The sequence below is a fragment of the Ambystoma mexicanum genome, chromosome 3q (assembly GCF_040938575.1).
Source record: "Ambystoma mexicanum isolate Mex_15411 chromosome 3q, UKY_AmexF1_1, whole genome shotgun sequence".
In the NCBI taxonomy this organism is placed as follows: domain Eukaryota; kingdom Metazoa; phylum Chordata; class Amphibia; order Caudata; family Ambystomatidae; genus Ambystoma; species Ambystoma mexicanum.
In genome coordinates this window covers 835,119,434-835,263,612 of record NC_090926.1, presented here as the reverse complement: position 1 = coordinate 835,263,612, position 144,179 = coordinate 835,119,434, and positions in this window count along the sequence as shown.

The window sequence follows — 144,179 nt, the reverse complement described above, 5'->3', positions numbered from 1 at the left end:
TTGAGACAATTCCACTGTATTCTGTGCTGTGTGGATGTTTCTCCCATTCATTACAATGGGCATGTAGGCCACAGGTGATTCTCCTTGTACCGGGCTTTCATCTGTTGGGGAAACTTTAATTTACTTTTCCTCAAGTCTCCCTGTGATGTATAAGTGGAATCCTCTCACTGTAAATGGTTGTTGCACAGGAAGAGTTGTGCTTCACCCTGTCACACTGGCTGAACAATGTCAGAGATGTGCCAGTCTCTGAAAGTTGTTCTCCTCAGGGAGGTGTGGGGGAGGGGGTTGTACTTCTGTTGAGTGATTAAGGTGTCACCATGTCCATAGTCTCCTTTTTCTCGGATCCGTCTTTGTTTTTCGTAAACCTGCACCATATAATATCCCTCTGGGAGAGGGGAAACCTGGGAGATGTAGTCCTTCTTTGTTGGACCCTTCAAAATGACTGTAGAAACTTGGGATATGTTCTTAAGAGACCGTATGTGTACTCCTATCTTCTATGACCTGGTGATATCACTCCCAGGTCCGTGTGACGATGACACGGAGGCCATTTCGTCACAACTCATGTTCATCATTCCACAGTTTTCTAAACACAAACAGTCTTGAACACGTGCATGGGTTGGACTGGGATTATACTGAGCTCCTAATTAAGAGCACTTTTAGATAGGAAACAAACCATTTTCAGAAATCTGGCAGACCTCCGTACAGATGCCTGATATTGAAAGGTGCACGTTGACAACATTTGAGAGGCTGGAAAATAAAAGCGATGGTTCTGTGGATGCTTTCGATATTATATGGTCTGAATTTCTTAAGCCCTCACATTTAAATAATTGTAATATGTGTAGTAGAAAGGCAATTAGGCTTTTTGTTATGTGTGTACATGTCCCAATGCGCCTTGTGTCTTTACATCTTCCGTTATAAGTGTTTTTGCACGTTTGCACCTTTCACTTTCTCTGCATGCATTCCTCGCTTTGCTGTGTTACTCTTGGTGTGTAGTACATGAGACAATGGACATGTTCCTATGCAATAATGGGTGTTTAAGCCTGATTTGCATATGATTACTTAGTCATACAATGCAGGGGGCAGCGGGCTGTAATGGGTGGGAATGGCCCACGGCCCTATGGTGTCTTTGCTATTAGCAACCCGGAACAGCAGTTGCATGACCCTCTGATGTTTCAGTGAACATTTTCCAAGTAAAAAAACAGGAAACCAAAGCAACATAGTTGCCATGTGAACTAGGAAGAGCGCTCAAATTGCGAGACCCCTATCTATTTATGAGGGGAGTAGAGCGAGGCCGCTAAGGCAACAGGACAATGCACAAAGTGCAGGGCTGGCATGATTTGGCCAGGTTTTTGGATCAAAGTGTGTCCGTTTTTTTTTTTTTTTTTAACAAAGTGAGCCAGTCTGAACAGTTTCTTCACTGCTCGGCTGGTAGTTGTGAAAATTCTTATTGAACAAATATACTTTAATAAGCACAATATGCATTGACGCCATGCCATTGAGTATACTCAAACAATGTCTCATGAAACGAACGAATCCTGATTTGAATAGTGCGACACGTTTTCATTGGTGCCTGAGAAAAATGTTTCCCGTTCTCCGAACTCTCTGAGGGCGTCTCTGAGGGCAAAGGTTGGCGAGGGATTTTAAGGGAAAAATATGGAAGCAACTATAGCGCCAGGTTGGCGAGGAGGAGGGTGTTGTGCACACAATTACCCAGCTGCTTGATCGGAACGTGGGATCATGCACTTGGCGTCACCCCGTGAACAACAGAGCATCCTGATTGGCTACTAGTCTAGCCGACGGTGAAAGTGAAACGCTTGTTATATGTTTACTTTTTTTGGGCAAATTCTAAGAAAAAAGTACAAATAAATAATACCAAGAACGATACCTTTTAGCGAATATACAAGAATGAATTATTAGTTCAATATTGATTTTTTAACAACAGTACGATTATGTTTCCTTCCCAAGACAAAATCCCTAGTCTGCGACTGCTCGATATTGCTTTTAAAACATGTTTTACGCATCGGGCCTGTCATTGCCTCACCTCATAAAAACCCGCCCCGGCCACATTGCTGTGCTTTTTACACCGTAACGTTTCAATCATCTGCAAGTCGAATACGATTATCCCTTATCTGATGTTTTAGAGGCGCACTGCTAAAAATGCTTTTAAAAAGGGAAGCCATTACGAGACATATGTTTCTAGCCGATCTGCCCTCGGATACGCAGCTCTTTCCACTTGTGGCGCAGCTATAATTAGAGGAAGACTCATTCTTGGGGGCCTCTAGGCAGCCTGTTGCTATGCAGATATGCGTCCGTCCTTATCATCTCCACTGGCAGCAAATTGAAAGTGCTTGCAGTGTTTCTGCATTTTTTTTTTGCCTGGATAACTGCATTTTACATACAAGTTTGATTTTCAGCAATACGGCATTTCTATTTTTCGTGACATATTACTTGCACAGGGTATGAGCTATCAATGGAAATGGGCAGAGCATTATTGCAGATGAGCTGCATGGACTTCTCTTGGTTTGTAGAATTCGGAGGAAAGATCTGTTGAGAACCTTAGCGTCAGATAAGTCCAAATATATTGGGATTTATGCCGTGTTGGCGGTGAGTTTAGTCCGTGTTTTCAACGCAACCTTATATGCTGCCATGCGCAATTTCATCCAATATAGAGCTGGGATGTCGCCTCACTACAGCTGTGGTCCTGTACCGACTGTGTTTCACTGTATTGGCATTTCTCTCTATATGCTGATCTGTGATTTCGAAAATAAAAAACAGATTAAACCAAAAAAAACATATATATATATATATATATATATATATATATATATATATATATATATATATATATTAGGATTTTATGTTTAGAAGTGGGGAGTGTTGTGAGTAAGAGGCACACTTGTAGAGGGACACAAGTGAGTTTATTCTCACAAAGGAGACCCATGGGGCACACATACGTGCCCAGCTCACCTCATCAAGTTCTCAACCACTTTTGTCAAGGGCTCTCGAACCGGGGTTCCGTAACACTTGACATGGTGACAATGAGATATAACATCTCCCCCCATAACAGTGAAAGAAAAGAAAGTAACAACAGCGGGGAAGGAATTTGGGAGGCGGGGGGAGGTTTAACAGATATGGCGAGGGGCTGTGGGGAAAAGGAAATCCTAAAGCATATTCTAAGAAACAACAACACTGTTCAAAAACGTATGAACTCTTTTCTGATGAAACGGATACAGCTCAATGATATATGAAGTAATTTCTAGTGTTCGGTAAAATTCTTCTCCTCTGTGCAGGTCGTCCGGTATCCTCTGGAGAGCATGCAAACTGCTCCATATCTCCATCTCCCACATCCTCCACATTGGGGCGAACAACATCATCAGTAACGCCCTCATCCGAGCGAACAATGTCAGCACTGGACCAAACTTTGCCATCCTCCAGTACTACTGTTTTCCTTCCAATCCTTAAAACCTTTTGAGCTCTATTTGGAATACTCTTTCGCCACTCTTCGATGCTCCCAAATTCTCACTAGTTCTCATTCCTTCAATACTACTTCAAGAGTAGCTCTCTTACCTGATAATAATGCTCTTTGTACTTCTTCTGGTTTTCTCTACTCTTCTGAGTATTTCATCCATATCGACCTTCTTGATGCTCTTCCCTATTAACCATGAAGGACTCAGCCTCCCACAAGGCACACTCCCTCTCATCATGACAAATGGTTCAATTTTGGTTGCTGTATGTGGAGTCATCCTGGAAGCATTTAATGATTCTCTCAGTGTCTCCTTCCATGGTAATGAGTCTGATACAGCTAACTGTATCATTCCTTTCATGAAACCATTCATGCGCTCGACAAGACCATTCGCCATAGCATGGCATAATGCAGTGCGTCTATGTTCAATTCCCTGATCTTTCAATAATTTTTGCATGTTCTCTGAAATGAACTGCGCTCCATTTTGTCAGTTACTAGTTCTTCGGGATCACCACCGATAGACCACCACCTCCGCCCATTACTAAGGCCCCACCCACTCTCACCAGAAACAAGAAAAACATCACAGCAGAAAGACTTATCCCTAATCTACTTCCCACTCTCAACACATTGCCAGATGACCTGAACCCTGAGTCCATGGTCGAAGAATATAACAAGGTTATGGCCTCCGCGATGGACCACATCGCCCCACTCAAACTCCGATCAAGTAAACCTAAAACACACCTTAACAAATGGTATACACCATTCCTCAAAAACTTAAGGAAGCAAAAAAGAAGTTGTGAGGCCACTTGGAAAAAAAAACCTTCAGACTCAAACAAACTCAAACTCTCCAAATTAGCAGCATTGTACAAAAAAGAAATCTACCTGGCCAAACGAACCTCATTTGACTCCCGTATATCCCAAGCCAAATCAAACATGAAAGAACTCTTTACAATCCTTAAAGAAATAGAAACCCCCATAGCACCCCCTGACACCTGTACCAAAGATAAAAACTGGTGCTCAGACATTCAAAATGCCCTAGCTAATAAGATTGTGACTCTTCAAAGCAAAATTTCTAGCAAAAGAGCCTCCCTGAATAACACTCTCAACTCTAAAACTCACGACAAACCCATGCATACCGACTTAGACCGTTTTCAGTTCGCCAAAGTCAATATTCTGGAAGTGGAAAAAATCATCCTATCTTTGAAACCGTCCAATTGCCAGGGAGACCTGTGCCCTGCTCAGCTCATCAAAGATGCTGCCCGGGACCTCTCCCCTTTCATCACAAAATTGATCAATGCCTCCTTCGCCACAGGATCTATCCCCACTAACTTAAAACAATCCTGGGTACTCCCATTACTGAAAAAACCTACTCTCGACCCTGCCATACCCACCAACCTCTGACCCATAACGACTGTTCCCTTTCTCCTAAAATTTCTGGACAAGGTGGCCTATGTTCAAATACAGAAGCACCTGGAAGAACACATCCTCTTAGGATCCAGACAGTCTGGGTTCCGGCCCCAACATGGGACGGAAACCGCTCTCATTGACTTAAAAGCCCAGATTGATTCGCTCAGAGACAACTGGCAAGCTGCCTTACTCCTTCTCCTTGACCTATCTGCAGCTTTCGACCTAGTCGATCATTCTGTGTTATGCTCACATCTCCATACTGCAGCTCACTTCTCAACAGAGGCCATCACATGGATCACATCCTTCCTTAACGGCAGGACCATGAAGGTCTTCTCTCCCACGGCCGCAGCAGACCCCATACCTATCACCTGCGGCGTTCCCCAGGGCTCCTGTGTCTCCCCCACACTCTACAACATACAACATATTTACCAAGCCCCTTTTCAATGATTTGGATCATCTCGGTATCACCTACACTAATTATGCAGATGATACTCAGATCCTCCTTCTGCTTTCTGGAGATTATGGAAAGGATTTGGCCTTGTTAAATAGGGTGTATATCATCATCCAGATGGCCACTCATGGACTATGCCTGAATGTTGATAAAACAGAACTCATTATCCTGGGTACCACACTCAATATAAAGAAACTTGGCCCGGCCTACAATTCCTTCACGATTGACGGAAACAACATCAAAGTTGGACAGGAGGTCAAAACACTGGGATTCTACCTAGACTCCAATTTCTCCTTCAAAAGACAAGTGAGTTCCCTTGCGTCCTCCACGGCCCACACATGCAAATTAATCCGCGCAGCCAAACCTTTCGTGTCGGACTCTAGTTGCCTGACACTCGCCAGAGCTCTTATTTCGTCTCGCCTTGCCTACTGCAATGCCCTTTATCTGGGATCTACCAAGGCTACCACTAGCAAATTGCAAACCCTTCAGAACAATGCCTTAAGAGCAGCTTTGGGCATTTCCAGAAGGGAACACATTACAAATCTCAGCCAACAGAACAATTGGCTAGCTACCAAAGATAAAATCCTTTTAAAAACGGCATCACTCATTCATAAGTCCTTGAACAATGCCACCCCAACTTACCTGATCAACAGATTCCACCGACAGTCATCACTAAGACCCACCAGAACCGCATACAGAAACCGTCTATCTGTTCCCCATTACAAACGGGCCACCATAGGGGGCAACAGCTTCCCAGTAAAAGCTGCTTTGTTGTGGAACTCCCTGCCTCCAAACCTCAGAATTGACATGCCCTACCAGAATTTCCGCTCACTGGTAATCTCATGGCTGAAACGTGAGACCCAATAGACGTTGAAGCGCCTAGCGCCCCTGGACATACTGAAACCACTTGTGCCCTCTTGCTTACCTGCCTGTGTGCCTCCCATTTACCTGTGTATAATTACCTGTATATAATGGCCTGTTGGCCTATTACTGATTTGTATATAACATTGGTGTACTTTACTCTTGTATTATGTATATTCTGTGTACTGTAACTAAGTTTTGAATATTCGTGTAAAGGCTGCTCCCTGATACCCCCGGGTACGCTCACGCATTATAAATAATAAAAACAAACAAACAAACACCTTCTCTGTCAAATACTGTTTCTAGAAATCTTAACATTTTTCCTGTTGTCACATTTTCCTCCATGACGCACCCCTCCACCAACTTCGATGTGTAATCAATAAGAACTACTATAAACACCTTCCACTGCTCCAGTCCCTCAAAAGGACCTGCTATGTCTATTGCAAATGTTTTCCATACCGACTACGGAACTTGAACAGGTTGCAGGGGTGATATGTTTTGTTTTCTTTGATTGGTCACTGACAGCACAAGCCTGACATGACTTCACCAGGTCCTCGGCCCCACTCCACATTCCAGGCCACCAATAATTCTCTCTCACTCTTCTCTTTGTGAGATTCCTCCCTAGGTGCCCTTCATGTGCCAAATTAAGGATTGTGTTCCTCATGGACTTTGGTGGAATTATGCGGTCACCTCTTAGCACACATTCTGTGCCCTCTGTGATGTCATCATGGATCTGGTCAAATTCTGGAAGAGTATCCCCTATAATCTCCCATCCTTCACGTACAGCACCCCTCAACATTTTTTGTTCAGGATCTTCACCTCCTTCTTTCACTCGTTCCTCTTTTCCAAATCCTTCCTGAATCTGTGCAATGATACTTTCTTCTGTCTTTTCTATTGCACACTGCCCTACTCCTTCAGCCCACGGTAATCGAAAAAAACAATCAACCATGACATCCCCTTTTCCTGGTGTATATATCACTCTGTCATTGTATTGCATCATCTCTAACATCCATCTGCGAATCCTTGGTGACACTAAGGGGCCGATTCATGGAACAAACGTGCGCCGAAAATCTTCGCGCAAGCAGGCGCAAGCGGAAAAAAACAGGCGCACGCGTGCTATTCATGGAAGTCCCTGCGCGTGTTTACCACGGGATGTGCGCCAAACCCGTGCATGGCGCACACGTCACTGCAACATCCCAAAAGACGTGCGCGATGCGCACAGTGAAAGCGCACAACCTCGGCGCATACACCAGAAAGTGGGCGGAACACGGGGTGTAACGCGCGGAATGGGGAACAACTCGCGAAAACAAGGGCGTAACTGGGGATGTACTGCAGGGAAGCAGACGGAACGCCCACACGCACCCGAACCACACGTATTCATGGAATCGAATAGGGCAAAGCCACGCACAGCGAAAGACACGCACAAGCCGATACACGTCCGCCACACGAAGGCAGGCGGTAGCGTCCCTGCGCATTAAAAAAGTGGCAACATACAGCAATTGTGCGAGCGGGGCACGTGTATTTCGGGGTTGCGCGGGAAGTTACACACGCGATTGAGCGGGATACGTGTATTCCGGGGGTTCGCGTGAAGTTCCTCACGCGATCGGGCCTGGGGGAGCGGGCTACGTGTATTTCAGGGGTTCGCGTGTACTTTCTCACGCGATCGGGCCTGGGGGAGCGGGGTACGTGTATTTCAGGGGTTCGCGTGAAGTTTCTCATGCGATCGGGCCTGGGGGAGCGGGCTACGTGTATTTCAGGGGTTCGCGTGAACTTTCTCAAGCGATCGGGCCTGGGGGAGCGGGCTACGTGTATTTCAGGGGTTCGCGTGAAGTTCCTCACGCGATCGGGCCTGGGGGAGCGGGCTACGTGTATTTCAGGGGTTTGTGTGAATTTTCTCACGCGATCGGGCCTGGGGGAGCGGGCTACGTGTATTTCAGGGGTTCGCGTGAACTTTCTCACGCGATCGGGCCTGGGGGAGCGGGCTACGTGTATTTCAGGGGTTCGCCTGAAGTTTCTCACGCGATCGGGCCTGGGGGAGCGGGCTACGTGTATTTCAGGGGTTCGCGTGAAGTTTCTCACGCGATCGTGCCTGGGGGAGCGGGGTACGTGTATTTCAGGGGTTCGCGTGAAGTTTCTCACGCGATCGGGCCTGGGGGAGCGGGGTACGTGTATTTCAGGGGTTCGCGTGAAGTTTCTCACGTGATCGGGCCTGGGGGAGCGGGGTACGTGTATTTCAGGGGTTCGCGTGAAGTTTCTCACGCGATCGGGCCTGGGGGAGCGGGCTACATGTATTTCAGGGGTTCGCGTGTAGTTTCTCACGCGATCGGGCCTGGGGGAGCGGGCTACATGTATTTCAGGGGTTCGCGTGAAGTTTCTCACGCGATCGGGCCTGGGGGAGCGGGGCACCACTCACCGTCTGCCTTGCGTGTAGAAGAACGCGTAGCCAACACCCGCTGTGAAGTAATAGCGTGTGAACCCCAACGGATGGAAAACACACGCACCGCACGAAAAGCACGTACAGAACATAAATGCACGCGGGATCACCAAGCCCTGCCAGGGCAACGCCCGTGCGCAAAACGTCACAGACGCGCTTACGCTGCAAGGGCCTTTGGTCCAATGAAATCGCGTACGCGTGCTGACGCGCTTACGCGCTAAGGGCCTTTCCTCGATTTTCACGCTGACGTGCAGGATTTTCACGTGCCAAATCACTCCGTATCAAGCTGGCCACGCGAAAACACACGGAAGACCACGCTCCTGCCCAGAAGGCCGAATCACTGCCCCCCAGTGCCCCGAGCAGCCTCCCACGTGCCATCTGCTGCTGCCTGCCTGCCTGCCTGCTGCCACCGTGCCCTGCCATTTGGTGCCTGCACATCAGCCATCTGCAGGGGTCCAGTTGCTGTGTCCACACCTGCTGGTACAGAAGACTCCCGACTCGAATAACATCGCTCCACAGCCCAGCCCCAGGACCCAGTTGCCCACCCACTCCTGCCCCTGGGGTTGCCATGTCGGGCACATCCACATCTGACCCCAGTGGCAACCCCCGGCCAGAGGGGCAGAGGGGCACCAGCTTCACTGCCACCGAAGTTGGTGTCCTGGTGGAGCAAGTCCTGGGGCAGTATGATGCCCTCTTCGGATCGACCCGCGCCAACAGGGTAGGACGGGAGAGGATCTGGGCCGACTGTGTGGTTGCCATCAACGCGGAGGGGGTGGCAACCCGCACCATCCAGAAGGTCAAGAAGCGCTGGGAGGACTTGAGGTCCAGGACCCTCATGAAGGCCCGGCGCCTCGTGGATGGGGGCCGGGGCCGCATGAGTACCATCCAGTTGAGGGTCCTGGAACGCGCACACCCAGCGCTCCACGCCCAGGTCCTTGAGAGGGAGACCTGTCTGGAGTTGAGCGGTAAGTGGCCAAGCATTGCTGTGTGAGACAGGGCATGTTGCAGTGTGCTGGTTGTCTGATACTTGCCTGCATGTGTGACATAGGCCATATACGCATGTATGTGTGCAGGGACATCATGGGAATGCATGTGCGACCTGTAATGTGTGAACCGCACGGTTGTTGCATGTGTTTGAATGCGACATGGGGAGCCCTGTGCAGATTGCACACATGAGAGCATGGCAGTCTCTGTTCCTGGACATGGGTGGGGGCGAGGGATGGGTGCTGATGCCAGATACATATGTGGTATCCATGTGTGTGTGCCTGACCTGCGTGTCTGTGACTTGTGAGTGCCATGGATGCATGACACATGTCTGTGACAATGTACAGATTCACTGATGCAGCCTAGTCATCCTTGTATGCACTGTGATTGGGGTGTAACGGGCCAGATGGATGTGACTGAGGTGAAGTGTGTGCATGTGATAGGCATGACCCATGATGCATGTGAGTCCCATTACATTGTATGATTCGAGAGTCCATTGGACATGCATTGAAATGTCCATGGCACGCACCATGACTGTCACTGTGTGTGTTTTGCCTGGACTGACACATGTGTTGTGGTGTGACATGATGGAAGTGTACTTTGACAGTGGCACTCATCTGCTATTGCTTCCTGTCTAGGGGACCATTGTACAGTACCCTGATGCTTGTGTTCTATGTCTCCCTCTACGCAGCGGCTAGTGAAGGAGAGGGCGGAGACAGCGCTGTGGAGCAAGGCGGCGGGGATGCCCCCATGGCTGCAGCGGAAGGGGTGGGTGAGCCCCCACAGGGGCCTGCTACGGCGGTAGACGGCGAGGAGCCATCCAGGTTGGTGGTTTCCACAGAGGAGGAGGAGGCCGCCACTGAGGCGCACATGGGGCCAGGTGGGGGCATCCCTGCTGGTGCAAGTGGTGCAGTCCAGGGGCAGGGGCAGGAGGCAGCACAGGTCACCGTGGAGGGGCCTGTGCATGTCGCTGTCCCTGAACCTGTGGGTGCACCACCTTGCACCAGCAGGGATGCCCTGTCCCAGGCCCGTCCGCAGGTAGAGGGGATGTCCATGTCATCTGACTCCCCTCCACCTGCGGACGAGGGGACCCCTGGCCGTGTGGAGAAGGTCCTGATTGGGGTCGCGATGCGCACGGCTGTGATTCGTGATGCCGTGCGTGCTTCCCAGGAGGAGCACGCACGTCATCACGAAGAGCACCGTGCCGACGTGGCCCAATTGGGATCGGCCATGTTCGGGGGTTTCCTGCATGTGTCGGCCAATCTGGCGGCCCTCTCCTCCTCTGTGGAGACTATACGCCAGTCGTTCTCCTTGCCGTCTTCCGGCCCAGATGCCACCAGGGCCCCCTGTGGACCTGCCCTGACCAATGCAGCCAGCTCGGTGGGGATCCCATCCCTGCCACAGTCGGGAGTCAGAGGTCCAGCAGGGGTGGACAACACAGCAACTGGACCCCAGCAGATGGAGGATGTGACGGCATCATCGGGCAGGGCACGTGCACGACGGCGTCGGTGGTTTCCATCATCCTGGATGCCGTCGTGCTGGCAGAGGCAGTGGCGTCGGAGGCAGCAGCAGGCTCGACGTGGGAGGCATCATGGCTCGGGGCCATCAAGATCAGAGGGGCAGGCATCGGCCGGAGGGCAGGAGAACCCTGGGATGGTAGTGTCTTCCGTGTGGGAGCAGTTGGTCCAGCGGATAGGTGCGGAGCGGCAGCGGGCGGAAGAGGAGCGGCTCACCATGGTCAGGGCGGAGTTCTCCATGCGTCGGGCGTTGAGGCGGGCTGAGTGCCTCGAGGAAGCTCGCAGGGAGTTTGAGGTGAACATGGGGTTATCCCTGCGAGACCTCGGGGCCAGGACAGAGTCCCGCCTCCAGGACATCGACATGGAGTTCGATTATGCCCTGGCCGGCAACATCACAGAGTGAGCCGCAGGACTTGCCCGCTGCCATTGTATATAGTTATATAGTTAGTGGTAGGTTTCCTTTTAATTATTTTTTTTTTATTTGGTTGCGATTGGACAATGCGCCACTTTTTTGTATATAGTTCAGTTTTTAGTTAGTTGACATAGTTAGGTTTCATTTGGTTGGGCTCATGGACCCGGGATTGTCTTGTAAATAGTTCTTCTATGGATTTTTTGATTTTTTGGATTTTTTTCATGGACATTCATCTTCTTTTTGTTGTTTTGCTTTGTGGTTTTTCTAATTTCATTTCCATTCTAGTTGATTTTCAATACATTTTTATTTTCATCCTTCAATGTGTCGTATCATCTCATTACTTTCATGCATGTCATGTTGGGTGTTTTAACATTCACTTGCAGCCATTGTGTGTGACAGACATGTGTTCATTTGCATTATTTACATTGGGTGTGTAACATGTAATTGCCTTTGATATGTCGGTGGATGTGATAGTTGGTTGGGCCTTTTGGCAGGGGAGGATGGCCATTACGGAGATGATTGGGGATTGTTGGGACCCAGGTGCAGGGGGGCATGGATGGGACATGGGCGAGGGCCTGGTGGAGGGTGCCCCACAGTGCTGGGGGGTGGGGGTGGTGGGGGACATGAGTTGGACATGGGTGGGGGCCTGCTGGCAGGTGCCCCACAGTGCTGGGGGGTGGGGGTGGGGGGGGGACATGAGTTGGACATGGGTGGGGGCCTGCTGGCAGGTGCCCCACAGTGCTGGGGGGTGGGGGTGGTGGGGGACATGAGTTGGACATGGGTGGGGGCCTGCTGGCAGGTGCCCCACAGTGCTGGGGGGTGGGGGTGGTGGGGGACATGAGTTGGTGTTCATTGGTTCAAGGAGACATGTGCCTTTGCTGGGGGGCATGCCCATGTTGGGTGGGCTGCCTGCGGGACATGACCAGGGATGCAGGGTAGTCCCCTGTGGTGTGGGCTGCCTGCAGGGGCCGTGGAGGGTGTACAGGGAACACCTGGGAGGACCCACACTGTCAAATCACATGTAGGACTCCCCGGCACCCCTGAAATACACGCGCCCAGGCTATTCGCGTGTGGAACTTCTCACGCACCCCTGGAATACACGTAGCCCGCTCCCCCAGGCCCGATCGCGTGAGAAACTTCACGCGAACCCCTGAAATACACGTAGCCCGCTCCCCCAGGCCCGATCGCGTGAAAAACTTCACGCGAACCCCTGAAATACACATAGCCCGCTTGCCGTGCTGGTACAGGGTTAGCGCAGCCCTTTGCGCTGGATTGGGGATTTTGATGGCTTTTCCCTGCGCGGAAGGCGTTCTTGGGGGCGTAACTGGCGCTGCTGCAAGGTCGCTGCGCCACTGTGCGCCACGGCTGGTTTTGGTGGATGGAATCCATGAATACGCTGTGCGCGGAAATGGGTTTTGGCGCACGCGGCTGGCGCTGGGATTCGCACGCGCACACTGTGCGCCAGCCGCGTGCGCCGCTTGTGCGCTGATTTCTATGAATTACCCCCTAGGTGTGGGTTCTTAGAATTCATTATGTGGATAAGAGGTTTGTGATCTGTCTTTATAATCACTGACAGGCCCCAAATAAGTGTCCTGAAATGTTCTTGTGCCCATTTTATGTCTAGAGCTTCCTTTTCAATAGTTGAATAGTTTCTTCTCCCTCCTTTAGCACGCAGGAGGCAAAGGCAATAGTAACTTCTCTACCATCTTGAATTTGTTCAAGTACTCCTCCCAGTGCTACATTAATGGTGTCTACTGTTATAATGCTGGTAGCTGCAGTATTGAACATTGTAAGAGTTGGTGCTTTGCTGATATCAATCATTAATATCTCCCACTCTTTTTGGCATTGTTCAGACCACTCAAATTTGACATACTTCTTCACGAGTGCCCTCACATGATGTGTTTTCTCTGTGAAGCATACATCAAACCTTGACTAATATTCTGCCAAACCAAGGAAAAATCTGAGTTGGTCCTTGTTGGCGGGGACATGCATGGTCATCATTGTTTCCACTAGTTCCTTCTTTGGCTTTATTTCTCCACTATTTATTACGTGTCCTAGGTATGTCACATCTTGCACTTTAATTTTACATTTCTCTATCTTTAGCGTAAGTTGTTTTTCTCTAATTACTTGCAGGACACAAAAGCTGGGTATTATGCTCCCCTTCAGTGCGCGTCGCTATCAAAATGTCATCTTGAAAGAAGTAGACCTCTTCTAGACCTCCAACAATTGCTGCAAAAGTCTTTGAAAAACTGCAGTTGCTGAAGCCAAACCAAAAGGCTTGAGTTTGAATCTAAATGCACCCAAAGGAGTCACTAAAGATGTCAAATGTTTTGACTCTTCATCTAGCACTACTTGGTGATGTGCAGAAGACAAATCCAAAGTTGTGAAATACTTGACAGGCTTCATTGTCATTAAGCGTTCATTAAAGTTTGGAAGCGGGTGCCGGTTGATCCAAATCTTATTATTGAGGTCTCTCAGGTGTGTGCACATGTGTATCGAGCCGTCTCCCTTCCACACTATAAGAATAGGAGATAACCAATCTGAGCACTCAATTGGTTCTATGATGTCTTCTCTGGAGAGACTCCTTAATCCTGTCAGAAGTACATCTTTGGTGCCAACAGGAATGTTCGTCACCTTGTATCCTATTGGTTTTGGTCCTCTTATTAGCACTATGCAGTGTTTAAATCCTTGTAGTTTTCCCACAGTATCATTGAAAATCTGTGGATAATGTTCAACCAAACTCTCCTTGGAGGAAAGCTCTTGTGTTGTGACGCTCGATATTGGCTTCTCTTCTCCTGGATGAATCCTCATTCGCAACACAGTCTGTTCATCCCATCCTAACATGGATGATCCTTTCTGAGCTACAAAGAACTTGCAATACGTTTCTCTTTCTCTGAATTTGAGGTGCACCCACTTAAACCCTAATATGTTGATGGGAGTTTGACCATAACCAGTTGCTCCCACATTGCAGTATTTCAATTCTTGGGTGGAACAATCCAACTAATTCTGAAACGTAAGGACATTCACAATTGTATAATGTGATCCTGTGTTTATCATCACTTCAAGAGGTACTTTATTCACTGCAACCTTTTCCCAAGGTTCTCTTTTTTTAGGTGCGTTGAGCGATAGGATGCATATCGGATCCTCTCGAGGATCATTGATAGTGAGAAGGCTGCTGTGTCCCCCTATTTCTTCCAGTGCTCTTATGGTGTCACGTCCTTTAGGTCTGGGGTTTTTGTACACTCTTCCAAAATGTCCTAACATGCCACATTTATAACACTCCGCATTGGCAGCTGGACACTCCCTTTCAATATACCGGTGTCTATTGCATTCACACTTGTAGCACTTTGACTTGGGGCGTTCGCTCTTCTCAGATCTGTCATTGGGATTTACTCTACGCCATGTTGTGGTTGCTGTGTTTTTCTTCACTAGGGCAACAGTCGTGCCGTTATTGTCATCCTCATACTCTTCTATTCTTTTAATGGAGCCCCCATCCTCTTGTTGTACAACCTTCATGCACTTCTTTCCTAATTCAAGTGTCCTAACCAGATCAATTGCTTGATCCAATGTCGGATCTTTAGCTTGCCAGAGTCTCTGCTGGATTTGTTGGTCTGAGTTGTGTAGAAATAGTTGAGCTCTGATGTATTCATCTAGAACTCCAGTGAACTTGCAAGAGGCAATGAGGCCCCTAAGTGTCACTATGTGATTAGCTACATATTCTCCTTTATTTTGTTTCCTCAAAAAAAATCTCTCCAGAACAACATTTGTTTTGTTCCCGAAGTGCTTCGCTGGTTTCGCCAGTGCTGATTCATACTTTCTAGCTGATCCTGAGGAACTGCTGGAGTCTCCCCCCTTCTGGGTAAGCTATTTCAGGAAAAGTGGAAAAATACTCAAAGCCTCAGCACCAGTGCAATTGAGTAAAGATGCTTCTTTAAAGTCGTCATTAAACTTTCCCTCACCCAGGGCACGTAGATATACTTGCAAAGAGTCCACCAATTGCTCCCAAGTTATGGGAGGCTCTCCTGGAGTGGCCAGGAATGCACATCAATGCACATGGATTTTTATTTAAGACCTTTTGTACTGAAGATTCAGAGTTATCTCAGAGATACGACAGATGCTATCATGAAGATAGAGAATCTACCATTTTTACAGGGCCAATCCTTGCTTATCAGTTTGGATATTCAGTCTCTGTATACTATGATCCCACAGAAAGCTACTTTGGAGGTCATAGAAGAATTTTTGTTGGGCACGGAAGATGGTCATCCAGTGAGTAACGGTTTCATTCTGTGGTGCACTGAACTCACACTTACTCGCAATTGTTTCCAATTTCAAGGAAAGTTTTTTCAACAAATTGAGGGGACCGCTATGGGTGCTGCCATGGCCCCGAACCTAGCTAACCTATATGTGGAGTTTTTTGAGAAGTCCGTCATTTATCAAGCCACTAATCCGTTTGGTCATCTTTTGAGGAAGTGGTTGCATTATATTGACGATGTCCTCATTGTGTGGGATGGTTCCCTGGAAGAGGCTAATAGTTTTGTAAATTGATTGTATCAACAAAACCGTGATTTCAAATTTACAAAATGCATTAGTGAGAGTGAAATCAACTTTTTGGACATTACCATCTTTTGTTCAATGGGGTGTTTAAAAGTCAAACCTTACAGTAAAACTACTGACAAAAATGCCCTCCTCAACATTAGTAGTCATCATGCAAAACATATGAAAATTAATCTTCCGTTTGGACAGTTCCTTAGGTTGAAGAGGAACAGCAGCTGTAAGGAAGATTACAGGAAGAGTGCTAACATTTTGACACAAAAACTGTTAACCAAGGGCTATCCTGAAAGAGCGATCAGAACAGCTTCCAAGAGGGCCTATAACAACAACCCGGAAGCTCTGTTTGAAAAAACTCAAAAAGAGGCAAGAAAGATTGGAACAGTGTTTGTAAATACGTACTCCGACCTGTCATACAGAATTAAAACCATCATTAAAAAGCCTGGAAGAAAGCTTACCATGGGAAGGAAGTTTTACCCCCCTTGGTTGCTTTAAAAAAAAGTCAAAGTCTACAAAACATGTTGATTTGTAATGACATAACAGAAACCCAGGTGAAACAAGCACGTCTAACCACAATGTGTGGCTTACCAGATATCAGGGGTCATTTTCCATGGGGAAAATGTAGTATGTGTGCACAAACAGAAGAAAAAAGGACTGTTCAAATCCTACCAGATTTGGTTTGGAATTTAAATGAGATGACAAATTGTAATACTCAGGATGTCATTTATTTAATTAGGTGCCCTTGTGGCCTACAATATGTAGGAAAAACAAACAGAAAGTGCCGGGTGCGGATGATTGAGCATCGTAGCTGCATTAAGAATAAAATATTTACAGCCCCATTAGTGAAACATTTTATGGAAAAAGATCATTCACACACAGACTTCACATGGCTCATATTGAAAAAGATACATGGAGCAAGTAAACAAGAGATTGATTGCAAGTTGCTAAATTTTGAACAAATGATGATTTTCAAGTTACAGAGCCATAACATAGGCCTGAATGAGGCAATTGATTGGCATTGTGTGAATTTAATTTGAAAATTCTTTGTGTTAAGGTGACATAGAGAAACGATGTGCTGCTCTAATTATGTCATTTGGTGAAGTTGTAACAACAAAAAAACTAAAAAACTTGTTTCGGTTTTTTCAACTGTATGTCATTAATATTTGATGATGCAACCATTATATGATATGAAATTTTGTGGTCTTTTTGCTCTTCAAATACTTTGATATTGACTAATAGCAACAATTGTATACTCGCATTGTGTGTTTTTCTGGGATGTAAGGACATTCTTTTTACTACTCTATGCCTACTAATGGTTTGTGTGATGAAAAGTCTCAATTTAAATATGCAATGTATGTTTTCCAGCTATTATATTGTCTATTTGTGATATTGCCGCAATGCATTATGGGTTTTGTAGGCTGCTTCAATCTGGACAACGGGAGATATTTATCACATAATTGGGGAAGTAATCCCCCACTTCCCTCCATATGTTTTGAAGGCAGTGTCTACATTTGCTCCTTTCACTCTTTCTGGGGGTTTTTCCATGCAGGGTGTTCCAGGCGTTTTTTCCTTCTTCAATATGGCCGCCTATTACTGAGCCTCTGTATTGTCCTTTCTTTATGACTAACTTGCTCCATTTAATGGGTGAGTCCGTTGTTGCTGTTCACCTTTGCGAGTTGTGTCTCGTTTGGGAACTCCACGTCTGATGTTCGCCTTGACGGACGTTGTTTGGCGGTGCGTTTGCTGTTGTTTGTTTTGAGGTAAGCTACACGTGTAGTACTACTGTGCTCCGGCTGCCTATTGAAGTAACGCATTTCGTTCCGTAATGACGATATTGCACCAGCCATTCCCTCCGATATTAATAGTGGAGTAGTCACAAGAATGGTTTGTTAGTCCACACCGGTCTTTTATATTTGTTGCCCTGACCGTGCAAATGAACAGTTGGTTGCGCATGACATGTTACTTTTTCATGAGATTGAATGTCACTGGGTGTAACACGCACTGATATTGGGTGGATAAATAAGAAGAAATTAGGTGTGTAATCGTTGCTACGGAGATGATGGATTGACCGTTTGGACACAAGGTTTGTTTCTATGTGGATTCAGGTTCTGTGAGCTACAATTTGAATCGTGACTTTCTTGCCAATTCCTGTTATAGCCTTTTGGGATCTGTCCTGGACTGAAGGTAATTAATGGTACTAAGACCCTTTGTTTTTTGGCTTTTCATTTGAACATAAGCATGTCATCACCCATACTAATGTTTGGGTGGTTGTTTGTTCTCTTTGTCTCTGCAGTGGTTTTCACGGAATATTGGGGCGACTTATTGCACCTGTAACAGCAGTAGATGCATCTGTTAATTGGTGCATATGGTGTAGTCTACATTTTCAGCACACCGTTGAAGAAATTACACAGTGAAGGTAATTTCAATAGTTCATTTGTAGAACTTGTCTGAGGTTGACTTGATTAGTTTGGTCTTCATTTTTGTGCCCACACTCCAGGAATTTTTTTTACTGCAGTGTGGTTTCAGATATTTAGTACTTTTTTGACCTGTGCCTTAAGATCCCCTTTTCTTTTTTGCTTTTTAGGTGTATCCATTTATGTGATGAAAAATGACCCTTTGTACACAGTGTTGAAGCAGTCTACAACATTTTTTACAGAAGTTTTCCCCTGAAGAATGTACACCCTATTGAGGTGTTAGAAGAACAGAAACATGTTGGGAGTTTTTATAGCACATGTAGAATGTTTAATGTTTTAGTGGAGCGTCTATTGTGTTGATATATTTTTTAGGCGTGTGTTTAGATGATATGTCTAGGTATTCGTTTTTTTGTTCCACTGTGTTTTGATGTCTTTGGGTCGACTTGTTTTTATTTGAATTTACGTTGTTTTGAATAAATGTATATATTAATTTTGATATATTATAGCATACAGTCTATTTTTTATGGACTTAGTGTGCCGGATTATCAGTGATCTTAAGGTGTACAGCCAAGTTCTTTAGTACATTTTTCAGTTCTATCTCCTTTATTTAAACATATACATTTCCCCTGCCGGTGGAGATAGCATTTCCTTTTTTTGTGTATGGTAGGGGTATTTTACGCCTATTTATAACACAGGAATGCACATGCGGCAGGCGTATTTTGCATTGCTTTTGATGTTCAGTATGGGTAGTCACTGTTCACAACCCTTTCTTTGTTCCTTGAACAGTTTCCTTAAATTATTCGTTCTTGGTAAGTCCGACTTTGCTCTGGTGCAAAACAGGAAAAAAAGAAAAAAAATCTTTTTTTTATATATTACGCTGCGGTGTGTATAGTATTACTGTACTATGTTTTTGTTCAAGCGATTGCGCTGTTCCTTATATCTTCACTGTGTGCCTTTGATAGTAGACACGCGCTACATGGAAAAGCATTGCCATGGTGCCCATGCAAGTAAATGGGGAACGCTGCACGTCCGTGGATCCTTATTTCTAATACTGCTGATCAGCAGCAGTGCTCGCGGTGATCCCAGTGATGGTGGTCGCACGCACCTGTTTACTTTTGTGATTGGGGGTAACAGTGCGCACACCCTTCTTTCCATCTGTGTTGGGGGTAGCGGTCCTGTCTACCCCTACTTGTTGCTGTGGTGGTGGGGAAGCAGAACACTCTCCTCCCTGGGCGGCCTCGGATGTTCCCCATTCACTCACTTGTAAGGTTATGTGGGGCCGCCCGCCTTCCCTGGGGTCTCCTCTGTACTATGGACAGCTTCCTCTCACCAAATTGTTGTGAATAAGAGGCACACTTATAGAGGGACACAAGTGAGTTTATTCTTACAAAGGAGACCCCTGCAGCACTCATATGTGCCCAGCTCACCACATCAAGTTCACAACCGCTTTTGTCAAGTGTTCTTGAACCTGGGTTCCAGAACACTGGACATGGTGACAATGAGATATAACAGGAAGTAACTAACCCATTACCTGTAATTGTAATTGAGCGAGTTTGGCAACCCCCTTTTTGTGACAATCCTTCTGTACACAAACTGCTACCATAGTCATAACACTAACTTGTTTTTAATAGAGGTCTTCCCACATTCATTTTTTCCTTCACATATTACTTGTAATTACAGCTGCTCTATATTTAATTGGACTTTATTTAGTGACTTCAGAGGAATGCAGGAATGAGTCGACCTGTCTGGGATTTGAACCCGTGACCCTGCAGTGGAAGCACACAAGTTTAACCCACTGAGCCAGACTTTCCTGTCATTTTCGTCCGTTCTCATTGTCTTTTGTCATGAGACGCTTGTGATTCTCGATGTATCCCTAGAATTCAGCTGAGGTTAACCAAGCCATCCACAGTAAATTAGCAAAGCAATACAATACGAGATTTACATTTGTGCCATCCAAAATCTGTGCTCAGATCTTGCTAATTTCTGTCTTCATGAGATTCAGAATGTAATCCTCGAGAATGGTCTGACTGAAAGGAAAGCCCCTACCAAATGTTGTCTCATCTCCATCTGCCCTTACTCTCCTTCTCACAGCACCACTTTTTCAGATTATTCTGCTCTAACACCAAATGCATCTATATTGGTCATCATCCTCTTCTGGTCATCATCTTATTCTGGTCATCGTCCGTTCTGCAGGTTTGTGCTTTTAAATTATTCACATTCCTTACAGATATCCTGAATAACCCCTTGCTGAGAACTATCTTCTTCTAAAAATATTGATGTTGCTAAGCAATTGCAAGTTCACTATATTCTGGCTACATAACTCTTCATAGAACTACAACTGCCCTCCTAGAGGTCTGGGACTACATTCTGACTGTAAAAGAATCAGGATCTATTTTCCTGATGGTCCTTCTGCATTGACCACATCCTTTAGCTCTGTGACCATTGCCATCTCTTTATTCATGTTATCAGAGATTTGCTTAAGGAGTCCAACTAACCGTGCTATAAGATTAATTGATTATGGTTTCTATGACAAAGTCACCTCCCGGACCCTTGTGTAAGATGGTGGGAATGCCAAGGGAGCCGGGTGCCAGCGCCCAATATGCAATGCTGGATCCAGAGGGTGGTGTGCAGAGGATCTCATAGAATGCCCACCTTCCCTAGTTAGCAGAAGAAATACATTGTAAAAGAGACCCATAGTAGAGCCAGACACTCTAAAATCCCAACCCTCATGTCATGCAATGAGCACCAACCCCCCAAGGGAAGCACTGGTGTGTCCAACCCAGCCTTGGATTGGCAAAGTGGTTGGAGTACATTGGAGGAAGGAAAATATATGGACACCCATATAAATACTGATGCTACAATCAAATACCATTAACCAGTAACCTTGCGTAGAAGAATCGGCAGTCTTTTAGGCAGCATACGCAGTTAAGAATTGCAGAGTGCAGCCACAGGAAATGAAACTCTGTGCTGAGCCCTCTGGCATTCCAAGATGGGGGTCAGCCTGAATAAAGGCTCACGCTGTATATTGAAGGCAGTGTGCAAAAGAGAAGCGAGGACTACTGGTGGAACCCCCACACAGGTAAGAAAATCAATCCACTGACACAAGTAATAGCCAGGAACACTGGAGTTCATGAGGAACTAAGTGTCAGTGCAAATATAGTCCCGTATATTTGGTGTCCCCTCTCTCTTCCCTTCTACTGCTTCCCCTTTTCCCCTTACTCGCAGACTACAGTGTGAAAACCACAGCGTGCCACTGTTTGGCAAACCTGTGTGCTGCGAGACTTCTGGAGTGGGGATTTGGCACATTATAACATTTTCATAACATAAAATAGCATAACATACAAGCCAGTATCACGTACACAGATTGTGGGCATTTGGAGTAAGAGGAGCAGTGGTGTTAAAACAGTTTGGTGGTGAGAGCAACAGGAGAGAGTAGTTGGGTCGGGACAAAGGTGGGTGGAGAGATGAGACTGAAGGGAAGTTGGGGAGAAGAACACGGTAGGGATGTAGGTGATAAAGATCAAAGGGAATGTGGAGATAAAGTAGTCAGCAGAGGATAAAGAGGAGGCGAGCAGAGGAACCAGCATAACACTTAATGGAGCATTGGAAGATGGAAGAAGAAACGAAGTTATGGTAACATCAAGGAGAGAAAACAGGTGTATGCGTTGGGGAAGCTGGAGATACACACCAAATCAGGAGAGGTGGAGAGTCTGAAAGACATGAGTACCATTCGGTCGGGGGAGAGTTTATGTGGAGAAGAGGTACAAGCCTGTGATACAGCACAGAGGAGATTCTAGAGGAGTATAGGCAGTAAAACAACAGAAAGGTAAGGAGGAGTGAGAGAGGTGGTCATACATATAAGACCATTGTGATTTACTGAGAAGGAAGATAAGAATGAGGTGCAGAGGACTAGAATTAAGCACACAAGAAGAGAGAGAAGATAACTGCAGTCTGTCTGTAGAGCAGCATAGGTGGCCAGCCTCCCGGTGGAAGCTCTGGGGCTCAGCTTGGCATTACTGAGCCCGTTTTCTACACCGTCCTGGCCTAACGTGCAGGTGATAAGGGAGATTGAGACCCAGGTGGAGGGGTCTTCCAGGTCGAAAACCAGAGAAACTGAATCAATGGAACCAGGAGTCAAAAAAGAAAAGTGGGGACACTCAAATACCCCAGACTGGGAGTGACTTTGAACTAATGATAAATCCCATGACATGACCCCAGATTGATGATAATTAAATCCAGCGCATTGTGTTGAGTCCAGAGACTTTTGATTGTTGGAACCTTAATGAGAAGCCATTGTGTTATTTGTGTTGCGCTTTCTTAAATTAGCCCTGTCCTTTTGTGTTCAATTTACATTTCTTTCACTCGGCTTCATGGAAGATGATGTCTGAAGGGTGCTGAATTGGGGCTGACTCAGTACTTCCACCACACCCTGCATAGAAGGTCGTAAGAATCCCCAAAAGAGTTAGTGTCCTCTTTAAAGCAACCCCAGGTACATCTGGCTATGTCATATACAGTGTTGATATTGTAGACATACTGGCTGGAGGCCGGCCATCATTTCCACTGGCCTAAGGGACCAGCTCCCCAGAAAATATATTGAAGTCAGAGAAAACCACACAATATGGCAAAGGCATTAAGGCCAGGCTGGTAGATAAGCACTTTTGGGATAAAATCAAGGTGCTGTTCTTCAATTATGGTAAAGACATATACATGGGAAAAGAAGGGGAGCCAATAACTCAAATTGTATTGGATGTTTTTTTTTTAAACCTGACATAGAAAAGTCTAGGTGTTGGATGGAAGTGAGTGGGGAGAAAGTGTTGTGGCTCATTTCATCCCCACCCACACCTAGCTACACCCCAATTGAGCTGGTTTATGGATGAGAGCATCGAGAATCAATGGACATGTTGAAGAAATGGGCTAGTTTAAGGAAGTTTCGGGTGGAAAACCAGGTGTTGGTACTTCTCCCTACTTCTGAGAATATGCTACTTGCATGATGGCATTGACTCCCTTAGTCACGGAAGTAGTGAGTGATAAGCACTACCTGGTAAAGCAAGGCAAATGCCGGAAGACTCCCCAGGTATGCCATAATACCATGTTCAAAAGATGGACGTTTACTGCAGATAGAGCTGTGTAGGCTAGCACAGAAACCTTTATGGAATCAGATTTGACAACTCAGTTAGGGAAACTGATTCCCAAGAACCTGAGGATTAACCTGCTGAGCAACATGCAATACCTTCTGACCCATTTTAATGATGTGATCATGGACAAACTGGAATGAGCCAGTGGTATTGTCCACCACCTTTAGACACTGTCAGGAAAGTCTGGAAAGATCCAGCATGACAAGTTGCTCAAGGCCAAACGTCAGCTCGTCCAAACAGAAGTCAAAAGAACGCCAAAACCTACAGTCATCTGGCCTCCCCTAAATCCGTGGTCATCACTGATAATCCTCATCACTAAGTCAAATTGATCATGGAGATTCAGCATCCACATTGAAAATGAATTCAGATCTCAATATTTGATAAATACCTGATGTCATGCATCAATAAAATGATCAAAAGGATAGAACCAGGTACTTATATCTCCACTCATGATCTGACAGATAACTCTGGCACCAGAAAACCAGGGAAAAACACTTTCTCTACTCCCACAGTGATGTTCTATTATACAGTGTTGCCATTTGGACTCCATGGAGCCCAAGCCAACTTCAAATGCGTGCTGCTTCATATCATACACCCTCACCGGGAGTATGCAGGGGCCTGTTTGGACACCATTGTGGTGTACAGTAAAACAACGATAAACACACAGGTCTCTTTTGTACCTGATGACCTAGATTATATATGCAAAGCCAACTTTCATCTGACTTTACATGCATTAAAGTGCTTGAGGTTCAAAGTGGAGAAAGACACTTTGCAACCCCTAGAGACCAATGTAGAAGCAATTCAGAAAGGGCTGCTACCTATGATGGAGAGGGATCTCAGGTCTTTTTTTTAGGCCTAACCGGGTACTAACGATAGTTCATACTTCATATTTTCCACCAATTTTTTTAAGGGGCTAGATACAATAGAATTATCTTGACTAACAAAATGGAGAAGGCCTTCAAAGAAGTCAATTTTCCAACTTCCCCTCCCCATTATAACAGCCCCTTTGTAAATGATTGACATTTGGGAAGCTGCTGGATTCCTGTTTTCTGGCACTTCAAAGTGTCCACTAGGCCAATTTGCCGCATTCAAATCCTTCAAACCATTAAGGACTGGCAGTGCTTATTTTGAACCTTCAACCTCCTATTTGCTTCAGTGAACTACTTCACCGTCACATCGCACAAGCAGAAAGAAGAAGCTAATTCCGGCTCAAGACTTAAAACCGCAGTGTCTTTGAACAGCGCCTCAAACCACCAGTATCTTTGCATTGAACCTCGACTAGAACCACATGAAGCAATGTTTCAGCCATCAACTCAACCCAGCAGAACCCATTGTCTTCAAATCACACCATTGGACTCTGCATTGAACTTCATGAAGCTTCACATCAAACCCAACTTGATACTGCCTTACCACCTACATCACTGGATTCGAACCTGGTTTGACCCGCAAGTGTAGAGCTAAGAAACCAAGTTGGATGCTGTCAAACCACCAGGAAGAGACCAAGGTGCACTTTTGGACCATAGGGACTGCTAAGCGACCCTTTTTGCACCTTTTTCTCAAAGCAATGGGCCTCATTACACGGATGGCGGTAAGGGTTAACGGTCACCGTTAATGGCAACGGTGACCGTTAACCCTTACCGCCGTACTACGAGGTCCCTTTGCGGGTTGGAGGATTTAACGCCTGCTTCTTGCAGGCGTTAATATCCAACCCGCTAAGGGACCTCGTAGCTAATTACGGCACCGCAAAATTGCGGTGCCGTAATTAGCGCCTTCCCCATTTCCATAGAGCCCTATGGGGCAGAAATGGGAATGGGGAAGGGCAATGGCGGAAAGGGGATTTACTGCCCCTCCAACCTTGGAATGGGGCGGTAAATCCCCTTTCCGCCAAGGCGGTGCCGGTATTTTACCGGCATGAGCCATGGCGCTAATAGCGCCATGGCTCACCGCCTACCGTGTAATGAGGCCCAATATCCTTTACAAGTGTCCTTTCTCGCTCTTCACCCCTGCTGTTTTTATGACCAGTTATTTGTATATTAGTGTATTTAATTCAAGTTTATATATTTGTATAGAACCTTGATTGGACATTCCTTTATTTGGGAGTCTGGAACTATTGCTGTTTGGGTTGCTACTTTTATTACATTCACACCCCTCTTTAAAGTATAGCCTGCCCTCGTCCCACATTGCGACAAAAGGTAAAGGAGATAGATGCTTGAGATAGATGCTTGAATGTGCTGTTTGACCTTTAAGATTGGAATCACTGTTGGTCTGTAGTAGTATGAGGGCTGAGTATGCTGTTTAGCCGCTACTCATCTTGTACTGCTGAATTCTGTCACACTTGTATTCACTGGGTAGAAGCTTCCACATTTGGGCTTGTTGCAGTGCTTGTCACAAGATCGAAATGGCTGTGAGCAACCCATTCTTTACATACACTGTAAACACGTCCTTAAAGAAAGGAACTACAGGGTCTTAGAAATGGGGTGTCTGACAATAAAGCGAGCAATAAAGGCATTCAAGTATTTTTTAACAAGATAGAAATGCAGACAAGTGGCGCAGAGGAGGGTAGTAGGACAGTAAGGGAAAGGCAGAAGAAGAAATGAGCGTGAGGTAACATGAAGAAGATTTGAGAGGAGTATGCATTGACAAAGCTGGAGAGAGACACCACGGAGGAGCCCAATCGGAAAGGTATGTAGGGGTGGAGGCAGTGTTCCAGATAAGATTTGGAAGTTGGGAGTGAAATGATTTTTTAGGGAGTAAAAAACTATGTCCGATTCCCAATGGGAGTATTGTATAAGCGAGCAAAATAGGTTTTAACTGGAAAACGGAAATGTTTTTGTAATAGTAATTTCTTTGCACCAAGTTATTCATGCACATTAAAAGATACATGTGTTCTTTTTAATAATAAGGCAGTACTAATAGTAGTTTCATCCTGTGATGCTCCATGCACTACTGGTGCAATCATATCTATGGAGCTATGTGGGCGAAAGCTGGGACACACAGTTCTATGGGCCTCATCAGAAGTTGGGCGGTATCCCGGCAGAATATGTGCCAGTATACTACCCAATGCTAATAGTGCTACTGCAACTGCAATTAGAGCTGAATCCCTAGTTGTGGGCGGGGGGGCAGGAAGTCCCCAGTCGCATTGGGTCTGTTGGACCCAATGGGACATTTTGCGTGCTAGCGCTGCAAATGGGCGCTAACTCGTCAGATTTACCTCGAGTTCTAAGCTGGAGGTAAAGCTGGGTGACTTTTCACCCAACTCATTGTTGAACAGAGTGGTAATGCAGCGGTAATAGCGCTACCACCACATTTTCAGTGCTCCACCCAACTTATAATGACGCCCCTTGTGTCTGTTTCCTATTGTCTGGCAGTATTTTCCTATGTTTAGATAAATCCTTTATCTGTAGGCCTGGTTGGAGTTACGAAATGTGGTGGAGCCCCAGGAGGTGCAAGAAGTGTATAAGTATTGGGACAGCGCAAAGGAAATGAGAAGTGGAGAGGGAGCGGTCCCCGTGGGTACACACTGCTGTGCTCAAGTGGCAGTTAATGACACTGTGCTGGTGACTAGAATCAGACTTACAGGTAAGGAAATGAGAGAAGACACAGAGATTAGGCTGCAGAGCAGCGCTGGTGGCCAGATTCCGGGTGGGCCCAGCTTGGCTCTAATCACCTACTGCTTTAGGCTTCTACAGCCTAAAGTGTAGGAGCATGAGTCACCCTGGACCTAGGCAGATGGGTCTTCCAGGATGAAAAGGAGAGTACCTAAAACAACTGATCAAGGATTGAAGAAAGATGTGCAGGGACATTCAAACACCTCAGGCTATGAGTGGCTATGAATTAATAATACATTGCTGGATGGGATCCCGGATTGAGGAGAACCAAACTCATATATGTGTTGTGTTGAATCCAGAGACATATGACTTAAAGAGAAGCATTCCTGCTCCTTTTGTTTAATGTACTTCAGCTGGCCCAGCTTTTTATGTATGCATCTGATAAAGAACCCCTTTAACAGATACATTGACTCACATTGATTCTACTTAGCTTCTTGACAGGCCTCACACACGTCATTCCTCACCTGTATTTGAATATCCATATATATATATTTTTGTCATGTCATCTTAGATGTCATAGGTGTTAGTTTTAGTAGTGCATGGTGGTGGCACGAGTTATGGTTGCTTAGCTTACCATAACTGGCGAATTTCAATGGTTTTATTTATAACTATAATGTCCCTTTCACAACGTTTTTTCATTGAATTTGATAGGTTTTTATTAGTGCAACTTAACCATAACATCCCTTTAACAGAGTTTTTTCATTGAATTTCATAGGTTTTTATCGGTGCATCCTTAATCTGCTACAACCTCCTTATATTATACTCACCCCAATGTAGCAGCTGCAGAGTCTGCGGATAATACGAATATCCACCAACAGGAGGTAGGATTCACAAAGACCAGAAGCATAAGGGAGAACAGAAATGTTCTACCCATCAAGCAACAAACACATACATGAAGCAACTTTACTTATATTTACTGCACCCAAATATACCTTTTTGTACAAATGATTACTGGAAAATGTACACATTATTTTGTATTTGTAACACACAATATAATGGAATGCAGCAAGCATAAACCATAAGTGCACACTTCATATTATTACTTCAATACAACTGTTCATAGAGACTGGCATACACCAAGAGCTTATTCTAAAACAATCTCTCAACAAACAGTAAGTAGACTGTATTTATTTCTTTAATATTAGCATTCATTATGTAAACGTGTATTATAAAGAAAAAGCATGCTTTTCTTATTTTGACAGAAATGGCAAACACACTTCAGTGGTTAGGGGAGAACTTCCCAAAGGAAGAAATGAGTGACAATAACATATCTGCAGGTATACAATACATATTGCAATGTAAACAAATAATGTAATTTGTACAGACCTTCCTGAAATAATAATTTATTTTTTCCTTACAGTACATAGTTTTCATGAAGAAACCATGCCCCAATTTAATTATACGCACTATCAAGAATCACAAAGAGAAACCCTTTCCTCAACTGTAATTAATCAAATCATGAACTTGTCTATAAAATTGGATGAACTAAGTCATGATTTTAAGCAACTTTTACAATATGTGAAAAATCATGTCATTAAAAATGTTCCCTATCACTGTCCTTCTTGCACCTGTTCCCCTTGTCCCCAGCAATCACCCCCATCAAATTCCCAAAATTTAAATCAGACCTTTGATGAAACCTCACTTCCTTCCTCACATGATCATTACTATACAGAAATGTCTAATTCTCCCATTTATGTTTCCCATTCCGATACCCCTTTTCATAAATACATTTATTTTTATACCATAAATGTGTTGTATATTGTTGTGTGATATGTCTTTTTTTTAAAAGCCCTATTATGAGTCCATGGACACTACGACTGTCTGGGGTGTCCTCATTCATAATGGAGGTGTCCATGGAAAGGCGCGATGTCCAGTTTTGCATGATGCACTGTTAATTAGACATGGACAGTGCACTTGTTTTACGGACACCATGCAATATCTGCCCGATGGGTGTCCACGGACAGCTGTTATGACCCTGGACGTCCCCAGATGCCATCATGTAACCGCACCCGTGCAGCATAATGGCAGGTCCATGAATGGTGTCCGCTGCCGAAGACAGTTAAAAAGTCAGTATTCTGCCAATCTACAGTGTTTCCAACTGAAACCTTACCCTCCCACAGCTCCCAGACCCATCTGGCAACTTTTCTAGGCCTATTTCAACTTGGTAGCACGACTGTCCACAGACTGTTCCTCTGAAGGGACCCACTCCTTACTTTTTCTCATCTCATTCTGGCTATCCAGGAGAGAGCACCTGCTTTACTGCTTTGCAGATAAGTTTTGCAGAAATGATTACAGTCCACCATGGCATCTGCTATGGCCATCACTTCTTCCCAGCCACCCCCACCACTACCACCACAACAACCTGGAGGGCCTGGACAAGGGAACAGGCACAGTGATACAGATGATAAGGATCAAGAGGAAGATGAAGATGAGGTGGAGGAAATCCTGATCTCCAGTACCTGGGGTGAGTCCTGGGTGTGACAATTTTTCACCACCGTTGGAAATGTGCTGAAGGCTTGTGCAGCCAAGTTCTGATGCACTGAGTACAAGTCGCAGAAAACCAGGGCTATATTCCTATGATACCACCTCCATGTGGCTCATCACTAACTCCAACCACTCGGGTTCTCTGAGGAAGGTGGTACGTTTCTCAAGGAAAAGTAGGTTGACACCCTCTACCCCATCTTCTTCAACCTCTACTGTTACCACAAAGGATACTCTTTTGGGCAGAGGATCCCAGCGGCAGCCTCACAGGCCATACAGAACACTGTTGACCCTTAGCTTTCAAGGGTCACAGTGCTATGTTTGTACTGTGAAGCATCAATCTGTATGGGGGAGCAGTTTTGGAGTGCTTTCGAGGCCACGGTCAAGGAGCACAAGAAACACTGCCACCTACCTTGATTAAGGCCCGCCCAACATCTTCCTCTGTCCACCTGACCCTCCGTCTCTGTGGTTGGTGCCTCTTTCTTCCCTTCACTCCCACACCTTACCTTGCCTCTCCTGGAAAAAATCACAAAAAAGCCCAAATACATGCAAAACCAAAAAAACACAAAGAAGGGTTATTTTAGGAGCCACCTTTCCCAGTTAAAAAATAGAGGTGCATAGACCACGGACAGCGCGGTAGTCCACAGACACCTAAGTAATCCAGGCATTGGGTGGAGCCATGAAAATCATTTTAATTGTTTTTCACACAAAAATGGTGGCTCTTAAAAGAACCTTGTTTGTCTTTTTGACTTTTAAATATTTTTTGATTATTTTGTTTTATATACTGAACTTTTTATGTTATCCAGACAAATCTGGTTTCCAATATCAGTTAGATGCACTCCATTTCTCAGAACAAATGTTGACAATATCAAATTTTATGTTCTCATTATGAAAAGATACAGCTTTATTGACGTTGCGCCTTGCTTTTTCCATTTGCTGGCAAAATAAATTTGAATGCATTCACATTTGCCTCTGTGCAATCAGCAAAAAATCTTTTGGAATTTGGAAACATTTCCATCAACTTTCCAAATGTCTCCTTCATTGCAAACTGCAATGTAATTTCAGTAACATACCTCATAATGCTCCCTCCACAATGAAGAGCAATGACGTCCGGATGTTTTAAGTGAATCATCTTCTCACTAAATGGGAGCACATCTGCCCATTTCATCCCTCACACTCCATACCATGACACTTCAAATTCATGGAATCCAAGATTTAACTCAATCCACAGTGATAAACATTCACCTTCAGTCAATGGATACAAGAGGCCCACAAAATGCATACACTCTGCCTCCTCAAAGACGTAGCCATAGCCATTTTCAGTGCTCTCACAAATCCTGCAAACAAAACTACTACTACCTTCTCTTCCTGTACACCACACCCAAGAAACCTGATTGGATGACCCCCCGATGTCTGCGGACATCCACGACAGTCCGTGGTCTCTGCAGTCCCCTTTCCATGCCAGGCATCTTCAAAAGACCCGGCTGTCGCACGTGCCATCCGTGGACTACTGCGGTGTCTGCGGACATTAAGGTCAAAAGGGTGCAGGGGAATGTAAACTCAATTTCAGTTATTTATTCTTTAGGGGTGGCTCTGAAAAGAACCTTTTTTTGGGGGGTTCTTAAACCCATTTGTTTCCTTTATTTTGCTTTTATGCACAGTAATACAATACACTCCACATCTTCCCTTACAATTTTCTTACAGGAATCTTTTCAATGCATTCCTAACATTGTAAAGAACACTCACATTTCCAACATCTGTAAAATTAACTCCTTCTTCATATACATATTTCACACCATCAGACCTTATATTGTCATTCTCAAAAGATGACATTCTTGCAGCATATACAAAAGCAGATACAGCTTTATTGACAAGCTGCCACGATTCTCCCATTTGTGAAGTGAAAAAGTTTGAACATCTCCATGTTTTCCTCTTATTCATTTCAGAAAAAATAATCCGTGCAGCAGGAAACAGTTCATTAGGCTTTTCAAAAAATACTTCAGGGCAACCTGCGAATACATTGGAGTCACATACCCCAAACCGTCCCCTCCACAATGCACAATTTCAATGTCTTGGCATTTAAAGTGAGCCATATTCTGACAGAACGAGAACAAGCTTGCCCAGTTTAATCCACAAACTGCATGCCACACAACCTATACTTCTGCTAATCCAATACTTCCAAAGATCAAATCAAAACACCTACTACCCTCTCTTCCTGTAAACCACAACAAGAACAGCTCATTGGCTAATCCCCACAGTCCCCTTTCCATGCCAGGCATCCTTGAAAGTCCCAGAGGTGGAACGTGCCGTCCGCGGACTCTGTAACACAGGGGCAGCCATTCTACCCTTTCCACTTTCATGTCCTCAACACTCCCTCAGTGGCTGCTTTTGAAAAGTGACACATTCATCCACCCATCACATCCAAAAACTCTACACTTACTCTATCAAAGAGCATGCTGAATTAAAGAGACATTCTGGTTCCAACTCAGACTCAAATTCTATTAGAGAGCCAGGAGATAGGACGTCTCTATTGTCTGCAATCGTTGCCTCTTTCTAGGTTCTCCAACATAGGTTTTGTTGCTGATTGTCACTGCTGACTTTTTGTAGAGAAATGGATGCATCTTCAAGCGGTCTCCATTCTTCGCCCATTGCTGACACTTCTCATCTCTATTCCATGATTAAATGTGAAATAGATGGTGGAGTATTGCTGCAGCATGGAGGACTCGGCATAGACATATACAGAAGGAGTCAAGTGGCAGGTTGTTCTGTTGATTCTAGTTGATGGGTTTCTGGGACACCCTCAAAGCCACATTGTATACAGATGACATCCTCCCAGCATCCATCCTCATGATCCTCCTCTCATCGATTCGAGGAGGAGCTCATCCACATCGCTGCGCGCCACAGGAGCAACATCTGCGGCCACCGAGATGCCGTGCTGCAGAGGTAAGCTCCAGGCATATTACCAGCTGCCTTAGAGCCCCTCATGCACATTGTGTCGCTTTCACTCCCAAGCCTCCTAAAATCGTTTTCAATGCCCAGCACCCTGCCTGCTTCATCCAGCTAAGCTGCCCACCTATCTGGATGCAATATCCACAAGCTTACCACCCCTGTGCAAACAAGATTGCCTGAAAGCCGGCTGATTTGTGCCTTTAAAGATGGCTGCCGCGCTTTGTGCCTCCCGCGCCTGACCTTGTCTGTTTTGTTTGCCTGACCTCACACGAGCCGCTGCTGCGACCGGATTGGCCCAATCCTCCTACTTTTTCTGGCACCAATCACCGGCAGGCGAGAGCCGGCCAATGAGGTAAGGCCTAGAGACAAGGCCCACCTCTGACTGAGCTGAGCCCCAGTCCTTCCATCGATTCGAGCAGGAGCTCATCCACATCGCTGCGCGCCACAGGAGCAACATCTGCGGCCACCGAGATGCCGTGCTGCAGAGGTAAGCTCCAGGCATATTACCAGCTGCCTTAGAGCCCCTCATGCACATTGTGTCGCTTTCACTCCCAAGCCTCCTAAAATCGTTTTCAATGCCCAGCACCCTGCCTGCTTCATCCAGCTAAGCTGCCCACCTATCTGGATGCAATATCCACAAGCTTACCACCCCTGTGCAAACAAGATTGCCTGAAAGCCGGCTGATTTGTGCCTTTAAAGATGGCCGCCGCGGTTTGTGCCTCCCGCGCCTGACCTTGTCTGTTTTGTTTGCCTGACCTCACACGAGCCGCTGCTGCGACCGGATTGGCCCAATCCTCCTACTTTTTCTGGCACCAATCACCGGCAGGCGAGAGCCGGCCAATGAGGTAAGGCCTAGAGACAAGGCCCACCTCTGACTGAGCTGACCGAGCGCTACCGCTAGGCGATGCCCCTATGCTCAATTTGGTGCAACTTCATCACGCTTCCATTGCCCTTCCTGCCCATCAACCAGCGGTACGTGCCCATTCGCAATGCAAGGTATACCTGCCACCTGCACTACCACTAACCTGCACTATTGACTGTGAATACTTTGTGACTCTGCCCACTTGCGATGCTCCCCTGTTGCGCCGGCCCACAGGCAGCGTGACACGTAAATCAGCCACTTTACTCTCGGCAGTGTCCTAACACTAATGTGTCCCCGCGCAACATACTTTTATAGCCACTAAACTCAATGCTGTGCTTAATCTGCTCTAAGTGCTACTCTGAATCTAGGTGTTATCTTGAACTAAGTGTTACTCTGAACCTAGGTGCTATTCCCAACCCAGGCGCTATTCTGAATACATGCTACTCTGATCCAAGATGTTAATTGGTACACTGGCGCAATTCTAAACCTAATGCTGTGCTAATTGACAAACGCTTACCATGACCACTTTGCTTACCTGTATCTGAGTCAGATGCCAACCTGCAACCTTGCGCTACATGGATTAGGTAGTATTCTGCTACTCCAAGCAGGCCGCACTGTCCACTGCTAGATTTCGACCCTAGACAGGACACACACTGCACCTTACCCCCTCACACAATGTTCCTCCCGGCCCTTTACTCTATACTACTGAGAACCATTCTCCACTTCACCAATTCCGCATGCCTGCACACCTCACCCCTTAACTTGACCAGCCTAGGCACCGCATCACCCACCCTCACAGAGCCCAGCACCACAATCATGCTTACCCTACTCGCTCCCCCATGCCTTTCGGACAGGCTGACCAGATTACGAGCCAGACTTCCCAAAATACACGAGCCTAGAGCCAGGGACTCCACACAATCCATACTCACACACCGAACATCCATTAGCTCCTGCGCTAACCTTACGCTAAAAAAACCCGAACCTAAACCCGTCAACTCCACTACAACCAACAATAGAGCGCTCAGCACAGCTACCACCCCCACCCCTGCCAAAGCCAAAACCCTACCTATAAAAGGTGCCCTCATCAACGCACGCTCCATGATTGCCCATGCCACGGACATCGCTGATCTCATTTTAGCTGAAGATCTAGACTTCCTAGCCATAACAGAGTCCTGGCTTCATGCAGCCGCAGGCCCAGCCCTTTCGCTAGCCATCCCCACTGACTACACCATCATCCGAGCGGACAGAACTGAAGCTAAAGGCGGTGGTCTGGCCATCATTGCCAAGACCCACCTTAACATCAGACTCAACTCCGCCACACACCTCCCATCATGTGAATCACTTACAGCCAAGCTACCCATCGCTAACTCCCAAACAATATCCATTCACTTACTATACAGACCGCCCGGACCCCCGGGATCTTTCGAGGAAGACCTCAATGCCATCCTTACCGACAACCTAAAAAACTCCTCACAATGCCTTCTCTTAGGAGACTTCAATTTAGGCTACAAAGACCCCAAAGACAATCAAGCCACTCTCATCAGTAACACCCTGTCTGAACTAGGCTTCACACAAAAAGTAACCAACCCCACCCATAACAAAGGGAGAACCCTTGATTGGATAGCAGACTATAACTGTGCCGTATCGATCACTAACAACACTCCCCAATCCTGGACCGACCACCACCTCCTCTCCTTCTCACTTGAGGCCTCAAGCCCTACAACCAACATGGCACTAGCCCCAGCCATCCACACGAGAAGCAAAAAAAATATTACAGTAGAAAAACTGATCCCGCTCATTCTTCCTACACTAAGCCAACTCCAAGACTCTAATCCCTATGACCTCGTAGAAGGCTATAACAACACCATGCGCATAGCCTTAGACGCCATTGCACCATTGAAACTTAGAAAATCCAAACCAAAAAAGCACCTCAACCAATGGTTCTCCAGCCATCTTAAAACCCTTAGATTGGAAAAGAGTAAACTGGAACAAGTCTGGAGACAATCTCCGACTGACCACAACAAGCTATTGCTTAACAAAATAACGGCCAACTATAAAAAAGAAATCATAGCGGCCAAACAAGAATCCTATAACCAGAGAATCTCCCAATCCAACTCCAGCTCCAGAGAATTATTTACTATCCTGAAAGAATTGGAAACCCCGGTAACAATCCCAGATACTTGCGTTAAAAACAAACAATGGTGCACCAGTGTCCAAAATGCACTAAACAACAAAGTCACTGGCCTTCAAACAAAAATTAAAAATAAGAAAGACTCCCTCACCAATCTTACCAACCCCATCAACGCCCACTCGAGCCCTCCACCCTCACACCACACACCTAACACTGCTCGCTTCAGCTTTTCCAAAGTCTCTTCTCTCGAAGTAGAAAAAATAATTCTTGGCCTTAAACCCTCCAACTGCAAAGGTGACCTCTGCCCCCCACAAATCATTAAAGACGCGGCACGAGACCTCTCGCCATTCATCACCAGACTCATCAATGCCTCTTTTTCCTCAGGATCAGTCCCCAGTAACCTTAAAGAGTCCTGGGTCCTCCCTCTCCTCAAAAAACCCTCCCTTGACCCGTCCATCCCAACCAACTACAGACCGATTACCACCGTCCCATTCCTGCTCAAGATACTAGACAAGACAGCATACCAACAAATCCAAAAGTATCTTGAAACAAACCACCTTCTAGGAATAAGACAATCCGGCTTCAGACCCCAACATGGAACTGAAACAGCCCTGATAGATCTGAAAGCCCAAATAGACGTCCTTAGAGATAACGGGAAAACTGCATTACTACTCCTGCTAGACCTCTCTGCAGCGTTTGACCTAGTTGACCATAAAATCCTATGTAATCATTTAGACTCAGCTGCCCACTTCTCACAAGAAGCCATCAGTTGGATTGAGTCATTCCTCAGCAACAGATCCATGCGAGTCTTCTCCTCCTCTGCCGCCGCCGAACCCATCCCCATTACATGTGGAGTCCCACAGGGCTCGTGCGTCTCCCCCACTCTGTACAACGTGTTCACAAAGCCCCTGTTTGATGATCTAGATGGCCTGGGTATCACCTACACTAACTACGCCGATGATACACAAATCCTCATCCCGTTGACGGGAGATTACAACCAGGATTTGGCCTTGGTGAACAGGGTGTATCTCATCATCCAGGCATGGATGGCTTCGCACAGTCTATGCCTGAATGATGACAAAACTGAACTCATCATCCTTGGTTCCACGTCCAACCTAACCAAACTCGACCACAATTATGCCAACTTCATCATAGATGGGAACCTAATCAAGGTTTCGAAAGAAGTAAAAACCCTAGGAATATACCTTGACTCCTCCCTAACCTTCCACAAACAGGTTAGCTCGATGGCATCCTCTACGGCCTACACATGTAAGCTCATAAGAGCAGCCAAACCCTTCCTCTCCACTCACAGCTGCACTACACTAGCCAGAGCACTGGTATTATCCAAACTGGACTATTGTAACGCCCTCTACATAGGAGCCACCAAGCAAATCACCAACAAAATTCAGACACTTCAAAACAACGCCCTTAGGGCAGCACTCAATATTCCCAGGAGGGAACACATTTCCAATATCAGGAAATCCCATAACTGGCTCAGCACAACAGACAAAATCCTGCTTAAAGTAGCATCGCTCACCCACAAATGCCTGAATAATGCTGCCCCACGCTATCTGGCAGACAGAATATGCAAACACACCCCCATCAGACCCACCAGAACCTCCAATGCTAATCTGCTCACCGTCCCCAGGTTTAAACGCACCAAAATGGGTGGCAACAGCTTCCAGGTGAAAGCACCTCAACACTGGAACTCCCTACCACCATCGCTCAGAACTCCCCAACCTTACTCACTTTTTAGACGCAACTACATCCATTGGTTAAAGAACACGAACCACTAACACCTCTAACACCACACGGCTGCTCTCCGCGTTGCATGCTTTAAGTGAATCTGTAAATTTGTAATACTAAACTTGTATATATTTGTAATTCTTTAAATACATTTACTGCATTCTCTCCTGCCAAACTGTACACATGTTCCTTCATCGTCACACTGTAATTATGTAATGTAAAGTACAATTATGTAATGTAAAGTATAAGCAACCTGTAACCAAGCTTTGAATCACCTTGCTGCTCATGCGCCCTCATACCCTCGGGTCTGGTGCGCAATACAAATGAATAAACTAAACTAAACTAAAAGCTCTCCTTCCCTACCTGGAGATCATCAACAGCTCCATAACTCAAGGCACCTTCCCGTCGACCCTAAAAACAGGACAAATCCTCCTTCTACTAAAGAAATTCACTCTGAATCCCGACAACCTAAGTAACTATGCCCCATCACCCATCTTCCCTTTCTAGGTAAGATCATTGAAAAAGCGGATGTCACGCAACTGCAGCAACACAGCAACAACAACAATCTTCTCCAAACATACAAATCCATGGACATATCAACATGGAGATAGCAACCATACGGGTGGTCGACAACGCCCTCAACATCCTTGATGGCGGCCACCCCTGCCTCTTGATTCTGCTGGACCTCTCGGCTGCTTTTGATACAGTAGACCACTTGGCGTTTACAGACACCCTACATCGGTGCATGGGGATCAGCAACCTTGTTCGATGCTGGTTCAAATCCTACCACGCCAACCACCAGCAGTTTGTTCAGATGGACCTCTAGATCGCCAAAGCTACCCGTCACCTGTGTAGTCCCCGAGGGTTCCATCCTCTCCCCAGTGATCTTCAATCTATAAATGGAGCCGCTGGGAACCCTCCTAGCCACACACAACATCCACATACACCAAAACGCTGATGACATACAACTATACTTCAAGATCGACTTCATCAAGGACAGCCATCTGCTCAAAACCTGCTACTTGCTGATCCAGTCTTGGATGTGCAGTGCATACTTGAAGCTCAACCCCTCCAAGATCGAATTCCTACTCCTCACCAACAACAACGAACACCCAGACATAAAGACCTGGCTATCAACCATGAACTCTTAAGGCTTCACACCTGAGCTCACATCCTATGCCAATTCCCTCAGGTTCCACATCGACAAACACCTATTCTTCAAGACATACATAGCTGAGAAAACCTAGACTGCTTGGTATCAGCTCTCCCTCCTGTGGAAGGTCAAGCCCTTCCTCCCTCTCTACAGCTTTATTTATTTATTCATTTATGCAATTCATATAGCGCACCCAGCCCAAGGGCATGTAGGTGCTGTTCTTACAGAAGAGGAGAAAACAGTGAAATTTTACATAGTTGCGCATAAATACGACAGGCTGTAAGAAAAAACCTGGCTATAGTGTCTTTTATTATGATTGTTACTTTAGATCCACCGTTCAAGCACTGGTCCTATCCCAACTGGATGCAGGAAATGCAATCCCTGAAGTTCTCCCATCGTCCTCCCTTGTGCCCCTAAGAAGAGTCTGCACGCCTCATCAAGGGTCTATGGAGATACGACCACATCACCCAGGCCCTCATCAACCTTCAATGGCTCCCACTGCATGCACGAGACACCTTCAAGTCTTGCTGCATCATCTATAAGGCAGTCACCCTCAAATCACACAGCTACCTTGTGGAGAAACTCAGCATCTCTACCAGACAGAACACCACCAAAAGCCAGGACACGTGCAGGTGAAATCTGCTACTGCAAAAATGAAAGGACCAGAAAGCAAGCCTTCACTGCCTATGCCCCAAGACTATGGATCCTCCTCCCATCAGCATCAGACTCGCCCCAATGCTCCTACAATTCAGAAAAGAACTCAAGACCCACCTCCTCAAGGAATCTCTCCTCCCCAACAACTATGCAGTCACGTCAGCCCTCGCGCCACCTGATTTGCTAGACACCTCCCACCCTCTCCTCCCCACCACCCAGTACAGCTGTACCCCTCCTCTATGCCACTCTGTATATCTGTTCTGTTGTTACCTCTGAAAAATGCTCTGTAATGCATCTGTGCTGTTGTATACCTCTGTAAAGCGCTCCATTATGCCTCTGTATTGTTTTGTAGCTCTGTAAAGCTCTCCATTGCTACTCAAAGCTAGGAACCCGCTCAATAAATACAATAATAATAATAATAATAAAAATAATAATAATAATAATAATAGTGACATCAGGGATTGGTACAGAGCTTTAAAGGTGGTCAAAGTGTGAGGAACTCCTTTGGCCTTGCAGATGCCATTCTGGCACATGCTATATATACCAAGAAGAGTTTGGTTGACACGCCTGTATGGTTTGCCAATGCCATTCATCTTAACGTCCTCTATAAAGAAAATCTTTGCCCCGGGTGAGAGTCATCCTGCAGAGTACTGACATCTCCCACCACAACTAAACAATGCATTGCTTTTAGTTGTTCATTTCTTGTCATTTCAAGCTGTCCACCACTTGTGATACAGTGGTAATTCCGACGGACCAAGTGGCTGTAACGGTAAATCCATTTGGCGGTATTCCAGCAGATTTGCCTCCAGAATACTGCCAAACCCACAATGAGACTCAAAGGGGATCATTATACGTTTGTTGTTCCCACTGTCTGATATATTGCAGGTGGCGGGAAGGGCAGTAAGTCCCCATTCCATGGAGTCCAAAAGGACTCCATTGAGGGGATTGCCGGTATTACCGGCACAATACTGGCTGTTTTTTGCTGGTTGGGGCCTGATTTACCCCCAACTCTTAGCTGGATGTAAATCAGCAAATCCCCACCGGCAAACCTGTAGTTTGGTGGAGCAGTAAAATTGCAGTAATGGAATTACCTCCACTTTTCCCAGTACTTTTCCCACACTGGCAAACATGTATTTTGACAGGGAAGCCGGAGGATAGCCCAGGGGCCAACATGCTTGCCTTGCAAGCAAGGCTACACTGAGCAGCATGATTGAATATAGATATATAGATTGAAGAGCAAGGGCGAAAGACAGGAACCCTGCGGAACTCCGCATGTCTGAGAAATTGGAGCAGATTGGCTATCGCCCACGCAAACTCTCACCATTCTGGGACCCAGAAAGGAGGCAATCCATCTGGATGCATTTGCGGAGCACTTGGCGACCTCTCCGAGCCGTGACACCAGTAAGCTGTGATAAACTAGGTCAAAGGCTGCAGAGAGGTCAAGTAACATGAGCAGGGCAGCTTGATTATTATCAGCTATGCTAGCTAAGGTAGATTTGAGATCTAGCATAGCTGTCTCAGTCCCGTGACTAGCCCTATAGCCCGACTGACGGGTGCCCAGGATATTGTATTTTTCGACATGGGCCTGTAGCTGTAAGTAGGCCAATTTATCGATTATTTTAAGAACATAAGGCACGTTGGTAATAGGCCTGTAATTGTCGTTATTCGCTGGATCGAGGTTCTCCTTTTTCAACAGGGGTGTGATCCATGCCGACTTTAACAGTTCCGGCACCAGACCCTCATCAAAAGAGAGATTAACCAGTTTAGTGATCCATGGAACCAGAGTTTCTAAAGACTCTTTAAGAGTGCTTGTGGGACAGTCATTCGCAGGACAGGACGTGTCTTTGAGGTCTTTTATGATTTTAAATACTTCATCTTCAGTATAGTGTTTAAAGGAGAATTGAGGAATATCGTTTTCAGAGTTGCTGGGTGAAGTGGTGTCAGTAATGTTTTGCGTGGATGTTACATTGCCTAGGGCTTTTTTTATTTTTTCCTTGTGAGAGTCAATCTTGAGTGAAAAAGCTTCATGAATGCTCTGGCACCATTTATTGTCCTTGATGATGTTGTGAGTGATTGGGGGCTAACTTTGGAATTCTGCTAGGATTTTAAAAAGCTCCCCTGTATTAGAATGAGCATTCACTATTCTTGCATTGTAGTGCGTGGCCTTTGCTTCTGTGATGAGTTTTTTATAATTAAGGATAGATTTTTTGTAATTAGCCTGTGTATTGTCGTTAGGATCCTTCCTCCAGGCTCTTTCGAGTGCTCTTTTTTCTTGTCTGGCTACAAGAATTTCATTGGTGAACTAGGTGTTTTTTATGGTTTCAGTCTTTATTGTCTTCATTTTCAGTGGGGCAAGATCGTTTACTGTTTCTTTGATGTTGTTGGACAAGTGGTTGATAAGTTCAGAGGATACCGTGAAGTTATCGAGGGGTTGAAGTTTAGAAGACAGCAGTGTGGTAAAATTAGAGGCTTTTAGATTCTTAAGATTACGAGACATTTTCTGTATACGTGGGTGGGCGTTGAGTTTTAGAGGAGGGGATGGTAGTGAAATCTTGGCTTCAATAAGAAAATGGCCAGACCAGATGCATGGTGTGGCCGAGATATTGGAAATATTGGCATTTTGGGACAGAAGCCAATCCAGAGTGTGACCCCTATTTTGCGTAGGAGACTTCATCCACTGAATAAGGCCAAGAGAGGTGATGGTATCCATCAGCTTAGTGCCTGCTTTGTCCTGCTGGTTGTTAGCCCAGTTATTAAAATCAGCCATAATGATAATTGGACCTTTAGTGGTACAGATCTGGGCCAGTAGATCGCTTAACTGTTCTTCGAATAGGGGCATGGTTTTAGGTGGGCGATAGATTGTTAGTATATATAGAGTTGTGTGTGGGGAGGTTTTTATTTTCACCCATAAACTCTCGCAGCCTTCCGGAGAGGTATGGGGAATCTCATAACATTCGAGACTTGATTTACACATCAGAGCCACTCCACCGCCTTTCCCCAGCAGACGATCAGCTCTGAAAAGAGTGTAGTCGTCGGGCGTGGAAAGAGTAGCCTGGGTGGGAAGCTCAGGGTTGAGCCACGTTTCAGTTATGCCAAAGAAGTCGGGCTTGAGCTCTTTAGTTAGGTCTGAGATTTCCACACCGTGCTTGTATAGCGAGCGCGTGTTAAGAAGGGAGAGAGAGAGCACCAACAAGGGTGCAATCTTGGAGTTCATATTTGACTTGCACAGTGTTTTCTTTAAGCACATGATAAAGCAGAGCGACGTGCATAAACAGCTTACTTAGATGTTCATGCTGTTGTCTGTGTATGGATGCTGCTGCCTGCTGCTCGATTCCTGTTAATTTGTGCATGTGTGTGGGTTCAAATGATATGAGTGTTGGGGAGTGTTATGTCATCTGTGAAGTTTGACACTGCCACTCATGTGCAACTGTCATGTGTGTATCCGACCATTGTACAGTGCCCTGATACCTGTGTTCTGTCTCTCCCTGTCTGCAGCGTCGACTGATGAAGAGGGCAGAAATGGTGCAGTGGAGCACAGCGCAGGGATCCCACCGCCAGCCGGAGACGCAAGGCCCAGCTCCCCTCCCAGGTAGTGATATCTTCCGGGAGTGAGGAGTCGGGTGCCGCGTCCATGGCCGCAGCTGCCGAGGGAAGGTCCAAGAGGCAGACTTCTGAGGTGGACTCCTTGGCAGCAGTAGGGGCAGCTGAGCCCCCACAGGGGCCTACGGAGGAAGATGGCACAGAGTCACCCAGGTTGGTGGGGGGTTTTGTTGAAGAGGAGGGCGTGGAAGCCCCATGCACGCGGCCTGGAAGGGGGGATTCCACTGGTGCTAGTGGTGCAGTCCAGGGGCAGAGACAGGAGGCAGCACAGGCCGTCGCGGAGGTGCCTGTGTGTAATCCTGTCCCCGATCCTGTGACTGCATCATCCAGCTCCAGCAGGGATGCCTCCGTCCAGACCTGTTTTCAGGGAGGGGATGCGCAAACAACAACTGGCCTTCCTCTCCCTGTGAATGTTGCAATCCGTGACCAGATTGAGTCTGTCCTAGCTGGGATGGTGTTGCGCCAACATGGTATTCGGGATGATGTGCAGGGTTCTCGTTTGGACAATGCACGTAATTTTGAATACTTCTTTGGCCGCGTTTACCTACTAGGACAGGTCATCGGCACTGGGTTCATCCGTGTGCTGGATCTTCTTGCGACCCCCTCCTCTACTGAACCCCCTAAGCACCAGTCATCCTCCGTGCCATCTTCCCACCCAAGTATCACCTGGGCCCCCTGTTGAGCTAACCTTAGCCAGCGGCCAGCCTGGTAGAGGACACATCCCTGCCACAGTCGGGAGTCGGAGGCCCAGCAGGGGTGGCCACGCCACCAACTGGACCCCAGCAAGAGAGGAGGACATGCAGGCATGAACAGGCAGGGCCGTGCACGGCAGGAGCAGGCTTAGGGTGGGAGCGATCATGGCTCGAGGCCATCAGCATCCCAGGGACAGGCATTGGCCGGCGGGCAGGAGGACCCAGGATTGGGAGTGTCTTTGTGTGGCAATGGTTGGGCCAGCGAATAGATGTGGAGCGGCGGAGGCAGAGAGGGCACGGCTCACAATGGTCAGGATGGAGAACTCCATGCACTGGGTATTGAGGCAGGCTGAGTGCCTCGAGGCAACTCACAGGGAGTTGGAGGGGACCATGGCTGCATCCCTGCGAGACCTCGGGGCCAGGGAAGAGGCCGCCTCCGGGACATTGAAGTGGAGTTCGATGATGCCCTGGCCTGGGACATCAATGAGTGAGCTGTCAGACTAGCCCGCCACCTTTGTATATAGTTATTTAGGTTTAGGTTTCATTTGGTTTTTATTATGATTTGGAGTCTGTTAAGGAGAATTCTCATAAATGGCTAATATCCCTTACCTACTGAGTCCCTCATCAGCTTTGCTGGATTTCTAGGATTTATTTTTTTCGCCTAGTAAGAGTATGAGCCTTTTTTCCCACTCTTACAGTGTTTTGCTGTGTGTGTTTTCACTTTTTGTGTGTTCTTGGTCTCTGGAGCCTCACCTACTACATGAGAACCACTTTTTTTGTGTGTTACACAGCACCTTCAGTGCAGTGACACAGGGTAGACTTCCCACTGACTGCATTTTTCTGGGGCTGACTACTGTCCCCCAGAAAAGGGTAACGTTGCCATTAACTTAACTTTAGTCACTTTAACCCATAGACCCAGTACACCCAATCTTACATGGAGTATTGGAAAGGGTTAACTCATCCCTTTTTGTCTGTGTCTCTTGGAGCATTGTTTCGCTCCCTTTACATTAAGACTTGGCTGGTGGTAGTGGTATCTACCCTAATTTTTCTACCGCAGTTACCTTATATAACCATGGTATTGTTGTAGGCAATTATATTAGCCTCGAACATAAACTCGCTTGACCAAATACATTTTATTTTGGCTCCGGCTGGGTTTTTTTGCCATTTCTTTTTGTTAAAGTCTTTCTCGTGTTTTCTCGGCGCGCCAAACAGGGATGATTCCTTTGTTCGCTGTCTTTTCGCGGGCTTCTGCACACAAGCCCTCCTTAAGGCGCCTGAAAGTCTAGGTAGGCAGGATGTTTGGGAGGGGTCTTCGGACCATTGCCATGGGTTTCCTTGGTAACCCAAGTCACACTCCTTTTTGATTGGCTGAGGGGACTGTCCTTGCCAGGACAGCCACCCTGCTGTGTGATTGACAGCCAGGCTGTATACATGGGGGAAAACTGCATAAAGAGCAGGTCTCTGGGACTGGAAAGGCAGAGTTGCCACTGGAACGAAAGAACCAATGAGGAACTGGAAGAAGAGGACCCCTACAATGACTGAACCGCCTGGTGAAGCCCTGCTGCAGGTCCGAATCTTCAGAATCCGACGACAGAGAAGATCCTCCAGGAAACTTCTTCCCTTGAGCTGGTGGGACCAACCAGTTTGCCCAAACTGCCAGCCAGGACCCCTCCTGTGGTCGAATTCCGTGTACAGAGCTACAGTGGGCCCGATAGCCAGGAAGGTCGAACCCTGCTTGGGTTTTAAGAAGCGCACCATTTATTTGTTGTTTTGCTCTGCTGCCGGCTTCTTCCCTGGGTGGCGCAGGACCCTCCAGTCTTCCTACTTCATGTCAGTCCGACAGTCGCTTCAGGAACCGTGAACCTGCAGGAACCACCAGGAACATCCGCCGCAGCTACAGCTCCCTCTCCGTTTTAAAGTACTGTGCAAATCCGGTTGTCCGTTTCGTACAACCGCAGTGACAGTGTTTGAAATCTTTCTCCAATCCGAGGGCTTGTTCTTCTCTTCTCTTTGAACTAACTTTTCTATCAACCAACCTTGTCCGGAATCTGTGCCACAAACTTTACCGCGAACTACCCTGAACTGTGTGATCTTGAGCAAAAGACTTTTGACCCATTGACTTTGGCCTTAAGCCTTTTCTAGCTGGTCTCCTCACTGAAGTTGCTCTTGTTCAATTGCCCTGAGTACTTACCTGTTGGTTTGAGTTAATTTCTGATAACTTTGTCTTTCCCTCCCTTTTTAAATTGCTGGAGTGCAATTTTGCTCCTACTTCATTTTGTGAGCTTAACTTGTCTGGAATTTAAGGGAAGTGGTGTGGTGTATTTATGATTGTGATTTTTAACTTACTTATAATAGTGAAATGTTATACAACTGTTGAGTAAATAAATATATATTCTTTTACTTAGAAACCTTGAGTCAGTGTTTGCCTGAATCATAGTAATTGCTGTCCTTTGTGTAACTATTTGATACTGCTCACTTACTCTTGAGATTGGTCTGGCTGCTCTGCTACTGCTACCACTTTAACTTTGTAGTACAGGCTTGTACCAAAGGTGAAATTGTACTGTCACTTGTAGTCTTATTTGTGTGTGGTGTTCCCAAAGGGTACTGCATATAATTCTGCCTAACAGAGTCCACGGACTTTGCTCCACGTTTTGTATATAGTTGTATTTTAGATAGTGGTTTAGGTATGTTTCCTTTTGTTTTCGGATCATGGACCCTTCAGACTTTCATTGTAAGTAGTTACGGACATGTAAATACTTTCTTTTTTTTGTCATCCCATGGAGTAATGGTTTTTTAGGATTTTCATTTCTGGATTTATTTCTATGGACTTTGGCAATGGACCACTTTTCATTTTTCATGTCTTGGATTTGGATTTTTCCTTGGATTTTACCTTCTTTATCATCTTGCATTCATTATTTCTTCATTTGCATGTGTGGTTTTCATTTTGTCATTTTGTTTTATTTTTAATACATTTCATTATTCTACATTATTGGTGTGGTGTACTATGATTTATTTAGCGCATGTCTCCATGAGCATTGGCTCAGTCATATGTTGCCACTGTGTGGCTCTGTAGGACCTTTGTTGATGGGCATGCTGGTTCTTTTCACACTATCATGGATTGGGTAATTTACTAGGGAGTGGGTGCAGTGGATCGTTGGGTGTTTGCACTGTGGGGTGGGGGTGTGGGATTTGGGTTGGCATTAGGGCCATGGGTCTGTAAATTTATGATGTGGTGTTTGGGGGGACATGGTTCGGGGCCTGCTGGCAGGTTGCCTTCACTGGGGGTGGGGTGGAGGGACATGAGTCGGGGCCTGCTGGCAGGTTGCCCTCACTGGGGGTGGGGTGGAGGGGATATGAGTCGGGGCCTGCTGGCGTGTTGCCCTCACTGGGGGTGGGGTGGGGGGGACATGTGTCGGGGCCTGCTGGCAGGCTGCCCTCACTGGGGGTGGTGGCGGGGGGGACCTGTGTCGGGGCCTGCTGGCAGCCTGCCCTCACTGGGGGTGGGGTGGGAGGGACATGAGTCGGGGCCTGTTGGCAGGTTGCCCTCACTGGGGGTGGGGTGGGGGGACATGAGTCGGGGCATGCTGGCAGGTTGCCCTCACTGGGGGTGGGGGGGACATGAGTCGGGCCTGCTGGCAGGTTGCCCTCACTGGGGGTGGGGTGGGGAGGACATGAGTCGGGGCCTGCTGGCAGGTTGCCCTCACTGGGGGTGGGGTGGGGGGTACATGTGTTGAGGCTCTCAAGTGCATGGTGCCATGTGGCCTGCCTGCGGGGCATGGTCAAGGTCGATGCTGCCCGTGGGGCATGGTCTGGGGTGATGGGCTACCTGCGGAGCATGGGGAGGGGTTGTAGGTGTGTCCTCTTTGTTGTGGGCTGCCTGCGGGGCATGGGGAGGGGGGGAGGGACACACCTGGGACGGCCCAGACTGCCAAATCGCGTATCAAATTCCCTGCGCACCCCCGGGAAAACGCGTACCCTGCTCGTGCCAGGCCGATCGCATGTAGAACTCCCTGTGCACCCCCGGAATATGCGTACCCTGCTCGTGCCAGGCCGATCGCGTGTAATACTCCCTATGCACCACCGGAATACGCGTACCCCGCTAGCACCAGGCCGATCGTGTGTAATAATCCCCACACACCCCCAGAATATGCGTACTCCGCTTGCGCCAGGCCGATCACATGTAGAACTCCCCGCACACCCCCAGAATATGCGCAAGCAGCCCATCCACCCTCCCCATGCCTTCAGGCAGCCCATCACCCCAGACCATGCCCTGCAGGCAGCCCATCAGCCCTGGGCATGCCCTGCAGGCAGCCCATCACCCCAGACCATGCCCCACAGGCAGCCCATCACCCCTGGCCATACCCTGCAGGCAGCCCATCACCCCAGACCATGACCTGCTGGCAGCCCATGACCCCTGGCCATGCCCCGCAGACAGCCCATCACCACAAACCATGATCTGCAGGCAGCCCATGACCCCTGGCCATGTCCTGCAGGCAGCCCAGCACCCCAGACCATGACCCGCAGGCATCCCATCACCCCTAGCCATGCCCCGCAGGCAGCCCATCACCCCAGGCCATGCCACGCAGGCAGCCCATCACCCCATACCATGACCCGCAGGCAGCCCATGACCCCTGGCCATGCCCCACAGGCAGCCCATCACCCCAGACCATGACCCGCAGGCAGCCCATGACCCCTGGCCATGCCCCGCAGGCAGCCCATCACCCCAGACCATGACCCGCAGCCAGCACATCACCCCTGACCATGACCCGGAGGCAGCCCATCACCCCTGGGCATGCCCCGCAGGCAGCCCATCACCCATGACCATGACCCACAGGCAGCCCACACCACACTGGGGACATTTTCCATGCAATTTGCCTGGCACAGTTGGAGTACGCATATTGAAGGAGGTGCGTAAGTTGATTTCCACATGTTTTGGCTGCCACGAAGGGGGTACGCATATTCAAGGCGGTGTGCAAGTACATTTTCACGCATTTTGGTTGCTGCGAGTGGGGTACGCGTATTCAAGGGGGTGCGCGAGTACATTCTCACGCGTTTTGGCTGCTGCGAACGGGGAACGCGTATTCAAGGGAGTGCGCGAGTACATTTTCACGTGTTGTGTCTGCCGCTAGCGTGGTACGCGTACTTTTTCAAGCGATTACAGTGTAGCGGCCTGTGAGCTGGTCCAGGGTTAGCGTGGCCCTTTGCGCCATATTGGGGATTTTGATGGCTTTTCTTTGCGCAAGGGGCGTTCTTGGGGGCGTAACTGGTGCTGCGGGATGTTCGCTGTGCCACGGCTCCAAATGGCTTGGGAAATCCATGAATACGCGGTGTGCCAGAATGCTGTTTAGCACACACGGCTGGCGCACGCTGGCGCACGCTTCCTCTCTGCGCTGCCCGCGTGCGCTGCTTCTGCGCTGAATTCTATGAATTACCCCCAAAACACCTTAGACTAAAGAGGTGCAGCCTTCTTTGGGTGCCACCAATTGTGGCCAGATAACAGAAACTTTAATAGTGCAATTTTTCATGGTATTAGCATTTTGGAAAAGTTTGCCCTAGATAAATTTTCCCGAGTGGTAATACCAAGCCGCATGAGCACTCCAGCAAACCTATCCCTGGTGCGAAAGTACATTAAAATTATAAGCTTTTATCCTAGTAAAAAAATTGCAGTTGCACCGTGGCAACATTTCTGTAATATGGCCCTGGGATCTTCCAATTTCTGCTTCCTTACACAAATCCAGAATCCTCAAACCGCAGGAGTGTTTTGCACAGCGGTGTGTCTGCCAACTCTCTTCCACCAATAATAATTGCCTATACTCTAATTTGCACTCCTAAACACCCTAGCCCTTAAATGTTTAATCAGTTGGAGAAATTATAAAACATTTAGATTCTTCTAATGATTGTGAATTATATTTTCATAATATGTTGATGAGGACAGGATTAAAATGTAAGATTATCTCAGAGAGGGTCATGAACTTTTGCGGGCTTTCCTTCTGACAAATAATCCCATTCATCTACATGACTCAAGAGGAGGCATTTCCCTCAGCCTACCAGAGCCTCACTCTCTTGTTCATCTGTGCAGCATTCTCTGACATTAAGACTTGGAGAGATAGGCTGTCATTACGAGTCTGCCAGTAACACGCTTGTGCTACCGGCCAGTAACCAGCAGACTTGCCTTACCGTTTCTGCCATCTGATATCCCGGTAATACCAGGATATTATGGGTGGTGGAGGAATGGTAAGTTCCCATTCGCTTTGAGTCCCATAGGACTCCATGGGAATGGGAACCCTGAAGCACCAACACCGTTATTAATGGTGCCAGTTCTTCAGTGGAAAATATGCCAGTAGGGGCCAGATGTACCGGCAGATCAGACCTGCCAGTAGTTCACAGCCCCTACCAGCAGACCTGTAGTATGCCAGTCCGGAAAAGGTGCTGTTAACCGTTGTTATTGGCACTTTTTTCCAGAACGGCAAACTTGTAATGAGGGTAAGAGTGTTATTATACATTTCTACGTAGAAAACAAAACAGCTGGCATTTTTTGCAAAAAGATTGACACCATGGCCAGCCAGTACAAAAAGCACAACACTTGTCAGAAGGTGACATGCAAGTGCTTCGGATAAATCAGCAGCCCAGGAGTGTGGAGAAGGAGTGCATATAGCAAAAGCACTGTATTGATCCACCAATGCCATTTCCTCCTCTCCACACTCCAGACCATTCGTTGTGTCTCCCTATGAGCCAAGACCTAAGAAGTCAGACCTTTTCTCTACCAATACTACTGCAACCGTTTCCGGAATCAGAGGTCTGTGTGATTTATCTTCCAAATTACCTGAGCTCTGTCTCCAAACTGTGCTCCCCCAAATTGCTTAGTAGACATATATGGCAAAGATGATGCAGAAGAAAATTCTGTTTTCTGATCTGTTTTTCAGCTCCTAGTGTACCAATTATTCAGTTGCCTGCCACCGCCTTATAACACCTGATCCCAAGATGATGATCTCAGAGTTACCTATGAATGACTTCACTGCTCTCATTGACTTAAGAGTAAGGAGAAATCAACAGCATAGGCCACATTCAATACCCTGTGGGATGTCCTGACCCACTGGCTCTGCCCTGCAACATCACTGTGTGCTGCTTTCATCAAAAATAACAGTATGGCCGCCAAAAAGCCTTATGTGCACTAAAGATTTGTGAGCAGTATGCAGGGAAACCTGAAAATTGGCTGCCAAATCTATTTTTGCCTATGTCACTGGTAAAACAGGAGAACACACTGCCAAAACCTATCATTGGGCTGCCCACAGAGTGGAATAGAACTGCTTGAAAAGGCAGTGCTGCATTGCCAGGAAAATCCAGAAGTGCTTAAAATCTGTTTTTCCTTGGCTGTTGAAAGTGCAAAATCTTGGCTCCCAAACAGTAGAGAAGATCCAAAATCCTTGTGGGGTGTTCACCATCACCTTATTTAAGGAATCCCCATAAGCACAATGTCAGGAGAAACATCTTTCATCATAAAAAATCCATATTCAAAAGGTGCTTGCCTTGGAAAAATATGTCAGATATGGGCGCAGTACCGCTGCTCGCCTGTGTCAGAAGCTCTCATTACTTATACTGTCAGTTTAAAACTTGTGTCTTAAAATCAAATTGCAGAAAAGAAGAGACTTGCCATTAATAGCAATATGGGTTGCTACAATTCAATTTCTATGTTTTAAAAAGACTGGAATGAACAGATATGTGTGTATATTTGTAGAAAATGTAAATTGTATTTTACAAAAGACCATTTTTAAACAGTGTTTTCAAGTGAAATAATGTCAGCTACACTGGACTTCAAAGACATTCCACAGCTTCTCCCCAAACAAAGGAATCTTCCTCCTGCTCTCTGCTCAGGAACTGGCATTGAGTTGTTAATGGAAGTGAGAGGAGATTTTGGCCTGTTGCTCTGAGTGGAGACAAAAGACCCCTTGACTGAACGGAAATGCAAATTTGGGCGTCAACAGAAACCAACTGCTAAGGAAGTGAGGCTCAGGTTGCTCTTGGCCCAGCCAAACCTTGGAGGTGGAGCTAGACTGATATGTGTATCTGAAACTTCAAGGAAATATCTTTTTAGAAAAAGACTCATAGAAAACTGTGAACAATTTGGAAAAATCTTTATTTTATAGGTTGTTAATATGAAAATGCTGCTCACTGTTTGAAACTACTCTGAACCCTGTGCGATATTCAGAGACCGGACTACTAAAATGTTGATATTGTAGCAATTGTGATAATGCTAGGAATATTTAAAGGATTATGCCCATATGTCATGCTCATGTATGTGGAAAAATGTGTACAGATCTGACACTGGGTAACCAACCAAAAGCGCGAAAAACTGTCAGTTTTGAACCAAAACTCTCAAGAAGATGGGACTCGGACGGATAAGTGCTTTATTAAATATAGATTTTCTGTGTAGGAACAAAGGGGAGGTTTTTCCCTGGATTGTAAATTGCAGCATCACTATGACACTTGATTTCCTTCTCAAATCAGGAGGGAGAAAATACTCTGACCAATTGGATCCCTAGACGGTGGGCTTAGTATAATCAGCCTATCCACTCCTTTGGGAAATACATAAATAGGGACTGTTTTAGGACCTAGGACACACACACATTCACCCATCAACTGATTTACTGGCGAAGCGCTCTGCAGGAGAACCCAGATCCAAAACTCCAGAACTCTGAAAGCAGAGGCCCAATTCCAAAGCTACACCCTTCTCAGCTGGCCTTTAAAATCTTGCAACCCCAGACTTCCAAGGGGCACATCAAAAATTGAACAGCCTGGCTGTGCACTTTTCTGCTTCTTGCCAAGAACTCTTGCCAGAACCCAGAGATCCAAACCAGAGCAGAGCTGAAACCAGATAGCTGTAAACTCCAGAACCAACCCGTCAGATCCAGTCCAGAGTGCCGTGCAGAGACCAGAGTGCCGTGCTGAGTGCAGAACCGGGTACCTGAATCCTGTCTGGTGGGCTAGCAGAATTCCAGTCCAAAACCTTTGACCAGATCCTGACGGGCCTATTCCAAAACCATAGTTGTGAGTATTTAGCATAGAATTGTCCATAGCCAATCTCTTACCCTTAAGTGATCCTATGCAACCCATTCCAACATATCTAGAACTGCATTCTAGAATCTCTCTTGTTTTTTTTAAATCTTTCCCTCATCCATATAGTCCTTTGTTCATTGTAGTGATAAATTCATCTTTGCGCTAATATATTACTGAAGAAAGACAAGTGTCTTGGAGGGCAAAAGTCAGAGCTGAGGCGCCCTGTTCTGGTGGCTGTACCGTTGGGTATCTTGCATCTTCATAGCCTCCTTAGTGCCAAGAAAATTATTGTTTGTAATATTCGAAAGCGCATCTTTCATTTGAAAACCTTGACTCTTTCTGAAAAAAATCAACCTCTACTAAAACCTTCATAACTTCTAAACCGTACATGCTAGAAACGAAATTTAAATGTCAAACAAACCTAAAACCGCATTCCAACTCCTTATAGTTTTTTATCATATGTAAAATAGCTATTTCTTGCACTCAACCTCTGAATTCAGTTTCCTATCCGCCAGTCATTCAATCCTCATTGCTAGCGTTTACCTGAAGCTATCCAAAGCAGCCCCCACTAGTTTTGAATCAATTTTAAAGAATTAAATCCATTTTTAGCATTTTTCCCCTTCATTCCAAACCACATTCAAAAGCATTTCACCTGTTTTGAAATCATTCCTGTTTCTCTCTAAGCTTGCTGCGGGGAATTGGGATTGAAACTGCATTTGTAGAGTGTTTATTCCTGAAACCTATTTTCTCTCCTTCCATCTCTATATTGCATATTAGGGGGGATTGAGTAGTATCAGGGGGAAAGAATGATTACAGTGCATTTGATTGAATTCATATCAAGTTTTATTTCTGTGCTGCACTAATTTCCTATCATTGCATTTCATTGAACCCACACAAAGTTTTCTTCTATGCTACATTATTCTTCTCATCCATACTCCTACTGATTAAAGAGATTGTTGATTGTAATATCACCCAATGCTGATCATTGTATAAATATTAATAGTGTGATATCTAGATATTGTTCAAATTCATAAAAGTTTGATATATATATATACTGTTCAATCCATCAAATAAATATTTTAACCTTGCAAAATAACCTACTTCTTGGTTCAGTGAGACCGGGGGGGGGGGGGTTTCAAAGAGAGGGGCATGATATAAGGGTACATCATTCAGAAATAAAAGAACTTTAGACATACAAATATATAATTAAGGGTTCCAGCTGGGCATCTCACAGTAAGCATTGACTTAGGTGGAGTGCTGGGTTGAAACCACTTACATCCATGTGGACCAGATGTGCAGTAAAACCTCTACCCTTTAGCCATACAACCGTGTATGCTGGTGAACATTGCTTTGCAGGTCTTCTTCTTTAAATAGAAATGTGTGCTGCAATGCACACAAACCACAAACCACCACTTTTGCCACTGCCAGCAGTGGTGAATTAGTCTTACGGTTTTCTAAAATGCGGCACTGCTCCCCAAAGTTCTCCCTCATGGGAAAGCCTTCTGGCATTGTGCCAAACCCCCCTCCCCAACTCGTGCACTTCACCTGGTTTCCGACCATGCACTTATGGTCCTCTTGATGCACTGCACAGCTCTTAGTGCTCTGTCCTCACTAGACATGACAGTAGGTTAATTACTTTGATGGCAAGAAGAAACAGTACACTTGAACCTCTTCTTAACCTCACTGAACTCCTCAACGACCCAGAATCATTCGAGCCCCAGACCACTGCCTAGTAGTAAAAAGAAAATCGTTGGGAGCACCCTACATTGAGCCTCAGTAAATCTGCCAGGATACCGGCAAACTGTATTACCATTACCGGCATTCAGTCCAGCGGTATTACCACCAGATGACGAGTGCCGGCAATGATTGTAAATCCCCATTCCATGTAGTCCCCTTGGACTCCATGGGGGATTTGACGGTATTACCGGCACCAGTAATTACGCTGGCAGTGATAATGGTGATTTTTGCCGGTACGGTTCCTGACTTAGCTGGAGGTAAATCAGGTGCCCCACCGGCAAAATTGTGGTTGGCCGGTGTGGTAACATGACATATTCATTAATACCAGCATGTTATTACCACACTGGACAACTTATAATGAGCGCCATTGTCCTTATCCAGTAGGAACATGGTTTGGAAATAGTAAGGTACTGTGAAGCATAACCAGCACCTAACTTACCAGCGAGTGAGATAGATAAATCTCTTAAAACGTGGCTTTTTCAACACCTGACCAAGCACTAATCCCAATGGATGTACAGACCTATGCACAGACTGTAGCTGTGCTGCTGTTAAAATATGCCTGCCCATACGCCAGCTACACACACACTGTACAGCGCCCCACTGTGCTCGAGCTAGGCCATTGCTTTAAACAAAAAACAAAAACAAAAAATAATATAAGAGTGGGGTTGTGTGGTTATGCATGCCACAGCGATGTTGGTGGTGTTATTGTTCTTTGAATAGCAGGGTGGTAATCTCAGTAGTGAGTGTAAAGAAAATAGCAACCCAAAACCCAAATGGTAAAAATAATCCAAGGCCAAATATCCACTGCACCTCTTTGCAAAGGAAAACAAGGTTTATTACATGCAAAACCTGCCCCGTAGAACCGAACTGACATGTAGCTTATAACTTCCCACAAATGTACATCTTTTATAGCGGAAAACCATAGAATTTGGTTACGTGGGTTACAATGCTATCCCACCAACCTCATTGGCTACTGCCTATTTAACATGCTAATTCCCCCCTATAGTCCCTGGACCAATTGGCCAAACACTATCGAAACCCATTTCCCTAGATAAGTGCTCCCCTATATCATCACTAGTAAATCCAGGTACGGGATTGGTGGTTCAAATGTATTGACATATTAATAAATCGAGACTGCCACGTGATGCTCACCCCTCCAGTCCAGATATGACCAGAGTAAACTGGTGAGGCCAACTCTGCTTTGATAAGACAATAGGCCTTCTCATTATACCAGACACCATGGCACACACAAGCTGCCTCCCTGACCTTATACTTAATTTACTGGCATCACCTCTGTTACTCCTATCGCTAATAATAGGATGTTCCACACATGGCTCCCTCCTTATCTCCTTTGAACCCCATGTGGGCAGTAATGACGTGGCTGTGGCACCACTCTTGAGTCTGAATTTCAGGGATTTATTTGCTTTGGTTGTGTGTCTATGTGTAATTCATGTGGGATGACCGCTCATTGGGGAGGCAGTAAGTGCTCTAAATCTTCGCCTTTCCCATTGGCATCACAGAACCTTATGCCCTGCTCTTGTGAATTCATCCTTCAAATTTGTCCTTCAAAGGGAGCATCCTCACCATCTATCCTAGCAGCTCATATTCGGTTCCCACCTCATTCAGGCCCTGCAGCTGAATACAGTTAGCGTTTATCTGTGCACAGTGGGTGCCTCTGACCTTGGCTTCTCTCCTGGGGCACGGGAAAGGATATTTGTCTTGAGACTGAACTACACAGAGCCGCAGCTCCACATAAGGGCCTGCATTCTATTCTGGTCGTAGTGTACCAGTCCTTAACTTCCGATACAGCAAAACACTTCTGCCATGTTAACACACTGACCTCGCACCTTTACCACAGTACCTTTCTAACTCCAGCTTCCACCTGTCTCGGCTCTGGAATACATGTGCTGCTCTTTCTGTGTTGCTATTTGTAAGTATCTAATATGTATCAAACCTAACTAAAAACAATACATGCACCTTCTGCTGTGCATACCTCAGTCTGCTCCCACAGTAGTTTGTGCTAATACGTTTTTCACAACCTGAATCTTTTTGCCTGCTTAGGATGCTGTACGAATCCCAAGATAAGTACTCTGAGGAGGATGTTATTAAGTGTTCATCAAAGCCTAGTGGTGCTCCTTTTTGAAACTCAGAAGGATACAATAATGAATAGGCCCTCTCAGAATTCAGGCCTTTAACCTTGAGGGTACATTGTGGATGCACCAGTCAGCTAAGCTATCTTACTGGTACAAAGGTTATGCCTATTTTGGGGTAAAGTGTGAGGTACACACGTAAGTTGGATAACTTTTCATTTAGAGCTTCTTTCCCTGTTGAAATAGTGATGCACGCAGGCTCAACACCCCCCCCTGCCTCATATTTTACCCTCAACAACACGTTCACCGCTCCCATGCTTCCTAGCTAGGTTTGTGCGGTACAATACCCCAAATTCAAATACGTCCACCATCCATAAAACGTTTATTAGAATAGTTTTTATAAGATTTGTTCACATGCTAGGGAGCAAAAAATATTTTTTCAGTTTTCACAAGCACCATACAGTGTTTTCTTCTCATGTGGGCACATACTAACGCATACTTCTGAATACATACTATACTTCTGAACTATGTGGTTCAAAATCCTCCTAAACGGAGGATAGCACGGGGCAACGCGCTGGTTTTTGAAGCAAGGCCACGCAGATCAACCCGAGGTTCGAACCTTGGATCCACGCTTAGAAACTGAACTCAGGTATGGTATTATGTGTGTTATATAAGCAGGGGAATCGGCTTTCCACACCTAGCACCCAAACTTTGGAACGGCCTGCCCAACGCTCTCAGAGCTGAGATATCCCTTACAGCTTTCCAGAAAGGACTCAAAACCACACTCTTCAATTAACTTCCCCCCTCTCCCTCCGCCTGACCCTAACTCTGCATGTTTTCTATGTACTTCATCAACAAAGTATGTATATTCAAAACACACTGTCATGTAACTAAGTATGCGTTTTTCTGTCACCAGTAAGTATCTGTAACAGCGCCACAATGCCCAAGGGCTGTTGTGCGCTTTCATAAATGTTTACTAATAATAAATAAATAAATAAACAATTACATGAATGAAATGCATAGATTGTGAGCAATGCCTGGTCCCTGGTTGTCCTTTTCAGGTTGTCGGATTTTTTTTATCACTTTGCACTGGCCATTGGTTCCTGCCATCGACTGGTCACATGAGTGGTAACGCGCATTAAACAGAGATGCCATATCACTGTGAGACATTCATCACAGTGAAAATAACTTCTTGACCCCTCCATGATGAATGCTGCTCAGGATCCCCAAGCCTCTCACCATGTGACACAGCTGACAAGCAGAATATAATTAGAACAAAGCCCTTTCATGCCTATCATGAATATTAGTTTGTTGCAGTAGAGCATTGAAAAGAAGCTGGAGGCACACACTACTGTAAAATGAAAAGTGTGGATAATTGCACTCGTTCTGTGCACGTAGGATCTTCAGTGTTCGTAAGGGTTCATGGGAGTGGGGCTCAGTAAGGCAGATCAAGTGGGGAAGCCTTGGTTGAGTAAGGATCAATCGACTGGCGCATGGCCAGCAGTACCTGGGACGTCCATAATGTGATTCAGGCACATGTCAGGCGACAGTGGCACTGAATAGAGCTACATGCACATAAGGTGCGTCAACGAGCATTGGCAAAGCCATGAAGACTGGCTTTTATATGTAGCAGGTACTAATTTAATGTATGAAACAAATCATGATTACATCTGCACTTGTAAAAACAATTTACATAGCAGGAAACAACTTTTATTTAAAAAGAACACATCTATATAGTAAAAATCATCTTATTCAGTCATCCAAGCATTCAACCTCATCCATCCATTAGACAAACCACTCATACCAAACACCAATAAATGTACAATATAAAATCTATAAGAAAATTCATCACAATTGATTCATCTGAAAAGTTTATAGAAAGAATATGAAATCAGTTTGACGGGCCACAATAGGTAACATCAGTGGCTTAGGCAATTAAGATGGGTCCCAGAGGTTTCTGCCCACGACCTCATCTTAGTCCAAACTCAACCCGTTTCGACGTATATACTTTAGTGTAGTGACGTCTTCATCAGGAGTAACAAAAGTATATTCTAACATAAGAAAGGAAAGAAGAAACAAAATGTGAAACATCAATGTATGAACCCCCTTTGCTTGGAAAGATAACATATAACAACATATGGGTTCTAGTTTACAAACCACTAAACAACACTAGTAAAAATTATGTATATAATAAAAAAGAAAACAATGGGTAATCATATACAGGAACCTGCTTCCAACCCGGGGTGTCTCCGGGGTGGACCTGAGGTGTCTGGCAGAAAGCAGCGCTACCCTTGTGTATTGGTGTCTCTGGGGGGCAGGAGAAATGTGGAACCAGGCCATATGTAAAGTCAGTACTTCAGATGTGCACACAAATGACAAAACCATTGTATAGAACCTTCACTATTGCGGCCAATGGAAGGCTCGTGGACAGAACACAAGAGTCACATACTTAAGGTCTGGCTTAGAAAGGACCTAGCAATGGCTAACAATGGACCACAAAAATGCGTCCGCGGGTGTAAGACCGTGACCGCAAAGAATATTAATTAACCTTCATTCACACAATGGAAGGCTGTACGTTTCTTCCTTTATTATAAGCTGGGTCCACTTGTATGGACTAAATAACAGCGTCCCAGCAGAGGTTCCTGCAAACAACGGAATGCAAAAACGCCAAAATTCCTCCCTGTAGAATGTAAAAAGGCAAAAAGACATGTACGCATCACCTAATTGGCTCCCACAATATAGATCATAAATTTGAAATTAAAGTGGTGGGCTAACAGGTCTTACCGGAAATGTCCGAAAACTCGTTCAACCGGTGGCCGTAAATATGAAGATGACTCCCCGGATCCAGGGAGAGCTGCGCCTGATATTGTGTGGGCCTAAACACAACACAGACATTTAAGTATGTGGAAAAGGACCCATTTGTTCTTACAATTATATCATGGGCTACACCCAAAGGAGACTACTGCAAATTGATAGAATAAGATCATAAACCAGAGCCAGCTGATATGCGCAGTATCTGATTATTTTTTACAAAAATGCAGCTAATCGAAAAGCTTACTACTTAAGAAACTTCAAAAGTAAAGTGCCCAATATTTCTGACCACAAACAGAATCACTTAGCTAAAGTGGAGCCTGTAAAAGACCCAAATATATGGGTCTCCCTTCTACATAAAGTAATTCCAAAGAGCGATTCGAAAAACAAACGCACAGCAGAGTGCTTACCTAAGCAAAGGAACTCTCAGACTCTCACAGCAGCTAGTCACCCGTACACCAGCTGGGTCCAATTGGAAGTGGCGTGCAACAAAGTATCGCCATTTCCGAGATGTTGACATACGTGTATAAAACACCATGTGATCGCGTAATCGGTCACGTGATTTAAAACTAGGCTGGCCTGCATTCTAAATGGCTGCACGATCTCGGGAGAAAGATGCACGTAATTGGAACACAAGAAGTGTGCTACAGGACATATCCACACGGTTGCGAGGGAAAAAAACATGTAATTGAAGCACCAAAGATATGCTACAAAACATGGCAATGACGCGTAATTGAAGCACCAAAGATATGCTACAAAACATGGCAATGACGCGCGCTGCGGCAGAGCACTTAGAGAGAGACACTGTCAATTATGTATGGGCAAGAATTTAGTTTATGCACATTATAATGAGTACTGCAGATGTAATAAAACCAACAACTGATGTATCTTATCTGCACTCGAAGGCAATATCTCATTTACCCATGAATGAGAAATCAATTAGGTGAAGTTAGGGCTGCTGCCAATGGGCAGAATAAACTAACCAGGGGTAACTATGGGAGGTCCCATCAGGAAAAAATGGACCAGAAGGGTAGTTGGTAACACTTACCACCAATAGAGCTAACCTCCACAAAAAGCTGTTTGTGAAGAGCTATAAAGATTAATATATACAGGTTCGCACTGAGAAACCCACGGTCCAAAGATACCAGATATTATGGTGAGTAATGGTTAGTTACTCGAATTCCATGGTTCCAGGGTATTAAGGCCCAATGTTAATGTTTTTAGGTTAAATATCCACATTTGTTCTTTGTAATCTAAGTTTTTTAGTAGTTGGATTTGGTTTTGTGCATATACTTTTTCTATGCAAAACCATTCCAACTGGTCAGCCGTGTGACCCATCTCAGTGAAATGAATTACCATTGGGGCATTGAGATTTCGGGTTCTGATCTTAGAACGATGTTCATCAATACGGGTACGCACTTCTCTGGTGGTTTTGCCTACATAGAGCAACTGACATGGGCAGCGAATGGCATAAATGACATTCTTACTTTTACAAGTGGTAAAAGTACGAAGGGTCCACTTTCTGGTCTGTGATTCAAATGACATAGTTTTTTTGGAAAACTTGCAAGCGACACATGAAGTAAAAGGGTAGTGTCCCACCACTGGGTTGGAGTTAGTATCGCAAATTATATGGACTTTAGGAAGAGTTCTACTGGAACGAGTAATCTTTTGCTTCAAATTTTTACTTTTTTTGAAAGCAAATAGAGGCTTGTGTATAGGAGTTCCTGATGTATCAAGAATTTGCCAGTTTTTTAAGATGATACCTCTAATAGCATTGCTATGTTGACAAAAGGTTGAGACACATACTAGTTCATCTTTCTTTTCAATGTCTTGCTTGGGTGCCAGTAGGAGGTTTCGGTTGATATATCGAGCTCTCTTTTTGGAATGTTTTATAAGTTTCTTTGGATATCCCCGTTCTAATAGTCTTTTTTCCAAAATCGCTGCATGTTTAACAAAATTTATGGTATCTGTGCAGTTACGGCGTAGCCGTAGAAACATCCCATATGGTAAATTACGAAGTAGACTAGCTGGATGTTGGCTCTCGTATTTCAACGTAGTATTTCTCTCTGTAGGCTTCCTATGTAATTCTGTGCAGAGGTACCCTTCTTTGACAAAGATAGACAAATCCAAGAAAGGGATTCTGGATACTGAATATTCGAAAGTAAAATGAATATCTAAGTCTATCGCATTAAGCCATTGAACAAATGAAGCCAATGATGTTGTGGATCCTTCCCAAATCATAAGTATGTCGTCGATATACCGACGGTACACTTTGATTTGACCCCTAAATGGATTGAATGCTGACAGGATTTTTTCTTCCTCCAAAAGTGCCATGAAAATAATGGCAAGGTTGGGTGCAAAAGTACACCCCATTGCTGTCCCTTTACATTGTAAGAAGAATTCCTCCTTGAATTTAAAGAAACTGTTCTTAAGGACTAGCTCTGCTGCTTTACATAGGAATTCTGTGGGAACCAAATGTGGTGTCAAGCGCCGATCTAGCATTATACGCAGGCTCTCCACAGCTCTATCCTGAGGGATATTTGTATAAAGCTGTCAGGAATGGCACTCTGTCAATAGTGGCACAGGGCACCCCGGTAGGGTTTGGGTGGCTGTGCTGAAGTAAGGTAGTAGATAAGCACACACAGTAGGAAGTTCAACAAGAAAGAAGAGCAGGGAACTATAGCTGGGAGCCAAAAGGGGCAAAAGATACAAAGGTACAAACAAACTGGATTCCCTCTTGAGGTGTATGCTGAAATGGGAAAGAGTGTTCCACGAACCTTAGGAAATTCCAGCCTTCTGCACAGATTGCTATAACAGAGGCCCGCGCTGTATGCTCATGGCTGGGAACAACAGCAGTGGGTGTCTGTAACACTGAAAACGCAACAAGGGAAGGGGCAGAGGTTGCCTGCCGGAAACCAACAGGCAAGCTCTGTACAAAGGGATTACATAAGACACATAAGAAGACAAGAACAGAAATATCCAGTGAAAAGGAAGTCAATGAGCAATCTAGCAGAAGGAAATGAAGGAAAGGCAGTTAGACTGAAGTAGATAACCTAAGGTGGAGTACAGAGGACTCAAGGAAGAGAACAAGGGAGCTGCAGTCAGGAAAACAGAAGGGCTACAAAGTAGGAAGCAGGTCTGCAGTCAAGAGTGGCACTAGGTACAGGCAAACTGTAGTGGACTGCGGAGGACTGTAGTAGGCTGCAAGGCAGGGAGTCCAGAAGAACAGGACAGAGAGAGATTAGTAGTAGGCGACAGACAGAGAGCCCAAAAGAATAGGGCAGCGAGGTAGGGAGCCCAGAGGAGCAGGGCTGTAGACAGCTAAGTGTAAATCAGGCTGTAAGGCAGAGGAGTGTAGCAAGCCGCAAGGCAGGGAGCCCAGAGCACAAGGGCTGTAGGTAGAAGGCAGCGGAGCGTGATCGGCTGCAAGGCAGGGAGCCCTGAAGAGCAGGGCCGCAGGGAGTAAGCCCAGAGGAGCAGGGCCACTGACTGTAGAGGGCTGCAGAGGACTGTAGTAGGCTGCAAGGCAGGAAGCCCAGAGGACAAGGGCTGTAGGTAGAAGGCAGCGGAGCGTGATCGGCTACAAGGCAGGGAGCCCCGAAGAGCAGGGCAGCAGGGGTGAGCCCAGAGGAGCAGGCCCACAGACTGTAGATGGCTGCAGAGGACTGTAGTAGGCTGCAAGGCAGGAAGCCCAAAGGACAAGGGCTGTAGGTAGAAGGCAGCGGAGCGTGATCGGCTGCAAGGCAGGAAGCCCAGAGGACAAGGGCTGTAGATAGAAGGCAGCGGAGCGTGATCGGCTGCAAGGCAGCGAGCCCTGAAGAGCAGGGCCACAGGGGGTGAGCCCAGAGGAGCAGGGCCACTGACTGTAGAGGGCTGCAGAGGACTGTAGTAGGCTGCAAGGCAGGAAGCCCAGAGGACAAGGGCTGTAGGTAGAAGGCAGCGGAGCGTGATCGGCTACAAGGCAGGGAGCCCCGAAGAGCAGGGCAGCAGGGGTGAGCCCAGAGGAGCAGGCCCACAGACTGTAGATGGCTGCAGAGGACTGTAGTAGGCTGCAAGGCAGGAAGCCCAAAGGACAAGGGCTGTAGGTAGAAGGCAGCGGAGCGTGATCGGCTGCAAGGCAGGAAGCCCAGAGGACAAGGGCTGTAGATAGAAGGCAGCGGAGCGTGATCGGCTGCAAGGCAGCGAGCCCTGAAGAGCAGGGCCACAGGGGGTGAGCCCAGAGGAGCACGGTCACTGACTTTAGAGGGCTGCAGAGGACTGTAGTAGGCTGCCAGGCTGAGAACCCAGCGGAAAAAGGTAGGTAGCAAGCAGCGGAGCGTGATCAGCTGCAAGATAGGAAACCCCGAAGGGCAGGCAGGGGCTAGAAAACAGCAGAGCGCGATCAGCTGCAATGTAGACAGCCCGGCAGGGCAAGGGCGGAGGCTGGAAGGCAGCAGAGCGTGATCAGCTGCAAAGTAGAGAGCCCGGCAGGGCACTGGATCCAAAACAGGGAAATGCAGCAACAGGAACAGCAAACAAAGTAGAGGGTCAACGCAAACAGGAGCGGGGAGATCTCAAGATGCAAGACACTGGGCTCCTGCAGGCAGCTGCTTATATACAGCCCTGCCCTGTTCTGAGGCAGGCTAATTGACAGCACCTGGAGCCGCACACCTGAAGACAATCTGCCTCCTCCCTCTCTGGCCCTGAGCAGGTGGAAGCAGCACTGGCTGCTAGGGCTTCTGGGGATTGTGGTCCCAATAACAAGGAATGAGAATAGCCAGGAATTGAGGACTGTAGCCAGGTGCATTATGGGAAATGTAGTTAATTTAATAAAACAAGAAAGAACCAAAGTTGAGCAAATGGAAAAAAAAGACCAAGGCGTGAATAGGAGTTGTTCACAGAGGATTAGGAGGATAAATGAGTACCAAGTGGTCCATGATGGTTGCCAATGCGTGCGCCAGCGGCGCGGGCGTGACAGTATGCCCCTCTCCATGCCCCTCTCCAGGCCCCCTGAAGACTGACCAACAAGAAGAGCACGTCCAAGGCCTGTCACACCGCAAGAGAGTCTTATACCAAAAAGGCACATCAAGAAGCACCAAAAACTGTTGAATGCTGCAAGGTGAGAGTCTTGAAGGGAGGAGACATTACCAATGTTTCGAACCTTTGAGGTAGAATTCAGAAAAGACAACTTCTTAGGGACCCAAAACCCAACAGTGTGTTCATGAACTGAGGAACTGTGGAGATGTGCTGCAGGCTCCATGGCATATATTGCTTTGAAAGAAGTGGTCTTCCTTAGGACTGGCAATGGTCCAGCGCTGAAAGGTGGAACCAGAGATTCAACTGAAGTGGTTTCTCTAGGACGGTCGTCCAAATTGTCAGAAGCAGCAATGGCAACATGAAGATTTACGACAGAGACTTCAGGAGTAACAAAAGTTGCAGGAATACCATGAGTTGCAGGAAGATCAGGAATGGCAGTAGGAAGTTCAGATGCTGTAACAGCTGGAAGTATAGGTGTCACAGGAGCACCAGCCGACAGGGACGCAACTGAGACTGATGGCGTCGTGACTGGTAGTTTAGGTGCTGCAGAGGCACCAACAGGATCTACCGGAGCTGTTGCCTTAATAGTTGAACCTTTAACTGGCTTTGCAACAGGTACTGTCCTTGCAGGCAGAGAGGAAGGGGGTGCTTCGACTGCAGTGGGAGTGATCTGAGATGAGGCATCAGCAGCAGATTCAGGAGTACTAGCAGGGGGAGCAGCAGAGATTGGGCTAGCAGATCTTGTAACAATTAGCATGGTGGATGTAGGACCAGGAAAGGGTAAGCCTTCCGAAGGCTGACCTGCAAAGTCTTCTGTGCCCAAGTTGATACATGGATCTGGGGTATTGACAGTAGGCAAAGTTGGATTCCAGACAGGTACTGGGTATGTTTCAGGATCTGACTCATGGTCAGGAGTGCCAATGTTCATAGAAGCAGAGTACATCTCAGATCTGGTCACTTCAGTAGAGGCTGTAAGTGGGAGTAAAGGACTGACATCAAGGGCAAGAATGGAACAATCCTTTGACTCAGTGGAATGTCAGTCAGATGATTACACTTGATCTTTGGTGTAATGGCCGTGTGAGCGATCTGGCCCACTGGAGGAGTCCATTCTTCACTATCTGAACGACAGCCTGTGTTACTGTGGCTAGTAAGTGAATGAGCGGTGTCAAGCTTTAACTGGTATGTATATGCCAGGTTCAGGCCTTCCAACTGCTCTGTATAAGTCTGTATCCTCTTCTGTGTTACCAGTGCAGGCCTTAATCTGTTAAACTCTAAAGACAGGATGTCGGGTGTTGGACATAGTGTCAGATGGTCTGGTAGATTGTGTCCCTTAGCTAGATTCTTATAATACAGATGGACAAATTCATCATAGAGGTCTTCGGTTTGTCTTTTAAGGCTTAAGAGTTGTTCTTGTAACAGGTATGTACCATTAGCCTGTTCTACAGCTTCAGAATCTGGTGTAGCAGAAAATTCGGGTGTTGCAATAGGCAGACTGACCTTAGAGTTATCATGGTTAGTAGTTACTGGGGAAGCATTAAGACAACTGAGGGTCAGTATTGGTCCTTTGTACCCAGGACCAGCTGCTCTAACTTCAGGATACTGAATGTCTTGTACTATTAAATGAGTGGTATCGGTAGTCTTGGGAGGTTGTGTAGCTTGCCAAGCTGATCTTGAGGATGTCACTTTGGCAATAACGTACTCTGGTTGAGAGTTTGCCACAATGAGTGCAACATCATTGGTTGAAGCAGTGTCAAAAGTAATGCCAGAAAGCGCATGAGTGTTATCCATTGGTTGGGCTAACAAAATCTGCAAGAATTCGTTATCTTGTTGTAGTTCTTCTACAGATAGAGACTGTGGATCATAGTTGCAAATGTCATAGTAGTTATACATAGAAGGGTAAGAGAGCCAGTGAGTGTAGTACTGTGCTTGTAAACCTTTGTTTACTAGGGCGAGTCTGTCCTTTAAACTAGGGTTTTTGTTTGCTGTCCTTGGGAAAACTTTAGATTTTTGTAGAGGTTTCTTGAACCGAAAAGAAGGAATCTTTGGTCTGTGTGTGTTTTTCCTGCCTATGGAACAGGAATCTTTTTGGTCTTGCATTCTGTCAGGAATGGCACTCTGTCAAGAGTGGCACAGGGCACCCTGGTAGGGTTTGGGTGGCTGTGCTGAAGTAAGGTAGTAGATAAGCTCACACAGTAGGAAGTTCAACAAGAAAGAAGAGTAGGAAACTATAGCTGGGAGCCAAAAGGGGCAAAAGATACAAAGGTACAAACAAACTGGATTCCCTCTTGGGGTGTATGCTGAAATGGGAAAGAGTGTTCCACGAACCTTAGGAAACTCCAGCCTTCTGCACAGATTGCTATAACAGAGGCCCGCGCTGTATGCTCATGGCTGGGAACAACAGCAGTGGGTGTCTGTAACACTGAAAACGCGACAAGGGAAGGGGCAGAGGTTGCCTGCCGGAAACCAACGGGCAAGCTCTGTACAAAGGGATTACATAAGACACATAAGAAGACAAGAACAGACATATCCAGCGAAAAGGAAGTCAATGAGCAATCTAGCAGAAGGAAATGAAGGAACGGCAGTTAGACTGAAGTAGATAACCTAAGGTGGAGTACAGAGGACTCAAGGAAGAGAACAAGGGAGCAGCAGTCAGGAAAACAGAAGGGCTGCAAAGTAGGAAGCAGGTCTGCAGTCAAGAGTGGCACTAGGTACAGGCAAACTGTAGTGGACTGCGGAGGACTGTAGTAGGCTGCAAGGCAGGGAGTCCAGAAGAACAGGACATCGAGAGATTAGTAGTAGGCGACAGACAGAGAGCCCAAAAGAATAGGGCAGCGAGGTAGGGAGCCCAGAGGAGCAGGGCTGTAGACAGCTAAGTGTAAATCAGGCTGTAAGGCAGAGGAGTATAGCAAGCCGCAAGGCAGGGAGCCCAGAGGACAAGGGCTCTAGGTAGAAGGCAGCGGAGCGTGATCGGCTGCAAGGCAGGGAGCCCTGAAGAGCAGGGCCGCAGGGAGTAAGCCCAGAGGAGCAGTGCCACTGACTGTAGAGGGCTGCAGAGGACTGTAGTGGGCTGCAAGGCAGGAAGCCCAGAGGACAAGGGCTGTAGGTAGAAGGCAGCGGAGCGTGATCGGCTGCAAGGCAGGGAGCCCCGAAGAGCAGGGCAGCAGGGGTGAGCCCAGAGGAGTAGGCCCACAGACTGTAGAGGGCTGCAGAGGACTGTAGTAGGCTGCAAGGCAGGAAGCCCAGAGGACAAGGGCTGTAGGTAGAAGGCAGCGGAGCGTGATCGGCTGCAAGGCAGGAAGCCCAGAGGACAAGGGCTGTAGATAGAAGGCAGCGGAGCGTGATCGGCTGCAAGGCAGCGAGCCCTGAAGAGCAGGGCCACAGGGGGTGAGCCCAGAGGAGCAGGGTCACTGACTTTAGAGGGCTGCAGAGGACTGTAGTAGGCTGCCAGGCTGAGAACCCAGCGGAAAAAGGTAGGTAGCAAGCAGCGGAGCGTGATCAGCTGCAAGATAGGAAACCCCAAAGGGCAGGCAGGGGCTGGAAAAGAGCAGAGCGCGATCAGCTGCAATGTAGAGAGCCCGGCAGGGCAAGGGCGGAGGCTGGAAGGCAGCAGATCGTATACCCTTATTTTACATTATGCCTAAAATACATAAAGACATTGAGAACCCCCCAGGACGACCAATAGTCTCGGGGTGTGGTTCATTACTTGAACCCCTTTCGAAATATATTGATTTTTTCATCAAGCCATTGGCGATGGCCACTCCCACTTTTCTCCTTGACTCAAGAGATGTCATTAACCTGGTGGAAACAAAAGCATTTGACCCTAGAACTCAAATTCTAGTCACGCTTGGTATTGAAGCGCTTTATACAAATATCCCTCAGGGTAGAGCTGTGGAGAGCCTGCGTATAATGCTAGATCGGCGCTTGACACCACATTTGGTTCCCAAAGAATTCCTATGTAAAGCAGCAGAGCTAGTCCTTAAGAACAGTTTCTTTAAATTCAAGGAGGAATTCTTCTTACAATGTAAAGGGACAGCAATGGGGTGTACTTTTGCACCCAACCTTGCCATTATTTTCATGGCACTTTTGGAGGAAGAAAAAATCCTGTCAGCATTCAATCCATTTAGGGGTCAAATCAAAGTGTACCGTCGGTATATCGACGACATACTTATGATTTGGGAAGGATCCACAACATCATTGGCTTCATTTGTTCAATGGCTTAATGCGATAGACTTAGATATTCATTTTACTTTCGAATATTCAGTATCCAGAATCCCCTTCTTGGTTTGTCTATCTTTGTCAAAGAAGGGTACCTCTGTACAGAATTACCTAGGAAACCTACAGAGAGAAATACTATGTTGAAATACGAGAGCCAACATCCAGCTAGTCTACTTTGTGATTTACCATATGGGATGTTTCTACGGCTACGCCGTAACTGCACAGATACCATACATTTTGTTAAACATGCAGCGATTTTGGAAAAAAGACTATTAGAACGGGGATATCCAAAGAAACGTATAAAACATTCCAAAAAGAGAGCTCGATATATCAACCGAGACCTCCTACTGGCACCCAAGCAAGACATTGAAAAGAAAGATGAACTAGTATGTGTCTCAACCTTTTGTCAACATAGCAATGCTATTAGAGGTATCATCTTAAAAAACTGGTGAATTATTAATACATCAGGAACTCCTATACCCAAGCCTCTATTTGCTTTCAAAAAAAGTAAACTTTTGAAGCAAAAGATTACTCCTGCCAGTAGAACTCTTCCTAAAGTCCATACAATTCGTGATACTAACTCCAACCCAGTGGTGGGACACTACCCTTGTACTTCATGTGTCGCTTGCAAGTTTTCCAAAAAAACTATGTCATTTGAATCACAGACCAGAAAGTGGACCCTTCGTACTTTTACCACTTGTAAAAGTAAGAATGTCATTTATGCCATTCGCTGCCCATGTCAGTTGCTCTATGTAGGCAAAACCACCAGAGAAGTGAGTACCTGTATTAATGAACATCGTTCTAAGATCAGAACCCGAAATCTCAATGCCTCAATGGTAATTCATTTCACTGAGATGGGTCACACGGCTGACCAGTTGGAATGGTTTTGCATAGAAAAAGTATATGCACAAAACCAAATCCAACTACTAAAAAACTTAGATTACAAAGAACAAATGTGGATATTTAACCTAAAAACATTAACATTGGGCCTTAATACCCTGGAACCATGGAATTCGAGTAACTAACCATTACTCACAATAATATGTGGTATCTTTGGACTGTGGGTTTCTCAGTGCGAACCTGTATATATTAATCTTTATAGCTCTTCACAAACAGCTTTTTGTGGAGGTTAGCCCTATAGGTGGTAAGTGTTACCAACTACCCTTCTGGTCCATTTTTTCCTGATGGGACCTCCCATAGTTAACCCTGGTTAGTTTATTCTGCCCATTGGCAGCAGCCCTAACTTCACCTAATTGATTTCTCATTCATGGGTAAATGAGATATTGCCTTCGAGTGCAGATAAGATACATCAGTTGTTGTTTTTATTACATCTGCAGTACTCATAATGTGCATAAACTAAATTCTTGCCCATACATAATTGACAGTGTCTCTCTCTAAGTGCTCTGCCGCAGCGCGCGTCATTGCCATGTTTTGTAGCATATCTTTGGTGCTTCAATTACATGTTTTTTTTCCCTCGCGACCGTGTGGATATGTCCTGTAGCACACTTCTTGTGTTCCAATTACATGCATCTTTCTCCTGAGATTGTGCGGCCATTTAGAATGCAGGCCAGCCTAGTTTTAAGTCACGTGACTGATTACGCGATCACATGGTGTTTTTTACGCGTATATCAACATCTCGGAAATGGCGATACTTTGTTGCACGCCACTTCCAATTGGACCCAGCTGGTGTACGGGTGACTAGCTGCTGTGAGAGTCTGAGAGTTCCTTTGCTTAGGTAAGCACTCTGCTGTGCGTTTGTTTTTCGAATCGCTCTTTGGAATTACTTTATGTAGAAGGGAGCCCCATATATTTGCGTCTTTTACAGGCTCCACTTTAGCTAAGTGATTCTGTTTGTGGTCAGAAATATTGGGCACTTTACTTTTGAAGTTTCTTAAGTAGTAAGCTTTTCGATTAGCCGCATTTTTGTAAAAAATGATCAGATACTGCACATATCAGCTGGCTCTGGTTTATGATCTTATTCTATCAATTTGCAGTAGTCTCCTTTGGGTGTAGCCCATGATATAATTGTAAGAACAAATGGGTCCTTTTCCACATACTTAAATGTCTGTGTTGTGTTTAGGCCCACACAATATCAGGCGCAGCTCTCCCTGGATCCGGGGAGTGATCTTCATATTTACGGCCGCCGGTTGAACGAGTTTTCGGACATTTCCGGTAAGACCTGTAGCCCACCACTTTAATTTCAAATTTATGATCTATATTGTGGGAGCCAATTAGGTGATGCGTACATGTCTTTTTGCCTTTTTACATTCTACAGGGAGGAATTTTGGCGTTTTTGCATTCCGTTGTTTGCAGGAACCTCTGCTGGGACTCTGTTATTTAGTTCATACAAGTGGACCCAGCTTATAATTAAAGGAAGAAAGGTACAGCCTTCCATTGTGTGAATGAAGGTTAGTTAATATTCTTTGCGGTCACGGTCTTACACCCGCGGACGCATTTTTGTGGTCCATTGTTAGCCATTGCTAGGTCCTTTCTAAGCCAGATCTTAAGTATGTGACTCTTGTGTTCTGTCCACAAGCCTTCCATTGGCCGCAATAGTGAAGGTTCTATACAATGGTTTTGTCATTTGTGTGCACATCTGAAGTACTGACTTTGCCTATGGCCTGGTTCCACATTTCACCTGCCCCCCAGAGACACCAATACACGAGGGTAGCACTGCTTTCTGCCAGACACCTCAGGTCCACCCCGGAGACACCCCGGGTTGGAAGCAGGTACCTGTATATGATTACCCATTGTTTTCTTTTTTATTATATACATAATTTTTACTAGTGTTGTTTAGTGGTTTGTAAACTAGAACCCATATGTTGTTATATGTTATCTTTCCAAGCAAAGGGGGTTCATACATTGATGTTTCCCATTTTGTTTCTTCTTTCCTTTCTTATGTTAGAATATACTTTTGTTACTCCTGATGAAGACGTCACTACACTAAAGTATATACGTCGAAACCGGTTTAGTTTGGACTAAGATGAGGTCGTGGTCAGAAACCTCTGGGACCCATCTTAATTGCCTAGGTCACTGATGTTACCTATTGTGGCCCGTCAAACTGATTTCATATTCTTTCTATAAACTTTTCAGATGAATCAATTGTGATGAATTTTCTTATAGATTTTATATTGTACATTTATTGGTGTTTGGTATGAGTGGTTTGTCTAACGGATGGATGAGGTTGAATGCTTGGATGGCTGAATAAGATGATTTTTACTATATAGATGTGTTCTTTTTAAATAAAAGTTGTTTCCTGCTATGTAAATTGTCCCTTACCCAATCCAACCCCCACCCCAACCCCCCACCTAATCCCCTTATATTATTATTACCCCAACCCATTATATATATATAAATATATATATATAAAATGACCATACGGTCAATTGTGCAGAAGTTCAATTCAGACCCCTTTAATTCGGTCAATTGTATCATTCGAACAATTGTACTCGAACAATTTGGGTAATACCCACCATTTACGAAGCTTGAAAAGCAGCAGCTATGCTGAAAGACATGAAGCAGGAGGAGGATAATGGGAGCCTGGAGGAGTTAAGGGAGACTGGTAGATAGAAATGCCTTGCACAATACAGCCACCACAGAAGCGCCACAATCAGAGGGCTCATGAGGCATGCTGCATCATGGAGAAGCTGATTGGGATCAGGGTCCCTCGAAATACCGTGTGAAGGGAGCAAAGCTCTACCTAGCCAGACCTAGAATGCATTTATTCAAACAGTCCTGCATTAATCCACTACCGTCTTTAACATCGTGATATCGTTCAACTATATGCCTAACCACAATGATTGAACTCCTATGACCATCTCCTGTGGTATTTGTTTCTTCTGCATCCAAATCTCCTCGTTTGGCACGTTAACCCAGTGAGTTGTCTTGACATCATAGAGTAATGAGACACACACACAGGCGCTAATCTGCCCTAACTTGCTGGGGCCCGTACGTGTACCTCTCTGTGCACCTGGTTCTTGATGCACAGTTCTCGACCAGCCTTGAACTTTTCAGGGCCCCAAAATGGCCGCTTCTTCCAGCTCTCACTGTACTTTACTTGGCAGCTGACAATCTTGCAATATTTCAGTCTGCAATCTCGGCACTTGTCCACATTGTTTCGCAGTGTTAGAGAAAGGTCAAATTAATTGGGAATGTTTGACTTGGATGAACTAAAACCAAACTCTGTTGCATAGGCAACGCATGGAACGTACACAAATCACATAACGAACGAACATGGCAATATTTTTTAAATAAAACGTTGTAGCACCATACTATGCAAAGGGAGAATGTTTCTAGCTTCTTTTTTTCCATCTTCACGGTAAGTAGACAAATACTGGAATGCTAACTGTTGTGAGCCTCAAAAATCTTGTCCCGGTTTTATGCCTGCATTTTAAAGCTTTGAATACACCTAACCCGACTTGCTGATTGGTATTCAAGATGTGCAGAAGAAAAGTTGAAATTGTACAAAAAGCACACAAAAAATGTGCGTCAAAAAAGCAGATCTGAAAATAAGCTAGCCGGAAACCTGTGACATTGTCTTTCTTCTGTTTACAACCCCTTTCACTGAAATGGCTCACATTACAAGAAGGATCCGGCAATAGGATAAAAAAAATGGGAGTAGGCAAACGTGTTCACAGAGGACAGCACAGTACTAGACAGTGAGATAAGCTTGTTCATCCAGGATCACTGTATTGTCTGGTGGTAACGCAGGGATCTTGGCTGGAATATGAGCTTTAACACGTTAGTTTCAAAGTCTCAAATTTAGCTACGTATTCAACTCTACTGACTTGCAATAGTTTGTCTTTTGTTGGAGGGTGGCTGTTCGTTTTTTAAACGTTGTTCTGCGGAATCGCGTTCTAGGCATTTTATAACTAGTGCTATGTGATGCAGGTTCGTTGTTTTGCAGCAAAGTAGGTGTTGCTATCACCAGAGTATGTACACCCACTCATTTATTAACCTCATAGAGCACAAAACAGAGTCTGCCTTGGCAGCATTCGATACTGTGTTTAGGCACAGAAACACAGATCTCAGTAACGTGTGCTTAACACACTGAGCTATCTCCCGAACCATTGTGCCACTCACGTTTATTGATATGCTTTATTGATGGTGGTCCCCTGGTTTAAATGAGTCAGACTGGACTGTCGCTCTTTTCAGTGGCTGGGGCTGTCTCTGGAATAAATCACCACTTTCTCTTCATTGCACTGAACATCACCTGTCTTTCCATCACTCGAACGATTTGTTCTAATCTGGTTATTCTCTCCTTTTCGGCCTACTTTAAGCGCCAGGACGCTCCTGTTGGTGATTGTCACGCTATATAAGAATCAATAACACAACGTATGCATTTCAACTTTAGTTTTTGCATATGATAAATATGTTCCCCAGGTAAGAACTCCGACCACATTACATGGTTTAGTGATCAGATTAGAAACTTACTTGTCAACAACAGCCAGGCACCAGACCCGGACCTGCACAAGTAGACAATACAATATCATGAACTGTGTTATTTATGTTTTGTAAAAATTAGGCACTTCCTGCTTCGAATCAGGCAACTATGTGCACCCCTCCAGCCCCCCAAGCTGAGGGCATGGGCACGTGTCTCTTTTGCCTTCCCATAAAGATGTCTCTGAGCATGTCTTCTGGGTGCCAATTGCTTTTCTTAGCTTATGGAATGGACCAGCCGCCATGTCACAAGTTAAAAAAGAACTACAGACAAAGATGCATATCACGGAAAATGGCACCAGGAACTACCCATACTCCCAAAGTTCCTTATACATTGCCAGGTGAGGAATGAGTCAGGGAGTAAATGGAGTCAGTGGCGTGAGGCAAGTCAGTGAGGGGTGATTGAGGCACCAGGCTGAGACAGATGCTAATCTGTGGAAAGGATGCAGCGTCATGTGGGCAAGTCATGAATGTCCCAGGAGGAAGGCCTTAGCCAGCAGGAGTGAAAACACACTTATATCAGTCAATTAAGCCCACGTCGGCACTCCTGATTCTCAGGTGGCTTCTTCCTGGATGCTAATATTATATAGGAAGCTACATTATAGACAAAACCATGAGTGAGGGATTACTGAAGAGTGGTCTATGAGAAATACATTATTCTAAGGGTCTGGCTATCTTCAAATATTTACGGACCGGCACATTTGACAGGTTATGCACTATGAGATTAAATAAGTGGCCCTTAATCACAAACGTGTTTGTAATTTTGGCACTTGACCGCTCTGAATCACTTGTGTACGAGCGCGATAGAAATAAAATATCAATATCAATTGGTTACCAGTCCTACTGTACAAAAAGGTACAATTATTTTTGAATGTTTGACTTGCATGACCTAAAATAAAACCATGTTTTGTAGAGCTGACCTGAAAAGTATACAGGTCACATGATGATCCAACAATACAATATTTTAAACAGCTAATGACTATAGAAATTGACGCAATTACCGACTCACAGACCCCACAGTACTGCACCACTGTTAAAAGATACCAGCCCAAATACAGGCTACCCACATTTTATACAGCGCTCTGCTGCTGTCGAGCTCGGTTTGCGCTTTAAACAAAAAAATAAAATAAATGAAAATTAACTAGATGTTTTGCAAATGGAGAATGATTGTAACTGTATTTTCTCCATCATACATGGAAGTCTACACATACCAGAATACCTATTGCTGTGAGCCTAGAATAGTCTATCTGGGTTTTACTATTCTATTCTAAAGATTTAAATAACCCAAAAAAGAAAATCTTTGGTAAGGTCACCTGCCTATAGTCTTTGTTTGACACAGTAGAAAAACACAAACTGCTTATTGTGTTAAACAAGCTAAGTAGACTTGAGAATAAGCTTGCCAAAGGCACGTGACATTTAGTGGTGCCTCTCCTATGTAGGATTAATTCCATACATGAAAAGAAACAGCAGACAATAGGCTAAAGAATGTCATCCTAATTTGAGAAGCCAACCCTTTTATTGGACGACAGCACAGTATACTACACATTGAAAAGAAAGAACTGTGTCCAGGATCATAGTATGGTCCGATGGCAAATTTGAGAAATTAGCCTGAACACTTTGGTTCCAGAGTCTTGAATGTGGCTACTATTAACTCAATGTGCCTCATTACAACCCTGCCTGTAGGCTTGCCGGCACCATTGTACAAGTTTGTGGGCCAGGTGCCTTTCCGCCCGCCAGGTCTGACCTGGCGGGCGGAAACGCACCCGTCCGCAGACTTTGACAGTAGCACCGGCATCATTACAAATGGTGCCGGGGCTACCGTCCTCCCCATTCCCATTGAGTCCTGGGAATGAGGAGTATCTTTTTCCAAGGGGGCTGTAATGCCACGGTGATTCCCCATTGCCGGGCGCCAGAAAAAAATTCCCAACTCCAGCGGCAGCCTGCCATCTTTACTGGCACGGCTACTGCCGGAGTTGTAATGAGGCCCATTATCCTCTTCATTGAGATTGGCTATCCAGTTTTTTGCAACTCTTGTTTGGTGGAACATGCACAATGTAATGTAGCGCTTTCTGGTGCAGTACATTGGGGGACATTACAGGTTGGCTGGTATTTTGTCAGTAAATCAGTCGGAATACCAGCACATGGAATTACCCATACCACCACTTGGTGAGGCAGAATTACAACTGTAGCTATTACCTCCGACGATCATGCCACCAGATTACAAGTGGTGGTTTGGTGGTGTAAATCCCCATTTTATGTTGTCAATAGGACTCCATTGGGGATTTTTTCTGGTATTACCTGCAGCGATATTACAGCATGGTACTCGCACTGATTTTTGGATGTAAAGTGGAGGAGTTGCCTCCAGCTTGAATCTGGAGGTAACTCCTCCACTTTTACCCAAAAAAATCAGCAGTATTACCATATGGTAATACCGCCAGAGGTAATACCAGTAAACTTGTAGTTTGACAGTGCAGGACAAAAACGGAATTACCTCCACTTTTTCCCACCCTGCAAACTCGTAATGAGGCCCATTGTTTTAGAGCATAGCAGGTGTTAGTATCAGAAAAGTTTAATATATTCAAGTTTACCAACCTCAGAGAGAGAGGAACAGGCGAGTAGGCCTTGCCAGCATTTGTTCCTGGAACTGGCATATGACTACAGATCTGTGCAACAATTTCTTATCACACTGCTCTAATCCTCTAACGCATTATGGCACTCAAACTAATCAATACGCATTTCAATTTCACTTACTGAATCGACAAAGGGGGAATGCTATAGCAGCGTTTCTATAGCGAACACACGCCTGCATGCAGCACAGTGAACATGAGGACACTGTGGTGAAGCGCTCAGATGTTCAGAGTAAAAACAGCCAGGCCAGGGGATCAGATCCTCAGCAGCGTGTACTACACACAGCCGTGGCCGCTGTTATATGTGTTATAGCGAAAATGTCCACAAACCAGGCAAGTGAGGGCACGCCCAGTGTAGAGGCCTGAAGCCCATGCACTTTTGCCCTCCCATTGATGTCTCTGAATGATGGAGAGTTAAGACGAAAACTGCAACTCGTTTTTCAGCTGAAGTTAATGTTTACAACTAGCAAATCATATATCAGACCACAGCGCTTTGGTGTAAATAGTCAGGGATATCCTGGGAAATGTTCAGTGCCTAATAATGCTGCATATCAGATCTTGTTTGTGCCAATTCTGGCTCTCCTAAACTGGACAATGCCATTTAAATCCCTCATATATTGCAACGTGCCTTCTCAAGTAAGTGATTGGCTCAACCAAATCTCGCAGTCATTTTGCTATTTTTGTGCACTGAAGAAACCTACGCAGGTATAGTTAAGTATTGTTCTTCGACCCATCCAATACCTCCACCTCTATTCTTTTGACTACTAGCGTCTTTTTCATAAAAGGGCCCTCCAGGAATTATGTTTAGCATTGAAAGTCTTGGGACACGTGTATTGGATCAGCAAGCCTGCAGCCTTCCATCATGGGTTGAATACTGCTTTGGGTACATGATGGAAGAAGCTGTTTCTTTTAATTTTGACAGAACATACCACCACTCTGGCAACCTGCATCACAGTAAAACTATCTGCAGGTAAAGAGCCTGCCTGGCGACAGAATAGATGAGAAACATACTGGGCAGATTCTCAAAACATTTTCTTGTTTTTGAAAATAAACATTTTATTAAGGTTTGATAAAGAGCAAACAATATACAAAGCAAAACAGTCACATCGCCTCACAGTTTGCACAGATTAAAATGCTTCAACAAAACCAACATATCCACAAAAGCATTGACATCACGGCTTCAAATGGATCTTTACTGACCCTTAAAAGCATTCACACACCGCCCCCTTCCCTCTCCAACCCCAGCGGTGTTCCTTCTCTCAGAGGGAGCAGACCATAGCTAGGTTCCAATAATATGTCGAGAGGGGAATCTATTATCACATCTCATATCTTGGTTGTATCTGGGCTAAGAAACAGGTTCACATTCGAATGTTATGAGTCCTTGTAATGTTCGTTTTCCTGATCTCTCCACACTCTCCCATTCACCTCTCTTCCAACCTTTATGAATAGTAGATTGCTAGCAAGGCAAGCCATTCCCACTCAGTCTTTCTGCTAAAACGCTGGCATATATCTTGGCACCCACATTGATTAGGGACATGGGGCGATAGGAACCATACTTTGATGTGTCCCTTCCCTCATTTGGGAGAACCTTTATCCTGGCATGTGTGAATGTGCCAGGAGCTGAACCATTACCTAGGGGACTGTAGCATAGTTTTGTTAGAAATGGGGTAAGCGTGGTGCTGTATGTTTTGTAGAATGCGGATGTGAAGCCGTCTTGCACTGGTGTCGATCCCGCTTTCAGCTTGAATATAGCCCAGAGGACTTCATTGTTGTCTATCAGGGGGCTCCAGCAGCACACTCTCATCCACTCTTAGGGTTTGTGGTGCGAGCCCCGCTAAGTACACACATATGCCACTCTCTTCGGTCGTCCACTCTGGAGTACAGTTGACTGAATCTTTGGGCAATATCTATGGGGCATGTTAGCATGGTGCCTGAATCATCCTTAATCTTGTATATGATATGAAATTATATTTTATTTGTATCGCGCCCATACACAAGTGTTTCAGAGCGCGACGAGGCAAGGGAGGGGAACAAGGAGGGACAAACAACGATTTTACTAGGCCCAGTGACATTGAGAACGTGCAAGTGCAGTGGAGAGGGAGAGGGAATGTGCGAGGGGCAGAGGAGAAGTGGAAAATGCTCTATCAGCTCTCTGGCCTCTCAAACGCACCAGCAGCAATGTTTGAGCTTTGTCTGCCTTTTTTCCGTAGAATTTCTGTTTAAGGAAGCAGAGCTGGGATATGGTCTTACCCTTCCAGATACCACTTAGATCCCTTCTTAATTCCCTAATCTCTGCGAAATACTTCCTGTGAGCCTATACCCCCCTGTAGGGCAGCCTACTTCCCTTTAGTGTCGTGTTTCAGTTTCATTTCTTGCAGCACCCTTAGCCTCTTTTTCGCTGCCCCCTCCAAGATCAGCAGGCCTCAACCTCAAAATGTGGCCTTGGCTGCTTCCCAAACTGTGTTTAAGGCCATAACCCCATGTCGTTTCTCTGGAAGAAATCTTTGATTTCTGTACAGAGTGTTTCTTTGAACAATGTGGGGCCTCATCAGGAATTGGGCGGTTTCCCAGCGCTAATTGCACCGGGATACCGGGCAACGTAATTAGCGTTACCACAACTCAGTCTGGCACAATTTTCAGATCCAGATTTGCGGGGCGGTAAGTCCACATTCCATTTAAGTCCATTGGACCCAATGGGGATGGGTGGTGCAATTACTGCCAGTGCAAATATCGCCAGCGGTAATAGCTGCAAAAATGCCCATACCTCCAGCGCATACACCTCCAGCTCAGAGCTGGAGGTGACTGTGTGGAGGTAAGGCCATACTTGAGATTGGGTGAAGTGGTAAATGCAATAGAAATATCATTACTGCTGCATTTTCCCACTCAGCCCATCTCCTGATGAGGACCTGTATCTTTATAAAGCATATAATTGCAGAGCCACCTCTTATCTAGTGGGGCGCATGGGCCGGGGTCTAATCTCAGTCCACACCTGACATGATCCGGCCAACCTATTAGTTGTATGTCCCCCCCAGTGATGTTATGGTCTTGGGCTGCGTCCAACAATATGTAGTCCACCCTTGAAAATATGTGGTGGGGCTCTGAGTAGAAAGTAAACACTCCTGAGGGGGGGTGCGTGGTCCTCCATGTATCAATGAGAATTCTTGCACAAGGGAATACAGACCTTCCCTATCAGGAATGGGTGGGAGGAGTGCCCCAGTCCTTCGGGAGTCCCAGTCCAGTGTGGGGTCCGGTATTGTATTCAGACCCCTGCAAATAAGAAGCCCTCTTCTCCACAAGTCGATTAATGACAGAGCCTCTCTACAGAAAGAGAATTGTTGCTGATTTGGCGCATATATTCAGCATAATGTCACATCCATGCTTCCAATTCTACCATTCTTTGCCAGGAGCCGGCCCTGCCCATCCCAGTGAAACTGCAAAACCTCTAGGCCTAGCGATACTTGAAACATTATTCCCGCCCCGGCTTTCTTCATGGATCATGATGCCCATAGGGCCCCACCTAAGTCTTTCCCTTTCAGAGTGTACTCCTTTCCTTTCCTAAATGTAGACTCTTGAATAAATAGAAGATCTAAACCCGATTGGCTGAATTCCCTCAGCAACATTGATCGTTTCTGTGGTGAGTGTAGCCCTTTAACATTCAGAGACCCAATCCTTATTGAGACGGTAAACATTGTAAAACAGAGGTATGCCTCGTTCACCCCATGTTTGTGTAAGAGATACATTCCCAGATTAATGGATTCCCTTCCCCTCCTTCTGCTCCCCTCCATCTTGCCTGATTTCCTTGACTCATCACGCGCCAACTGAGCAACATCGGTCTGTGTGTTCCGCCAATCTTCTGACGCCAGGCACTTCAGAGCACCCTGCGCCTCTTCTCCTGATGTGTTCCTGTATTCCTCTCCTCTGTGCTCAATGTCGAGCGGGAACGGGCACCCCCATCGTTACCGAATGTCCCGCTCCTGCAACCATTGGGTCAGCTGACAGCAATCTTTTCTCTTCATCAGAGTCATGACCGACAGCTCCTGAAATATTCTGATTTTGGAGCCTTCAAATTCTAACTGCCCTTTCTCACTTGCCCTCTGCACAATGTCCATCTTCTGCCTAAAGTAATGGGACTTTACCAGAACTGATATCGGTCTGTTCGGAGGGGGGGGGGGGGGCCTCCACATCTGTGTATTCGATTGAATGTTATTTCTGGAGTTGGAGGCACGTCGCATAGGGCGTTCACCTGATGTTTAAGAGACATGGTTGATTCTCCTTTTGTTTCCTTCAGCCCCATAATGCGGATATTTGAATGCCTCTCCCAGTTCTCAAGGTCATCAATTTTGCACACAAAGGCAGTTTCCCTCTGCTCCAGATCCATAAAGCGGCCAGCAACGTTAATTTGCATAAGATCAACAGCCACCTGCTTATTTTCCAGTGATTCTAACTTATCTTCTACTTTTTCCACTCGGGCTTTCAATTCTGATATGGCCATGGTTATGCCGCTCTTTATGGATCTTTTCTCCTCCAGTAGCAGGTTCACATCTGCTTTGGTGGATGCGTCTTAGTCCCCACCGGGGATAGACGGAGCATCCTCTGTGTGGCTTATCGCTGCCTTATCCTCACCACAGCGAAAACCCTGCCATTTGGCTGCTGGCTGGGGTCCAGCGTGTTTGTTGTGGGCAAGACCCGGGTGCGATGTAAGTGTGCGGTGCAAACAACTGAATCACTTTCTCCGATACTACAGTTTCACGAGTGGTAGCCCATCCGCTCCTGCCAGTACACCCCCACATGGTTTAAATGAAGGCTCTGCTCTGTAGGGCCTTGACGGCTACAGCTCCCAAATTCTGCCGTAATGGCCCAAGTTCGTCGCTGGACAGAGGCGGCCAGGGACTCGCACAGCACTGACCCCTTTTTAAGCATTACACACAGCCTCAGCCTCTGGGGTCCCCCAGCACTGGGCCTTGTGGTGCCTGCAGCCGTCCCGTAGCTCAGGGCCGCTTAACAGTGCTTCACCAAGAGCTTGAGGGCCGAGTTCCAGTCATGCACGGGAGCGGAAGTGCAATATGTACGTTCTAGCTCCCGCACCTCTCATGGAAGGCCTTCCGCAGGGCTGCAAGTTGCCGCATCTGCGAGCTCATACCTCCTTCATGTCCCATGGTGCAAAGACACAGCTAGCTTTCCCGCCCCTGATGGGTCCCCGGCAGTCAGGGGTAGAGTCTTGGGGCACACTATTTCAAGTACGTCAGGCTGCAGTGCTTTCTTTCACACAGCGGTGGCGCAGCATGCGCTCCGGGATAGCTCTCTAGAGCAAGCGTCAGGCACTGTGCGGTGCTTGCCAGGGGATGAATTGGGTTGCGGGCTGCGGCCCTCACCACACACCACTCCGGTGCTCAGGACCAATCCTTTCCCAGGTCATATGCTGCGGAGGGTGGGGCTGTCCCCCACGCTAGGTTGCCACAGCTTCCCATGTCAATGGTGCACCACAGCCTGTAGGCACATGCCGGACTCCATCATACACTCAATTTGCCTCGAACAAGAAAGCATCTTCAGTTAATGCGCCGCCATTAACATTGGCCAGGCAAGGTAGATGATATTTCTGGCAGCCATGTGGCCTCCGCCTCCTGGTGCCCCCCCCTCAAAACATTTTTGGCACAAGTGATGAGAAGCGCTATCACATCTCATTTAGATGCCCTTTTTCATCCATTTGCACATTTGAGCATATGAGGGGGAGTTCCTGGGCATTTAAAAGCGAATCCAGAATTCACATAATTTGTTTCCTTAAGTGTGACAGCCTCGGTTCACACCTGTATTTCCCACAAGCAGGTATACGATGTTTTTTTTTCTTGGGAGCCTTTGCTTGGAGCCAGTCATATATTACTTTTGGGAGCACACAAGGGGGCTGGAAAGCACAACTTTGCACCGCTGTCCAGCCCCTCCTGAAATGCGCAGGTCACCTTGGAAGATAAAGTGACCTGTGCATTTCTGAAGGTAGTGCAAATGAAACATGAACATTCTTTGCACTTCTTCCATTTGCGCTACTTTTTTAGAATCTGGCCCACTGCATATTTATTGAGTTGAAGCACGCATTCCAACTTCCAGAGAAATGTTGCAATACATTATCAACATCTTGCATCACTGTATTCACGCTGTGCAGTAAATGCTTGTTTGTTAACATTCTGATCATTTTGAAAAACGTTCCCACTCGACCTAACACCTGCACTTACATGGAAGTCCTATATAGAATTGTAGGTGGGTAGCTATCAACTACAGGGATGTATTCCAGCGAGGGCTTCAGAGTGAAATCTGATAGACAACTAGAGCAGAGCTTGAGTTGTCTATGATGTCACTCGGAATCTCAAAGTGGAATATACCTGGGAGCTGGTAGCTAGCCATCTTTACTTTTATGCTGTGTGCAGCCCTTGTATCCTGTATACCTCTCCACTGCTTCCATATACGAGCATTTCATGGGGTTGGGAGAAGGCAGGAATGGACTATTGTTAGTAAAGATTTTCTGTCTGCTGCTTTCCTCCCATAGACCTCTAAGGGGTACTCTTTTTTTGTTGCTTTATTGTGACTGCTGACCTGACTTTTTAGAAGTAATTAAAGCTTTGTAATTTACTTTCCCTGTCTTTTTGTTCTTTCTTATGTGGAAACTGATCAGTCCCTAAGACTATCGTTATGTGCCTCCTTAGTGGATTTCTTGTATTGTTGTATTTAGGTGAAATGTGTTTAGGATACTCTGCATCCTCATAAATTTTTATTTTGTGGCATTTTGGTTAGAAATGCAATATGTCCAGGATATGCTGCCGGCAGATATATTTTTTTACTGTGTTGTGAACTTTTTACTCTTGCACTTTTGTAGTTTCTGTAAATGGCTACTAAGATTGCCAAGCACCCTAAAATGGCTTTGCCACGTGATGTTTTGCCTCTCCGTTGCCCATATTGTTCTTTGGCCTTCTCCCCGCCCTCTTGGAGCTGGCATTGTCATATATGGCATGTTCTTTCGCGGATAAAGCTCCTTCTTTCTCAAAGTTGCTGGCAAGATTGTGTGACCAGTGGCTATCCATGATTAGATATCCAACGGCAGTTTGAATGGTGCCTATCATTACCATTGGTGGACCTGGGCGAGCTGCCAGTTCAGGTCTTAGATAATAAGAGGCCTCCTGCAGTGATTAGAAAGATAATTGTTGGAGCCAAGACCACTACGGAGACGTGTACCCACTGATTACATGAGAATGCCCCCTCCAGCTAACCAGCACAAACTCTATTGAAGTCCTCCGGAAGCCCTGCTCCTCTGCCTGATCTCAAGAAGAACCTTGTTGGTGCTTTAACCCTTGGACTGGTGGAATGAACCTAGCTCAATCCCTTCTTGAGTATCCTTGCCTTTTGAGCCTTCGGCAGTGTACCTGTACCAGCCGAGAGACTGACCAGCTCTCTCCTGGGCTACCTCACTGTAGCCGTTGCCATTCTAAGTGCATCCTGGGAACTCCTAGTCCCAATGGATGCCTTGCAGTGCCTGCTACTTTGATCATTCATTGAAGATCGCCTGTCACTGCCTGATCGTGGGGACTACCGTTGCTATCTATCTATCTATAGGAAATGTATATAGCACAGTTGTCACCAGTGGCATCTTGGTGCTAAAGCAGGATGCAGAAAGGGCGGTGGGAGGAGAAAGGAAAGATCAGCGAAATACATAGCTTTTAAGTTTAGATTTAAAAAAGATTAAAATCAGAAATAGCCCTCAAGCGCAGTGGGCGCGAGTTCCAGAGCTTAGGACCCATGACATCGAGCCTGTCGAAAGCGGGGAAACTTAAGGAGCAACAGACTGGAAAAACTCAGCGCACGCAAAGGGCAATATGGAAAAATCTTCTCTTGAAGAGAGACAGCCTTGCTTGTAAAAGACTCGATGTATTAGGCAAACTGCTTTAAACGGAAATTGTGCCGAGAAAGGGAGCCAGTGAAGTTTCCTCCAGGTTGACGGGATAAGCTTGCCATAAGGAATCCCTGTGGCTAGGCGAACAGCAGTATTCTGCTGAACTTGTAGCCGCTTAAGATGATAAGAAGGCTGGGCAAATAGTGTGGTATTGCAGTAATCAAGACTGCCACTGAATGTGCCTGCAATAACTGGAGCATAATAACTACGTGGAATGTAGCGGAGCACCTTCTTGAGTTGTTTCAGTTTAAAGAAGCCAGCACTGCAAATGGCACTAACCTGTGCCGCTGGCAAAAGTGAGGCTGTTCATTTAATACTGAGATTTGTAACCACTTGAACTGGAATAGGCACAGTGCCTAGCAAAGATTGCCACAAATCGGGTGTCCACAGGGGTCCAGCAGGGGGGGAAGGACCGACTGCCAACACCTCAGTCTTATCACCATTAAGCTTAAGCCACTTTGTACTCATCCACTCGCCAATGGCCTCAATGCAGGACCTAAGATGGGCGGCATTGCCATCGCATTCCAGGGCCAGCCTAAAGACAAGTTGGGTATCATCAGCATAAGGCTAGAAACGGAAGCCACAGGAGTGGATGAGTTTAAATAAAGGCTGAATGTAAAGGTGAGAGTGTGGTTCCTTGGGGAACCCTGCACATAAAAGAGACTGGAGAAGATCTAAAAGGAGGCAGGGAAACAGATTGCGACCGAGAAGAAAGAAAAGCATAAAACCAGTCCAGAACTGTACCAGAGATACCAGACTCCCACATCCTGAACAGGAGAGTGGCATGGTCAATGGTGTCAAATGCTGCAGAAAGGTCTAACAGAATGGGACCAGTCACTCCTCCCTGATCACAGATCATGGTCAATTCATGGATCACTGAGATACAAGGACCGATTCGGAGCCCATAAGAGGCCTGAAACCTAACTCAAAAGGGTCTAAAACCCCCACCAATAATAGGAAAGTCTCTCGGTCGAGGAGTAACCAGCGCCTCAAGAAGCATCATCAAAAAGTGGAGAAGAGAGATAAGGCAAAAGGTTTGTGAAATAGAAGGATCAACAGTGGGCTTTTTAAGAATGGGGACAAGAAAAGCATGTTTCAGAGGTTCGGGAATTTGAACCGCTGACAATGAGCAGTTAACTACTTTGACCAAGACCTCATCAAGATCGCTCACCATCAATTTAACAAGGCCAAGGGGAAGCGCATCCATTGGAGAAGCAAATTTGAGACTCAGAACTGCCCAAATAACAGCAGTGCAATCCGTAAGCTGAAAAGAATGAAAGCTTGGCAAATCAGCATTCCATTGCGGGGAGAAGGAAAGGGGATAGTGGAAATTACGGGGCAGCTAGGGCATTACAATGCATCTTCTTCTCTCCCTGGAGATGTTCTGAGATCGGCTGATTTGCAGAAGTCTTCTTCATTGCAAGGGTATACAGCTGGATGGAACTGTAATAGACATACCAGGACTCATTAAAAGTACATTTTGTGTCCGAAAGTGACCTCTGCACCCGCAACCCCTGGGCTTCCCTTGAATAGACCAAGCCCAGGAGAAGGTGCCCCTAATGGACCCTGGAACCTCAGCAGTGGGCTCTGGACAAATCGAAGAAGATGGGTAAGTTAGCATACCTATTCCTCCCTCCCATCCTTAACATGGTTATATGGGCATGAATTCCTGTCCCTATCCCTCTCTTTCCTGACATAGATCGGCGGTGGTCTAATCAAGGATCTGCTCCTAATCCTACCCAAGTGTAGTGGAATTGAGAGAGTTACTTACCCACATTTTCCTTAACTTTTTGGAACTCTAAAGCCAACCACTGGCATTGTCTAATCATATAATAAACATACCTGAAAAGTATATCTTTTGGAACCGATGACTTTAGGGTACTAGGCCAAAATCCATCTCAGGGCTGAACTGATTAAGTAATAGGGATTGTTTTAGTGTTGCTCTAAATAGTTTCTACTGTCTTTTATACGTCTGACTACTTACCTTTATTGCACTGGTTTTGAATCGTGTGCTTTTCTTTCTTCCCAAAATATTGAATGTATATATGTATTTTAAAGTAAGTGTGTGACAATATTTGCCTGGAGGTATCATTGCTAGTGTGTATTTTAAAGGCATGATAATCATTGGGCCTCATTCCAAATTTGCCGGTAAAGTAACAACGGTACCTGTAAGCGGGCCGGTACTGTTGTTATCGTACTGGCAAACTACGAGTTCTGCTCGCCGGTGCTTTCTTCGCCCGCCAGATCCGGCCTGGTGGGTGGACCGGCACCCGCTGAGCAGACCATGCCGATGCACCGGCACCATTCTGAATAGTGCCGGTTCATCCGGCCTCCCCATTCCCATTGAGCCCTATGGGGTTCGAATGGGAATGGGGAGCCTTTTTTTCCGGCACCCAAGAATGGCCAATTACCGGGTCCGGTGGGGCCATAATGACCCGGTAATTGCCATTCCTGGGTGCGATGAAAAAAATGATACCGGCGGCAGCCGTGCCTTTTATACCGCCACGGCTACCACCGGTATTGTAATGAGGCCCATTGTATATTTCGTACTTCCCTGTCTAACTGGAATTATTGGGTTGCTCTGCGTGGATTCATTGTAGCCTTAGACCACTCTCACACCCCTCCTAAGTGTAAGCCTTACCGCTCGGCCACTGCCCTTGATTGGGTTTGGCTTGACTTCAGTGTTTTTCCTGTTCCCTATAATAGGGTGTGCTCCCAAAATCCATCTTAACAACTCTGTACAACAAAACTAAGCGTCGTGAGCCCAAACAAGAAGAAAATGCCTAGAATTCTGACTCCCATTAAGACTGCAGGCTTTAAATGTGTATTTTGCAGAACAGTGAGTTAATTTGTGTAAAAATGGTCACTTCTGCTTGAGCTAAAAATAGCACGCCTTTGGAGTTCTGTCATTGCATAAATAGTGCAGTGTTGTACACCTATTTCCTCGGACAGGGCTAGCAGTGCCTACAGCTTAAGTGACCCGGGCCAGTTGAACTGTCCCTTCAATCTGTATATTTAAAGAAAGACGGTCTGCCAAAAAACATAGGGTTACAGTTGTACTTAGTCGTACATGCAAAGCTCTCAAGGTGCTTTTAATATGCCAACCTGCACTTGTTGCGGTGCAATGGATTTTTTGTGTGTCCCAGTGTTTTTAAAAATTGGGCAAACTTTTCCCTGCTGCTAATACCGTGCAAACTTTGCACTTGCACCAGTGCAAAGTTTCTGTAATCTGGCCCCTGGTCTCTTTAACTCTTTTCCATCCTCTTGTCACTGTCTCACCTCCAAACTCCCTACTCTACAATCCCTAAATCTCTTGCATAAATGCTTGCTAGGGCTGTGCAGGTAACTTTGCCATAGAGATCAGGCGATTGCTGTGAAGCCACTATACACCTCCTCTGGGTTTGGCATGATGGAGTGGGTGGTTTTTCCCAGCCGCCAGGATCCGTATCTCTGCCTTTCCCATGCTTGTCAACGGGACTTCATCACAGAGCGCGCCCCTACACTTACCACTTTACCCCCACCATCCTCTACTGCTCGGCGTTCACAGGAAAACATTCCAATACGTGGCAATCTACCTTGGCCCTTCCACAAATATGATTCATGGACGAATGTGAACTGACTGTCATGTTTCGAGGTGCCAGGGCAAAAGTAAAACTGCCACTGCTGCAAAATAACACTGCCAATTGCCAAATCCTTGGGCACTTCCTAGAGAAAGCCTCGAGCAAACTAAACTGGATCAGAAAAGCACATCTAGCTTCTCATTTTAAGCTGCTGTGAACAGTGTGGCTGTCCACCTTCCACCAATGAAGGCAGTGGCCTGCCACCCACTTTCCAACTCCAGTATCACTTTTACCTTCTAGGTAGACAGACATGCTGACAAAAAAGGGCACCCGTCTGTCCAGCTGAAACTTCTCACCCCATAAAGATCAAAAGCACACTGCTACCACCTGTCTCTGTTGGCTATCACATACTTAATCTTGCAATGTGCCCCAGTATTAACTCAGGCGCCTGGCTGAGCAGTGTGCCTTTGCTTTCAAAAGCGGAACCTTACTGGTCCCTTCACGAGAGCACACGCTTTTCTGGGACTTGGTTATAAAACAAAGCACGAACCGCTAAGCACCTCGTCTTGTGCTTGCTTACGTAAGCATGGTATTGATTGCAAGCAAGAGTAATTATAGGAAAAGCTGTTCTGCTAGTCGCACCTGGATGCAGGCGATAGATTCAATCACGCTAAGCTATGTATTAGGGAAACGCACTTAGGTTCATTAAGTTTGCTATCTAGTACAGAACATTCAAAATAATTTAGATTTTGAACTATTGGACATACCATAATAATTGTATAAACGTTTAAAACGTTCAAAAATAACATACATTATTTGCAAGCAAACTTTAAAAAGAAATCAAGTGATGAGGAGGGCAGTTTGCAACTTGCCCCCTTCTAATTGGTGGAATCATCTGGGTGCTTTGCGAAAAACCCTTCTCCGAAATGTGGTCTGGGAGCACGCACACATTGTCGGAGCCTTATGTTAGTGTTTTCTGATTACATGAAACACAGATCAGCATTAGGAGAAATATGTACAAAGGTCAATAGTCATCCCAGTTGGCACATCCTTAAAGGCAAAGCTTTACCTGGAGAGCAATCGCCCAGTCCCTGAAAAGTATTTAATTCACTGTGATGTTTGATAGCAGCCACGACATGCATGTATGATGCAGTGGCAATGGCAAAGAAGTCTGTGTGCTATTGAAGTCCTCACAAAGACCAAAACGTTCTTTAGAATTCCCATCCGAGTCACAATCAATCAATCAATCAATAGCAGCAAATAGCTTGTAAGCATCCACTGTGCTAATTGGCAATGGCGCGAAACCAGCAATAATTGGAGCGGAGAGGGTCCAGAATCTCTCCACGGCTGTAAAATAAAAAGATCAGATCTGCACACTTTTCTGTTTGCATTCAACATAAACAAAAAGATCCACAGATGAATAGCGTTTGCATCGCCCCTATGTGTGAAATGAACAGGCAACTGAATAATAGTATGCAATAGGAATATATTATCTTTATAAAAGATGCGACCTCAAACCTGCATTTGAAAAATTGGCTCATATCCTAGCCCTATTTATGTCCTTATATGGTGTAGAAAATGCATGGGTTTGTCTACTTAGGGCCGGATTCTGAGATGCGTGCAAAAATAGAAAAGTGTTGTTCCATGGAGACTCACATTTTTCTTAAAAACACCAAATTTGGTCAAAGTAAGAATGTGGAGACTGGACATCAAAGCCTCAACTTTTGCATGTGCCGGATTTACAGCCTGACAACGGCCCTAGTGACTGACCATCATTAATTCAGGACCGACACTGTGAGGGTTTCTTCCCAGAGCCCTTATTTTGCATGTATAAGAAAAAGGAGCGTAAATACGACATCTGTGAGATGCCATTAACTTATCTAGACACGTTTTTCCTTGATAATCTAGACCGTTCCAAGGATGGCAACACAACTTTTCTAATTTACTGAAGGCTTTAGTAAATAAGAAAAGTTACAGACTTTTTAGAAATCCTAGTAGTTACACTGGTGCACACGTTGCTCTCACAATGCAAGATTGTATGATCTTGTGAAGCTGGACTTTGCACCGGTGGAAGCCCAGTTAGCACTAGGGCAACATTACTCAAATGCAGATGCATCGGGCCTCATTACGAGGAAGGCGGTAACCATGCTGCTTTTTGCGGCATGGCTACCTCCATTCCGGGTAACGGGTCCGGGTTCCCTGAATGGGGAAATACCGGCCCATTCCAACCTTGGAGGGCCCGGTATTTCCCCATTCAGGGAACCCGGACCCGGTACATCCCCATTCCCTTATCAGCCCCAACAGGGCTCAATGGGAATGGGGATGATGCTAACAACGGGCCTGTTAATGACAGGCCTGTTGATAGCATCCTGGGCTGCTCGCGGGACCCGCTAAGGACGCCTGGTAGGTGTCCTTAGCGGGTCCCGCGAGCAGGCCTCGTAATGGGGCGTTAAGGGGTTAACGGCTCCGGCACCTTTACTGCCGCTGTTAACCCCTTACCACTCTCCTCGTAATGAGGCCCATATTCTTTTAAAGCAATTTTTGCAAGAGGGCAAAGGCCTAGGATTGTTTTATGCACTAGGTACAGTTTTGTCGGTATGCAGCAATAAAGTCGCAGCAAAAAAGTCGCCTGCACAAAATTTTGCGGGAAAAATGCTGTGATTTGACCCGGTAAAGGTGTACCCCATTATACCATTTAAGGGGAGTGGGGTTTGCGCGGGTGTCCCCCGCTCCCCTTAAATGGTATAATGGGTCCGGGGGTTGTGGGGGTGTCCCCTGCATCCTTAACATGGATTGCGGTGGCAAAAACACAGCCTTTTTGCCGCAATTATTTGTGTAAACAGCAATTTTTGCTGCGATTTTAACACATGGAACCGTTTTGTCCTTGTGCTAATTGCACCCTGACCAGTGCAACGTTTCTGTAATACCGTTGGGTGTGTTAATATGTTTTAATATGTAAATTAGCCCTCAACATGCAACGTTAAATTGATTCTGCTGGGAGCCATTTTATGAGGACTCTTTACACTCTAAGAAATGTTACAAAGTTGAAGAGGGATGGTCAAATGCCAACCCTGCTTCCCCTCCCACAAGACACACGACCCAGAAGAAGAACAGAAGGTACCATGATTGTTCGTACCAGTTCGGACCGATTCCTAGTGCTCCCATGAGCGACAAGTATGTCGAAAGGTACCGACTAAGTCAACCCTATAGCTCAGTAGCAGTGCAAACGTTGCCCAATGTGGATTAGGAGCCTCAGGACGCGACTAAAGACACCTCCATTGACTGTCTCGACTAAAGCGCCAAGAGGCCATGCATGACATAGTTAGAGACATCACGACATAGCATCATTAGACATGGAGCACAAGTGCCATCCGCACATCGGGACACAATCACACACCCGAATAGACAAAGAACATATGCTTACAGTTCTATAAGGTAGAGGATAGAGACATGTACATACTGTCTTCATGTTTGTTATTTTGTCATTAGCTTAAACCGCAACAACGCAGAAACCGCAAGAATCCAGAGATCACGAACAAGCTTGCAGAAGGCATACATGCAATTAACCTTATAGAACTGCAGGAGCACCTATGGGACCTGCCAGAGCCATTCACAACTAACATTTGGAGAATGTAGAATAGCAAAATGTAGAAGCCACGTTATGGTTTAGGGAAAATTACAACAGGCCACATACCCTCGGCAGAAGCAGAGCTAAGTGAATTCAGGCTGCTCAGAGGTACGGACGTGTGAGATACGGCCTGCTGCCAAGGCCACCAAGATATGAGTGACATTCCATTCCCTGAACTGCAGTAACACCGGCACAATAAATGCGAATAAATCTGAGTAATTCAGAGCTTCAGAAGCCCAAAACACGGTCTATGAGCATGTGACCCGACCGAGCCGATGATGACCCGAAACTAGCAGCTGGGAAAGAGAAGAGATCTCCCGCCTCCAGATAGATGCTTGCAACAAAGTAGTTACAGCCAGAGACAAGATTTGCATGATGAGAACGGGCACTCGCATAGACTTTTCGTTGTGCACACATGTTACAATGCAGACACATAGTTGTTCTTATTACCTTGAAAAGGTACATCTCGAGCGGGGAAGCATTTCTTATCTCAGGCCTGGGGACGCCAGCCCTAGCCAATCACAGTGCAGGACCATAGAGGAGGGTAGCAACGGGGTAAGAGCCAATGACCGGACCCTCACACTGAAAAACTGTTTAGTAACAGCTATATTGGGACAGGCCAGGCCTGACATCTTACATGGGAGAGCCAGTAAACTAACACATTTAGGGTCCACTATTGGTGGACTGCCACTTAACACCGAATCCCGAGGGATGATAGGTTTTCTGGAGAGGGGCCCAGGTTGTGACGTTTTTGTGACGTAAGAGTCTATCAAAACTGGCCTGCGAGCCAGAGCTCACCGAGATTTCAGGATTTATTCTATCCATGTACTGATCCCTGTTGGTTTTGGCTGTAATAAACCGCAGTTTGAACTTGATGTCTGTCGCGGCCTGCGTTCCATTTGGGGAAGGAGTTGAGCCTTCCATGAGTTCTGGAGTTCTGGGTTAGCGAACTCCTAGGAGCCCTCAAACCTACCTAGGAGTTTAATCTCAACAAAGTCAACAACAGGAAGCCTTATATTTTTCAAACGAGATCCAAACCTGTGTGAAAAGTTCATACAGGCAATACTGCATCATTGCACTACTCAGTGGACACAGTAACTGAAAATGACATTTCGATCTTATTCTCCTTCTTTCCTCTCTCGCTCTCTCTGTCACTCACTCTGTTTCTTTACTTGTAGAGGAGTGAACACATGCAGAGGTGAGTGAGCATTCATGGAGATATGTGAGTGTGTGGGGTCATGCAGAAGTAAGGGTGTGCACTCATAGGTGCATAGGGGTTTGTGTGTGAGTGCATTATGATGAAGTCTCCTTATTAATTCTTTCTTACTTCTGTCGGCTTCCCGTTCTCTTACTTCCATACCTTCTCGGTCTCCTACTTCCCCTTCTACTCCTACTATGGCCACAACTGCCACTACCTCTCCTACTACAACACTTATGTACATCTTTAACTTCCCCTTTTATTCGACAAACATTTCCTGTTTCAGAACTAGAACGCTGATGATGCTTCCATGCCTCCTCAGTGGCTTCCTTGTGTCAGTACCAACAACATGTGTAGATGGATTTATAGTTTTAGAATATGCCAGCCGGTATGCCATATGAGTATTTAAGGTAGTGACAGAGGGCTGAGTCTTCAGGCCATGATTTCCTTTCATTATGGGAGTAGCGTTTTCTTGGGGATAAACAGGGATGTAACCCCTAAATTCGTCACAGATTACATACAATGATGTGCTTATGTTTATTCATATGGAATTCACTGCATAACTTTAATTGATTCTGTTTGCATGCTCAGAAAAGTTATGTGTGAGTGCATGCATCTCTGTGTGAGAAGTGTGTGCACATGCCTACTCCTCTCAATGTGAAGGTCTTCGCACAGGTGCCTCCATGACAACATGTCTGGATGCATACATCTATGCTCTTTTTTACCCCAAGCTTTGCAGCCATCAATCTTCACTGTTGCAACTGAAGGGGGTATAAGCCCTTTTCTTCAATGCAGACAAAAAGGTGATTTTATGGGGACAAGATAGGGGATTGAAAAATTACAGATGCCCGCCTCCTCACCATTTTTGCCATGTTATACCAAAAAGGGTCCGAAATTACTGTTGTGTGCATTTAGAACAAATGTACAGTGGCAGCCTGAACCGCTACTGTTATTGATCCATTTCCATCCTCAAAATAAGGGTGTAAAGTGGATTAAAATAACGTGAGAAATGAAGCATGTAGATTTCGAGAAATACCACACGCAGGGGCTCATTATGAGTTGGACGTTAATACAGGGGTAATTCCACCTGGGCGGTATTACCCTTACAGCCGTGGTGTCTGGCGGAATAACCACCGTATTAGGACTTGGCAGGAGTATGCACACCCCACCAGCGGTAAAGGTAATACCATCTGGCAGAGTAACCGCTGAAAAAAGTATTCTGCACTAATACCGCCTGGATATGACAGTATTACCATTATCAGCGAAAATAACTTAATCGCCGAACAGGAAGCGCTGATGTGGCTATACTTGTAGAAAAGGGCACTAGAGAAGGGAAAGTCAAGACACCCAGATATTAGGCAAACAAAGCAGAAATGCATAGAGTCGAAACTCCACGTATTGGTGGATGGAGTGGTCAGCCATGCAAATGGCAGCAGGCACCTCAGGACCTCTGCCCAGGTGAAGGCTGCCATATGGTCCACCATCAGTGACCAGGTGTTGGCAGTGGCAATCATAACAGGTGACTCGGAAGACTGCCAAAAGCGGTGGAACAACCTAAAGGCCAGGGTCTGCAGCCTCATCTCACACAATCTGAGGGAAAGTTCAACTACAGGATGTGGCACAATGGAACCCCTCACCCTGGCACAGTGGGAGGAGAAGGCTCACTCCATCCTTCACATTGAGGGAATCAAGTAGATTGGGAGCTAGGAGGCAAGAGCAGCAAGCCAGGGGGGTGACAGTAAGTCTAATAGTCCCCACTCACATGTGAATCCACTGGCCAAAAGCATGCGGCTCCCAGCATAGATGAGCACAATGGTCAAGGTAATCGACAAACATATAGCAATCATTGAAAATGCACAGTGAGTACACTTATGAGCCAGGGGATATGGGAAAATGTAGTAATGCACATGCACTGTATATGAAATGTGCATGCCAACAAATGGAAACACGAGAAGCACCCATGTATGCCATGACGTACATGTGGGCAATTGAGCCCCATGCGCCCCTCACAACAACAAGCAATCTTGGCAGGCCAACAGAAAAACATGCAAATACATGCACTGTGTAAATCCTCAGAAGGCACAACCTTCACCTAGCACTAGCAGCACTGGCCTAAACCCAGCCATGGCCATCATACAAAATGTGTGGAATCAGAACAAACCCAATGTCGCATGAGTGTCTTGCTAGCCCACTAACATGTAGGCAAGATCACTGAGAGAATGCCATTATCCACCCAACAGGTATGCAGTCTACTGATGCTGGAGAGGGCTGGCCCTCCACTGCCTGGAAACCTCCACTGCTGACAGTTAGTCCACCTCCTCCCCTGCACAGGCAAGACCCGTAGGCAGTGGAGGAAGAGCAGGAGGGAGGCAGCAAGGCCACAGGACACCACCACAGTGGCAGGCATGGAGGTAAGCACCGTTCCCACATCTATGTCAGTGACCTGATGCTACCACAACCGACCCCAGTGGCAATCCACCAGCATGCAGCCTGTGTGCCAGTAAGACACACATCAGGGCACTGGCAGCCCCTCCTTAACATCTTGCGGCGTGTGTCACCAGCCCCAACACCATCTGGACACAGGCAGCAACAACAGCACCAATATAAAGGAGGACACAGGCTTCGGCTCGGCTGCATAGCGCACAGCACCCGTCGGTAGTGAGTGCTCCTCTTCTGGGTGTGGCATGTCCTCATCAGGGGACAGGGGGATATTCTGCCTGAGGCAAATGTTGTGCAGCATGACAAAGGCAAGAACAATTTATCTGACCATCGCTGGCCTGTACATTAAGGCCCCTCCGGTTCAATGTAGGCACTGGAAGCAAGACTTCAACAGGCCAAATGTCCGCTCAATGCACAGCCTGATCTGGACGTGTGCCTCGTTGTGGGCCACCTCATGTGGCGTCTGTGCATTCTGGCAGGGATATCATCAGACATGGTAGCTGGGGGTATTCAGAGTCACCGGCAAGGGCAAAGATCATATGTGTCAGTCACAGAGCATTATTAATGTGTTTACTTTTACAATTGCATGTTGGTAAACACACATTTTATTGTCACAACATGATTTACCATCACAATATTTGCATATGGAGTAATTCTCTATGGGGGAACATTTGCTTTCTCGTGTAACACCATGCTCACAGCTCATGGCCAGCACTCGTCACTTTCAGGGTCTGTGGCTGGCATGGCAGAATGACATGGTGCCTGTGTTGGGCCTATGGGTTGCTCTTCTCCATGAGCCATGATGGGTGATGTGTTGTACTTCTGCAGGTTTTTGTTATCTGTTTCTATTCCATGATGGCTTCAAATACATGTTTACCTGAGTACAGTCATTACTTCTGCCAGTAATGAATTTGTTTGGTGCAGTGCTTATCTGTGTCATTCCATGTATAGGGATGTATCATTTTGAATTTTGGTTCCTGTAGTCCTGTGTGTTGCTAGGCTGTTGGGTCAATATGCATTGACAACTTATTACTGCATTGTCGATCCCCTTCAAGTCCTGTGAATCGTAGGCTATTGTGTGCACGGTGAGAGGGCAAGTCCTGCATGTACAGGGTCTTGAGAGAGCATGCATTGTTCAAATGTGTTAATGACCCCCCTCACATGGCATTTCACAGGTGCTGTGAGATCAGTTTGTGTGATGATATGATATGGCATTTGTAACGCGCATATACACAAGTGTTTCAAGGCCCAACAAGGCAAGGAAGGGGGAACAGATGGAGGACAGAGACAACGACCTTACTAGGCCAAGTGACATTGAGATCACGCAAGTGCAGGGGAGGGGGAGAGGAAAAGTGCCAGGGGAAAGTGGAGGGGGCAGTGCTGTACACAGGATCAAAACAATAACAAGAAGTGTAGCCAGCAGGTGTCAGGTACAAGGGTAAGTGCAGACAGCAGATGTCCAAAAGTGCGGGCAGGGGGACTGTAGGGTTACAGATACACCCCCAAGTGCAAGGGTTGCCGGGAGGCAGTGCTGGGATGCAACTGGGCGGGTATGGACCTGGTCCCGAAATCAGAGGGTAGCCAGGTGACCAGTGCAGTATCAGGCAGGAAATCAGCAGGGGAGAGAAAGGGAGAACGCAGAAGCAAAGAGGAAGGTCTTAAGGTGCTTCCGGAACCGGAGATGATTCTCCTCAAGTTTCAGAGAGGCAGGAAGGCTGTTCCAGAGTGAGGCCCCCGCTGATAAAAGAGATCTACCACCAACTTTGTTTTTTTTATTTTTTATTATTTTATTTCATACAGTTTAAATAAACTTTTGAAATACTTACATCACTTACTACAAAAATGAATACATACATAAAATCCTCGCATTATCATTAATAAAAATAAAAAGGCTATAGAGAAACAGCGAAAATGTATGTCGTTCAAACAAACAATTGGCTTATTCTAAGACAGCACTCCATCAAGCAAAGTGGAACTTTACTCAATGTTACTTTTGAATTCCTCTGATTCCAACTTGATTTCTAGCTTTTCTAAGTACCTCATGAGTGCTATGGTTAATTTTTTACAATCACTGTTATGCATTTGGCACCACATGTCCTCACTACTATAGTTTGTGCATTTGTCCATCTCTTTCCCTAAGTAGAATGTTCTCAGATTTCTTAGGTACGGGCAAGAGATGACAAGATGTTTTAGATTTTCCTCAGTATGATTGCAAAATCTGCAGTTCGTATTTTCAGAATGGATCATTCTTCTTTGTTTCAAGATTTCCTTTGTTTCAAATAGATTCAATCTGAATTTCAAGTACAGCTTTCTCAAGCATTTGCATGGCCAAATGACCATGTATTTGGGAATTGTGTTGACACTTTTGGCTTCCACTGGCGAATTGACCATGCATTTGTGCTTCGATCTTTTTTCCACAGTCTCGATCCAGTCCAATTGCAGCAGCTTTTTCTTTACGCATTTGGGTTGGCCCATAATGTTTTTTCATCCGTTGCCAATTGTATCAAGATGTCTTTACATTGCTGTCTCCACATACTTAAAGCCGTCAGGCGTTCTTGATTTCATTTTGACTCCCTTAGAACTTCAAAGGGTGCTAGTTCTGCTTCCTCTAGAGACTTCCTGTATAGGGACAGTTTGTTCCACATTATTCTAGCGTTTAGTGAGGTTAAACCCACCTCATATAGAACACAAGCGGTAGGAAAGCACAACAGTAATTGCAGAATGTGTTTCCAGAACTTGCTTTCGCACCTGGTATTTAGGAAGAGAGAGAGAGTTGGAGGTGTTGAGGACCCGAGGACCCAGAAGGCCTTGTGGACAATACAGAGGGTGTTGAACTTAATCCTTGCAGCCACCGGGAGCCAATGCAGAGATTTCAGTGCTGGAAAGATACAATCCCTGGGCTTGAGGACATGGACAAGTCTCGCAGTCCTGTTCAGGATGAGTTGTAGAAGGCACAGAGTAGATGCAGGCAGATTTAGAAAGAGGCTGTTGCAGTACTCCAGCCTAGAGAGAACCAGAGCTCTAGAGAGAGTGAGCTTCTGCGGGAAGGAGAGGAAAGGAATAATACCTCTGAGGAGGTGCATTTGGTAGTTTGACTTCTTAGAGACATCAGCGATGTGAGGAGAAAAGGAGAGTGTGACGTTGAAGATGACGCTGAGGTTCTTAGCCTCACAGGTGGGAGCAGGAAGAGGGCCAAGGGAGGCCGGCCAGAGAGTGACAGAAAAAGAGGGTGCAGGTGTGCCAATCAGGAGAATCTCTGTCTTACTGTCATTAAGGCAGACATTGTTGGCAGCACACCACTCCTGGATAGCAGACAGACAGTCAGACATGAGAGAAGGAGAAGAGGTGGCAGAGGGGAGCCTGAAAACGAGCTGAGTGTCATCCACATAGCACTGAAAGTTGGAGTACAGAGCGGCAACGCAGTGGGTAAGAGGTGCCAGGTATTTGTTGAACAGCCAGGGAGAGAGGTTAGACCCCTGGGGAACACCACAGGTAGAGAGTGAGATAGATGAAAGGAAGGACCCAAGTTGGACCTGCGAGGGTCGATCAGAGAGCAACCAGGGCAGCCAGGCCAGGGCCTGATCGGTGATATCCAGGCCATCATGGAGACGATTGAGCAGGATGGCATGGTTGACTGTGTCAAAGGCAGAAGAGAGATTGAGTAAGATGACGATAGAGGGGAGATTATAATAAAGGTTAGAGAGCAGGTCTTCATGGATGTTCAGGAGAGCAGTTTCCGTGCTTCTGGCTGCTCTGAATCCAGACTGATGGTCATGGAGAAAACCAACAGAATCAGTTTGAAGATTAAGCTGAGAGATGGCCAGCTTTTCCAGGAGTTTGCCCTGGAAAGGAGTGATGGAGATCGGGCAATAGTTAGCCGGGCACGAGGGGTCGGCTGAGGGTTTCTTGAGAAGAGGGTGCACAAGAGAGTGCTTCAGGGGGAAGGGAAGGCTCCAGTGGCGAAGGCATTGTTGCAGAAGTCAGCCACGGCTGGAGCAAGGTGGTCTGAGAGGGTTTTGGAAGAGCAGGGAAGAACCTGTTTTGATGAGACTTTCATAGATCAGACTTGTCTAGAAACCTTGTCAGGGGAGAACAGAGGAAAGGAAGAAAAGGAGGGAGGAACGGTGGCCACAGGTGGCCCGGAGGTAGAGGAGAGAGTACTCACCCAATAGCCATGTCCATTGCCTCTGTGCCTCCCCATGTATCCAGCAAGTGTGCTGTTCCGCAGGACCATAGCATCATGGGTGGACCAGGGAAATGGGCCCATCAGTGACTTATGAGGAGATAAGGATTGCAGGTGACCTGGACATTCAGGGAGAGGTACTGCTTCCTGCTGCAGTATACCTCTTCAGATACCTGGGGGTCCACCAATGCCACATGGGTGCAGTCCAGAGCAGAAATCACGTTGGGCATGTGGGCTGCTGCATTAAAGCATGCCTTCATGGCATTCTAATGTGCCAGGCTGGTGGGCAGGACCATGTGCCAGGAGCTATGGTGCAGGAGTGCTTCCAGCACCTGCACAAGCACATTGGAAAATGTGGGCTGGAACATGGCGTGCAGCATGCCCACGGTGTACTGGAAGGTACCAGTTGTCAAGAAATGCAAGACATGCACAAGCTTCAGCACCAGGGGTAAGGCTGTACTGATGTTGATGCTGCTCTCTATGTCATCCTGGATCAGTGTGAGCAACTCAGAAATGGTCTCCCTCTTCACCCGGTACAGGTGAGGGCCTGGCCCAGGGTATGAGCGTTCGCCTCCTTATCTTACTCCTCCTCCTCTCTGCACCCTGTACCTGTGACTGCACTTCCAGCCTCTCCAGCTCAATGCGGGGCAGGAGCCGATGCATGTCCAGATTCACAACACCTAGTGGCAGCCTCGTGTTGGAAAGTGTGTTTTAGGTGGAGGTAACTGCACTGTGTTTTTGGCAGTATTACCACCCATTCTTGGTGGTATTTCAGCATTTGAGCTTGCAATACGGCAGAAATAAAATGTTTGTATCTCAGAAGTAATTCCACTGTTGAAATTACTGCCGAGGGTAATTCTGGCAGATGTTGGTGGCAATTGCGCCGGTGGAATTAGCAATGACTCATAATTCAGCCATATGGTAAAAGTGGCAGTTATTTCGTTATGGCCACTTTAATCATATATTGCAAGACTCATATTGAGCCACAACGTATTTTATTTTTATATCTGCATATCTGTTTGCCAGTCAAGCAGGATTTTCAAAATAAAGTGGGTTTTCAGAAATACCACAGGGAGTTCAGATATTTCTTGCTCTTGCATTTCCACTTGGAAATCCACCAAACTGAAAATGAGGGCCTGCATGATTTATCGGTCCAACATATTGATAGAGTGGGCACTCAACTCAGTGCATCCCATCTTTTCCGCTTGCCTGTGTAGCACAGTGCAAGAGTGGATTGTGAAGGAACCCTCCGAGAATAGGAAGCTAGCAAGGGACAGGGTTGAAGCCAGATCCTTCAGGAAAGCTACTTCAAAAACAATAGTGGCTATACAACCCTCGATGATGAGCTCGAACAGGTTGTTAATAACCCAAAGATCATGTTGTACACCTCAATCCTTTAACTCTGGTGCCAGTCTATAATGTATGATGTCGTGTTGTAACACATCATCACTACACAACATACAACAAGGATGATAATAAGAGTTTCTCTAAATATATTTTCCGAGAGAGAGTCTCTTTTGGTAAATTGGACATGTAATCACTAATTTACTGGTACCAATACATTTTAAAGGAGTGGCATCATGACCGATTTATTTTTTCAATACACTGAAATAACCATTTGTGGTACCTCGACGAATAGTAACAGATTTCATGTGAATATGTAAATTAGCCTGCAAAATGAGTCCTCACATTGACTGGTGGGGAGCCATTTCAGAATGACTCTTTGGCCCTCTGCAGCAAAAAAATTCAAAGTAATAACAAAAGATTGATTAACGAAAGCCTGACATTCTTCGTGTATGAAAGTACTGTAACTACAGGACCACATTTAATCACCGCACTACATAGTAGGCAATATAACTGAAAGGACATTTGTATCTAGATCTATCTCTCTAGGTGTGTGAGCTAAAGTGCAGGTGTGTGAGATTGCGCACACGTGGATGTGTGCGAGTTGCACGAAGAGGTTTGAGCAGGTCTGTGTGACAGTATGTGAGCATTTGTGATCTTGTCCGATTCGATTTCTCCTGTTTTGCACTTGCTTTGACCACTTAGTTCAAATGGTGAAAATTGCACAAAAGCGCAAACGTAGCTGGTCCTCTCTGCTCAATTTACTCTTTCCTTCAAATTGAGCCTGAAGCGATTCTAATAAAATACTTCAATCTAGCTACAATGTTTTATTATTTTGGGTCAAATGGACTTAAGTCTGAAGAATTGTGCTGAGGAACTGTATTACAAATTTAGGAACAGTGCATGTTAGCATGAATTGTATTGGGAAGCACAGGGAACCCAAGAGTAATGTCACCGTGAAGAATGCCACTCTAGGGAACTTTCACCCCACAATACAGCCGATATTTTCAGGCCATAGGTCTGTTTGGCCAGGTTCCCCACAATAACAACTGTGAGAAGTTCAGGTGCTAAGGTTTGGATGCTACGAATGGACAAAGGAGACAGCGCTTGACCAACGAGGAATGTTGTGAAGCCCTGGAAGGTGTTTGCAAGGTTTTAGTAGATTGAGCGATTATTGCAGATATGCGTTAAAGAAGAGAAAGTGGCAAGAAACACCATACGATAAAATTGCAGGTGGGGGTGGGGAGGTTCAAATGGATAGAAAGGATATCCAGTTGCGCTGGGCTCTTTAATGTTATGTGATGAGCTCAAACTACCCATACCACTTTCGTAGAAAAGACACCTTGCGAGGCAGAGTACGTTTCATGAATGAGACTTCAGTTTACCTGGAACAAGCACTTACCCAACCCCCTTTATCCCTGTTGATGCCCTGATGCCCTGAAGTATTTTTGTTGCAAGAGATACTATGAATGTGCAATACAAATGAAAACACTTATCTGGGAATGAGTTATCTTCCAGGGAATATTTTACTGGGATTATATAGCGCTATTGGAATATGAAATCGTTCATGCATGTGCTCCTTGGTGAGTTTTGCCAAACGAAAGTATGGTGGCTAGAAGGCTTTGAACGAATCCTAATCACTGGGTAACTCTCTACACCATTTCTTTCATTTCAGGGGGTGGAGCAACTATTTCCAAATCAGGATTGTTCCCACCCAAAAAAGGCATTTGAGCCGGAAATGTTAAATCACTTCTGCACACGCCCACAGGCAACACAGAAATGTTTCTGCCTCAATGGGCTTCATCAGTCTGGTATAGCTTCTGATTCTTCGTACAGCAAGCTCATCATACACGTGTGGCCCTGAGTGGAGCATAATGTCCCACACAGGGTGACCACTACAAAGTTGCAGAGTGATGTATGGAAGGTTTCGAATGTATTACAACCTTTGGCATTGCTCTGGGCAAACCTCCAAGCCACATGCCTAGCCCTAGAGCAGTTTAGTGCTGTGAATGTGAATGGTCAGGGTTGAGGGTGTGTGTTCTCTGTGAAGTGGCTCAAGTGACTACAATGCAATGCTGACGAGGAAAAAAGTGTGGAAAGAATAATGAAGAAGGTGATCAATCCGTGTAACTGCAGGTGCACGAGCCGCACATTTTTATTCCGACTGTGGATTTGAGAGATATGTTAGCTGAAATACCAAACTTGTTTTTCTTGCTATAAGTCCAGGAGAAGATTAAATGCGTAAAGCATATTTTCTTCACTAAATGTGAAGTTTTAATTTATAGTTGGACGATTAGCAAGAGAGATATTGGACCCAAGTGATGAGCACAATGGATGCCAAGCCTAATATTTGAGTGTAGGTCAATGACCTAATTGTTTGGTCTTGGGGCTTAGAAGTAACAACTAGTTCATCCCTTTAGGGTCTTACTGGACATAGGACCACTGCCTTAGATTACCCAACATATGTGAAATTTGACTAAGTCAAAACCCAACAATACACCATCCCACTACCTCGTAAGGAGGACTACAACCAAGACTGTTATTAGTATATATGGTTTACAGAAGAAACATTTTACACAACAATGACAAATATACATGGCAAATCTCAATTATTATAAAAATGTAAAAAAGTTAAAATGATGATTGTAATAATTACATAGATAAAATGCAATCATAAAGACATTCCCCGTAATTTAGGTTATCATACGTCTCTCTATATTTTATTATTTAAAAAAGTCAGCATCATCTTTAAGCAGTTGCTCAATACAAGGCCTTATATGATATGCAGCATTAGAAAGAATCATTGAGCTTCCTAAAATTATGCATGACCAAAATTGGTCTGATTGAATATGAGTAATATCAGGTTTCGCCTGCCATGTACGCAGCATTAAGTTTAATACATTGAGTTTAGCAAGTGTCTCATCTTTTCCAACTCAATATATATATATATATATATATATATATATAAATATATATATATATATATATATATATATTTTATTGTATATGGTTATAAAAAAAACTTTCACAAATAACAAATTCATCTTTCATGAACACATCATGAACACATACAAACTTAAAAAACAGTCAAACATTCCATTTCCTATCCATACATAACACAATTTAACAATGTCATTTTCCTTCAATGTAACCATTTCAAGTGCTTAACAATCCCCAAGGAAAATAATAGTGGAAGGGGACGAAGAGAGAAGGACAATAAATAAGTGGGCAACAGAGAGGGAAAACAAAGGAAGTAGGACAGAAGAGCCAGAAATAACATCAGCGACAGAATCTGAACTCATGCAGAATGTTCTTCCACGATCTTGTATTCATCAGTGAAGGGAGTAAAGAAAATCCTAACCGCCTAAGAAACCATTGTACCTGATGATCTTTAAGTTTGACAATGTATTGAAAAGGGATAGAATGGGAAAAACCCTGCTTAGTGTAATCCCTATGTAGTTTCTTAGTGGTTAGGTTTTCTAAATGGTTGATACAATCCCATACTAAAGCCTTTTCACTGATTTTTATTTAGCAATTCCATAATTAATTGGCTCTTGAGGGGCCCCGTTTATATCTTTGTAAAACTACTAGAACGAATCAGAGAGGTCGAATAAGACACCATTCATTTGGTGTTCTTTTCTAAACATTCTAGCGAAAATGCTTAGTAGGGAATTACCATTGCCATAGTCCATCATAATTTCCATATGTAGATTACTTCTTGTAATCCTCCACAGCATGAACAAGGATGTTAAACTAATTTTGCATTTGAGTGCCTCCATTGGTAAAAAGCTCAATAAAAAAAACCCACAGATCGCCATAGTTTCCTTTTCACTTTTTTTGCCAACTCAATTGAGCTTCTGTGTAGCTTTCAAGGCCGTACAATATTCCAGGAATGGTACTGGCTTTATAGATCTTGAGAGTACTGGTCATACGCCTTCAGCCTTAGATGAGCGAATTTATGTGACATTTGACCAAGTTGTAACCCAATAATACACCACCCCACTACCTCGTAATGAAGACCACAACAAAGACTAGCAGTTCCACATATTTTTCTTGTTTTAATCAATGTACACGGTTTACAGAAGAAACCTTTTACACAACAATGACAAAAATACAAAAATACATTACAAATCTCAATTATTGTAAAAATGTACAAATTTCAAATGATGATTATGAATAATGACGTACATTCAATACAATCATACATTCATTGCCCATAATTTAGGTCATAATAATTCTCACTCTATTTTATTGTTGAAAAATATCAGAGTCCTCCTTAAGCAGCTACTCAATATGAAGCCATATATGATGTGCAGCATTAGAAGGAATCATTGAGCTACCTGAAATTATGTTTGACTAAAGTTGGTCAGAATGAATTTGAATATTATCATGTATCAAGTTGGTATAGCCTGGCATATATGCAGCATTACTGTAATACATTGAGCTAGCAAGTGTTTTGTCATTTTCAACGCAAGATGACATGGGCATACTTTGAGCTCATGAGGAATGGTTTTCCATGATCCCGTAATCATCAGTGAAGTGAGTGAGTTAAATCATAACTTCATAAGAAACCTTCGTACCTGAAGATCTTTAAACTTCACACTGTATTGAAAAGTGATATAACGCGGAAAATCCTGCCTAGTGTAATCTCTATATAGTTTTTTAGTGGTTAAGTATTCTGAATTGTTAATACAATCGCATTGTAAATCCCTTTTCAGGGATTATTTTTAGAGCAATTGCACAATTAATTGGCTCTTCAGGTGCCCTACCCAGTTTATATCTTTGTAAAACTGCTCACAAGAATCAGAGAGTTCGAATAAGAGACTTTTCGTTTTGTGATCTTTCCAATCATACTAGCGAAAAGGCTCAGTAGGGAATTCTCATTGCCATAATCCATCATCTTTTTCATATGTAAATTACATAGTTTAATCCTCCATAGCGTGAGCAAGAAGGTTAAATCAAATTAGCATCTTTTTGCCTCCATTGGTACAGACCTGGATCAACCAAGCACAGATCGCCAGCGTTAACCTTTCACTTTTTTTGCCAATTTATTTGACCTTCTGAGTAGCTTTGAAGGTCGTATAAGATTCCAGGAATGATACTGGCTTTATAGATTTTGAGAAACTCTTTAATAGAGAGTCCTCCTATGGTATGGATGAAACTGTTTATGGTGCTATATTCCCTCAGAATCTTAAAAACAATAAAATGTTCTTGTGTTCAATATTTTAAAAAGAATACAACAGATTAGAGATTAAAGAAGCTGAATATCATAAAAGTCGCATATGAGATAGTAACATCTAAGAGGTGATGTCATAAATCTGAAAAACTGCTCTTAAAAACGATGACACTAACAAGACATACTCAGAAACATATCAGGAAGGAAGGGGGATGACTGACGGACTCCTGGGTCGTAGGGCTCGCCTGTTGTGTCCGGCATGCAGCCCTGGTTGGAGATGGAGTCCTTCACGTCTCTCGTCGAGTCCGGGAGTCCTGGAGATATGAATGAGTCTCTGACTCTGCCAAGGAATTCATGAAAAATCCCCACAAGGAGAAGAAAAGAACCTGCAGTTCAAATGCAGTAGATGAGTTTTCTTTGGTTGAGGAGAGCTGTGCAGAATCCAAGATCCGGTGGGACCAAGAGGAATAATGGATCAAGGAATAGGCAGAACAGCAGCACAGGAACAGAGGAACAAGAGCAATTTGTCGTTCAGCAGAGAAGGGGAAAGTAGGCAGCGATTTTAACCGGAGCAAGATAGAAGAGAGAGCCAGGTAGGGAGACCAGGAAGGAGGCAGGAAGGCAAGGGAGAAAACAGGCAAACAAAAGCGAACAACGAAAACCAGGCAATGTTTACCGGAATGCTGAGCTAGACAATCCTGGCGTTGAGACGCAACAGCAGCTTCCACATGGTGAGTATTAGGCAAACCGAAACCGGACGCAGGATTGTAAGTGACACCATTTTGGAAGTAGTCATTGAATGCCGCAATCGGAGAGAGAGATGCCAGGAAGACCAAATGGTCCATGGATTCTGGGTCTTGACAATGACATACTACTAGGAGTCATAGGTTGTTCACATTGAATAGGTGACAAATACATTGCATTTGCTGTAAAACCTAGGCAAGTTCTTGGATTACATTGCAAGCATTTTTTCAATTCTATGCAAAGAACAAATGGAATTCCACCAAAGACAGTATGATAATCTCTGTGAGTTTTTCCATTTAGTCACAATAAAATGGAACCCAAAACAGGAAGCAGGATTGGAAGTGACACAGACTTTGGGAACACTATACTGTTGCATGGCACTTCCCGCTGTCATGTTGGAAGTAGTAATCGAATACTGCCATCGGGGAGAGAAGTGCCAGGAAGGCCAAATGGTCCATGGATTCCAGATCTTGACAGTATGTCCCCTCCGCTAGGCGGCTCCACCCGGCTTACCTCGGTGAATTTGGTGGAATCTATGCAGTAGATCTGTGGCATTGATGTTCCCTAAGGGTTCCGATGTTCTTTCACTGGGGGGATATCCTTTTCATTCAACCAGGTAATGAAGTCGACCCCGTGGATATCTGGAGTCACAAATTCGGGACACCTCATATTCTAGGTGCTGATTACGGGAAAGAATTGGGGCGGAACAGATACAGCAGCAGAAGGCAAAGACCTGTACGGTTTTAGCAAGGAGGTATGAAAGACAGGATGAATCCTCTGCCAATTCAAAGGTAGAGATAATTGATAAGCCAAAGGGTTGACTATGCATTGAATGGTAAATGGTCCAAAGATTTGAGGTGACTTTTTGTAGGAGATAAATGTTTGGGTAAGTATTTGGAGGAGAGTCACAACTTATCCCCAATGGAATACAAATCACTGTGCTTACGTTTTTTTTTTAATCAGCAAAAGTGTTTCGTGGCTAGTCAGGCTTTCTCTAGTTCTATCTGACTCGTTCTTTGTGTGGAGCGTAGATCATGGAGCCAATGATCGACTGAGGGGACATTTGCGGTTCTGATAGCTGCAGAGGGAAACACTGAAGGATGGAAACCATAAGTACAATGAAACGGAGATGTATTGAGAGCTGAAAGAACAGAATTGTTATAGGCAAATTCTACTATGGGCAGAAGAACAAACCAATCATTGTGTACTTGTGCAGAAAATCATCAAAGGTACTGTTCTAGAGTTTGATTTGTTCTTTCTGTTATGCCATTTGTTTCTGGATGGTATCCAGATGACATTGCTCTTTGTATTCCCAACATTTTACATAACTAAATCCAGAACTTGAAAACATATTGGGTACCTCGATCTGAGATGATGGTTGTTGGTAGTTCATGTAGCTGGAAGATGTCTGTCAGAAAATCCATGGGCATCTGTGTAGCAAAGGTTCGTTTTTCCAGTGGGGAGAAGTGTGCCATCTTTGTTGTGGGATGTCTTAACCCACTCATCCAAGCCCTGCAACATCACTAGGCATTGCTGGCAGCAGAAACATCAGAATGGCCATTGGAAAGCATGCTGCTCGCTCAAAATCATCCAAAAATGCACAGTAAAAATCTGAAAGATAGGCTGCCATCCACTTTGCATATCTTAGTGAGCACAGGAGATCACTGGCCAAAACCACCATTGAGCTATCCACCAAGTAGCCTGAAACCACTTGGAAATAGCAATGCTGATTGCCAACAGAAACACAGAGCTGTTGGGAAACCGTTTTCTTGATTGTCAAAAATGTGCTAAAATCATGGCTCACAAAGCACCTAAAAGATCCAACCTCTTTGTTGGGTGTTCCACATTACTCTACTGCAAGAATCCACATCAATACAATGTCTGCAAGAATCATATGCTAACAAGCAAAATCCTATTTTAAAGATACTGATGGAAAGACAGCTGTCAAAAATGGGTGCAATACCGGTACTCACCACTACCGGAAGCCGGCGTTTTAAAACCATTTCTTTGTAAAAGTTAAACAGGGAACCCCAAACTATGCCAAAGAAAGACTTGCTGAGGGGTGGAGATAATGTAAAACTATATTCTGAAATGACTTGAAGGAAACAATTGTTTAATGTATGTATTAAAAATATGGGTTATATTGTAAGAAGAGACAATTTGTAGACATTGGTTGCAGAGTTAAAAAGTGTTCCCACACTGGGATCAAACAGATTCCACACCTTGTCCCTGGAAAAAAGAAGCTTCCTTCTGTCCTTGGCCAAGAGATTGACAAACTGGTGTGAACAGGAACTAGCTAACGCACCCTTGCATGGTGCTCTCAGTCAAGACAATGGATTCTTTGGGATGAATAGAATATGCTGATTTGGGTGTGACCGGTCAACAACTGCTCTGGGAGAGACCGGACATGTGACCTCTGAGTCAAGCCAGCTCTGGGGGCGGACCAGACTGGGATGTGGATTTAACATTGCACCAAATATATGTTTAAGGAAAATGCTTCGAAAATATTGTAACAAGCTGACAAAAATGTACAACTTTGAGATTGTGGCAATGAAAAATTCACCCACAATTTAAGACTAAGCTGAACGCTGTGTGATGTTCTGAGACCAAAGCCCGGAATTATTAATATCACAGCTGAAGTGTTGTTGCTATGAACCTAAGAACTTACAGTAATATGCCCAGAGAGGAGCTGCATGCATGTATCAAATTTGGTGCAGAACCAATATTGGGAAACTCACCAAAAGTGCAAATAAGTTGTCATTTTGGAACTAAAGCTCGTAGGAACATGGGACTTGAACAGAGACATGCCTTAATTAATCTGTGATGTGTATATGTATTATGAACAAGTTGTGCACCTTAGAAATATGTTTGTTTTGAAAGATTTTCTAAGTAAAAGCAAAGGGGAGTTTCTTCCCTAGAGGATAAATGGTAGCATCATGATGACACCTCATGACACACTGATCCTTTCTCCAGTCAAAAGACAGAGAATTCTCTAACCTATCAAATCCTTATGGGGGTGGGCATAGAGAATCAGCCTACCCACCCACTTTGGAAACACATAAATAGGAACTGCTGAGACCCAGATAGGACATTCATTTTTTCCACTACTCACCGATTCCTGCGAAGCACTCTGCCGGACCAGATCCAGACAATATCCAGATAGAGACTCCAGATCTAGATTCACAGTCCAGAACTTAGAATCCAGACTCTAGAACCAAGCTCTAGAACCCTGCAGCAAAGGCCTAATTCACAAGCTGAATCCTTCTCAGCAGGCCTTCAGAATCTTTTGCAGCCTGATTCTAACCCCTAAACTTCCACAGGGCCTAACCAAACCATTCAACAGCCTGGCTGTGCTGTTTGCTTCTAACTAAGAACCCTGTGCTAGAACCCAGATCCGGACCCAGAAAGCAGTGCTGTAATCCAAGACCCGTCAGATCCAGTTCAAGAGACCCAGACCGCCGTGCATTGCTGAGAGCAGAACCCAGAAGGCCTGAGACCTCTCCGGTGGCGAGAGTGAAGCCAAACCCTTGACCAGATCTTTGACGAGGCGCATTCCATTCCAAAGCCTAGGAGTGAGTATCTAGTCTAGAACTGTCCACACCAATCTCTTAGTTTAAAGTAATCCTCTTCCAACCATTTTAACCTGTCCAGAACTGCATTATAGAATCTTGTGTCCATCCTGTTGATTTCAAATCTGTAAAGCGCATCTGTCATTTCTGAAATCTTGATTTTATTTCTGCAAAATCTACCCTCACAAAAACATGCGTAACTTTCAACCGCACATCCTAGAAGCGAAATTTTACTGTCATTTTAAAGCTAAGATCCTCAGCTTTCCAACAAACCAAAACAACATTCCAATTCATTATAGTTCTTCCGTAATCACGATTTACGCACATGGAAAAATTGCAGCGAATTGCAATTTAGCTCCATTTCACCACTTGTAAAAATAGCTGTTTCTTGTTTGCAACTGCTGAATTTCGTTTCCAATTTGATAATCATTCATTAATCATTGCTTGTGTTGACCTTAACCAACCAATCTAAAGTAACTATCACTCATCCTGAATCTCTTTTAGTAAATTAAAATCAATTTAGCAGATTTTCCAATCCATTGCAATCACTTAATAAAGCGTTTTTGCCTGTTTTAAAATCATACCTGTTTTCTCTAAGCTTGCTGGGGGAAACTGGAATTGAACTGCATTCTTGATTGTATTCCTGAAACCTGTGTGCCCTCATTTCCATCGCTTCATATTGCATAGGGGGGAGTGAGTAGTCACAGGGGAAAAAGTGATCACATTATCTTTTGATTGAAATCATATCAAGTTATTTCTGTGTTGCATTCTTTCCCATTATTGCATTTCCCTGAATCACATAAAGTATTCTCTGCTACAGTATCCTTCATATCCATACTCCATAAGTGATTAAAGAGATTGTTACTTTTGTAATATTATCCATTGTTATTACCGTCCATATTCATAAGTGTGCTATTCAAATATTATTTTGTTCGTAAAAGTGTGATATATATATATATATATATATATATATATATATATATATATATATACATATATTGTTTAATTATTCAAATAAACCTTTTAATTTGCAAAACAAACCTACTTCTTGGCTCAGTGAGGTCGGGGAGATCCAAAGAGATGGGCGTTATATAAGGGTTCATCATCCAGATTTAAAGAACTTTTGACATAAAAATATATAAATAAGGGCTTCCATTGGGCATCCCATCCTAGGCATTGACTTAGTTGGATTGCTAGATTGAATTCACTTACATTGTGAAGAGGTCAATGGTGACCATTATAGCTGTGTAGCCTCTTGATGGTGGAAGGTCTACTATAAAGTCAGAGGCAATCGTTTCCATGGACGATCTGGGAGTTCAGGCTGATTTAAAAGCCCAGCTGGCCTTTCGTGAGATGACTTGTTCTGGGCACAATCCTGACAGGCTGAAACGTACTGTTTGACATCTTCAGGCATTTGCGGCCACCAGAATTATTGACGTAATGTAGCCAAGGTGGTTTTTATACCTCTGTGTCCTGCAGAAGTTAATCATGAAAATAAACCAAGGCCATCCTTTGAACTTTTTTGGTTGGTAGATACAATCGATCTTCTTTGAAGAGAAGATCACATTTTTTATTAAGTGCCAGGTATTGTTTGAGAGGAACCATTATCCATCCAAGTCTTTGCATGTTTCTTGTTTGACCATGTCCAGGAACTGATTGATATACCAGAGAAATACCTTTTCCTGGAGAATTTAGGTGGTTTTGATTCTTTGAATATACAAAGATCCCGTCTTCTGGAGAGGGCATCAGAGATAATATTTTGGGTTCCAGGGATGTAGGTGATGGTGAATTGATACTGCCCAAAAAAATAAGCCCACCTGATTTGGCTGCTATTTTTGCACTCCATGGATATAGTACCTGCAAAGTGCCATGATCGGTTCTGATGAGTATAGGAAACAGAGTGCCCAATAACGAATTACTCCATTCCAGGAACGCATGTCAGATGGCCAGTAACTCTTTTTTATAATACGGAATAGTTCTGTTCACTTGTGCTGAGAGTCTTAAGCCAAAGGATGTTCAGGTCCATCTTTCTGCTGTTGCATTAAGACAGCTCCTAAGGCGGCAGCGGTTTCAAGCATGAATGGCTTTGACATGTCAGGCTGCAGCAGGACGTGGGATTTGGTGAACAAGTGTTTCAATTGCAGAAAGAAACTCACCTGCTTTTCTGTCAGGGCAAACTGAGCCCCTTTTTAAAGGAGAAAGTAACGGGTAACATTAACTGAGAAAACACAGGGATGAATTTTTGGTAGAAATTTCCCATACCGAGAAAGGTTTGAATTTGCTTGATGGAAGTAGGTTGTGGCCACTCAGTAATTGCAGTTATCTTTCAGGGATCCATGGAAAGTCCTGAACTACTTACTATGTAGCCAAAGTATTGGACTTCTAAACAATTGAATTTGCTCTTTTCTGGCTTGACCAACAGATGATGTTGACAGAGCCTGTAAAGAACTGTTTGGACATGTGCTCAATGACTTTCTTGGCAAGTGGAATAAACTAAGATGTCGTTGAGGTAGACAATGATGAATTGAAAAAGAATGTCAGAGAATACCCAGTCCATAAATCTTTGGCACACCGCTGGGGTGTTCATAAGTCCCAAGGGCACGACAAGGTATTCATAGGGGGGTCATTACAAGGTTGGAGGTAATGGAAAAACGATGCCGGTAAAGGATTACCGGCATCGCATACCACACCGGGCTATTCCGACCTAAGAACCCGCTAATAACGGTGCCTCTAATAGCAGCAAGGGCGCTGGCACGCGGGCCTTCAGGCCGGCAATACCGGGATACCGCTAACAGGAGGACATCACAAGTCAGGCGGACATGTATGAAGGTGCTAATAGGGGATACCGGCATGCCGGAAATACCGGCATCGCGAAGCACCCGTAAACTGCTATGTGCAGTGTGCCCAACTGCCACAGGTGCACACAATCAGAACAGGTGGAGGCAATGGAGTCTGGGCCAGCATAAAAGGAGCCCACCCACACCCCTTCCCACACCAAAATGATTCCACTAGTAGTAGCAATACTGGGGATGGAGGACACGCTTGCATTGCTACACCAGCAACAACAACAGCAGGCACCACAGAGGACACGCAGGAGAAGGAGGGTGAGACAGGCCCAGCATGCCCTACCAGTGCAGCCAGTGGTACCATGCAGGCAGCCCCCACTCCCTTGCATCAGAGCCAGTCCATTCAACCTAACCCCTGAGCAGATCCACACCCCGTACCGTCTGGACCGGGACACCATCACCACCATCGTGGACATGATACACAACAACATTGTCAGCCTCATTGAAATACGCACCACCATCCCCCCCCTCTACTAAAGGTAGTGTCAGTGCTCCACTTCCTTGCCACAGGCAACTACCAGCACACAGTGGAGCACATGCATGGCATATCAGAACCCTTATTTTCTCGCATGCTGAACCAAGTGCTGGATGCCCTCCTGAAGCACACAAGGGACTACCTAACCCTACCACGGACTCACCGGGAGATTTTTGATACAAAAGTTGGCTTCCATGCATGGGCAGGCATGTCAAATTGTATAGATGCCCTCGACTGCACCCACATGGAGTTGGTGGTCCTGCATGCCATGGAGGTGGTGTACCGTAACCGCAAGCAATACCACTCCATCAATGTGCAGATGGTATGTGACGCCAGCAAGATCATCACACATTGTTGTGCCAGATATCCCGGATCAACTCATGACTCAATGGTCCTGCGGAACCCCACGCTACCACGCTACATGGAGCGACATGCAGGACGACGTGCCTGGCAGCTTGGTAAATTGGATGACAGGCACATGGCATTGTAATGGGGGGGGATGCACACACCACCCAGGTGTGATTGGGGTGGTGACTGGACAATGTCCATACTGCAAAACACTGTGCCCCAAAGCATACCAAACTGAACATGACAACCAAATCCCATAGCAATGAAATAAGCTGGACACCTATCACAACATGCTAAACTTAAAACCATCCCACATCCCACAACACGTCCACCACCCATTATCGTACCTCACCCTCCGTAACACAATCCAGCAACATGCTGTGAATATTCACTATGCAAATGTCTGCAGCAAATCACTACACAGGACAAACATCCATGGGAGTGCACTGAACAAAATCATGCAGGGAATACACTGCTTGTCACAGGGCCGCCACCACCACAGAAGTGCAGCATGTCACCATCAGAATAATCAGCGCTGAATGTCTAATATTGCAGAGCCTACTGCCAACGCTGCCAGTTAGAAAATGATACAGAACACTACACATCAAAAATTTGACACAAACACAGCCGTATGCTTCCACAATGCATGAGCAACATCAAGACAGTGTACACCGTGTATCATCTTGGAGATGCAACCCACACCATGAGTCCATGGCACAGAACACATTGAGGGCATGAAAATTGTGTGCATACAACCAGGGACATGTGCATGTGACCAACGATAATCTGCAGGCATGTGTGACAAGTACAGCTGTCCATCATGAATCGACTAACATATAGCTTTTAGTGTCTCTCATGCAGGTGCTAGTGGCTATCCCTTGAAGCTGTGGCTCCTGACCCCTGTCCAAAACCCACAGAACAGGCACGAGGAGGACTACAATCGTTCCCATACCCGTACCCGTGTGGTCATCGAGCAGACCTTTGGCCTGTTGAAGGCACAGTTTTGCTGCCTTAGCCGGTCGCGTGGAGCACTCCTCTATAGGCATGAGAAGGTGGCCAAGATCATCATGGCATGTGTCATGCTGCACAACATGTGTATCCGACAGAACGCACCCCTGCCCCCTGACATTGAACTCCAACTACCTTGTGATGATGAAGGGAATGAAGAAGATGTGGGTGCACATCATCACGGTGCCGATGTACAGGAGGGACCTGCTGTGCATCAGTCAGTGATAGCACACTATTTCTAACACACATGGGTGCAGAGGCTAACATGAAAGATGGACAGAGGGCACTGGGTGTGGGAGTACATGTACACTATGCACTGTATATCAATAAATGACACATATGCAATAAAGAATGTTCATTCAAGATTTTTATTTTCACACAACTTGTGTATTTAACTGTCCAAAATAAGATTTAAGTGCTCAAACCCTCCACCTCACACACCCTCACACCCCTCCGCCTCCCCCCACAACTCCCCCACACACCCTCACCCCCCTACCCCCACAACTCTCCCACACCCCTTCCACCTCCCCCTCCCCCACAACTCTCCCAAACACCCTCCCCCTCCCCCCACAACTCCCCCACACACCCTCCCTCCTCCCCCTCCCCCTCCCCCACAACTCCCCCACACACCCTCACCCACCTCCCCCCACAACTCCCCCACACACCCTCACCTCCCTCCACCTCCCCCCACAACTCCACCACAGACCCCCCCTCCCCCTCACCCCACAACTCCCCCACACACGGTGTCCAAGCAAAAGCTTCATGTGTCAGTGTCTATTGCCTTAATCAGGCTGCCCCGTCTACATCCTTCCACTTCCTGCACCTGGTGGCGGCATGTCCGAGCAGCGCAGGGTGCGTGCCGATCTGCGTAGGGGGCTGGTTTGGGTGGAGCTGGACGAAGAAGGGGTTGCCGCTTGCTCCAGTCTGGGGGCTGGACGCTCAGCCTCCATGGAATCCGCAATGCGGGTGAGGACCTGCCTCAGGGCAGACACCTCCTTGCATAATCTATTGGTGCTTTTCACAATGACCTGCCTCAGGGACGCAGTGTTGTCATGCCCCTCCTGCCTTGCTTGGGTACTGTCTGCGACGAACTGCCTCACTAGGGCAGTGAGCTCCTCCTGGTGCTGCGCTGCGTGTCCTGCCTGTTGCACCCCTGCCTGTACACCAGTGGAGGTGAAGGGTGCATGTGTGACATGGGGAAATCCATGTGGGTCCTCTGTGGGACTCATGCTCCCTTGTATGGCCTCCCCCCCAGACTGCTCCGGGGTGGTGTCGTGGTAGGAGTCGACAGGTGTGAGCTTGGGGGATGGGGTGGGACTTGCTGTTGCAGGCAGGCCCGAGGAATCGTCCTCGACGGGCACACACACCTGGCCCTGCACATCATCATCTGTCAGGTGTGCCGTAGCTGCCACCTCCCAAACAGAGCTGTTCTCTGCAGATTGTGCCCCATTGACTGTCTCCTGTGCAGGTGTCACAGGTGTTGTAGGGACTGTGGTGATGGGCCTTGGCGGCATCAGTGCCGTGGCATCCTGGGCTGTTTTTGTCTTCAGTGCCTGTCGTGGCTTGTCTGGGCCTTTTGAAGTGGAAGGCCTGTTGCCTTCATCCCTGGCCCTCTTCCGGGGCGTAGTCGCCTGTGGGGGTGAGTCCCGAGCCTCGCTGTCAGGATCTGAGCCTGTGGGGGACCAAGAGAGGGACTGTCAAGATTGGAGGCCTTATCCCCTTCCTCCTCACCTGAATCTTCTGTGGCGGATTCCTTTGGATTCGACTCCGTCTTCTTACGGTCCTTCCTCCTTACAGGAGTCTTGTCCTTTGATGTCTTGGCTTTCTTTTCGTGTAAATAGGGTCGGGCCCCTCCGGAGGCCACCGTGGCAGAGATAGAACCCTGTCCGTGGGGACACCCAGGGGGCCAGACCTAGATCAGGGAAAAAGCACGAAGGCAGAAAAAAACCTGTTTCCAGATGGGTTCTAATAAGGAGTAGAGAATTCCTTTCACAAGTAATTGAAGTCTGGCTGCAGCTGATGGCTAATGAAGTTGACCAACAACTCCGGTGGAGAGAGCAGTTAAGCTCTGCGATGACAGTAGGGCGAGGCACACAGAGGAAAGATACAGGAACCCAAATAACCAATAAGTAAATTTTAAGGAAGACAGAACAGATAGAAATGCCCGTAAATAACAGTGCTAAGTAAGAGATTGTGTGCAGGTAACCATAAGCAGAAAGTAGAAATACGCCTGCAGAGCGCAGTAAGTCTGCAAACGAGAAACGAGAGTGCAGAGAAGACGAAAGGCAGAAAACGCCGAACAACTAAACTGAAATGCTTCGGCGGAAACCAAGAGGTGTAGTACAGAAGCTCAAGCGAGGCGGAGCCGTAGAACAGACGAGGAGAGGCAAAGAAACACTCGCAGAAGTAGCAAGACTCAGGAGACAGGTAACAAGGGAAGAAATTATGTAGAGCACAGAAGGTAGGCACAGGGAAGGCAAAAGGTAGCTGCAAGGATGGTCGGCAAGGAGGAAATATCCAAGAACGAAGTTCCACACAAACCGGAGCGATGTGTACAGATACAACACACCGGTTTGGGGGAGGAGTCAGAATTTAAAGGTATGGCCACCATATTGAATGAGGACTAGAGCGCTCGCAAGTCAATGCTTCCAGCGCTTCCAAACCTTCCATTCTCCGTTCCTGACAGGGACGGCATGAATGATGGTTTGACAAGCATCATGCATACATTTGTGTTATTGCTCTTCTACACATTAGAGGGGATTAGGCAGTGGAGTTTTGATGATCACTTTGCTTACTATATGGTGGAGCATGCAGGCATCCGTCAGGGTCACTCATGTTGGGGCGGGCGTATGCTATGTGACATGCATTTCTGTTGTGGCCTGCGTGCAGTGTGACTTATGCCATTTTCATATTTGTGTGGTGTGTGTCAGGTATGGCATTGCCATGATGCATGCATTGCATGTGTCTGTGCTGCGAACGACATCTAGGCAGCGAATGTGTATGTATTGGGCCATGCATTGCCTCTTTGGACAGACAAATTGGTGGACTATCATCATACTTTGCATTGTAGTGTTTTCTTAGGACAGTCCCCTCCTTCCGCCGATGAGGTGGCGCCACGCTCCATCTCGCCCACACCTTCTATGGTCTCTATGCCAATCGCGCTGGTGCAGATCTCCTCCCACCGGCTTAGCTTTATTGGTGAGCTAAGCTAGGTCCTCCACCAGTAGCCATGGGCAGGCTCCTGTTTGCGGACACGATGTTCCTGACTCGCAGTCCCAGGTCATCCCATCTCTTCCGAACCTCTTTATTGTGCGTGGGGTGTTGCCTAACGCGCTGACTCTCTGGGCAACAAGTTTACAGATTTCCTTTTTCTTTATCACTGCCTCTCTCTTGAGGCTGTTTGCAAAAACAACATCGACATTGTCAGCCAGGGTCTCAGCCAGCATTGTTAGTTCATCCTCATTACAGCGCTCTTTGCGCTGGCGGGAGGCGCCTTTTTTTACTGCCTTGGGCATGATTTTGTTGTTGGAGGTTGATGTCTGTAGTCAGCAATATGCTCCAGGTCCTGTGTGCTGAGGATGGAAATGGATTGTGTTTTTCAAGATGGCTGCCGTGCTCTTTCCCCTTCCTGTGCGATGACGCTACTTCCGGTTCCGCTTAATTACGGGCACCGCTAATAGCGGTCACCGCTAAGCCGTTTCCATTGATGCCGGTAGTGCTGTCTGTGCTTTCCATGATGCCGCTAAGGGCCTTTTTTTGGACTTAAGCGGCATGGCGGTAATGTTATTACCGGCATGACGCAAAGCTTGTGCATGCAAACTCATAATAGCCCTCTATTATTGGGCTCTTTACTACATGGACACAGTATTTGCTCCATGCCGGTAAGGACTGTTACTTACTTCCAACCTCGTAATGACTCCCATAGTATCCGAATTGAGTTTGGAATGCCATTTGCCACTCGTCTGGCTGCGGATTAAGTGGTAAACCCCCCTAAGGTCTAGCTTGGTCAAGATGACAGCTCCTTAAAGAACTTGTAGAACATCACTTATCAGTGGTAAGGGGTATTTGTCCTTTATAGTGACCTGATTTAGCCCCCTATAATCCAAACAGGGATGAAGCTCGGCAGTCTCTTTTTTAAGCATAAAAAATAATGATGCCTCAGCAAGTGACTTGGATGGTCTTATCAGGCCATTCTTTAAGTTGAGGTCCAGATATTCACGTAGGGCCATTTATTCAGGAGCAGATAATATGAACTTTCTTTCATATGGAATGATGGCATTAGGAATGGTTTCAATGGCGCAATCCTTAGGACGCTGTGGATTCAAGATTTTCTCTAGTAACGAAGAAAACATGTCCTGGTATTCTGCATACTCCAAAGGAATGTGTTGAACATGAGCCACAGATGTAGGATTCTGGTTCTCATCAGGTTCTTTGGTATGTAACAGAATTTCATTAATGTTTAGTAAACAGTGCAAAATTCCAATCCAAGGAAAAGTGTTCCCGCCATCCAATTGATATACAGGCTATATTGCTGCAAACAAGGAACCCTAACACAACAGGGTAATGTGCGGCCCTACCGATGTCGAAACAAAGCATTTCTGAATGATGATCTATCAGCATCCCATTATGTTTGGTTTCTTCGGTTATCAGGCCCGAGGATAAAGGCTGGTCATCTATACATTCAACTGATTGAACCAAGGATTTTGTTTGCTAAAGTATGTTGTTAGTCTTGGCCCATTTGTCATTCATAAAGAGACCCAAGGCACTGCAATCAACCAGTGCCAATGCATGGATGGGTTCGAGATACAAATCTTGAGGATCACAAGCAAGGCCCTACTTGGAACGTGTGTAGTCTGAATACTGGAGCTTCTGCTTCCCTCCTTGTCCCTGGCTCCATTCATGAACGGGAGCTCACGTTTCCCAACCTTCGGGAAGTTTCAACTGGGAAATGGCATACCAGATGGTTCGGAGAGACGCAATAGAGACACAGGCCCTTCTCTACTCTTCTATTCCTTTCCTCTTTAGTCAGAGGCCCGAAAAGGTTTCCTAACTGCATGGGTTCAGCTTCAGATGAGCCAGATGCCCCTGACATGGAGGAGGGTGGTGTAGCAGTGGCTGGAGTAAATCTTGGGGGTATGCCTCTCATATTTCGCCTTTCTGACTTCCGTTCCTACTTGAAGCGTCATGTCAAGCAATGCTTGGAAACTAAGGGGTTGAGGTATTCGGGTTAGTTCATCCTTCACATCTTCATGGAGTCCCCTTCGGAAGAGAGTAAAGCATGTCTCCTGGAACTAATCTGCTTCCTTAGAAAACTGCTTAAATTTGGTCACATAGGAAAGTCCAGCAATTTCTCTTGTGCAGAAAATATACGATTTCAGGGCAATCAAACATGGCCTTGAAAGCCATTACAAACCCAGCATAGCTGTCTAATAATGAGTCATTTGCCAAGATGAGAGGGGTAACCCAAGTCACAGCATTGCCGAACAGATTTGACACCAGAAACCCCACCTTGGATCGCTAATAGTTGTAAAAGTGGGGTTTAAATGTAAACTGGATCATGCAAGTGTCCATAAATGATCGTAATTCCCCAGTGGTCCCATCATATTTGTCAATTGCTGTTCCCAGGCTGGTACTTCTTGAGGGATGGCATTGTGGGTTAGAACCAGTTGTCTAAGAGCTGCGTTTTCTGTCTTTAGGTTTTGTACTTCGGAACCCAGCTCCTGCATGCCTCTAATTAATTCCTGCATTTGTTGTTCCATTTCAGAATTTTTGGGGCATCTCAAACTGTTGGACTCCTGGGTTGAAGTGGTCCTGTTGTGTCTGGCGTGCCACCCTGGTTGGAGATGGAGTTCTTTGCATCTTGCATTGAGTCCGGGAGTCCTGTAGATATTGACGAGCCTCTCCTGAAGCCACCCTGCCAGTTCCCAAAAAGGAATACCGGCAGAATACCCCCAGAAACACCACCAAGGGATGCAGGAAAAATTCCCACAAGGAGAAGAATGAAACCTGCAGTTCAAATTGAGTAGATGAGTGTTCTTTGGTTGAGGAGAGATGTGCGGAATCCAGGATCTGAATGGACCAAGAGGAATAATGGATCAAGGAATAGGCAGAACATCAGCACAGGAACAGAGGAACAAGAGCAAGTCGGCGTTCAGCAGAGAAGGGGCAAATAGGCTGTGATTTGAACCAGAGCAATGTAGAAGAGAGATCCAGGCATGGAGACCAGGAAGGAGGCAGAAAGGCAAGGGAGAAAACAGGCAAACAGGCGAACAACGAAAAAACCAAGTAATGTTTATCGGAGCGCTGAGGTAGACAATCCTAGCATTGAGATGCAATGGCAGCTTCCACACAGCGAGTATTAGGTAAACCGAAACAGGAAGCAGGATTGAAAGTGACACCGACTTTGGGAACACTAGACCGTTGCATGGCACTTTCCGCCGCCATGTTGGAAGTAGTCATTGAATGCCGCAATCGGGGAAGAGGCACCAGGAAGACCAAATGGTCCATGGATTTGGGATCTTGACAATGACATACTAATAGCAGTTTTAAGTCGTTCACATTGAATAGGTGATAAATACATTCCATTTGCTGTAAAACCTAGGCAAGTTCTTGAATGACATTGCATGCATTTTTTCAATTCTATGGAAAGAACAAATGGAATTCCGCCAAATACTGTATGATCATTTCTGTGAGTTTTTCGCTTTAGTCACAATAAGATGGAAGGCAAAGTATACAAAGAAGTTAAATAAATCAGGTGAAGGAATTGATGACATATATGGGTTGATTACAATACCAATCATTAAGTTGCAAAGGGACAAAGATTCCTGAAATGAAACAATATTTTGCAAGCATTTCCAAATATGCTCCCAAAAAGAAAAAACAAATGTACACTTAAATATAGAATGAATAAAATCTGCAGAGGGTGAATTGCAGGACCAGCACACATTTCTAACTGAATTGGAGATTTTAGCAATCCTAAAAGGGGTTAGATAAGCTCTCTACAATGTAAAATAATATGATTGTGTCAAAATAGCGGCAAAAGGAATGGAGAAACATTGATTCCAAATTCTATTCCAAGTGTCTGGAGGTCTGGAGAGATCTGTATTTTCAAATCCAGTTGCCATTACATGTTTGTGTTAGAAATGGAATCACTATTATCTTTGGTTTGGTTGAGGATGGAGTACAATTTGGAGGCTTTAGTAGAAAGGGAGTCAATTACTAATTGGACATATTTTGAGGAAATAGTGTTTCCGTAAGAGGGGAAATGCTTTGGTGATCAAATTAATAATGTCAGTATAAGATTTGAGGTCTTCATTATTGAGGCCATATCAGGCACATAACTCATGAAAAGGAATGGGTATATTGTTACAAAAAAAAGTGTTTAACTGAAAAAATATTGGTAGAATACCATTTTATTAGTAATTCACATTTAGGTTTGAACAGAAACAACTTGGTAAACTAGATAAAGGCATCCACATATTCTTGTACGATGGGTGAACAGGATATAATGCTATTTGAAGCGCTTTTCCAGGATTGCAGAAGAGGATACTCTTTGATACCGGACCAGCAAGAAGTTTGAAGAAAGTGAGATAAAGAGAAAGGAATTATACATTTCGATTCCAGTCTGATCCAGGAAGAGGCACTAATTATTTGAGATTCGTTAGCGTGGAAATTTAACTCAGCCATTGCTTTTCTCAGCTTTGAGTTTGTTAAAGGCAATTTTGGGAGTTATGTTATTCCATAAAAATGTTGACAGAAGTTCATATGCTGCGGTTTTCTTTCTACGTTTCCCAGGCTCCTCTGAGCCGGAGGAGCCCGGGAAATGTAGAAAGAAAACTGCAGCATTTACAAATACAACAACGTTGTATTTCTGATTGTGGCGGCTTAATCTCTGAGTTTCCTGGGCTCCCCCGGTTCAGGGGAGCCCAGGAGCCTCAAAGCTGAAGCCACAGCAAACCTAAATACAACATTGTTACATTTAAAAATGCTTCAGTTTTCTTTCTACATTTCCCAGAGCCCGAGAAACGTAGAAAGAAAATCACAGCATTTACAAATACAACAACGTTGTATTTCTGACTGCGGCGGCTTTCGCTTTGAGTCTTTTATTAGTGTTGTATTTATTAAATTCAATGCGTTTAGACAATAGGAATTTAAAAGTAGCATCAGTGGGATGATTTAAGTATGATAATTCGAGTGCTTTAATTGAGTGAAGTAAATCCTGTGAGGTTTGGTCACTTTGTTTCTTCTTAAAGGTGACAATTTGTATAATAACACCACGTAAAGTGGCTTTAAATGCATCCCAATTATTATGGATGGAAGTATCCAATGGGTTGTTATTATGATATAATTCAGCACAGAAATTGTTTATTTGTTGACTCAAAGAGAGGTTGTTTAATAGGAAGGTGTTGAACCTCCATCCGGACAAAGGAATAGATTGTTGTTCCCACTTAAGCATAGTAAAGATTGGGGCAGGGTCAGAAATAATTATGGGGCCAATTTCTGAATGAATAATTTTGGAAGCAAAGGAAGAATGTGATCCGGTGTAGACAAGGATTTATGGGGGTAGAGAAACATGTGAATTCCTTAGAATCAGGATGGCAAAAGCGCCATGTATCGACAAGGGAAAGGTATTTTTTAACAAATATTTTATTGCCTTGTAATCTTAACCGAGATTGTTTTTTGGCAGTGTGCAAAATTTGACGAGCTTGTTGATGGCAAAGCAAACATGAAATGAGAGGTCTTGGTAATGAGTTGTAAGTAGAAAAACGAGGTCGGATTCTATGCGCCCTTTGAAATTCCAAGGGAGGAGAAAAAGAGATGTTAAAAATTTGGGAGCCATTCTGTTAGGAATTTAATGGTATCATTCTGATCTGAGTTTTTGCGGACCCCATAAACCCTAATATTATCTCTCCTGTTTCTATCTTCTAAGATGGAAACTTCTGATTCTAAAAAGAAGTTTATGTTGCATGTGTTCCAGACCCTCTAGTCTTTCCTAAATGAAGAAATCGTTCCTCTGCATTCGCAATTGAATTTATGCTGTTTATATCACTTTTGAAGGTACTAAAATGTTCTTGTAGTGATATAAACTTCAGGTCCAGCAAGGAAATAGAGGACTTAATGGTGGAGAGCTCCATCAGAATGTTTTCCATCCTCTTATTAATGGCAGTAAATTCACATGAAGAAGCCAAAGAGCCTTGTTCAGCCATAATTAAATATAAATGATTATTCAGAGCAGAATCCTTGGAATTATTTGAAATGCCAGCAAATAGCTTAGTATAGGGTACAATTGTACCTTTGCAGTACCACAGGTGTCAGCAGCGTGAAGGCTGCAATGTTAAGGAGTAGCCACGCTCTCTGGTAGTTTGTATGCCCGTGAGCTACCTCACGTGAAGCAGTGACATCGTATCGGCATTGCATGCTGAGATGGAAGCAAAATGAGTCACCAAGAGGCCAGGCATTTCGAAGAAGGCTCACCCGAGGGTCTGCAAGCTACAGGACCAGAAAGGCTGACTTTGGGCTGTAAAAGTGCAGCTTTAGGCTCTGTGACCGTTTCAGCGCCAGTAGTTGCTGTGTGTCAGGTAAAGTGTGCTGAAGAAAGGGTGTGTGCTGCATGGTATTACACAAAGTTACAAACTTCTCCAGAGGATGCGCGGTAAGTAAGTAATGGCTTATTGATGCATTATAAATGAATTTAATGACCTGTTGTCATGTTTAGGTCACGTTTAGGGTTAAGGAGTTTACTCCGTTGTGGGAGCCCAATGTCTAGGCATCCATCTCATTTGAACGCTGGCCACGCCCCCAACAATGTCATTTTCTATTTGCTGGTTGTTTAATCGAGAACAAAGAAAAATCCCTTAATATATGTAGCTTTCCACCTCTTTCATAGGGATAGAGTCTATTTTCCACACAAATATATTGTTCCTCGTGTTTCCGATTATCAAAATATGTGTTTTAGAGTGATTGATTTTAAGATTATTCATTTTAGAATAATTGTGTAGTGCTTGTAAAGATCTTTAAAGACCTTTTGGAGTTCTGTCTGTGATAATTGTGTCATCCCCATAGGGCAACCAGGTAATGTGGAGTGTCAATCCAGGAAGGGAAGATGTTGCATTTATTTATGGTGTCATGCAGATCAGCTACATATAGATTATAGAGGAGGGGTGGTAATATGCATCCCTGTTTAAGACCATGTTTAGTATCAATAGGAGTTGATGACACACCTTTATGTTTAAGCCTTATGGTGACCAACATATATTGGTCCATTCGATTAGTGAGATTTAGTATGGAAGGATCAAGCTCCCACTTTTCACACTTTATTCAACAGTGTACACAAGTTGACACAATCAAATGCCCCCGGGTAGTCAATAAAGGCCATGTAGAGATGAGTGCTAGGAATATCAATAGTAATACTGGAGAAACCATATGTTGTAAATGGTGCCAATGCCCCTACAGAAACCAGTTTGCTGTTGCTGTAATAATTGCTTCTCCTGGACTCAAGACCATAGGACTTCCACCAATATGTTGTCAAATATGTTGCAAGAAGAATCCACCATAGCCAAGAGGTTATTTGATGTATCCTCTTGTGGGCCCATTTTGTATATAGGGATGACAATGGATTTCCTTCAGGACTCGGGGATTCTAGACTTTCCTATATATCATATTTAATATAATAGCCCAAAAAGAGGGTTCCTTTGTGATCACTGCATTTGCTGTGCCATTCGGACCTGGAGCGTTAGATGGTTTAACCTTTAAAATGATGTAATAGATATTGTGTGCATCCTGTGTATAATTATAAAGTTGTTTATAGGTCGATATGTGGTGTGATTCAGTAATATAAAAATAATATGAATCTCTAATGTATTTAGCCCAAGTAAATTTATGCACCGTGTTGATCTCATGTCCCACATATAGGCACTCAATTCTGTTCTGACTTTCAATCTTCCGTGGCAGATCAAAGTCCCTCAAGGCCACACAACCCATTCAGAGTGATCACTGCCTGTTGGAAACCGCTTTTAGCAAAACATGTCTCTTCTCTAAATGGCACCTGTGGATTGGGCTGGTTGATTTTCTGTAAGTCTAAAATGCTTTGAAATATATACAGGGGAAACTGCAGAGAGGAAAACAGGAGTATGAGCTTCTGGCCCTGCCTTGAAAATTGTATTTCTCATGGAATCAGTCTGGTAGATTAGTTATAGGTTTACCACTCTATGTCCATTCCCATTTCCTAACCCTCTCTTTAAGAACCTCTGACCCCTGCTCACACGTGCACGTCTATGAAAAGGGTAACCCAGGGGGATTGCTGAAGTTCTTCCCTGCTTTTCTTGTTCTCTGGCTCCAATATTCTGGAAGGTATGCTCACTTGTGGCTTGTTAACTGGATTTATAAAGGGATGGCCTGATCAGCGTCTGTAATTTTGGCTTGGACGTGCACTCCCAGCATTCTCTGATTGTAGACACTGCTGCCTTTGGTGCTGAGGCAGTGTTTTGTACTTTTCTGTTCCTTGTGCTCTTCATTGTTTGAAGTCTCAAGTATGTCATTTTCGCTGTGGAACAAGTTAAATACTTAGGGACTGCATCTCAATGTAATTGTCAGTGTGGGCAAAGAATGGTCGAGGCTTATTAAAGGCTGAGCCAGTGGATATGAGGTAACCTCTAACATGGGCCACTAGTAATATTTCTGGTCTCATCTGGGCTTAGCTCTTTTGCTTCCATCAAAAGAATCAGCAACAGGGTATTATAAAACATTTTGGGGTAGCATACGCATACTTTATATGCACTCATGGCCATACTGTCTGCCCCTGCTGTGATGTACATTGGTCTATCAGTATTAGCTCCCTGTGTATCATGTGCACCTTTTCTGTGGCCTCTTCTAGGCTGCGGCCAAACAGGGTTAGAGGTAAGGTTACCAGATTACTCCACAAGTCCAGAGACAACTCACTTCCATTCTGAGCTTTACTTTTACTTTAGTTTAATGTAGTCAATTTTATTCAATTGAAGAGACCCAACACTGAAACTTCAAGAACACAAATGATAAAGAAATGAAAGCCCTGACCTGGGGAATGGAGTCCCCAAATAACATGAAGTCAACTGATAACCTCGGTTAGAAGTATTTTGGCTCTTGAATCCTGTATTTGGATTGACTCTCCACTCAGTCCTCTCTCTTTTCAAGCTAGCCTCAGTGCCAGCCTTCAGAAAGCAATGTGAGCTGGGTCCAAGGTCTCTGGAGACCAGGCACTACCCGAACAGGCCATATTGCATAGAGGTGGCTACTTCCACCTCATGGGCACCCATTGATGCCACAGTGTACATAGAACAGTAGCCACCTAAACGACAGCATCAGATGTGAGTTGGCTCTTGGAGATGTGAACATGGGTTATACAGAGCCACACTCAAACAGCTTTGTTTTTTCAATATGCAAGAGCTTGATTGTTTAATCTCGGTTCGGCAGAAAATTCACAATACTTTCGGCACTTAAAGGTCGGGCATCGGCCACCTTGTGCTGAATTCCTGTTAAACAGAGCTAGCTTGAAGGTTAAACCTGCCTTCAGTCCAGATTGACTTGGATAGGTCTTTCCCTCACGTGCAGCCTTGGCAGCTGCGTTGCGCAGCAAACACCGGTTGGTTGCTTCTGATAGTGCCTGTGAGTTACCGACAGCCGACCCTTTGACCCCAATACATTGTAAGGCTTTGGACTCAATGACTGCAGCAGTTCACAATACTAAGTCGTCTATACAAAGTAAAATGACTACCTTTTGTCACTCGGTGGATGCAAGGGAAGCGATACAGAGACTGCCAAGTTCTCTTCCTATCAATGGGAATGTTTTGACTGTAACTACCGATCAAGTGAATTGTCCCACTATTTCTGAACTGGGATTGCTGGAGACAGGGCCTACTCATCAACCTTTGACTATTGAGGCAGTATTGATTTGGGTGTGAGGTCAATCACAGTTTCACTTCAGGACTTGGAAAATTCCATCATATTGGATGACTTGTTCTTGAGACTGTGCAGAGACATGGGCGATCTTTCAACTACTAAGGATAAATCTTTGCCCGCAAATTGTTTTATTGCTGACTTCATCACAAGGGAAGTCAATGTTGATAGGGAGTTCGCCTTACACCGACATCATGCTGATGATCATACCAATGCAGTCTTCTTTACTCCCAAAAATATACATTCCAGAATTAATTCACACATTTTGCCAAACATTGACGCTCTAGGGCCAGCCTCCATTTCAGTCCCACACCTTGTCCTAGTGTCTCTATTGAGACTCTGCGATAATATTAAGGACACAGTTCACAACAATGCCTTAAAACTCTCCTCAGTTGATTGTAACATTCAAAAGCATACTGATCTACATAAACGGGGGAGGGATAGGCAGGTCGTTTTCTCACAGAGTTGTTTAAATTCCTCACTGTGTTCGAATCAAGTCTCCCCTTCTCAATTGTTAACATCTATACTAGCTCCTATTGTTATCAATCACACTTCCAATAGCCCTACTCCACTGGTTGATTATGACATGAGATTATATGCCTCTCCTGGGTTAGTTGATTCCCCAGAAGAAACCAGAAACATAGATGAGGTAAATGATTCTATGTTCACTCCTAAGAACGACCAAGGTAATAATAGGAGCAAATGGAAGAATCGCTTGTTGAAAATAAAACAAAAAATTGCCTGCAATTAATTTTAACAGGCGTAAATCCTCCCTAAAGTTCCTGTGCTCAATACTTTTTGCAGGGAAAATTATTGACCTTAACAGACAGTAATCAGGGGTTTTGGGTATGTCCACAAAGCCTTCATCAGGCGTGTTGAGTACGGCAAACAATACACCGGTAATAGTTCAAGGGCCCACTGTTATCAATTCTGTGGAAAATACAATACCTCCCCCAATACTAGAGATGTGGGTTCTGATCCCTGTTTAGTCTCATCATCAAACCATGAAATTGGAGAGGGAGGTTCTACTAGCAATGTACTATTGTTCAATCCACTGCCAACCAACTTATCAGATCATAGACTTACAGGGGGTAACCAAACCAAAATCACTGCTTACTTGCATTCGTCCAATGATGGGGCTTGTGAGCCCTTAATCTTGGATTCAGTGCCCAGGATTGCTGAAGTGAGTTGGTCCATCTTACTCATATTTTGCCCCCCACTTCTTGCTCAGGGTTCATTGCTACTCAGGATCAAGCTAATATACAAGGGCCTTTGTCTACATCTATAGGTCCATACAAACTTAATTCACTCCAACCACCTCAACCGTATACTTCTGCTATTATAGGATCGGAAAACATTTTCCAAATCATTGGCTCTCTAAGTTTAAATCGAGGGAGAGTTTTGAATATTTTCCAAGCGATTCCATCAAAAGTGGTGATATTGATTTGGTTTCAATGCCATCTCAAAGAAATTAACGTTTGGTTTGTTATTTTAATTCTAATTTAACATCTTGTATGGTTTCAAAGGAACGCCTTACTATCAGATCCCTAGGCTTTGGTCTCTAAGAGCTTAACACCAAAGAGGAGGCTTTGACCTTACAGGGTGTTGCACCGCAGGATCAATCCTCAGGAGTGGTTGCCCCAGAAATGCACAGGGTCAATGAACATGTCACTTCCCTGGAGAGTGGGCAACCATCAATTCCAACCTTTAGGGTCCAGGATTGGTCATGGATGCAACAATTATTAAAACATTTACTAACATCAATCAAGATTTAACACAACCCTAACCTTCAGTCGCTAACAATTGCATCATGGAATGTGTGTGGCCAGGTCAATCTTGCTAAATTCTTAAATAACTTGTTTAAAAAAAAAAAAAAGAACATTTTGATGTAGCAGGAGACCATTGCTTTACAGCATTTTGATCTGGAAGGATTTACAGCATACCAAGCCAGCCACTAGGGTCGCCCTAGTGGGGGCTGGCAACAGAAATAGACACAAATGTGTACATTCACACAGAAATTATACATAAATTACATGAGGGTCTCATGGCCATGCATATTTTGCTAAATTTCTCTAATTTAGAGGCCCTTTTAGTAAATTTGTATTGGAATCCTTTCAGATCAACCATAATTTTGATGCAAACAGCACTGGAAGTGTTACTAGAGGATTGGTTGGTCCTGGGGCACTTGTATGCAGTGATTGTGTGTGTGGGGGGCGGTTCAATTGTAACTATGCAGATGGCCACAAACCAAACGAGGACTCTGTAGTGCCTCCACTTCTACTTTGGTTGCTATAACTATAGGGATCGCTAGGGATATGTTATTCTCTAGTTGGGAAATGTTTCAAGTAGCATTGCTTGATGTCAAGGATTCCCCAAATATTTATACATGGCACAGAGGCAGTGTGCTTTCCTGTATAGATTATATCTATGTATCCAACAACTTAGGCAAACAGTGTGGTCACCTGTCATTCTATGATCCATCAGTGGGTGATCACGTTATACTGTATTTTGTTCTCAACTTTCAAGTTGGCACACACAAATTAAATCCAGTTATGGCCTTTTTAACTCCTGATAGAGGCGGTCTCACTGTCAAGTGGAATATTAGAACATAACACAGATTTACAGATCTTTTGAGTAAGGCAATTAATAACATCGATTGTATGAGAACAAACTGTTGATGAATAATGTTGTTGTTGATACATTTAATAAGATTGTCTTACAGTGTTTAAGACAATTAACTGTGAATACCAAGATGTCTAAGCATAAGCTGCCCATACATTGTTATGATTTTAGAAAAGCTGACTCAAAAAGGTTCAAATGTGCCAGACTTAAAACTCTTCGGGTTCAAGGGCTGAGCCTTACAGATTATACGGTAGCCAAGAAGGCTTTATTTCAGGCGCACAAAGATCATGTTCGATCTCTTAAAATAGAAATGTACATCCATGATAATCAAGTTGTTTTTCAGCAACTTGTAAGCAGTAATGGGGCAGTTTTGTGCCACTATTAATAAAAAGACGAGTGTTGCTGACTCTTACATGGATTTCCCAACTAACTAACTAACCTGGGTCGAGTTTTACAAAGAGAAATATGCCATACCCAAGACTTTTCTGGGTCATTAAGAAGTGCCCTTTGGTCCACCTAGAATTGCTCATTGTCCTTGGACTGAAGATGATATATCCTGGGCTATAGTTAAAGCAGCAGCCTCACCGGCACCGGGTCCAGATGGTATAGCTCCAATAGTAATAGAAGCTGTCCCTAACATCTGGATTCCTTAATTAAAACCTCTCTTTGAATACATCTTTGAGAATCATAATTTACCCATGACTGAATCCATTGTTATGCCTATATTTAAGAAGAGGGATTCAAGCAAACCCAGTAATTATAGGCCCATAGCTTTACCAGATGCTACAAGTAAAATCTTTGCCTCATTACTGCTAAGCGATCTCAACACTAGCTTTAACCAACTTGGCATCCCCTCTCCCTATCAGGTGGGATTTAGATTTAAAATGGGGACTGCCCTCAATGCTACAGTGATGGCCCATCTGCAAACTAAGGTAAAAGAAAATCTAACTGGTCCGTTTTATGTGGCGTTCTTGGACATGTGTAGCATCTTTTACCGGGTAATTAGATCTACCCTTTGGTCAAAACTACTTGACGGCCCTCCCAAACTTGTCCAGTTTATGGCACTCCTAAATAAAAACTCATCTGTCAATATCAGACTTACCAAAGAAGGGTCCTTGCCTAGGCCAATTGATACTTCAATTGGACTGAAACAAGGATGCGTATTGGCACCAGTGTTGTTTAACATATATGTTAGTGACATAGACCAACTATGGCATAATGGCAACACATTTCCGATCAAGTTGGATCTTAAAGATGCACTGGATAGCTTTTGTGGACGATCTTGTCTTTTTTGACAAAACACCTCTTTGTTTACAAAGAAAATTGGACTTGTTTCTTCAGTACGCTTCCTTCAATAACTTACTAGTCAATGAACAAAAATCTAAGATTTCATTTTTCCTAATCAATCTAAACCCAAGACTATGCATTGGGCACTATGCAGTCATAGAATTGACAGAGTCGATTCTCTAAGATATCTTGGTCATAATTTAACAAGTACCAGCTCTGTGGTACAATGAAAGTCTTCTTTGAAGGATAAGGTACAACTATACGTATCTCATCTGAAACGTTTCCATAGTCAGCTATGCAAATATACCATCTTACCAACACTAAGATATTATATTATGAATATCGAACCTGTCTTACTCTATGGTTTTGACATGTCCATTGTAGATTTAGGCAACCATCTGAATGTTCTACAAGGTCAGATTTAGAAGGAAGGGCTGGGTCTTGCTCTCTCTGTACCTAATGTTATCATTCGACATGAGCTGGCTCTAAATTCTTTTCAATATAGATATCTATGGAGACAATTGACAACTTATGTAAAGATGATTTTGCCTCCTTCCAACTCTTTGTATGGTGATCTCGGGCGAATGGTTGAAAAGTGTTCAGTGGAATCGATGAATACGATTAATACACACCCCCGAACGCTCACACCAGAGAGACTACAACCTGGTAGAGAAGAAAGGCCCAAGTCGATCTTGTAAGGATAACAAGTTTAATCTCACATGCAGATGAGAGCAAGAGCAAAGAACTCTTCTGCTAATAACGTTCTGCCAAAAAGTAGTGCAAGCAGAATCTTATAAAGGAAAACATCTTCAAAAGTGATGCAATGCATACAGTAAAAACCTGCATGGCTGATTGGATGGACCATATACAGGTGCTGCCTTTATCCTTATGGGATGGCAGTTTATTGGTCCCAGCCCAGTCCGTCCATCTTCCATTACGTGGGTGTATGGGGCTCATCTTCTTCTCACTTCAAAGGTCAGAAAACAAATTAATTATACTCCTACAATACAGCTTGTTCATCACTCATACTGTGTACTTGGCAGACCTTAAAACGGACACACAGGATGTTCCAGGGCACTCTAACCTTCAAACACACATTTCACTCACTCCGCCTGTACCATCCGGCCCCAAGGATTCTGCCCTCGTTTTTAACTATATATATGTATCCCTCCCAGCACGTTCGCAATACAAATCCCACGATTGTCGCTTCACTGATACATCCTGCCCATCCTCTTTGAACATTTCAGGACTTGATACTTTGGGATTGGTGGTCAAAGGGCACCTGGTGTCATGGAAATCGGAGATCTTAGGGTTTAGTCAGTTCACACTTTGGCCAAAGTGAGATAACATGCACACCAGGTACCGGTCTCTGATCATGGCCTTGTAGGGCACATTCCTCTTGGGTGAAAGACACATCTTTTCAACAGTTTCAAGAACAATTAATAAACAGTGTGGTGGGTGGAGGTGCGAACTGTCCTCATGGGAGCTCCGGCATGACTGAAGATTTCTGTGGCCTTGTGAATTTGAGCCTAGTGCATGTAATGCTGCATTTACTGTGCAAGCCTTCTCTTCTACCTATGATTATTAATATCTACGCGAAATAGCGATACCGCCCGCGCCTTGGTCCACGCCATGTAATTGAACTGTAATTGGTTATATTAAGTAGTTAGTTATATTAACATGTGGTCCTGCTGGACAGGAAGCCATCCCTCTCACTATCCTCCCTCCCCCTGGCTCATCACAGTGCCTCAAATGCATCTCGCCACACTTTAAAGCACCGGGGCGTGAGGGAGCTGCTGCATGTTCAAGATGCAGGTTTTACTCATTTTTATTAATTCCACAGAAGAATAACTCATTAATCGACTAGACATTGTTAAAACCAAGCTATTTAGGAACAATTGGTAGGTTACATCAGAGAAAATCAACACTTATAGTCTGTACAAGGAATATGCCAAGTTCCTTAAAAAAAGGGGGGACTTGTCATTATATCTACATCATTTTCCTAATAACAAGGCACGCGCTCTGTACCTTCGCTTTCGACTGAATCATTTACCCACATTGCAACTAACAAGAATTTGGAAACCTTCTTGTGACCAAGAAACCGATTGTCAATTTTGTAACAGCTTGGGATCATGGAAACTCTGAGACACTGGGTAACTCCTTGTCCTACACTGCACTTTATTGGAACTCGCCATTTTAAGGACACTAATCCATCTGACCTTGATTCTGCAAGGAACTTGTTTTGGGCAAGACTTATGTGGGGAGAACATGTATCTTTGATTTTAGCCTTGTATCGTTTTCTGTCTGAGGTTTTGGTGCTCCTTGAACATTGAGGCACATTGCAACTTTAGTGTTTTAAGTTTCTACTATGAATGTTTGCATTGAATTATTCAAATGTTAGGATTGTATATTTTCCGTGTGTATATGCTGATGAATTTTTCTTCATGTATTTGTGAAAGGTTTTATGAAAACCATAATACAATAAAAACAAATATATATATAAAAACTTAAAAACAGGCACGACGACTACATATACCTAATAGAAAAGAGTGTCACAGTGAATAACATTTGGTTCCTGAGCAGTTTTGCAGTACATGCAGTACTTGGTAAAGAACGGTTGGAAACATTTCAGCAATTAAAAGTGTACTCATTTTACACTTTGGAGACGATGCTAGAATCCAGCTTCCAGCTTCCAGGAACTAAGATAAGACTCCTAGTCACAGGTGGGGTGATTGTAGCAATGGGAAAGATTATATGCCCATCTGAAATATTATAATTTGCTTAGTATCCATTCACAGTCTTTGAAGAAGTAGCTCAAGATTATCTAAAGAGGTCATCTGTCCTGCATTACGTGCTCCCTTTTAATCCTTTAAGAGCATCCTCTGTTCTGGCCTATGCTGTTATAATGCTCCCGTGACACACGATGCTTGCCCAGGTGCTGTCAAGCAGCCGCGGAGTCAACCCATGACCTGTTCTTTAGGTGTGCACTTTAATCTGAGCAGAGTATGAAATGGGCGGGGTGATTCAATTCTACTGAAAAGCACATTGGTATTTATTGAAAAGGGCAGAAAATAGTTTCACAAATGCAGGTAATTAGTTTATCATTGATCACCTGGCTAAAGTTGTCACGAATGCAAAACTATAGAAGATTTTAAATGGCGGCCTCTTTTTCGATGTTTCTGTCGGAAATAAGAAGTAGTAAATTAGGGCAATGCTTGTCCAGCTGCAACAGTGCCAACAACGAAATGACACTGAAGAAAGCGATTGCACTGAGGTTTCTAGATAGAACGTACACAATACTGGGATCAGAAAAACACTGAGGGGCTGATTCACAAGTATTTTTACAATGGTGCAATCCCATTGAAAAGGGCTGTGTAAATCAGGCCCTGAGTGTTCATAATACGTTTTGATCTCTCTTCCCTCATTAGAAATGTTTAAGGAACAAAGTGTATCTGCAGTGCCTTGTAGTTTCATACACTAATATATTTCTAGGGGGATACAGTACATTTCATGTAAACATCTGCCTCCATGTGTTTCCTCCACCACCCTCATAGATCCTATTGCTCTGCGAGATAATTATTCTAACGGGAGCCTGCATGTATTACCATGCTACCTACTTATTATACTGTTTATTTTTAACATGTTATCACCCAACTTAACTTAGAGGATATGAAATCGTATCCTAGACGTAGTGATAGCCTAATCCACTTTTCTGGCAAGAGATCAATTCAGATGAGTACATGTTTGAGAGCTACTGGTCAATGTGGGCGAGGTAGTGTAGGTGCTTATATAGTGCCAAAACAAAGCTACTGATCATCTATTGGGCCATGCTTCAAAATCCGTGCGGTTTCTGTAATGGGGAGTTCCAAGAACAGGCCATGTTAAAGATGCAAAGGGGTGGGACACATAAACTAATGTGCAAATATTCAAATGCAGAGCTCCCAATTATACTTGTGGTAAAGAACTGAGGGAAAGACATGGATACAGTATGAGGTCAAAAGTCCTAAGTTGCACCTCTGGTGAGGGGCTCCTCAGATTTTGAAGGTGCCCTGACTGATTAACCTGACTTTTTCCTGGTTAGTCCTCATCCAACTACAACACAGAAAAGGGATAGCTGGGGGCTTCTGGGTGCATTTATAAAACACAGGAAAAGCTCTGGCAACCCTCCACACCATCATTTATCAGCTTGTCATGCCATTACAGAAAGGGAAAGACCATATGCAAATCTGGCTTCACCCACCACACCAGATGACATCTCACCCAAGCTTCTAGGTTATATCCCTTCTGCTTGATCCCACATTTGTCAGATTCATTTAGCCTCATCAGTATACATTTTATTTATTCATTTATTCATTTACAGGGAGGAACAATGCTCGTTTGGTTAGCACGGAATGTAAAATAGATAAGAAATCAGATTTCACAGAAAGCAATAAGCTTCTTTCAATGGGGTGAGTTTGAGTGACATTCTGACCAGGTTGTGGAGGGGGGTAAATGAAACAGTCACCGGAGACATTACATTGGTGTGCATGCATAGATTAAGGACAACTAACATTAGACATTTTTAAGTGCAGCTGGGTGGTATGGCTAGGTGTGTTAGGATTGTGACCATGATGGGTGAAGTGCTAGAATGGAAGCAGAGAAGGTGAAAGACAGAGGCAGGTTAGAAGTGAGGGACAAAAGTTAGCTAGAAGGCACATGAGAGGCTGGTTAAAAGAGTTACTCGGAGCCAGGGAGTCTGCCATGTCATTATAGAAGGGGGATTACCATATGCAAATCAGGCTTGATTCCACCCCAAAAGCGCCATTCTCAAGCTGCTAGGTCACATATCCTCTGCATAATACTGAAAGAAACTCCAGACATGTTTCAGCCTCACCTGGCCTCATCAGTGAAGTTTAGTTTGGGTCTCTAGGCAAGGCTGGAACCCATGTCTAGATCATCTGAACAGCAATGGCCAGAAGGGTTGCCCAGAGCAATTCCAGAGGTTATAATTCCTTCAAAACGTTCCAGCCTTCACACTTCTGTGTTGCTTAAGTCACTCTGCGTGGACGGGCATACCCAGATGTGGGTCACGAACTTGCCATGCCTATAGATCTCACTAATGATGTCCAATGAGAGTGAAACATGTCTGGTGCTACTTGTGGTCTGATGGATGGAGAAGGAATGTGACCTAGCAGTTTGGCCTAAAATGTGTGGCGAGTTAGAGGAACTCACCATCTTTTTTTGATGAACTGGCCATGCTACAGGGGTCTGGGAGTGTGCCACTGCTACCCGATATGACTTTCAGAGGATGACTGGGGTGGAATTACCTGTGCTCGTTACTCCCCTCTGAGACGCATAATCTACAATTGTACTTGGCAGACAATTGAAAGGGAGCTACGAGCCCCAGTAGCCCTGTGCTTTGATGGAAACAGGCCACAAACTGAAGTTTTCTGCAAACCATGAGCGTTCGGTAGACCAAACATACCTGGATATTCAGAGGAGAGGAAGAATCCTGTCTGCATCACTCTCCGGCCATGCGCCGACAACCACAGAGCATTGCGGTGCTGCGTACAAGCATGCTAGTGATTCCAATATAACAAAGAGGTCACAACACATTCTTAAAGACTCAAAGAAGGTTATTGTGAATAATAGATACCAGTCAACATTCACCCAATACAAAAAGGGTAACATAATTACCTACCAATTAAAGGCTCAGTATACAAAGGTCAAATCAAAATACCCGAGACAGGTCAATCATGGGAAAGGCCAATGCTTTGCTAGCTTATAAATAGACCCCTCAAACCGGGTGTAAAAAAGGGCCAGGGAATACAATTGGAGGGTACAAGCCGGGAAGAAGTAGCTGTGCTGTTCACCACTCCCTTGGGAAACTGTCAGACCGGTTCCTGGACCACGGTAGCCTATCAGCTAGTAGAATTGGAGCACACTCTCGGCCAGTACAAGGCAGAAGCACCACAATTAGGACCTGTAGTGGATCACATCCCACAGAGGGGTGTTGCCAAAGATCCCAACGGGAATACAGAGCATCATAGGAGAGCCCTCGCCCTAGAGCAACTTGATCAAGAAGAGCACCTGAGAAGGAGAGACGCAGGCAAGGTGGGTGTGAATATTGACTGCCTGGCAAGGCCTATATTGAGGGTGTGTATGTGAAACTCTAATAAAGACAAAATACTGTGAATAGGGAGGAGCCTGTGGAGAGGTCTATACATAAGACCCTGGAGAGAGCTATGTGCTGAGAAGACATGAGATGCTGAAGGGGTCTAGACAAGAAGACGTGGTGAGGTCTACGATGTGCTGAGAAGGCAAGAGACCCTGGAAAGGTCTATACAAGAGACAAGAGAATTCTATGTGGTTACACATATGGGACAGTGGAGAGGTTTAGATAAGAGACTGTGGGGATCTATGTACTGAGAAGACAAGAGAGGATGGAGTGGTATAGACAAGAGACCCTGGAGAGGTCTATACACTCGTAAAATGAGAGGAGCTGGAAAGGTCTAGATGAGAGACCTGTAAGAGATCTAGAGAAAATTACCAAGATACCAAGGAGACACCACTATGCAAGCAATCATTTAATGTGTTTGTTTGTAGACATGGACCGCACATTGGCTGAATAGGTTTGAACATCTTTTAGGGACAAGTTTTGACTACATTTCTGTTGGAAGAGTAGGGTTACCCAGTAAAATAAATCACCTTGATTAGTGTAAGTTTGGGCATTTGTGTTGACCACCACCTTGGAACTTTGGTTATTAGACTAGGGTGCCACTGGATGGACAGAGACATTGAAGGGTAGGATTTGAGATTTTTTTCTGATGGAAGAAATTACCATCCAGAGGTGCGTGACCTCAATTGCATATGGTGTTTCTTCTTCTGTAATGGCATGGCAGGCTCAACCACAATAGTCTGGAGGGTTGCCCAGGACAATGATTGAGTCATAAAAAACCTTCCAGCCATTGCTTTTCTGTTTTGCTTAAGTCACACTGAGTGAGACTGGTATGCTCAGGAGCGGGTCTGGGGCTTATCATGTTTAGAGAACCAAGTCACACCACTCAGTTTGAGTATCCAGGATCCCCTATAGTATTCCAACACTTCTTAAATGAGGAATTGAGAGGTTAGTGATATGTTTACACATTCTCTACAATATATTGATCTATTCTAGTGTCTCATGACCAAGGGAACACACAACTGCTGACACCGGAATAAAGTTAAAAGGTTTTAATAAGAAAAGTTAAAACATAAAACTATTTTATGGACATGGTTTCAGGATGGCTGTAACATAAAGGTTCTAGGGATACAGGATTATATAGTGAGGACTGCAAATAAAAAGCCATACAGAAGGTTTTGGACATGAAGGTCTCCTACTTAGTGAATGCTAAACCTCAGTTGTTATTCTTTCTTCTGAGAACACCAAGCCATCGCCACCTCTTTTGGGATTGAAATGCTTGCTCTCATTGCCAAGCATCCAAAAAGTAATCCGTTCTCCCCTTATTGGGCTCTCCTTCACTCTGTTACTTACTCCCTTCTTCAGGGGCCAAGGAGCTCTCCCCTCTGTTGCACATCACCTCAACTGGGGGATCAAAGTCACACTCACTATATTGCTCTCTCTTCACTGTAGCACATCCCTCTTCTGGACTTATGGAGCTCTCTTGTCCGTGACTGGCATACACCCTCCTCTGGGGTATACAGGCACTCTCTCCTTTTACACATCTCTTCTTATGGTCTTTTGGGGATTAAAGTCACTCTCTCTCTTACTACTTCTAACCCCTCTCTTGGGTCAGGGGTCTATTTCTAATGGTCTCAAGGGGCCCGCCTCCACCTCACTGGAACACCAAGATCATTTGGGATCCCAGGGGCTTGCATCTTCCTCACAAGAGCATACTGCTCTTCTGGGGTTCAGTAGGCGCTTCTCCTCCTCGGTGGAGCACTGTCCTCGTCTGGGGACTCGGTGGCTCTTCACCCACTCGCTAGAGCACACCACTCTTCTGCAGTACAAGGGGCTCTACTCCACCTCACTGGAGCAATTCCCTCATCTGGGATTAATTGGGCTCTTCTCCCCCTTACTTCAAGACTGCCCCCTTCGGTGATTCACAAGGCTCTTCTCTCCATCACTGGAGCAGTCCCTTTTCTGAGCTCAAAGGTCCACCTCCTCTGACGGTCTCAACAAATTCCTCTCCTCAACTCCCAGCTCATAGACACTGTATGGTATGAGGAACTTCGCCCAATCGTTGAGGCCATTTATAAAATTGATTGGTTAATTGGCATCCTGTTCCAAACCACAGTAGGGAAGTCTTTAAAATGTGTGCCGCCATTTAGGATTTCTTTTAGTTTGATTCTGGTGTTTGTCTGCTGCTCTGCTCCTGCCTTGCCTCTTAGTTGTCACCTCACATAGAACAGCTGAATGCAGAATTATCCAAGCCTACAGAGTGCACCTCGAGGAGGGCTCTAAGCATGAGGGAAATCCTGTGATTTATTCTCGAGGAGTACTGTCAGTAGTGCATTCAGACTCAGAGCCTCTGAGAGGTGGAGAAGGGATGGGTTTAAAAAAATCACTTCCAGCATGAAGCACGTGCGGAAGTGTAGATAAAGTGTTGTCAGCAGAGATGGAGGAGCTGAGGAGCTTGCTGCTTACCTTGATTGTGTACGACGTCCATCAGGAAGTTCTATCCTCCCACTTCCTTGCACATTTTCTTTAATTTTCATTACTTTATGGCTTGCCTTGCCTTGTTGTCTACAGCGACTTTCCAACTCCTGCCCATACTTGACTTTCTTGAAGCAAGGCTCCTCTCTAACCCTTCTGTTTTTATTAGCTTATCTTTTGTTATGGTCACCCCCTCAACCCCAGTCTCTACTTACAAATTACTACGGAGCAATAGCTCCATAGAAATGGAGGGGGTTTTCAATCTCGATTCTTCCAATTCTACGGGCTCTAAGAAGGACTTGGTTAGTACAGCTTGCTCAGGGGGGCCAATTTCATGGGAAAAACAGACAAAACTCACGACGTTCTGCCAGAGTATTGAAGCAGTGCCCTGTCCTCTGCCACCTCCTACTGCACTGACAACTGCTACAACCATGCAAATAACAAGGGGGGTCCTGGGAGACTCTCTGCCAGACATGAGTCTTGGTTACAAGAGCCTTACCCAGAGTCTTTAGCTCACTATCTTTCACAGAGAAGAAATATCCCAAACACATCAGTCTCTGTCCTGCCCTGGGGCAGTCCAGCACCGAAATGCTAGGCAATTCTCCTCTGAACAAGAGTACCAACAGCAACCCCAGACACGTGTTTCGGTCTGGTTGAACCTCATCAGTAGGGTGTAGCTGTGCCTCTCTAAGAATAGTGAGCAAGGGGTCCACGTCTGGATTCCCCTAGTAATTTAGGGTGAGACCCAAAGTAACTTGAAAAATGCAAATAACAAGGGGGGTCCTGGGAGACTCTCTGCCAGACATGAGTCCTGGTTACAAGAGCCTTACCCAGAGTCTTTAGCTCACTATCTTTCACAGAGAAGACATATCCCAAACATATCAGTCTTTGTCCTGCCCTGGGGCAGTCCAGCACCGACATTCAAGGCAATTCTCCTCTGAACAAGAGTACCAACAGCAACCCCAGACAAGTGTTTCGGTCTGGTTGAACCTCATCAGAAGGGTGTAGCTGTGCCTCCCTAAGAATAGTGAGCAAGGGCTACACGTCTGGATTCCCCTAGTAACTTAGGGTGAGACCCAAAGTTACTTGAAATATGCAAATAACAAGGGGGGTCCTGGGAGACTGCTACAACCATGACTCCTCCCACAGCATTAGCCACTGCTAAATTACCAAAGTTCAGTTAGTAGCACTGTCAATCCAACTCCTAATATTGATTTAAATGTAGATATGGGTGGGGTCTCCCATTTGGAAGATAATTTCCCTGATGGAGATGAGGATACAGAGCCGAAAGAGCTCACAGTACCAATCACTAGACCACCTCCAGTACCTACCCCTATACAAACATTTCCCTCTACCAAGGCTTCTGAAGTACAGTTGAAAATTGAGAAACTGATAATTCAGCTAGAGTACAGAAAACCTAACCCCCAAGAGAAAGAAATAAAAATGCATCATGCGTTAGCCATGAGAAAATTGTCTCTTGACTCCTCCTCACTTTTAGGGTTTTCTCTGTCTTGGTGAGTCAGTATGATATGAATAATTATATTTTTGACTGACTGAATACATTTGAACTTGCTTAGGAAATGCAGAATGTATGTGAGAGTGAGCAAATACCATGGGCTATTTATAGGCTTCTCGAGAATGGCTGTGATGAGTTTCTGGACGTTAATGCTGAAGATAGAAAAACTATAAACTGGTGAGACAAGCTCTCATAGCTAGACATGGGAAGACTCCTGCCCAATATCTAAAAACCTTTAGAGAACATAAGAAGAAAGATGGTGTGTTGTGGACCACTTGGGTGTGTGGATGCCTGTACAACCTAGATGGGTGGATTAAAGGCCATAAGGTGAGTACTTTAAATGGCCTGAGGAATCTCTTCATATTAGAAACCATTTGCGATTCAAGCATCCCAGACTTGAGACAGCATTTTGACCCGAGGAAGGAAGTTAGCACTAGCTGCTGACTTGTGGGTGGCTAACAGGGAATTCGGGGGCTCCTGTAAGGAAGGCATGGTTATCAGAAGCATGACAGACACAAGGATTATAATCCAAGGGTGTTTATTAAATAGTATAAGGGTGATAAAAATGCCAAATCTAAGCCTAAATCTAAGATGGGAGAAAGCTACAACCATCAAAGTAAAGAAAACGCTGTCCTAGCAGTGTCATGTCAAAACAAAATGGCATATACTAATAAACCTATTGCCAAATCCTTACTCTATATAACAAAAGGGTGTGGTTCAATGATATATACAACAAAAGAGTGTAGTACAAACTGAAATGTCCAAAAGGGTTTCGATAGTTCAGGACTGCTGAACTAGGCACTCCCTTCCCCACGTTACATCACAGGACAAGGCGGAACAGTGGCATGACTGTGAGCACCCCTGGAGTCTATAGGCATCAGGAAGGAGTTTCTTCAGAAAAGGCAGGATCCCTCGAATAAATGTATTTGGCTGGACATCACAAGGCTTTTTGCAAGCTTTCACCATGCAAGATTCCCCTCTTCCCTGGCTTCTTCGTGATACCCCTTTGTTGGGTTCACCTTCGTCTTTACACCACTGTTCAGTCACTTTAACAAGATGCAGGTTTCACTTTCCCTTGCTTGTACTTGGCATCCCTCCATCGGGTACATTGCAACCTTCCAACCACAGTTCAGTTCATCTTTATTATAATGCAGAATTTGCTCCCTTTCCCTTGGCATCCCTTCGTTGGGTTCACACTTGCCTATCAAATTTATCACAACTTGGCATCTCTCTGTCGGGTTCACACTTGCCTATCAACTTAATCACAAAACAGGATTCACTCACCTTAGCTTTCTCTTGGCATCCCTCTGTGGGGCTCATAATTGCCTTTCAACTTTATCACAATATAGGATTTGCTCCTCTTAGCTTTCTTTTGTCATCCCTCCATCTGGTTCACACTTGCCTTTCAACTTTATCACAATACGGATTCGCTCGCCTTAGCTGTCTTTTGATATCCCTCGGTCGGGTTCACGCTTTCCTTTGCAACTTTATCACAATACAGAATTCACTCCCCTTACAACATAGTTTGCTTAGCTTTACTTCACAATTGTTCACTTCATTTTCCACTAGTCAAAGACTTTCGATTGTACGAGGACTTTGCTTGCACCTTCGTATTACCACTTTGACTTTCTGTTACTTTGGCTGGCCTCTCCTAAGGCATTCCTGTATTTGCAGTCTTTTCCAATTATCTAATTTTTAGTCTAACAGTTTCACTTTGGGTGCAGAGCCTTTCGAGAAGGTTATATTCTATTACAGGACCACTCCATTCTTACTTCCAATGTTTCAATCTTAAACACATTTGCAGTGTTGCAGGCTTCCCTCACAGTTTTCTATGACATGCACAGCTTCTGCATTAAACCTTCTGGTTACAATGTATTTTTGCTCTTGGTTTCACGAAACCCTACAAGCCTTATCAAACACTTTGGTATCTTTCACTTGATACCGGAAGCTGGTCTCACAGTTCACTCACCGGTAGTGCTCAATACCATTCATCCAGCGTTTCCTTGAAGCCAAGGCTATCGGCACAGCACAGCTCACCTTCTCCCAATGCTGTTGTTCACCCGAAGGAGGAGACGCCTTCACCTTGTGCATTAGGGGGGGGGTTTCCTTCGAAATGTCTTCATGACCTTCACTCTGCAGCTGGCCGGACCAACAGCCCTTCTCTCGCCTCTTGGCCCCTTCTGATCTGCTTCCATGGTTGTTCCAATTCCACGGGATCTATTCTCCTGCCGCTCTGCTGGTTCACCTCTC